A 144,179-nucleotide genomic window follows, 5' to 3' on the forward strand; every position below is an offset into this window, starting at 1 on the left:
CACTCTCCAGCACTCTCCCGCACTCTCCAGCTCACTCCATCATTCTCCAGCTCATTCGCGCACTCTCCAGCTCACTCCCGCACTCTCCAGCTAACTCCCTCATTCTCCAGCTCACTCCCACAAGCTCCAGCTCGCCGGCACACTCTCCAGCTCACTCCCACACTCCCCAGCTCACTCCCACGCTCTCCAGATCACTCCCACACTCTCCAGCTCACTCCCACACACTTCAGCTCACTTGTACACTCTCCAGCTCAATCCTGCACTCTCCACCTCACTCCCACACTCTCCAGTTCACTCCCACACTCTCCAACTCACTCCCACACTCTCCAGCTCACTCCTGCACTCTCCAGCTCGCTTGCACACTCTCCAGCTCACACCCGCACTCTCCAGCTCACTCCCGCACTCACCAGCTCACTCCCAAACTCTTCGGCTCACTCCCAAACTCTCCAGCTCTCTCCCACGTTCTACAGCTCACTCCCACACTCTCCATGTCACTCCCTCACTCGCCAGCTCACACCTGCACTCTCCAGCTCATTCCCACACTCTCCAGCTCCCTTGCACACTCCCCTGCTCACTCCCGCAATCTCCAACTCATTCCCACATTCTCCAGCTCACTCCCACACTGTTCAGTTCATTCCCACACTCTCCAGTTCACTCCCACACTCTTCAGATCACTCCCACAATCTCCTGCTAACTCCTACACTCCCGAGCTCACTCCCACACTCTTCAGCTCACTTGCACACTCTCCAGCTCGCTCCTGCACTCTCCACCTCACTCCCGCACTCTCCAGCTCAATCCCACAGTCTCCAGCTCAATTCCGCAGTCTCGACCTCACTCCCAACTCTCCAGCTCACTCCATCATTCTCCAGCTCACTCCAGCACTCTCCAGCCCAATCACTCATTCTCCAGCTCACTCCCACACTCTCCAGCTCACTCGCTCACTCTGTTGCTCACTCCCACACTATCCAGCTCACTCCCACACTCTCCAGCTCAATCCCACATTCTCCAGCTCACTCCCACAGTCTAATGCTCAGTCCCAAACTCTCCAGCTCCCTTGCACACTCTCCAGCTCACTCCCGCACTCTCAAGGTCACTCCCACACTCTCCAGCTCACTCCCACACTCTTCAGCTCACTCCCACAATCTCCAGCTCACTCCCAAACTCTTCAGCTAACTATCACACTCTCCAGCTCACTCCAACACTCTTCAGCTCACTTGAACACTCTCCAGCTCAATCCTGCACTCTCCACCTCACTTCCACACTCTCCAGCTCACTCGCACACTCTCCAACTCACTCACGCACTCTCCAGCCCTCTCCCGCACTCTCCAGCTCACTCCATCATTCTCCAGTTCACTCGTGCACTCTACAGCTCACTCCCGCACTCTCCAGCTAACCCCCTCACTCTTCAGCTCACTCCCACATGCTCCAGCTCGCCGGCATACTCTCCAGCTCACTCCCACACTCACCAGCTCACTCCTGCACTCACCAGCTCGCTTGCACACTCTCCAGCTCACAACCGCATTCTCCAGCTCACTCCCGCACTCCCCAGCTCACTCCCACACTCTTCAGCTGTCTCCCACAATCTCCAGCTCACTCCCGCACTCTCCAGCTCACTCCATCATTCTCCAGCTCACTCCCGCTCTCTTCAGCTCAATCACTCATTCTCCAGCTCACTCCCACACTCTCCAGCTCACTCGCTCACTCTCTAGCTCACTCCCACACTATGCAGCTCACTCCCACACTCTCCAGCTCATTCCCACACTCTCCAGCTCACTCCTAGACTCTCCAGCTCAGTCCCAAACTCTCCAGCTCCCTTGGACAATCTCCAGCTCACTCCCGCACTCTTCAGCTCACTCCCACAATCTCCAGCTCACTACCACACTCTTCAGCTCACTCCCACACTCTCCTGCTCACTCCCACACTCCCCAGCTCACTACCGCTCTCTCCAGCTCACTCCCACACTCTCCAGCTCACTCCCACACTCGCCAGCTCACTCCCGCAATCTCCAGCTCACTCACGCACTCTCCAGCTCACTTGCACACTCTCCAGCTCAATCCTGCACTCTCCACCTCACTCCCACACTCTCCAGCTCATTCCCACACTTTCCAGCTCACTCCCGCAATCTCCAGCTCACTCACGCACTCTCCAGCTCACTGCATCATTCTTCAGCTCACTCCCGCACTCTGCAGCTCACTCCCGCACTCTCCAGCTAACTCCCTTACTCTCCAGCTCACTCCCTCACTCTCCAGCTCGCGGGAACACTCTCCAGCTCACTCCCACACTCTCCAGCTCACTCCTGCACTCTCCAGCTCGCTTGCACACTCTCCAGCTCACACCCGCTCTCTCCAGCTCACTCCCGCACTCCCCAGCTCACTCCCACACTCTCCAGCTCAGTCCCACACTCTCCAGCTCACTCCCACACTCTCCAGTTCAATCCCACGCTCTCCAGCTCACTCCCACAATCTCCAGCTCACTCCCACACTCTTCAGCTCACTCCCACACTCTCCAGCTCACTACCACACTCCCCAGCACACTCCCGCACTCTGCAGCTCACTCCCACACTCTCCAGCTCACTCCCGCACTCTCCAGCTCACTCCCGCACTCTCCAGCTCACTCCATCATTCTCCAGCTCATTCCCGCAATCTCCAGTACAATCACTCATTCCCCAGCTCACTTCCACACTATCCAGCTCATTCCCACACTCTCCAGCTCAATCCCACACTCTCCAGCTCACTCCCACACTCTAATGCTCAGTCCCAAACTCTCCAGCTCCCTTGCACCCTCTCCAGCTCACTCCCGCACTCTTCAGCTCACTTGTACACTCTCCAGCTCAATCCTGCACTCTCCACCTCACTCCCACACTCTCCAGCTCACTCCCACACTCTTCAGCTCACTCCCAGAATCTCCAGCTCACTCCCACACTCTCCAGCTCACTCGCTCACTCTCTAGCTCACTCCCACACTATGCAGCTCACTCCCACACTCTCCAGCTCATTCCCACACTCTCCAGCTCACTCCTAGACTCTCCAGCTCAGTCCCAAACTCTCCAGCTCCCTTGGACAATCTCCAGCTCACTCCCGCACTCTTCAGCTCACTCCCACAATCTCCAGCTCACTCCCACACTCTTCAGCTCACTCCCACACTCTCCTGCTCACTCCCACACTCCCCAGCTCACTACCGCTCTCTCCAGCTCACTCCCACACTCTCCAGCTCACTCCCACACTCGCCAGCTCACTCCCGCAATCTCCAGCTCACTCACGCACTCTCCAGCTCACTTGCACACTCTCCAGCTCAATCCTGCACTCTCCACCTCACTCCCACACTCTCCAGCTCATTCCCACACTTTCCAGCTCACTCCCGCAATCTCCAGCTCACTCACGCACTCTCCAGCTCACTGCATCATTCTTCAGCTCACTCCCGCACTCTCCAGCTAACTCCCTTACTCTCCAGCTCACTCCCTCACTCTCCAGCTCGCGGGAACACTCTCCAGCTCACTCCCACACTCTCCAGCTCACTCCTGCACTCTCCAGCTCGCTTGCACACTCTCCAGCTCACACCCGCTCTCTCCAGCTCACTCCCGCACTCCCCAGCTCACTCCCACACTCTCCAGCTCAGTCCCACACTCTCCAGCTCACTCCCACACTCTCCAGTTCAATCCCACGCTCTCCAGCTCACTCCCACAATCTCCAGCTCACTCCCACACTCTTCAGCTCACTCCCACACTCTCCAGCTCACTACCACACTCCCCAGCACACTCCCGCACTCTGCAGCTCACTCCCACACTCTCCAGCTCACTCCCGCACTCTCCAGCTCACTCCCGCACTCTCCAGCTCACTCCATCAGTCTCCAGCTCATTCCCGCAATCTCCAGTACAATCACTCATTCCCCAGCTCACTTCCACACTATCCAGCTCATTCCCACACTCTCCAGCTCAATCCTACACTCTCCAGCTCACTCCCACACTCTAATGCTCAGTCCCAAACTCTCCAGCTCCCTTGAACACTCTCCAGCTCACTCCCGCACTCTTCAGCTCACTTGTACACTCTCCAGCTCAATCCTGCACTCTCCACCTCACTCCCACACTCTCCAGCTCACTCCCACACTCTTCAGCTCACTCCCAGAATCTCCAGCTCACTCCCACACTCTTCAGCTCACTCCCACACTCTCCAGCTCACTCCCACACTCCCCAGCTCGTAACCGCACACTCCAGCTCACTCCCACACTCTCCAGCTCACTCCCACACTCTCCAGCTCACTCCCGCAATCTCCAGCTCACTCACGCACTCTCCAGCTCACTTGCACACTCTCCAGCTCAATCCTGCACTCTCCACCTCACTCCCACACTCTCCAGCTCATTCCCACACTTTCCAGCTCACTCCCGCAATCTTCAGCTCACTCCCGCACTCTCCAGCTCAATCCCACAGTCTCCAGCTCAATTCCGCAGTCTCGACCTCACTCCCAACTCTCCAGCTCACTCCATCATTCTCCAGCTCACTCCAGCACTCTCCAGCCCAATCACTCATTCTCCAGCTCACTCCCACACTCTCCAGCTCACTCGCTCACTCTGTTGCTCACTCCCACACTATCCAGCTCACTCCCACACTCTCCAGCTCAATCCCACATTCTCCAGCTCACTCCCACAGTCTAATGCTCAGTCCCAAACTCTCCAGCTCCCTTGCACACTCTCCAGCTCACTCCCGCACTCTCAAGGTCACTCCCACACTCTCCAGCTCACTCCCACACTCTTCAGCTCACTCCCACAATCTCCAGCTCACTCCCAAACTCTTCAGCTAACTATCACACTCTCCAGCTCACTCCAACACTCTTCAGCTCACTTGAACACTCTCCAGCTCAATCCTGCACTCTCCACCTCACTTCCACACTCTCCAGCTCACTCGCACACTCTCCAACTCACTCACGCACTCTCCAGCCCTCTCCCGCACTCTCCAGCTCACTCCATCATTCTCCAGTTCACTCGTGCACTCTACAGCTCACTCCCGCACTCTCCAGCTAACCCCCTCACTCTTCAGCTCACTCCCACATGCTCCAGCTCGCCGGCATACTCTCCAGCTCACTCCCACACTCACCAGCTCACTCCTGCACTCACCAGCTCGCTTGCACACTCTCCAGCTCACAACCGCATTCTCCAGCTCACTCCCGCACTCCCCAGCTCACTCCCACACTCTTCAGCTGTCTCCCACAATCTCCAGCTCACTCCCGCACTCTCCAGCTCACTCCATCATTCTCCAGCTCACTCCCGCTCTCTTCAGCTCAATCACTCATTCTCCAGCTCACTCCCACACTCTCCAGCTCACTCGCTCACTCTCTAGCTCACTCCCACACTATGCAGCTCACTCCCACACTCTCCAGCTCATTCCCACACTCTCCAGCTCACTCCTAGACTCTCCAGCTCAGTCCCAAACTCTCCAGCTCCCTTGGACAATCTCCAGCTCACTCCCGCACTCTTCAGCTCACTCCCACAATCTCCAGCTCACTACCACACTCTTCAGCTCACTCCCACACTCTCCTGCTCACTCCCACACTCCCCAGCTCACTACCGCTCTCTCCAGCTCACTCCCACACTCTCCAGCTCACTCCCACACTCGCCAGCTCACTCCCGCAATCTCCAGCTCACTCACGCACTCTCCAGCTCACTTGCACACTCTCCAGCTCAATCCTGCACTCTCCACCTCACTCCCACACTCTCCAGCTCATTCCCACACTTTCCAGCTCACTCCCGCAATCTCCAGCTCACTCACGCACTCTCCAGCTCACTGCATCATTCTTCAGCTCACTCCCGCACTCTGCAGCTCACTCCCGCACTCTCCAGCTAACTCCCTTACTCTCCAGCTCACTCCCTCACTCTCCAGCTCGCGGGAACACTCTCCAGCTCACTCCCACACTCTCCAGCTCACTCCTGCACTCTCCAGCTCGCTTGCACACTCTCCAGCTCACACCCGCTCTCTCCAGCTCACTCCCGCACTCCCCAGCTCACTCCCACACTCTCCAGCTCAGTCCCACACTCTCCAGCTCACTCCCACACTCTCCAGTTCAATCCCACGCTCTCCAGCTCACTCCCACAATCTCCAGCTCACTCCCACACTCTTCAGCTCACTCCCACACTCTCCAGCTCACTACCACACTCCCCAGCACACTCCCGCACTCTGCAGCTCACTCCCACACTCTCCAGCTCACTCCCGCACTCTCCAGCTCACTCCCGCACTCTCCAGCTCACTCCATCATTCTCCAGCTCATTCCCGCAATCTCCAGTACAATCACTCATTCCCCAGCTCACTTCCACACTATCCAGCTCATTCCCACACTCTCCAGCTCAATCCCACACTCTCCAGCTCACTCCCACACTCTAATGCTCAGTCCCAAACTCTCCAGCTCCCTTGCACCCTCTCCAGCTCACTCCCGCACTCTTCAGCTCACTTGTACACTCTCCAGCTCAATCCTGCACTCTCCACCTCACTCCCACACTCTCCAGCTCACTCCCACACTCTTCAGCTCACTCCCAGAATCTCCAGCTCACTCCCACACTCTCCAGCTCACTCGCTCACTCTCTAGCTCACTCCCACACTATGCAGCTCACTCCCACACTCTCCAGCTCATTCCCACACTCTCCAGCTCACTCCTAGACTCTCCAGCTCAGTCCCAAACTCTCCAGCTCCCTTGGACAATCTCCAGCTCACTCCCGCACTCTTCAGCTCACTCCCACAATCTCCAGCTCACTCCCACACTCTTCAGCTCACTCCCACACTCTCCTGCTCACTCCCACACTCCCCAGCTCACTACCGCTCTCTCCAGCTCACTCCCACACTCTCCAGCTCACTCCCACACTCGCCAGCTCACTCCCGCAATCTCCAGCTCACTCACGCACTCTCCAGCTCACTTGCACACTCTCCAGCTCAATCCTGCACTCTCCACCTCACTCCCACACTCTCCAGCTCATTCCCACACTTTCCAGCTCACTCCCGCAATCTCCAGCTCACTCACGCACTCTCCAGCTCACTGCATCATTCTTCAGCTCACTCCCGCACTCTCCAGCTAACTCCCTTACTCTCCAGCTCACTCCCTCACTCTCCAGCTCGCGGGAACACTCTCCAGCTCACTCCCACACTCTCCAGCTCACTCCTGCACTCTCCAGCTCGCTTGCACACTCTCCAGCTCACACCCGCTCTCTCCAGCTCACTCCCGCACTCCCCAGCTCACTCCCACACTCTCCAGCTCAGTCCCACACTCTCCAGCTCACTCCCACACTCTCCAGTTCAATCCCACGCTCTCCAGCTCACTCCCACAATCTCCAGCTCACTCCCACACTCTTCAGCTCACTCCCACACTCTCCAGCTCACTACCACACTCCCCAGCACACTCCCGCACTCTGCAGCTCACTCCCACACTCTCCAGCTCACTCCCGCACTCTCCAGCTCACTCCCGCACTCTCCAGCTCACTCCATCATTCTCCAGCTCATTCCCGCAATCTCCAGTACAATCACTCATTCCCCAGCTCACTTCCACACTATCCAGCTCATTCCCACACTCTCCAGCTCAATCCTACACTCTCCAGCTCACTCCCACACTCTAATGCTCAGTCCCAAACTCTCCAGCTCCCTTGAACACTCTCCAGCTCACTCCCGCACTCTTCAGCTCACTTGTACACTCTCCAGCTCAATCCTGCACTCTCCACCTCACTCCCACACTCTCCAGCTCACTCCCACACTCTTCAGCTCACTCCCAGAATCTCCAGCTCACTCCCACACTCTTCAGCTCACTCCCACACTCTCCAGCTCACTCCCACACTCACCAGCTCGAAACCGCACACTCCAGCTCACTCCCACACTCTCCAGCTCACTCCCACACTCTCCAGCTCACTCCCGCAATCTCCAGCTCACTCACGCACTCTCCAGCTCACTTGCACACTCTCCAGCTCAATCCTGCACTCTCCACCTCACTCCCACACTCTCCAGCTCATTCCCACACTTTCCAGCTCACTCCCGCAATCTTCAGCTCACTCACGCACTCTCCAGCTCACTGCATCATTCTTCAGCTCACTCCCGCACTCTGCAGCTCACTCCCGCACTCTCCAGCTAACTCCCTTACTCTCCAGCTCACTCCCTCACTCTCCAGCTCGCGGGAACACTCTCCAGCTCACTCCCACACTCTCCAGCTCACTACTGCACTCTCCAGCTCGCTTGCACACTCTCCAGCTCACACCCGCACTCTCCAGCTCACTCCTGCACTCCCCAGCTCACTCCCACACTCTCCAGCTCAGTCCCACACTCTCCAGCTCACTCCCACACTCTCCAGTTCAATCCCACGCTCTCCAGCTCACTCCCACAATCTCCAGCTCACTCCCACACTCTTCAGCTCACTCCCACACTCTCCAGCTCACTACCACACTCCCCAGCACACTCCCGCACTCTGCAGCTCACTCCCACACTCTCCAGCTCACTCCCGCACTCTCCAGCTCACTCCCGCACTCTCCAGCTCACTCCATCATTCTCCAGCTCATTCCCGCAATCTCCAGTACAATCACTCATTCCCCAGCTCACTTCCACACTATCCAGCTCATTCCCACACTCTCCAGCTCAATCCCACACTCTCCAGCTCACTCCCACACTCTAATGCTCAGTCCCAAACTCTCCAGCTCCCTTGCACCCTCTCCAGCTCACTCCCGCACTCTTCAGCTCACTTGTACACTCTCCAGCTCAATCCTGCACTCTCCACCTCACTCCCACACTCTCCAGCTCACTCCCACACTCTTCAGCTCACTCCCAGAATCTCCAGCTCACTCCCACACTCTTCAGCTCACTCCCACACTCTCCAGCTCACTCCCACACTCCCCAGCTCATTACCGCACACTCCAGCTCACTCCCACACTCTCCAGCTCACTCCCACACTCTCCAGCTCACTCCCGCAATCTCCAGCTCACTCACGCACTCTCCAGCTCACTGCATCATTCTCCAGCTCACTCCCGCACTCTCCAGCTCACTCCCGCACTCTCCAGCTAACTCCCTTACTCTCCAGTTCACTCCCTCACTCTCCATCTCGCCGGAACACTCTCCAGCTCGCTCCCACACTCTCCAGCTCACTCCTGCACTCTCCAGGTCCCTTGCACACTCTCCAGCTCACACCCGCACTCTCCAGCTCACTCCCGCACTCTCCAACTCACTCCAACACTCTCCAAGTCACTCCCGCACTCTCCAGCTCACTCCATCATTCTCCAGCTCACGCCCGCACTCTCCAGCTCACTCCCGCACTCTTCAGCTAACTCCCTCATTCTCCAGCTCACTCCCACAAGCTCCAGCTCGCCGGCACACTCTCCAGCTCACGCGCACACTCTCCAGCTCACTCCTGCACTCACCAGCTCGCTTGCACACTCTCCAGCTCACAAACGCACTCTCCAGCTCACTCCCGCACACCCCAGCTCACTCCCACACTCTTCAGGTCACTCCCACACTCTCCAGGGCACTCCCGCACTCTCCAGCTCACTCCATCATTCTCCAGATCAGTTCCACAATCTCCAGCTCAATCACTCATTCTCCAGCTCACCCCCACACTCTCCAGCTCATTCGCTCACTCTCTAGCTCACTCCCTCACTATCCAGCTCTCTCCCACATTATCCAGCTCACTCCACACTCCAGCTCACTCCCACACTCTCCAGCTCATTCCCAAATTCTTCAGCTCCCTTGGACAATCTCCAGCTCACTCCCGCACTCTCCAGCTCACTCCCACAATCTCCAGCTCACTCCCACACTCTTCAGATCACTCCCACAATCTCCAGCTCACTCCCACACTCTTCAGCTCACACCCACACTCTCCAGCTCACTCCCACACTCCATAGCTCACTCCCGCACTCTCCAGCTCACTCCAACACTCTCCAGCTCACTCCCACACTCTTCAGCTCACTTGCACACTCTCCAGCTCAATCCTCCACTCTCCACCTCACTCCCACAAACTCCAGCTCAATCCCAACTCTCCAGCTCACTCCATCATTCTCCAGCTCACTCCAGCACTCTGCGGCCCAATCACTCATTCTGCAGCTCACTCCCTCACTCTCCCACTCACTCGCTCACTCTCTTACTCACTCCCACACTATCCAGCTCACTCCCACACTCTACAGCTCAATCCCACACTCTCCAGCTCACTCCCACAGTCTAATGCTCAGTCCCAAACTCTCCAGCTCCCTTGCAGACTCTCCAGCTCACTCCCGCACTCTCCAGGTCACTCCCACACTCTCCAGCTCACTCCCACACTCTTCAGCTCACTCCCACAATCTCCAGCTCACACCCAAACTCTTCAGCTAACTACCACACTCTCCAGCTCACTCCCACACTCCGCAGCTCACTCCCACACTCTCCAGCTCACTCCCGCACTCTCCAGCTCACTCCATCATTCTCCCGCTCACTCCAGCACTCTCCATCCCAATCGCTCAATCTCTAGCTCACTCCCACACTATCCAGCTCACTCCCACACTCTCCAGCTCAATCCCACACTCTCCAGCTCACTCCCTCAGTCTAATGCTCAGTCCAAACTCTCCAGCTCCCTTGCACACTCTCCAGCTCACAACCGCACTCTCCAGCTCACTCCCGCACTCCCCAGCTTACTCCCACACTCTTCAGCTCACTCCCACACTCTCCAGCTCACTCCCGCACTCTCCAGCTCACTCCATCTTTCTCCAGCTCACTCCCGCACTCTTCAGCTCAATCACTCATTCTCCAGCTCACTCCCACACTCTCCAGCTCACTCGCTCATTCTCTAGCTCACTCCCACACTATGCAGCTCACTCCCACACTCTCCAGCTCAATCCCACACTCTCCAGCCCACTCCGACACTCTCCAGCTCAGTCCCAAACTCTCCAGCTCCCTTGGACAATCTCCAGCTCACTCCCGCACTCTCCAGCTCACTCCCACACTCTCCAGCTCACTCCCACACTCTTCAGCTCATTACCACAATCTCCAGCTCACTCCCGCAATCTTGAGCTCATTCCCACACTATCCAGCTCACTCCCACACTCCCCAGCTCACTACCGCACTCTCCAGCTCACTACCACAATCTCCAGCTCACTCCCACACTCTCCAGCTCACTCCCGCAATCTCCAGCTCACTCACGCACTCTCCAGCTCACTTGCACACTCTCCAGCTCAATCCTGCACTCTGCACCTCACTCCTACACTCTCCAGCTCACTCCTGCACTCTCCGGCTCGCTTGCACACTCTCCAGCTCACACCCGCACTCTCCAGCTCACTCCCGCACTCCCCAGCTCACTCCCACACTCTCCAGCTCAGTCCCACACTCTCCAGCTCCCTTGCACACGCTCCAGCTCACTCCCACTCTCTCCAGCTCAATCCCACACTCTCCAGCTCACTCCCACACTCTCCAGCTCACTCCCACACTCTCCAGCTCACTCCCACGCTCTCCAGCTCACTCCCACAATCTCCAGCTCACTCCCACACTCGGCAGCTCACTCGCTCACTCTCTAGCTCACTCCCTCACTATCCAGCTCAATCCCACATTCTCCAGCTCACTCCCACACTCTCCAGCTCACTCCCAATCTCTCCAGCTCAGTCCCAAACTCTTCAGCTCCCTTGGACAATCTCCAGCTCACTCCAGCACTCTCCAGCTCACCCCCACAATCTCCAGCTCACTCCCACACTCTTCAGCTCACTCCGCCAATCTCCATCTCACTCCCACACTCTTCAGCTCACACCCACACTCTCCAGCTCACTCCCACACTCCATAGCTCACTCCCGCACTCTCCAGCTCACTCCCACACTCTCCAGCTCACTCCCACACTCTCCAGCTCACTTGCACACTCTCCAGCTCAATCCTCCACTCTCCACCTCACTCCCACAAACTCCAGCTCACTCCCAACTCTCCAGCTCACTCCATCATTCTCCAGCTCACTCCAGCACTCTCCAGCCCAATCACTCATTCTCCAGCTCACTCCCACACTCTCCAGCTCACTCGCTCACTCTCTTGCTCACTCCCACACTATCCAGCTCACTCCCACACTCTCCAGCCCTCTCCCACACTCTTCAGCTCACTCCCACAATCTCCAGCTCACTCCCACACTCTTCAGATCACTCCCACACTCTCCAGCTCACTCCCACAATCCCCAGCTAACTACCGCAATCTCCAGCTCACTCCCACACTCTCCAGCTCACTCCCACACTCTCCAGCTCACTCCCGCAATCTCCAGCTCACTCGCACTCTGCAGCTCACTTGCACACTCTCCAGCTCAATCCTGCACTCTCCACCTCACTCCCACAATCTCCAGCTCACTCCCACACTCTCCAGCTCACTCCCGCAATCTCCAGCTCACGCACGCACTCTCCAGCTCACTCTATCATTCTCCAGCTCACTCCAGCACTCTCCAGCTCACTCCCGCACTCTCCAGCTAACTCCCTTACTCTCTAGCTCACTCCCTCACTCTACAGCACGCTGGAACACTCTCCAGCTCACTCCCACACTCTCCAGCTCACTCCTGCATTCCACAGCTTGCTTGCACACTCTCCAGCTCACACCCGCACTCTGCAGCTCACTCCCGCACTCCCCATCACACTCCCACACTCTCCAGCTCCGTCCCACACTCTCCAGCTCCCTTGCACACTCTCCAGCTCACTCCCACGCTCTCCAGCTCACTCCCACACTCTCCAGCTCATTCTCACACTCTCCAGCTCATTGCCACACTCTCCAGTTCACTCCCGCACTCCTCAGCTCACTCCCAAACTCTCCAGGTCAGTCCCACACTCTCCAGCTCCCTTGCACACTCTCCAGCTCACTCCCACGCTCTCCAGCTCACCCCCACACTCTCCAGCTCACTCCCACACTCTCCAGCTCACTCCCACGCTCTCCAGCTCACTCCCACAATCTCCAGCTCACTCCCACACTCTTCAGCTCACTCCCACACTCTTCAGCTCACTACCACACTCCCCAGCACACACCCGCACTCTCCAGGTCACTCCCACACTCTCCAGCTCACTCCCGCACTCTCCAACTCACTCCCGCACTCTCCAGCTCACTCCATCATTCTCCAGCTCACTCCCGCACTCTCCAGCTCAATCACTCATTATCCAGCTCACTTCCACACTATCCAGCTCACTCCCACACTCTCCAGCTCAATCCCACACTCTCCAGCTCACTCCCACACTCTAATGCTCAGTCCCAAACTCTCCAGCTCCCTTGCACCCTCTCCAGCTCACTTCCGCACTCTCCAGCTCACTCCCACACTCTCCAGCTCACTCCCACACTCTTCAGCTCACTCCCAAAATCTCCAGCTCACTCCCAAATTCTTCAGCTCACTACAACACTCTCCCGCTCAATCCCACACTCCCCAGCTCATCCCACACTCTCCAGCTCACTCCCACACTCTTCAGCTCACTTGTACCCTCTCCAGCTCAAGGCTGCACTCTCCACCTCACTCCCACACTCTCCAGCTCACTCCAACACTCTCCAACTCACTCCCGCACTCTCCAGCTCACTCCCGCACTCTCCAGCTCACTCCATCATTCTCCAGCTCTTTCCCACATGCTCCAGCTCGCCGGCACACTCTCAAGCTCACTCGCACACTCTCCAGCTCACTCCCACACTCTAATGCTCAGTCCCAAACTCTCCAGCGCCCTTGCACCCTCTCCAGCTCACTCGCGCACTCTCCAGCTCACTCCCACACTCTCCAGCTCACTCCCACACTCTTCAGTTCACTCCCACACTCTTCAGCTCACTCCCACACTCTCCAGCTCACTACCACACTCCCCAGCACACTCCCGCACTCTGCAGCTCACTCCCACACTCTCCAGCTCACTCCCGCACTCTCCAGCTCACTCCCGCACTCTCCAGCTCACTCCATCATTCTCCAGCTCATTCCCGCAATCTCCAGTACAATCACTCATTCCCCAGCTCACTTCCACACTATCCAGCTCATTCCCACACTCTCCAGCTCAATCCCACACTCTCCAGCTCACTCCCACACTCTAATGCTCAGTCCCAAACTCTCCAGCTCCCTTGCACCCTCTCCAGCTCACTCCCGCACTCTTCAGCTCACTTGTACACTCTCCAGCTCAATCCTGCACTCTCCACCTCACTCCCACACTCTCCAGCTCACTCCCACACTCTTCAGCTCACTCCCAGAATCTCCAGCTCACTCCCACACTCTTCAGCTCACTCCCACACTCTCCAGCTCACTCCCACACTCACCAGCTCATTACCGCACACTCCAGCTCACTCCCACACTCTCCAGCTCACTCCCACACTCTCCAGCTCACTCCCGCAATCTCCAGCTCACTCACGCACTCTCCAGCTCACTGCATCATTCTCCAGCTCACTCCCGCACTCTCCAGCTCACTCCCGCACTCTCCAGCTAACTCCCTTACTCTCCAGTTCACTCCCTCACTCTCCATCTCGCCGGAACACTCTCCAGCTCGCTCCCACACTCTCCAGCTCACTCCTGCACTCTCCAGGTCCCTTGCACACTCTCCAGCTCACACCCGCACTCTCCAGCTCACTCCCGCATTCTCCAACTCACTCCAACACTCTCCAACTCACTCCCGCACTCTCCAGCTCACTCCCGCACTCTCCAGCTCACTCCATCATTCTCCAGCTCTTTCCCACATGCTCCAGCTCGCCGGCACACTCTCAAGCTCACTCGCACACTCTCCAGCTCACTCCCACACTCTAATGCTCAGTCCCAAACTCTCCAGCGCCCTTGCACCCTCTCCAGCTCACTCGCGCACTCTCCAGCTCACTCCCGCATTCTCCAACTCACTCCATCATTCTCCAGCTCACGCCCGCACTCTCCAGCTCACTCCCGCACTCTTCAGCTAACTCCCTCATTCTCCAGCTCACTCCCACAAGCTCCAGCTCGCCGGCACACTCTCCAGCTCACGCGCACACTCTCCAGCTCACTCCTGCACTCACCAGCTCGCTTGCACACTCTCCAGCTCACAAACGCACTCTCCAGCTCACTCCCGCACACCCCAGCTCACTCCCACACTCTTCAGGTCACTCCCACACTCTCCAGGGCACTCCCGCACTCTCCAGCTCACTCCATCATTCTCCAGATCAGTTCCACAATCTCCAGCTCAATCACTCATTCTCCAGCTCACCCCCACACTCTCCAGCTCATTCGCTCACTCTCTAGCTCACTCCCTCACTATCCAGCTCTCTCCCACATTATCCAGCTCACTCCCACACTCTCCAGCTCACTCCCACAGTCTCCAGCTCAGTCCCAAACTCTCCAGCTCCCTTGGACAATCTCCAGCTCACTCCCGCACTCTCCAGCTCACTCCCACAATCTCCAGCTCACTCCCACACTCTTCAGCTCACTCCCACAATCTCCAGCTCACTCCCACACTCTTCAGCTCACACCCACACTCTCCAGCTCACTCCCACACTCCATAGCTCACTCCCGCACTCTCCAGCTCACTCCAACACTCTCCAGCTCACTCCCACACTCTTCAGCTCACTTGCACACTCTCCAGATCAATCCTCCACTCTCCACCTCACTCCCACAAACTCCAGCTCAATCCCAACTCTCCAGCTCACTCCATCATTCTCCAGCTCACTCCAGCACTCTCCGGCCCAATCACTCATTCTGCAGCTCACTCCCACACTCTCCCACTCACTCGCTCTCTCTCTTACTCACTCCCACACTATCCAGCTCACTCCCACACTCTACAGCTCAATCCCACACTCTCCAGCTCACTCCCACAGTCTAATGCTCAGTCCCAAACTCTCCAGCTCCCTTGCAGACTCTCCAGCTCACTCCCGCACTCTCCAGGTCACTCCCACACTCTCCAGCTCACTCCCACACTCTTCAGCTCACTCCCACAATCTCCAGCTCACACCCAAACTCTTCAGCTAACTACCACACTCTCCAGCTCACTCCCACACTCCACAGCTCACTCCCACACTCTCCAGCTCACTCCCGCACTCTCCAGCTCACTTCATCATTCTCCCGCTCACTCCAGCACTCTCCATCCCAATCGCTCAATCTCTAGCTCACTCCCACACAATCCAGCTCACTCCCACACTCTCCAGCTCAATCCCACACTCTCCAGCTCACTCCCTCAGTCTAATGCTCAGTCCAAACTCTCCAGCTCCCTTGCACACTCTCCAGCTCACAACCGCACTCTCCAGCTCACTCCCGCACTCCCCAGCTTACTCCCACACTCTTCAGCTCACTCCCACACTCTCCAGCTCACTCCCGCACTCTCCAGCTCACTCCATCTTTCTCCAGCTCACTCCCGCACTCTTCAGCTCAATCACTCATTCTCCAGCTCACTCCCACACTCTCCAGCTCACTCGCTCATTCTCTAGCTCACTCCCACACTATGCAGCTCACTCCCACACTCTCCAGCTCAATCCCACACTCTCCAGCTCACTCCGACACTCTCCAGCTCAGTCCCAAACTCTCCAGCTCCCTTGGACAATCTCCAGCTCACTCCCGCACTCTCCAGCTCACTCCCACACTCTCCAGCTCACTCCCACACTCTTCAGCTCATTACCACAATCTCCAGCTCACTCCCGCAATCTTGAGCTCATTCCCACACTATCCAGCTCACTCCCACACTCCCCAGCTCACTACCGCACTCTCCAGCTCACTACCACACTCTCCAGCTCACTCCCACACTCTCCAGCTCACTCCCGCAATCTCCAGCTCACTCACGCACTCTCCAGCTCACTTGCACACTCTCCAGCTCAATCCTGCACTCTGCACCTCACTCCTACACTCTCCAGCTCACTCCTGCACTCTCCGGCTCGCTTGCACACTCTCCAGCTCACACCCGCACTCTCCAGCTCACTCCCGCACTCCCCAGCTCACTCCCACACTCTCCAGCTCAGTCCCACACTCTCCAGCTCCCTTGCACACGCTCCAGCTCACTCCCACTCTCTCCAGCTCAATCCCACACTCTCCAGCTCACTCCCACACTCTCCAGCTCACTCCCACACTCTCCAGCTCACTCCCACGCTCTCCAGCTCACTCCCACATTCTCCAGCTCACTCCCACACTCGGCAGCTCACTCGCTCACTCTCTAGCTCACTCCCTCACTATCCAGCTCAATCCCACATTCTCCAGCTCACTCCCACACTCTCCAGCTCACTCCCAATCTCTCCAGCTCAGTCCCAAACTCTTCAGCTCCCTTGGACAATCTCCAGCTCACTCCAGCACTCTCCAGCTCACCCCCACAATCTCCAGCTCACTCCCACACTCTTCAGCTCACTCCGCCAATCTCCATCTCACTCCCACACTCTTCAGCTCACACCCACACTCTCCAGCTCACTCCCACACTCCATAGCTCACTCCCGCACTCTCCAGCTCACTCCCACACTCTCCAGCTCACTCCCACACTCTCCAGCTCACTTGCACACTCTCCAGCTCAATCCTCCACTCTCCACCTCACTCCCACAAACTCCAGCTCACTCCCAACTCTCCAGCTCACTCCATCATTCTCCAGCTCACTCCAGCACTCTCCAGCCCAATCACTCATTCTCCAGCTCACTCCCACACTCTCCAGCTCACTCGCTCACTCTCTTGCTCACTCCCACACTATCCAGCTCACTCCCACACTCTCCAGCTCAATCCCACACTCTCCAGCTCACTCCCACAGTCTAATGCTGAGTCCCAAACTCTCCAGCTCCCTTGCACACTCTCCAGCTCCCTCCCGCACTCTCCAGGTCACTCCCACACTCTGCAGCTCACTCCCACACTCTTCAGCTCACTCCCACACTCCCCAGCTCACTCCCACACTCTCCAGATCACTCCCACACTCTCCAGCTCACTCCCACACTCTTCAGCTCACTTGTACACTCTCCAGCTCAATCCTGCACTCTCCACCTCACTCGCACACTCTCCAGCTCACTCCAACACTCTCCAAACCACTTCCGCACTCTCGAGCCCTCTCCCGCACTCTCCAGCTAACTCCCTCACTCTCCAGCTCACTCCCACATGCTCCAGCTCGCCGGCACACTCTCCAGCTCACTCCCACACTCACCAGCTCACTCCTGCACTCACCAGCTCGCTTGCACACTCTCCAGCCCACAACCGCACTCTCCAGCTCACTCCCGCACTCCCCAGCTCACTCCCACACTCTTCAGCTCACTCCCACATCTCCAGCTCACTCGCGCACTCTCCAGCTCAGTCCACCATTCTCCAGCTCACTCGCGCACTCTTCAGCTCAATCACTCATTCTCCACCTCACTCCCACACTCTCCAGCTCACTCGCTCACTCTCTAGCTCACTCCCACACTATCCAGCTCACTCCCACACTCTCCAGCTCAATCCCACACTCTCCAGCTCACTCCCACACTCTCCAGCCCTCTCCCACACTCTTCAGCTCACTCCCACAATCTCCAGCTCACTCCCACACTCTTCAGATCACTCCCACACTCTCCAGCTCACTCCCACAATCCCCAGCTAACTACCGCAATCTCCAGCTCACTCCCACACTCTCCAGCTCACTCCCACACTCTCCAGCTCACTCCCGCAATCTCCAGCTCACTCGCACTCTCCAGCTCACTTGCACACTCTCCAGCTCAATCCTGCACTCTCCACCTCACTCCCACACTCTCCAGCTCACTCCCACACTCTCCAGCCCACTCCCGCAATCTCCAGCTCACGCACGCACTCTCCAGCTCACTCTATCATTCTCCAGCTCACTCCAGCACTCTCCAGCTCACTCCCTCACTCTCCAGCTAACTCCCTTACTCTCTAGCTCACTCCCTCACTCTACAGCACGCTGGAACACTCTCCAGCTCACTCCCACACTCTCCAGCTCACTCCTGCACTCCACAGCTTGCTTGCACACTCTCCAGCTCACACCCGCACTCTCCAGCTCACTCCCGCACTCCCCATCACACTCCCACACTCTCCAGCTCAGTCCCACACTCTCCAGCTCCCTTGCACACTCTCCAGCTCACTCCCACGCTCTCCAGCTCACTCCCACACTCTCCAGCTCATTCTCACACTCTCCAGCTCATTGCCACACTCTCCAGTTCACTCCCGCACTCCTCAGCTCACTCCCAAACTCTCCAGGTCAGTCCCACACTCTCCAGCTCCCTTGCACACTCTCCAGCTCACTCCCACGCTCTCCAGCTCACCCCCACACTCTCCAGCTCACTCCCACACTCTCCAGCTCACTCCCACGCTCTCCAGCTCACTCCCACAATCTCCAGCTCACTCCCACACTCTTCAGCTCACTCCCACACTCTTCAGCTCACTACCACACTCCCCAGCACACACCCGCACTCTCCAGGTCACTCCCACACTCTCCAGCTCACTCCCGCACTCTCCAACTCACTCCCGCACTCTCCAGCTCACTCCATCATTCTCCAGCTCACTCCCGCACTCTCCAGCTCAATCACTCATTATCCAGCTCACTTCCACACTATCCAGCTCACTCCCACACTCTCCAGCTCAATCCCACACTCTCCAGCTCACTCCCACACTCTAATGCTCAGTCCCAAACTCTCCAGCTCCCTTGCACCCTCTCCAGCTCACTTCCGCACTCTCCAGCTCACTCCCACACTCTCCAGCTCACTCCCACACTCTTCAGCTCACTCCCAAAATCTCCAGCTCACTCCCAAATTCTTCAGCTCACTACCACACTCTCCCGCTCAATCCCGCACTCCCCAGCTCATCCCACACTCTCCAGCTCACTCCCACACTCTTCAGCTCACTTGTACCCTCTCCAGCTCAAGGCTGCACTCTCCACCTCACTCCCACACTCTCCAGCTCACTCCAACACTCTCCAACTCACTCCCGCACTCTCCAGCTCACTCCCGCACTCTCCAGCTCACTCCATCATTCTCCAGCTCTTTCCCACATGCTCCAGCTCGCCGGCACACTCTCAAGCTCACTCGCACACTCTCCAGCTCACTCCTGCACTCCCCAGCTCGCTTGCACACTCTCCAGCTCACAACCGCATTCTCCAGCTCACTCCCGCACTCTCCAGCTCACTCCCACTCTCTTCAGCTCACTCCCACTCTCTTCTGCTCACTCCAGCACTCTCCAGCTCACTCCATCATTCTCCAGCTCACTTCCGCACTCTCCAGCTCAATCACTCATTCTCCAGCTCACTCCCACACTCTCCAGCTCACTCGCTTACTCTCTAGCTCACTCCCTCACTATCCAGCTCACTCCCACATTCTCCAGCTCACTCCCACACTGTCCAGTTCACTCCCGCAATCTCCAGCTCACTCACGCACTCTTCAGCTCACTCCCACACTCTCCAGCTCACTCCCACACTCCCCAGCTCCCTACCGCACTCTCCAGCTCACTCCAACACTCTCCAGCTCACTCCCACACTCTCTTGCTCATTCCCGCAATCTCCAGCTCACTCACGCACTCTCCAGCTCACTTGCACACTCTCCAGCTCAATCCTGCACTCTCCACCTCACTCCCACACTCTCCAGCTCAATCCCACACTCTCCAGCTCACTCACGCAATCTCCAGCTCGCTCACGCACTCTCCAGCTCACTCCATCATTCTCCAGCTCACTCCCGCACTCTCCAGCTCACTCCAGCACTCTCCAGCTAACTCCCTTACTCTCCAGCTCACTCCCTCATTCTCCAGCTCGCCGGAACACTCTCCAGCTCACTCCCACACTCTCCAGCTCACTCCTGCACTCTCCAGCTCGCTTGCACACTCTCCAGCTCACACCCGCACTCTCCAGCTCACTCCCGCACTCCCCAGCTCACTCCCACACTCTCCAGCTCAGTCCCACACTCTCCAGCTCCCTTGCACACTCTCCAGCTCACTCCCACGCTCTCCAGCTCACTCCCACACTCTCCAGCTCACTCCCACACTCTCCAGCTCACTCCCACACTCTCCAGTTCACTCCCGCACTCCCCAAATCACTCCCACACTCTCCAGCTCAGTCCCACACTCTCCAGCTCCCTTGCACACTCTCCAGCTCACTCCCACGCTCCCCAGCTCCATCCCACACTCTCCAGCTCACCCCCACACTCTCCAGCTAACTCCCACGCCCTCCAGCTCACTCCCACAATCTCCAGCTCACTCCCACACTCTTCAGCTCACTCCCACACTCTCCAGCTCACTACCACACTCCCCAGCACACTCCCGCACTCTCCAGCTCACTCCCACACTCTCCAGCTCACTCCCGCACTCTCCAGCTCACTCCCGCACTCTCCAGCTCACTCCATCATTCTCCAGCTCACTCCCGCACTCTCCAGCTGAATCACTCATTCTCCAGCTCACTTCCACACTATCCAGCTCACTCCCACACTCTCCAGCTCAATCCCACACTCTCCAGCTCACTCCAACACTCTCCAACTCACTCCCGCACTCTCCAGCTCACTCCCGCACTCTCCAGCTCACTCCATCATTCTCCAGCTCATTCCCACATGCTCCAGCTCGCCGGCACACTCTCAAGCTCACTCGCACACTCTCCAGCTCACTCCTGCACTCCCCAGCTCGCTGGCACACTCTCCAGCTCACAACCGCACTCTCCAGCTCACTCCCGCACTCTCCAGCTCACTCCCACACTCTTCAGCTCACTCCCACTCTCTTCTGCTCACTCCAGCACTCTCCAGCTCACTCCATCATTCTCCAGCTCACTTCCGCACTCTCCAGCTCAATCACTCATTCTCCAGCTAACTCCCACACTCTCCAGCTCACTCGCTTACTCTCTAGCTCACTCCCTCACTATCCAGCACACTCCCACATTCTCCAGCTCACTCCCACACTCTCCAGTTCACTCCCGCAATCTCCAGCTCACTCACGCACTCTTCAGCTCACTCCCACACTCTCCAGCTCACTCCCACACTCCCCAGCTCACTACCGCAATCTCCAGCTCACTCCCACACTCTCCAGCTCATTCCCACACTCTCCTGCTCACTCCCGCAATCTCCAGCACACTCCCGCACTCTGCAGCTCACTTCCACACACTCCAGCTCACTCCCGAACTCTCCAGCTCACTCCCGCACTCTCCAGCTCACTCCATCATTATCCAGCTCGCTCCCGCACTCTCCAGCTCAATCACTCATTCTCCAGCTCACTTCCACACTATCCAGCTCACTCCCACACTCTAATGCTCAGTCCCAAACTCTCCAGCTCCCTTGCACCCTCTCCAGCTTACTCCCGCACTCTCCAGCTCACTCCCACAGTCTCCAGCTCACTCTCACACTCTTCAGCTCACTCCCACAATCTCCAGCTCACTCCCAAACTCTTCAGCTCACTACCACACTCTCCAGCTCACTCCCACACTCCCCAGCTCACTGCCACACTCTCCAGAGAACTCCCACAGTCTCCAGCTCACTCCCACACTCTTCAGCTCACTTGTACACTCTCCAGCTCAATCCTGCAATCTCCACCTCATCCCACACTCTCCAGCTCACTCCAGCACTCTCCAACTCACTCCCGCACTCTCCAGCTCACTCCCGCACTCTCCAGCTCACTCCATCATTCTCCAGCTCACGCCCGCAATCTCCAGCTCACTCCCGCACTCTCCAGCTAACTCCCTCAATCTCCAGCTCACTCCCACATGCTCCAGCTCGCCGGCACACTCACCAGCTCGCTTGCACACTCTCCAGCTCACAACCGCACTCTCCAGCTCACTCCCGCACTCCCCAGCTCACTCCCACACTCTTCAGCTCACTCCCACTCTCTCCAGCTCACTCCCGCACTCTCCAGCTCACTCCATCATTCTCCAGCTCACTTCCGCACTCTCCAGCTCAATCACTCATTCTCCAGCTCTCTCCCACACTCTCCAGCTCACTCACTCACTCTCTAGTTCACTCCCTCACTATCCAGCTCACTCCCACATTCTCCAGCTCACTCCCACACTCTCCAGCTCACTCCCACACTCTCCTGCTCAGTCCATCATTCTCCAGCTCACTCCCACACTCTCCAGCTCACTCCCACAATCTCCAGCTCAGTGCCAAACTCTTCAGCTCCCTTGGACAATCTCCAGCTAACCCCCGCACTCTCCAGCTCACTCCCACAATCTCCAGCCCACTCTCACACTCTTCAGCTCACTCCCACAATCTCCAGCTCACTCCCACACTCTTCAGCTCACACCCACACTCTCCAGCTCACTCCCACACTCCATAGCTCACTCCCGCACAGTCCAGCTCACTCCCACACTCTCCAGCTCACTTCCACACTCTTCAGCTCACTTGCACACTCTCCAGCTCAATCCTCCACTCTCCACCTCACTCCCACAAAACTCCAGCTCACTCCCAACTCTCCAGCTCACTCCATCATTCTCCAGCTCACTCCAGCACTCTCCAGCCCAATCACTCATTCTCCAGCTCACTCCCACACTCTCCAGCTCACTCGCTCACTCTCTAGCTCACTCCCACACTATCCAGCTCACTCCCACACTCTCCAGCTCAATCCCACACTCTCCAGCTCACTCCCACAGTCTAATGCTCAGTCCCAAACTCTCCAGCTCCCTTGCACACTCTCCAGCTCCCTCCCGCACTCTCCAGCTCACTCCCACACTCTCCAGCTCACTCCCACACTCTTCAGCTCACTCCCAAACTCTTCAGCTAACTACCACACTCTCCAGCTCACTCCTACACTCCCCAGCTCACTCCCACACTCTCCAGATCACTCCCACACTCTCCAGATCACTCCCACACTCTTCAGCTCACTTGTACACTCTCCAGCTCAATCCTGCACTCTCCACCTCACTCCCACACTCTCCAGCACACTCCCACAATCTCCAACTCACTCCCTCACTCTCCAGCCCACTCCCGCACTCTCCAGCTCACTCCATCATTCTCCAGCTCACTCGCGCACTCTCCAGCTCACTCCCGCACTCTCCAGCTAACTCCCTCACCCTCCAGCTCACTCCCACACTCACCAGCTCACTCCTGCACTCACCAGCTCGCTTGCACACTCTCCAGCTCACAACCGCACTCTAAAGCTCACTCCCGCACTCCCCAGCTCACTCCCACAAACTTCAGCTCACTCCCACACTCTCCAGCTCACTCCCACACTCTTCAGCTCAATCACTCATTCTCCAGCTCACTCCCACACTCGCCAGCTCACTCGCTCACTCTCTAGCTCACTCCCACACTATCCAGCTCACTCCCACACTCTCCAGCTCAATCCCACACTCTCCAGCTCACTCCCACACTCTCCAGCTCAGTCCCAAACTCTCCAGCTCCCTTGGACAATCTCCAGCTCACTCCCGCAATCTCCAGCTCACTCCCACACTCTCCAGCTCACTCCCACACTCTTCAGCTCACTCCCACAATCTCCAGCTCACTCCCACACTCATCAGCTCACTCCCACACTCTCCAGCTCTCTCCCACACTCTCCAGCTCACTCCCGCAATCTCCAGCTCACTCACGCACTCTCCAGCTCACTCCATCATTCTCCAGCTCACTCCCGCACTCTCCAGCTCACTCCCGCACTCTCCAGCTAACTCCCTTACTCTCCAGCTCACCCCCTCACTCTCCAGCTCCCCGGAACACTCTCCTGCTCGCTCCCACATCTCCAGCTCACTCCTGCACTCTCCAGCTCGCTTGCACACTCTCCAGCTCACACCCGCACTCTCCAGCTCACTCCCGCACTCCCCAGCTCACTCCCACACTCTTCAGCTCACTTGTACACTCTCCAGCTCAATCCTGCAATCTCCACCTCACTCCCACACTCTCCAGCTCACTCCCGCACTCTCCAGCTCACTCCCGCACTCTCCAGCTCACTCCATCATTCTCCAGCTCACTCCCGCACTCTCCAGCTGAATCACTCATTCTCCAGCTCACTTCCACACTATCCAGCTCACTCCCACACTCTCCAGCTCAATCCCACACTCTCCAGCTCACTCCAACACTCTCCAACTCACTCCCGCACTCTCCAGCTCACTCCCGCACTCTCCAGCTCACTCCATCATTCTCCAGCTCATTCCCACATGCTCCAGCTCGCCGGCACACTCTCAAGCTCACTCGCACACTCTCCAGCTCACTCCTGCACTCCCCAGCTCGCTGGCACACTCTCCAGCTCACAACCGCACTCTCCAGCTCACTCCCGCACTCTCCAGCTCACTCCCACACTCTTCAGCTCACTCCCACTCTCTTCTGCTCACTCCAGCACTCTCCAGCTCACTCCATCATTCTCCAGCTCACTTCCGCACTCTCCAGCTCAATCACTCATTCTCCAGCTAACTCCCACACTCTCCAGCTCACTCGCTTACTCTCTAGCTCACTCCCTCACTATCCAGCACACTCCCACATTCTCCAGCTCACTCCCACACTCTCCAGTTCACTCCCGCAATCTCCAGCTCACTCACGCACTCTTCAGCTCACTCCCACACTCTCCAGCTCACTCCCACACTCCCCAGCTCACTACCGCAATCTCCAGCTCACTCCCACACTCTCCAGCTCATTCCCACACTCTCCTGCTCACTCCCGCAATCTCCAGCACACTCCCGCACTCTGCAGCTCACTTCCACACACTCCAGCTCACTCCCGAACTCTCCAGCTCACTCCCGCACTCTCCAGCTCACTCCATCATTATCCAGCTCGCTCCCGCACTCTCCAGCTCAATCACTCATTCTCCAGCTCACTTCCACACTATCCAGCTCACTCCCACACTCTAATGCTCAGTCCCAAACTCTCCAGCTCCCTTGCACCCTCTCCAGCTTACTCCCGCACTCTCCAGCTCACTCCCACAGTCTCCAGCTCACTCTCACACTCTTCAGCTCACTCCCACAATCTCCAGCTCACTCCCAAACTCTTCAGCTCACTACCACACTCTCCAGCTCACTCCCACACTCCCCAGCTCACTGCCACACTCTCCAGAGAACTCCCACAGTCTCCAGCTCACTCCCACACTCTTCAGCTCACTTGTACACTCTCCAGCTCAATCCTGCAATCTCCACCTCATCCCACACTCTCCAGCTCACTCCAGCACTCTCCAACTCACTCCCGCACTCTCCAGCTCACTCCCGCACTCTCCAGCTCACTCCATCATTCTCCAGCTCACGCCCGCAATCTCCAGCTCACTCCCGCACTCTCCAGCTAACTCCCTCAATCTCCAGCTCACTCCCACATGCTCCAGCTCGCCGGCACACTCACCAGCTCGCTTGCACACTCTCCAGCTCACAACCGCACTCTCCAGCTCACTCCCGCACTCCCCAGCTCACTCCCACACTCTTCAGCTCACTCCCACTCTCTCCAGCTCACTCCCGCACTCTCCAGCTCACTCCATCATTCTCCAGCTCACTTCCGCACTCTCCAGCTCAATCACTCATTCTCCAGCTCTCTCCCACACTCTCCAGCTCACTCACTCACTCTCTAGTTCACTCCCTCACTATCCAGCTCACTCCCACATTCTCCAGCTCACTCCCACACTCTCCAGCTCACTCCCACACTCTCCTGCTCAGTCCATCATTCTCCAGCTCACTCCCACACTCTCCAGCTCACTCCCACAATCTCCAGCTCAGTGCCAAACTCTTCAGCTCCCTTGGACAATCTCCAGCTAACCCCCGCACTCTCCAGCTCACTCCCACAATCTCCAGCCCACTCTCACACTCTTCAGCTCACTCCCACAATCTCCAGCTCACTCCCACACTCTTCAGCTCACACCCACACTCTCCAGCTCACTCCCACACTCCATAGCTCACTCCCGCACAGTCCAGCTCACTCCCACACTCTCCAGCTCACTTCCACACTCTTCAGCTCACTTGCACACTCTCCAGCTCAATCCTCCACTCTCCACCTCACTCCCACAAAACTCCAGCTCACTCCCAACTCTCCAGCTCACTCCATCATTCTCCAGCTCACTCCAGCACTCTCCAGCCCAATCACTCATTCTCCAGCTCACTCCCACACTCTCCAGCTCACTCGCTCACTCTCTAGCTCACTCCCACACTATCCAGCTCACTCCCACACTCTCCAGCTCAATCCCACACTCTCCAGCTCACTCCCACAGTCTAATGCTCAGTCCCAAACTCTCCAGCTCCCTTGCACACTCTCCAGCTCCCTCCCGCACTCTCCAGCTCACTCCCACACTCTCCAGCTCACTCCCACACTCTTCAGCTCACTCCCAAACTCTTCAGCTAACTACCACACTCTCCAGCTCACTCCTACACTCCCCAGCTCACTCCCACACTCTCCAGATCACTCCCACACTCTCCAGATCACTCCCACACTCTTCAGCTCACTTGTACACTCTCCAGCTCAATCCTGCACTCTCCACCTCACTCCCACACTCTCCAGCACACTCCCACAATCTCCAACTCACTCCCTCACTCTCCAGCCCACTCCCGCACTCTCCAGCTCACTCCATCATTCTCCAGCTCACTCGCGCACTCTCCAGCTCACTCCCGCACTCTCCAGCTAACTCCCTCACTCTCCAGCTCACTCCCACACTCACCAGCTCACTCCTGCACTCACCAGCTCGCTTGCACACTCTCCAGCTCACAACCGCACTCTAAAGCTCACTCCCGCACTCCCCAGCTCACTCCCACAAACTTCAGCTCACTCCCACACTCTCCAGCTCACTCCCGCACTCTCCATCTCACTCCATCATTCTCCAGCTCACTCCCACACTCTTCAGCTCAATCACTCATTCTCCAGCTCACTCCCACACTCGCCAGCTCACTCGCTCACTCTCTAGCTCACTCCCACACTATCCAGCTCACTCCCACACTCTCCAGCTCAATCCCACACTCTCCAGCTCACTCCCACACTCTCCAGCTCAGTCCCAAACTCTCCAGCTCCCTTGGACAATCTCCAGCTCACTCCCGCAATCTCCAGCTCACTCCCACACTCTCCAGCTCACTCCCACACTCTTCAGCTCACTCCCACAATCTCCAGCTCACTCCCACACTCATCAGCTCACTCCCACACTCTCCAGCTCTCTCCCAGACTCTCCAGCTCACTCCCGCAATCTCCAGCTCACTCACGCACTCTCCAGCTCACTCCATCATTCTCCAGCTCACTCCCGCACTCTCCAGCTCACTCCCGCACTCTCCAGCTAACTCCCTTACTCTCCAGCTCACCCCCTCACTCTCCAGCTCCCCGGAACACTCTCCTGCTCGCTCCCACATCTCCAGCTCACTCCTGCACTCTCCAGCTCGCTTGCACACTCTCCAGCTCACACCCGCACTCTCCAGCTCACTCCCGCACTCCCCAGCTCACTCCCACACTCTTCAGCTCACTTGTACACTCTCCAGCTCAATCCTGCAATCTCCACCTCACTCCCACACTCTCCAGCTCCCTCCAACACTCTCCAACTCAATCCCGCACTCTCCAGCTCACTCCCGCACTCTCCAGCTCACTCCCGCACTCTCCAGCTAACTCCCTCAATCTCCAGCTCACTCCCACATGCTCCAGCTCGCCGGCACACACACCAGCTCGCTTGCACACTCTCCAGCTCACAACCGCACTCTCCAGCTCACTCCCGCACTCCCCAGCTCACTCCCACACTCTTCAGCTCACTCCCACTCTCTCCAGCTCACTCCCGCACTCTCCAGCTCAATCCATCATTCTCCAGCTCACTTCCGCACTCTCCAGCTCAATCACTCATTCTCCAGCTCTCTCCCACACTCTCCAGCTCACTCACTCACTCTCTAGTTCACTCCCTCACTATCCAGCTCAATCCCACATTCTCCAGCTCACTTCCACACGCTCCAGTTCACTCCCACACTCTCCAGCTCACTGCCAAACTCTTCAGCACCCTTGGACAATCTCCACCTAACCCCCGCACTCTCCAGCTCAATCCCACAATCTCCAGCTCACTCCCACACTCTTCAGCTCACTCCCACAATCTCCAGCGCACTCCCACACTCTTCAGCTCACACCCACACTCTCCAGCTCACTCCCACACTCCATAGCTCACTCCCACACTGTCCAGCTCACTCCCACACTCTCCAGCTCACTTCCACACTCTTCAGCTCACTTGCACACTCTCCAGCTCAATCCTCCACTCTCCACCTCACTCCCACAAACTCCAGCTCACTCCCAACTCTCCAGCTCTCTCCATCATTCTCCAGCTCACTCCAGCACTCTCCAGCCCAATCACTCATTCTCCAGCTCACTCCCACACTCTCCAGCTCACTCGCTCACTCTCTAGCTCACTCCCACACTATCCAGCTCACTCCCACACTCTCCAGCTCAATCCCACACTCTCCAGCTCACTCCCACACTCTCCAGCCCTCTCCCACACTCTTCAGCTCACTCCCACAATCTCCAGCTCACTCCCACACTCTTCAGATCACTCCCACACTCTCCAGCTCACTCCCACAATCCCCAGCTAACTACCGCAATCTCCAGCTCACTCCCACACTCTCCAGCTCACTCCCACACTCTCCAGCTCACTCCCGCAATCTCCAGCTCACTCGCACTCTCCAGCTCACTTGCACACTCTCCAGCTCAATCCTGCACTCTCCACCTCACTCCCACACTCTCCAGCTCACTCCCACACTCTCCAGCCCACTCCCGCAATCTCCAGCTCACGCACGCACTCTCCAGCTCACTCTATCATTCTCCAGCTCACTCCAGCACTCTCCAGCTCACTCCCGCACTCTCCAGCTAACTCCCTTACTCTCTAGCTCACTCCCTCACTCTACAGCACGCTGGAACACTCTCCAGCTCACTCCCACACTCTCCAGCTCACTCCTGCACTCCACAGCTTGCTTGCACACTCTCCAGCTCACACCCGCACTCTCCAGCTCACTCCCGCACTCCCCATCACACTCCCACACTCTCCAGCTCAGTCCCACACTCTCCAGCTCCCTTGCACACTCTCCAGCTCACTCCCACGCTCTCCAGCTCACTCCCACACTCTCCAGCTCATTCTCACACTCTCCAGCTCATTGCCACACTCTCCAGTTCACTCCCGCACTCCTCAGCTCACTCCCAAACTCTCCAGGTCAGTCCCACACTCTCCAGCTCCCTTGCACACTCTCCAGCTCACTCCCACGCTCTCCAGCTCACCCCCACACTCTCCAGCTCACTCCCACACTCTCCAGCTCACTCCCACGCTCTCCAGCTCACTCCCACAATCTCCAGCTCACTCCCACACTCTTCAGCTCACTCCCACACTCTTCAGCTCACTACCACACTCCCCAGCACACACCCGCACTCTCCAGGTCACTCCCACACTCTCCAGCTCACTCCCGCACTCTCCAACTCACTCCCGCACTCTCCAGCTCACTCCATCATTCTCCAGCTCACTCCCGCACTCTCCAGCTCAATCACTCATTATCCAGCTCACTTCCACACTATCCAGCTCACTCCCACACTCTCCAGCTCAATCCCACACTCTCCAGCTCACTCCCACACTCTAATGCTCAGTCCCAAACTCTCCAGCTCCCTTGCACCCTCTCCAGCTCACTTCCGCACTCTCCAGCTCACTCCCACACTCTCCAGCTCACTCCCACACTCTTCAGCTCACTCCCAAAATCTCCAGCTCACTCCCAAATTCTTCAGCTCACTACCACACTCTCCCGCTCAATCCCGCACTCCCCAGCTCATCCCACACTCTCCAGCTCACTCCCACACTCTTCAGCTCACTTGTACCCTCTCCAGCTCAAGGCTGCACTCTCCACCTCACTCCCACACTCTCCAGCTCACTCCAACACTCTCCAACTCACTCCCGCACTCTCCAGCTCACTCCCGCACTCTCCAGCTCACTCCATCATTCTCCAGCTCTTTCCCACATGCTCCAGCTCGCCGGCACACTCTCAAGCTCACTCGCACACTCTCCAGCTCACTCCTGCACTCCCCAGCTCGCTTGCACACTCTCCAGCTCACAACCGCATTCTCCAGCTCACTCCCGCACTCTCCAGCTCACTCCCACTCTCTTCAGCTCACTCCCACTCTCTTCTGCTCACTCCAGCACTCTCCAGCTCACTCCATCATTCTCCAGCTCACTTCCGCACTCTCCAGCTCAATCACTCATTCTCCAGCTCACTCCCACACTCTCCAGCTCACTCGCTTACTCTCTAGCTCACTCCCTCACTATCCAGCTCACTCCCACATTCTCCAGCTCACTCCCACACTGTCCAGTTCACTCCCGCAATCTCCAGCTCACTCACGCACTCTTCAGCTCACTCCCACACTCTCCAGCTCACTCCCACACTCCCCAGCTCCCTACCGCACTCTCCAGCTCACTCCAACACTCTCCAGCTCACTCCCACACTCTCTTGCTCATTCCCGCAATCTCCAGCTCACTCACGCACTCTCCAGCTCACTTGCACACTCTCCAGCTCAATCCTGCACTCTCCACCTCACTCCCACACTCTCCAGCTCAATCCCACACTCTCCAGCTCACTCACGCAATCTCCAGCTCGCTCACGCACTCTCCAGCTCACTCCATCATTCTCCAGCTCACTCCCGCACTCTCCAGCTCACTCCAGCACTCTCCAGCTAACTCCCTTACTCTCCAGCTCACTCCCTCATTCTCCAGCTCGCCGGAACACTCTCCAGCTCACTCCCACACTCTCCAGCTCACTCCTGCACTCTCCAGCTCGCTTGCACACTCTCCAGCTCACACCCGCACTCTCCAGCTCACTCCCGCACTCCCCAGCTCACTCCCACACTCTCCAGCTCAGTCCCACACTCTCCAGCTCCCTTGCACACTCTCCAGCTCACTCCCACGCTCTCCAGCTCACTCCCACACTCTCCAGCTCACTCCCACACTCTCCAGCTCACTCCCACACTCTCCAGTTCACTCCCGCACTCCCCAAATCACTCCCACACTCTCCAGCTCAGTCCCACACTCTCCAGCTCCCTTGCACACTCTCCAGCTCACTCCCACGCTCCCCAGCTCCATCCCACACTCTCCAGCTCACCCCCACACTCTCCAGCTAACTCCCACGCTCTCCAGCTCACTCCCACAATCTCCAGCTCACTCCCACACTCTTCAGCTCACTCCCACACTCTCCAGCTCACTACCACACTCCCCAGCACACTCCCGCACTCTCCAGCTCACTCCCACACTCTCCAGCTCACTCCCGCACTCTCCAGCTCACTCCCGCACTCTCCAGCTCACTCCATCATTCTCCAGCTCACTCCCGCACTCTCCAGCTGAATCACTCATTCTCCAGCTCACTTCCACACTATCCAGCTCACTCCCACACTCTCCAGCTCAATCCCACACTCTCCAGCTCACTCCAACACTCTCCAACTCACTCCCGCACTCTCCAGCTCACTCCCGCACTCTCCAGCTCACTCCATCATTCTCCAGCTCATTCCCACATGCTCCAGCTCGCCGGCACACTCTCAAGCTCACTCGCACACTCTCCAGCTCACTCCTGCACTCCCCAGCTCGCTGGCACACTCTCCAGCTCACAACCGCACTCTCCAGCTCACTCCCGCACTCTCCAGCTCACTCCCACACTCTTCAGCTCACTCCCACTCTCTTCTGCTCACTCCAGCACTCTCCAGCTCACTCCATCATTCTCCAGCTCACTTCCGCACTCTCCAGCTCAATCACTCATTCTCCAGCTAACTCCCACACTCTCCAGCTCACTCGCTTACTCTCTAGCTCACTCCCTCACTATCCAGCACACTCCCACATTCTCCAGCTCACTCCCACACTCTCCAGTTCACTCCCGCAATCTCCAGCTCACTCACGCACTCTTCAGCTCACTCCCACACTCTCCAGCTCACTCCCACACTCTCCAGCTCACTCCCACGCTCTCCAGCTCACTCCCACAATCTCCAGCTCACTCCCACACTCTTCAGCTCACTCCCACACTCTTCAGCTCACTACCACACTCCCCAGCACACACCCGCACTCTCCAGGTCACTCCCACACTCTCCAGCTCACTCCCGCACTCTCCAACTCACTCCCGCACTCTCCAGCTCACTCCATCATTCTCCAGCTCACTCCCGCACTCTCCAGCTCAATCACTCATTATCCAGCTCACTTCCACACTATCCAGCTCACTCCCACACTCTCCAGCTCAATCCCACACTCTCCAGCTCACTCCCACACTCTAATGCTCAGTCCCAAACTCTCCAGCTCCCTTGCACCCTCTCCAGCTCACTTCCGCACTCTCCAGCTCACTCCCACACTCTCCAGCTCACTCCCACACTCTCCAGCTCACTCCCACACTCTTCAGCTCACTCCCAAAATCTCCAGCTCACTCCCAAATTCTTCAGCTCACTACCACACTCTCCCGCTCAATCCCGCACTCCCCAGCTCATCCCACACTCTCCAGCTCACTCCCACACTCTTCAGCTCACTTGTACCCTCTCCAGCTCAAGGCTGCACTCTCCACCTCACTCCCACACTCTCCAGCTCACTCCAACACTCTCCAACTCACTCCCGCACTCTCCAGCTCACTCCCGCACTCTCCAGCTCACTCCATCATTCTCCAGCTCTTTCCCACATGCTCCAGCTCGCCGGCACACTCTCAAGCTCACTCGCACACTCTCCAGCTCACTCCTGCACTCCCCAGCTCGCTTGCACCCTCTCCAGCTCACTTCCGCACTCTCCAGCTCACTCCCACACTCTCCAGCTCACTCCCACACTCTTCAGCTCACTCCCAAAATCTCCAGCTCACTCCCAAATTCTTCAGCTCACTACCACACTCTCCCGCTCAATCCCGCACTCCCCAGCTCATCCCACACTCTCCAGCTCACTCCCACACTCTTCAGCTCACTTGTACCCTCTCCAGCTCAAGGCTGCACTCTCCACCTCACTCCCACACTCTCCAGCTCACTCCAACACTCTCCAACTCACTCCCGCACTCTCCAGCTCACTCCCGCACTCTCCAGCTCACTCCATCATTCTCCAGCTCTTTCCCACATGCTCCAGCTCGCCGGCACACTCTCAAGCTCACTCGCACACTCTCCAGCTCACTCCTGCACTCCCCAGCTCGCTTGCACACTCTCCAGCTCACAACCGCATTCTCCAGCTCACTCCCGCACTCTCCAGCTCACTCCCACTCTCTTCAGCTCACTCCCACTCTCTTCTGCTCACTCCAGCACTCTCCAGCTCACTCCATCATTCTCCAGCTCACTTCCGCACTCTCCAGCTCAATCACTCATTCTCCAGCTCACTCCCACACTCTCCAGCTCACTCGCTTACTCTCTAGCTCACTCCCTCACTATCCAGCTCACTCCCACATTCTCCAGCTCACTCCCACACTGTCCAGTTCACTCCCGCAATCTCCAGCTCACTCACGCACTCTTCAGCTCACTCCCACACTCTCCAGCTCACTCCCACACTCCCCAGCTCCCTACCGCACTCTCCAGCTCACTCCAACACTCTCCAGCTCACTCCCACACTCTCTTGCTCATTCCCGCAATCTCCAGCTCACTCACGCACTCTCCAGCTCACTTGCACACTCTCCAGCTCAATCCTGCACTCTCCACCTCACTCCCACACTCTCCAGCTCAATCCCACACTCTCCAGCTCACTCACGCAATCTCCAGCTCGCTCACGCACTCTCCAGCTCACTCCATCATTCTCCAGCTCACTCCCGCACTCTCCAGCTCACTCCAGCACTCTCCAGCTAACTCCCTTACTCTCCAGCTCACTCCCTCATTCTCCAGCTCGCCGGAACACTCTCCAGCTCACTCCCACACTCTCCAGCTCACTCCTGCACTCTCCAGCTCGCTTGCACACTCTCCAGCTCACACCCGCACTCTCCAGCTCACTCCCGCACTCCCCAGCTCACTCCCACACTCTCCAGCTCAGTCCCACACTCTCCAGCTCCCTTGCACACTCTCCAGCTCACTCCCACGCTCTCCAGCTCACTCCCACACTCTCCAGCTCACTCCCACACTCTCCAGCTCACTCCCACACTCTCCAGTTCACTCCCGCACTCCCCAAATCACTCCCACACTCTCCAGCTCAGTCCCACACTCTCCAGCTCCCTTGCACACTCTCCAGCTCACTCCCACGCTCCCCAGCTCCATCCCACACTCTCCAGCTCACCCCCACACTCTCCAGCTAACTCCCACGCTCTCCAGCTCACTCCCACAATCTCCAGCTCACTCCCACACTCTTCAGCTCACTCCCACACTCTCCAGCTCACTACCACACTCCCCAGCACACTCCCGCACTCTCCAGCTCACTCCCACACTCTCCAGCTCACTCCCGCACTCTCCAGCTCACTCCCGCACTCTCCAGCTCACTCCATCATTCTCCAGCTCACTCCCGCACTCTCCAGCTGAATCACTCATTCTCCAGCTCACTTCCACACTATCCAGCTCACTCCCACACTCTCCAGCTCAATCCCACACTCTCCAGCTCACTCCAACACTCTCCAACTCACTCCCGCACTCTCCAGCTCACTCCCGCACTCTCCAGCTCACTCCATCATTCTCCAGCTCATTCCCACATGCTCCAGCTCGCCGGCACACTCTCAAGCTCACTCGCACACTCTCCAGCTCACTCCTGCACTCCCCAGCTCGCTGGCACACTCTCCAGCTCACAACCGCACTCTCCAGCTCACTCCCGCACTCTCCAGCTCACTCCCACACTCTTCAGCTCACTCCCACTCTCTTCTGCTCACTCCAGCACTCTCCAGCTCACTCCATCATTCTCCAGCTCACTTCCGCACTCTCCAGCTCAATCACTCATTCTCCAGCTAACTCCCACACTCTCCAGCTCACTCGCTTACTCTCTAGCTCACTCCCTCACTATCCAGCACACTCCCACATTCTCCAGCTCACTCCCACACTCTCCAGTTCACTCCCGCAATCTCCAGCTCACTCACGCACTCTTCAGCTCACTCCCACACTCTCCAGCTCACTCCCACACTCCCCAGCTCACTACCGCAATCTCCAGCTCACTCCCACACTCTCCAGCTCATTCCCACACTCTCCTGCTCACTCCCGCAATCTCCAGCACACTCCCGCACTCTGCAGCTCACTTCCACACACTCCAGCTCACTCCCGAACTCTCCAGCTCACTCCCGCACTCTCCAGCTCACTCCATCATTATCCAGCTCGCTCCCGCACTCTCCAGCTCAATCACTCATTCTCCAGCTCACTTCCACACTATCCAGCTCACTCCCACACTCTAATGCTCAGTCCCAAACTCTCCAGCTCCCTTGCACCCTCTCCAGCTTACTCCCGCACTCTCCAGCTCACTCCCACAGTCTCCAGCTCACTCTCACACTCTTCAGCTCACTCCCACAATCTCCAGCTCACTCCCAAACTCTTCAGCTCACTACCACACTCTCCAGCTCACTCCCACACTCCCCAGCTCACTGCCACACTCTCCAGAGAACTCCCACAGTCTCCAGCTCACTCCCACACTCTTCAGCTCACTTGTACACTCTCCAGCTCAATCCTGCAATCTCCACCTCATCCCACACTCTCCAGCTCACTCCAGCACTCTCCAACTCACTCCCGCACTCTCCAGCTCACTCCCGCACTCTCCAGCTCACTCCATCATTCTCCAGCTCACGCCCGCAATCTCCAGCTCACTCCCGCACTCTCCAGCTAACTCCCTCAATCTCCAGCTCACTCCCACATGCTCCAGCTCGCCGGCACACTCACCAGCTCGCTTGCACACTCTCCAGCTCACAACCGCACTCTCCAGCTCACTCCCGCACTCCCCAGCTCACTCCCACACTCTTCAGCTCACTCCCACTCTCTCCAGCTCACTCCCGCACTCTCCAGCTCACTCCATCATTCTCCAGCTCACTTCCGCACTCTCCAGCTCAATCACTCATTCTCCAGCTCTCTCCCACACTCTCCAGCTCACTCACTCACTCTCTAGTTCACTCCCTCACTATCCAGCTCACTCCCACATTCTCCAGCTCACTCCCACACTCTCCAGCTCACTCCCACACTCTCCTGCTCAGTCCATCATTCTCCAGCTCACTCCCACACTCTCCAGCTCACTCCCACAATCTCCAGCTCAGTGCCAAACTCTTCAGCTCCCTTGGACAATCTCCAGCTAACCCCCGCACTCTCCAGCTCACTCCCACAATCTCCAGCCCACTCTCACACTCTTCAGCTCACTCCCACAATCTCCAGCTCACTCCCACACTCTTCAGCTCACACCCACACTCTCGAGCTCACTCCCACACTCCATAGCTCACTCCCGCACAGTCCAGCTCACTCCCACACTCTCCAGCTCACTTCCACACTCTTCAGCTCACTTGCACACTCTCCAGCTCAATCCTCCACTCTCCACCTCACTCCCACAAAACTCCAGCTCACTCCCAACTCTCCAGCTCACTCCATCATTCTCCAGCTCACTCCAGCACTCTCCAGCCCAATCACTCATTCTCCAGCTCACTCCCACACTCTCCAGCTCACTCGCTCACTCTCTAGCTCACTCCCACACTATCCAGCTCACTCCCACACTCTCCAGCTCAATCCCACACTCTCCAGCTCACTCCCACAGTCTAATGCTCAGTCCCAAACTCTCCAGCTCCCTTGCACACTCTCCAGCTCCCTCCCGCACTCTCCAGCTCACTCCCACACTCTCCAGCTCACTCCCACACTCTTCAGCTCACTCCCAAACTCTTCAGCTAACTACCACACTCTCCAGCTCACTCCTACACTCCCCAGCTCACTCCCACACTCTCCAGATCACTCCCACACTCTCCAGATCACTCCCACACTCTTCAGCTCACTTGTACACTCTCCAGCTCAATCCTGCACTCTCCACCTCACTCCCACACTCTCCAGCACACTCCCACAATCTCCAACTCACTCCCTCACTCTCCAGCCCACTCCCGCACTCTCCAGCTCACTCCATCATTCTCCAGCTCACTCGCGCACTCTCCAGCTCACTCCCGCACTCTCCAGCTAACTCCCTCACTCTCCAGCTCACTCCCACACTCACCAGCTCACTCCTGCACTCACCAGCTCGCTTGCACACTCTCCAGCTCACAACCGCACTCTAAAGCTCACTCCCGCACTCCCCAGCTCACTCCCACAAACTTCAGCTCACTCCCACACTCTCCAGCTCACTCCCGCACTCTCCATCTCACTCCATCATTCTCCAGCTCACTCCCACACTCTTCAGCTCAATCACTCATTCTCCAGCTCACTCCCACACTCGCCAGCTCACTCGCTCACTCTCTAGCTCACTCCCACACTATCCAGCTCACTCCCACACTCTCCAGCTCAATCCCACACTCTCCAGCTCACTCCCACACTCTCCAGCTCAGTCCCAAACTCTCCAGCTCCCTTGGACAATCTCCAGCTCACTCCCGCAATCTCCAGCTCACTCCCACACTCTCCAGCTCACTCCCACACTCTTCAGCTCACTCCCACAATCTCCAGCTCACTCCCACACTCATCAGCTCACTCCCACACTCTCCAGCTCTCTCCCAGACTCTCCAGCTCACTCCCGCAATCTCCAGCTCACTCACGCACTCTCCAGCTCACTCCATCATTCTCCAGCTCACTCCCGCACTCTCCAGCTCACTCCCGCACTCTCCAGCTAACTCCCTTACTCTCCAGCTCACCCCCTCACTCTCCAGCTCCCCGGAACACTCTCCTGCTCGCTCCCACATCTCCAGCTCACTCCTGCACTCTCCAGCTCGCTTGCACACTCTCCAGCTCACACCCGCACTCTCCAGCTCACTCCCGCACTCCCCAGCTCACTCCCACACTCTTCAGCTCACTTGTACACTCTCCAGCTCAATCCTGCAATCTCCACCTCACTCCCACACTCTCCAGCTCACTCCAACACTCTCCAACTCAATCCCGCACTCTCCAGCTCACTCCCGCACTCTCCAGCTCACTCCCGCACTCTCCAGCTAACTCCCTCAATCTCCAGCTCACTCCCACATGCTCCAGCTCGCCGGCACACACACCAGCTCGCTTGCACACTCTCCAGCTCACAACCGCACTCTCCAGCTCACTCCCGCACTCCCCAACTCACTCCCACACTCTTCAGCTCACTCCCACTCTCTCCAGCTCACTCCCGCACTCTCCAGCTCAATCCATCATTCTCCAGCTCACTTCCGCACTCTCCAGCTCAATCACTCATTCTCCAGCTCTCTCCCACACTCTCCAGCTCACTCACTCACTCTCTAGTTCACTCCCTCACTATCCAGCTCAATCCCACATTCTCCAGCTCACTTCCACACGCTCCAGTTCACTCCCACACTCTCCAGCTCACTGCCAAACTCTTCAGCACCCTTGGACAATCTCCACCTAACCCCCGCACTCTCCAGCTCAATCCCACAATCTCCAGCTCACTCCCACACTCTTCAGCTCACTCCCACAATCTCCAGCGCACTCCCACACTCTTCAGCTCACACCCACACTCTCCAGCTCACTCCCACACTCCATAGCTCTCTCCCACACTGTCCAGCTCACTCCCACACTCTCCAGCTCACTTCCACACTCTTCAGCTCACTTGCACACTCTCCAGCTCAATCCTCCACTCTCCACCTCACTCCCACAAACTCCAGCTCACTCCCAACTCTCCAGCTCTCTCCATCATTCTCCAGCTCACTCCAGCACTCTCCAGCCCAATCACTCATTCTCCAGCTCACTCCCACACTCTCCAGCTCACTCGCTCACTCTCTAGCTCACTCCCACACTATCCAGCTCACTCCCACACTCTCCAGCTCAATCCCACACTCTCCAGCTCACTCCCACAGTCTAATGCTCAGTCCCAAACTCTCCAGCTCCCTTGCACACTCTCCAGCTCCCTTCCGCACTCTCCAGCTCACTCCCACACTCTCCAGCTCACTCCCACACTCTTCAGCTAACTACCACACTCTCCAGCTCACTCCTACACTCCCCAGCTCACTCCCACACTCTCCAGATCACTCCCACACTCTCCAGCTCACTCCCACACTCTTCAGCTCACTTGTACACTCTCCAGCTCAATCCAGCACTCTCCACCTCACTCCCACACTCTCCAGCACACTCCCACAATCTCCAACTCACTCCCTCACTCTCCAGCCCTCTCCCGCACTCTCCAGCTCACTCCATCATTCTCCAGCTCACTCGCGCACTCTCCAGCTCACTCCCGCACTCTCCAGCTAACTCCCTCACTCTCCAGCTCACTCCCACACTCACCAGCTCACTCCTGCACTCACCAGCTCGCTTGCACACTCTCCAGCTCACAACCGCACTCTAAAGCTCACTCCCGCACTCCCCAGCTCACTCCCACACTCTTCAGCTCACTCCCACACTCCCCAGCTCACTCCCACACTCTCCAGATCACTCCCACACTCTCCAGCTCACTCCCACACTCTTCAGCTCACTTGTACACTCTCCAGCTCAATCCTGCAGTCTCCACCTCACTCGCACACTCTCCAGCTCACTCCAACACTCTCCAAACCACTCCCGCACTCTCGAGCCCTCTCCCGCACTCTCCAGCTAACTCCCTCACTCTCCAGCTCACTCCCACATGCTCCAGCTCGCCGGCACACTCTCCAGCTCACTCCCACACTCACCAGCTCACTCCTGCACTCACCAGCTCGCTTGCACACTCTCCAGCCCACAACCGCACTCTCCAGCTCACTCCCGCACTCCCCAGCTCACTCCCACACTCTTCAGCTCACTCCCACATCTCCAGCTCACTCGCGCACTCTCCAGCTCATCCACCATTCTCCAGCTCACTCGCGCACTCTTCAGCTCAATCACTCATTCTCCACCTCACTCCCACACTCTCCAGCTCACTCGCTCACTCTCTAGCTCACTCCCACACTATCCAGCTCACTCCCACACTCTCCAGCTCAATCCCACACTCTCCAGCTCACTCCCACACTCTCCAGCCCTCTCCCACACTCTTCAGCTCACTCCCACAATCTCCAGCTCACTCCCACACTCTTCAGATCACTCCCACACTCTCCAGCTCACTCCCACAATCCCCAGCTAACTACCACAATCTCCAGCTCACTCCCACACTCTCCAGCTCACTCCCACACTCTCCAGCTCACTCCCGCAATCTCCAGCTCACTCGCACTCTCCAGCTCACTTGCACACTCTCCAGCTCAATCCTGCACTCTCCACCTCACTCCCACACTCTCCAGCTCACTCCCACACTCTCCAGCCCACTCCCGCAATCTCCAGCTCACGCACGCACTCTCCAGCTCACTCTATCATTCTCCAGCTCACTCCAGCACTCTCCAGCTCACTCCCGCACTCTCCAGCTAACTCCCTTACTCTCTAGCTCACTCCCTCACTCTACAGCTCGCTGGAACACTCTCCAGCTCACTCCCACACTCTCCAGCTCACTCCTGCACTCCACAGCTTGCTTGCACACTCTCCAGCTCACACCCGCACTCTCCAGCTCACTCCCGCACTCCCCATCACACTCCCACACTCTCCAGCTCAGTCCCACACTCTCCAGCTCCCTTGCACACTCTCCAGCTCACTCCCACGCTCTCCAGCTCACTCCCACACTCTCCAGCTCATTCTCACACTCTCCAGCTCATTGCCACACTCTCCAGTTCACTCCCGCACTCCTCAGCTCACTCCCAAACTCTCCAGGTCAGTCCCACACTCTCCAGCTCCCTTGCACACTCTCCAGCTCACTCCCACGCTCTCCAGCTCACCCCCACACTCTCCAGCTCACTCCCACACTCTCCAGCTCACTCCCACGCTCTCCAGCTCACTCTCACAATCTCCAGCTCACTCCCACACTCTTCAGCTCACTCCCACACTCTTCAGCTCACTACCACACTCCCCAGCACACACCCGCACTCTCCAGGTCACTCCCACACTCTCCAGCTCACTCCCGCACTCTCCAACTCACTCCCGCACTCTCCAGCTCACTCCATCATTCTCCAGCTCACTCCCGCACTCTCCAGCTCAATCACTCATTATCCAGCTCACTTCCACACTATCCAGCTCACTCCCACACTCTCCAGCTCAATCCCACACTCTCCAGCTCACTCCCACACTCTAATGCTCAGTCCCAAACTCTCCAGCTCCCTTGCACCCTCTCCAGCTCACTTCCGCACTCTCCAGCTCACTCCCACACTCTCCAGCTCACTCCCACACTCTTCAGCTCACTCCCAAAATCTCCAGCTCACTCCCAAATTCTTCAGCTCACTACCACACTCTCCCGCTCAATCCCGCACTCCCCAGCTCATCCCACACTCTCCAGCTCACTCCCACACTCTTCAGCTCACTTGTACCCTCTCCAGCTCAAGGCTGCACTCTCCACCTCACTCCCACACTCTCCAGCTCACTCCAACACTCTCCAACTCACTCCCGCACTCTCCAGCTCACTCCCGCACTCTCCAGCTCACTCCATCATTCTCCAGCTCTTTCCCACATGCTCCAGCTCGCCGGCACACTCTCAAGCTCACTCGCACACTCTCCAGCTCACTCCTGCACTCCCCAGCTCGCTTGCACACTCTCCAGCTCACAACCGCATTCTCCAGCTCACTCCCGCACTCTCCAGCTCACTCCCACTCTCTTCAGCTCACTCCCACTCTCTTCTGCTCACTCCAGCACTCTCCAGCTCACTCCATCATTCTCCAGCTCACTTCCGCACTCTCCAGCTCAATCACTCATTCTCCAGCTCACTCCCACACTCTCCAGCTCACTCGCTTACTCTCTAGCTCACTCCCTCACTATCCAGCTCACTCCCACATTCTCCAGCTCACTCCCACACTGTCCAGTTCACTCCCGCAATCTCCAGCTCACTCACGCACTCTTCAGCTCACTCCCACACTCTCCAGCTCACTCCCACACTCCCCAGCTCCCTACCGCACTCTCCAGCTCACTCCAACACTCTCCAGCTCACTCCCACACTCTCCTGCTCACTCCCGCAATCTCCAGCTCACTCACGCACTCTCCAGCTCACTTGCACACTCTCCAGCTCAATCCTGCACTCTCCACCTCACTCCCACACTCTCCAGCTCAATCCCACACTCTCCAGCTCACTCACGCAATCTCCAGCTCGCTCACGCACTCTCCAGCTCACTCCATCATTCTCCAGCTCACTCCCGCACTCTCCAGCTCACTCCGGCACTCTCCAGCTAACTCCCTTACTCTCCAGCTCACTCCCTCATTCTCCAGCTCGCCGGAACACTCTCCAGCTCACTCCCACACTCTCCAGCTCACTCCTGCACTCTCCAGCTCGCTTGCACACTCTCCAGCTCACACCCGCACTCTCCAGCTCACTCCCGCACTCCCCAGCTCACTCCCACACTCTCCAGCTCAGTCCCACACTCTCCAGCTCCCTTGCACACTCTCCAGCTCACTCCCACGCTCTCCAGCTCACTCCCACACTCTCCAGCTCACTCCCACACTCTCCAGCTCACTCCCACACTCTCCAGTTCACTCCCGCACTCCCCAAATCACTCCCACACTCTCCAGCTCAGTCCCACACTCTCCAGCTCCCTTGCACACTCTCCAGCTCACTCCCACGCTCCCCAGCTCCATCCCACACTCTCCAGCTCACCCCCACACTCTCCAGCTAACTCCCACGCTCTCCAGCTCACTCCCACAATCTCCAGCTCACTCCCACACTCTTCAGCTCACTCCCACACTCTCCAGCTCACTACCACACTCCCCAGCACACTCCCGCACTCTCCAGCTCACTCCCACACTCTCCAGCTCACTCCCGCACTCTCCAGCTCACTCCCGCACTCTCCAGCTCACTCCATCATTCTCCAGCTCACTCCCGCACTCTCCAGCTGAATCACTCATTCTCCAGCTCACTTCCACACTATCCAGCTCACTCCCACACTCTCCAGCTCAATCCCACACTCTCCAGCTCACTCCAACACTCTCCAACTCACTCCCGCACTCTCCAGCTCACTCCCGCACTCTCCAGCTCACTCCATCATTCTCCAGCTCATTCCCACATGCTCCAGCTCGCCGGCACACTCTCAAGCTCACTCGCACACTCTCCAGCTCACTCCTGCACTCCCCAGCTCGCTGGCACACTCTCCAGCTCACAACCGCACTCTCCAGCTCACTCCCGCACTCTCCAGCTCACTCCCACACTCTTCAGCTCACTCCCACTCTCTTCTGCTCACTCCAGCACTCTCCAGCTCACTCCATCATTCTCCAGCTCACTTCCGCACTCTCCAGCTCAATCACTCATTCTCCAGCTAACTCCCACACTCTCCAGCTCACTCGCTTACTCTCTAGCTCACTCCCTCACTATCCAGCACACTCCCACATTCTCCAGCTCACTCCCACACTCTCCAGTTCACTCCCGCAATCTCCAGCTCACTCACGCACTCTTCAGCTCACTCCCACACTCTCCAGCTCACTCCCACACTCCCCAGCTCACTACCGCAATCTCCAGCTCACTCCCACACTCTCCAGCTCATTCCCACACTCTCCTGCTCACTCCCGCAATCTCCAGCACACTCCCGCACTCTGCAGCTCACTTCCACACACTCCAGCTCACTCCCGAACTCTCCAGCTCACTCCCGCACTCTCCAGCTCACTCCATCATTATCCAGCTCGCTCCCGCACTCTCCAGCTCAATCACTCATTCTCCAGCTCACTTCCACACTATCCAGCTCACTCCCACACTCTAATGCTCAGTCCCAAACTCTCCAGCTCCCTTGCACCCTCTCCAGCTTACTCCCGCACTCTCCAGCTCACTCCCACAGTCTCCAGCTCACTCTCACACTCTTCAGCTCACTCCCACAATCTCCAGCTCACTCCCAAACTCTTCAGCTCACTACCACACTCTCCAGCTCACTCCCACACTCCCCAGCTCACTGCCACACTCTCCAGAGAACTCCCACAGTCTCCAGCTCACTCCCACACTCTTCAGCTCACTTGTACACTCTCCAGCTCAATCCTGCAATCTCCACCTCATCCCACACTCTCCAGCTCACCCCAGCACTCTCCAACTCACTCCCGCACTCTCCAGCTCACTCCCGCACTCTCCAGCTCACTCCATCATTCTCCAGCTCACGCCCGCAATCTCCAGCTCACTCCCGCACTCTCCAGCTAACTCCCTCAATCTCCAGCTCACTCCCACATGCTCCAGCTCGCCGGCACACTCACCAGCTCGCTTGCACACTCTCCAGCTCACAACCGCACTCTCCAGCTCACTCCCGCACTCCCCAGCTCACTCCCACACTCTTCAGCTCACTCCCACTCTCTCCAGCTCACTCCCGCACTCTCCAGCTCACTCCATCATTCTCCAGCTCACTTCCGCACTCTCCAGCTCAATCACTCATTCTCCAGCTCTCTCCCACACTCTCCAGCTCACTCACTCACTCTCTAGTTCACTCCCTCACTATCCAGCTCACTCCCACATTCTCCAGCTCACTCCCACACTCTCCAGCTCACTCCCACACTCTCCTGCTCAGTCCATCATTCTCCAGCTCACTCCCACACTCTCCAGCTCACTCCCACAATCTCCAGCTCAGTGCCAAACTCTTCAGCTCCCTTGGACAATCTCCAGCTAACCCCCGCACTCTCCAGCTCACTCCCACAATCTCCAGCCCACTCTCACACTCTTCAGCTCACTCCCACAATCTCCAGCTCACTCCCACACTCTTCAGCTCACACCCACACTCTCCAGCTCACTCGCACACTCCATAGCTCACTCCCGCACAGTCCAGCTCACTCCCACACTCTTCAGCTCACTCCCACTCTCTTCTGCTCACTCCAGCACTCTCCAGCTCACTCCATCATTCTCCAGCTCACTTCCGCACTCTCCAGCTCAATCACTCATTCTCCAGCTAACTCCCACACTCTCCAGCTCACTCGCTTACTCTCTAGCTCACTCCCTCACTATCCAGCACACTCCCACATTCTCCAGCTCACTCCCACACTCTCCAGTTCACTCCCGCAATCTCCAGCTCACTCACGCACTCTTCAGCTCACTCCCACACTCTCCAGCTCATTCCCACACTCTCCTGCTCACTCCCGCAATCTCCAGCACACTCCCGCACTCTGCAGCTCACTTCCACACACTCCAGCTCACTCCCGAACTCTCCAGCTCACTCCCGCACTCTCCAGCTCACTCCATCATTATCCAGCTCGCTCCCGCACTCTCCAGCTCAATCACTCATTCTCCAGCTCACTTCCACACTATCCAGCTCACTCCCACACTCTAATGCTCAGTCCCAAACTCTCCAGCTCCCTTGCACCCTCTCCAGCTTACTCCCGCACTCTCCAGCTCACTCCCACAGTCTCCAGCTCACTCTCACACTCTTCAGCTCACTCCCACAATCTCCAGCTCACTCCCAAACTCTTCAGCTCACTACCACACTCTCCAGCTCACTCCCACACTCCCCAGCTCACTGCCACACTCTCCAGAGTACTCCCACAGTCTCCAGCTCACTCCCACACTCTTCAGCTCACTTGTACACTCTCCAGCTCAATCCTGCAATCTCCACCTCATCCCACACTCTCCAGCTCACCCCAGCACTCTCCAACACACTCCCGCACTCTCCAGCTCACTCCCGCACTCTCCAGCTCACTCCATCATTCTCCAGCTCACGCCCGCAATCTCCAGCTCACTCCCGCACTCTCCAGCTAACTCCCTCAATCTCCAGCTCACTCCCACATGCTCCAGCTCGCCGGCACACTCACCAGCTCGCTTGCACACTCTCCAGCTCACAACCGCACTCTCCAGCTCACTCCCGCACTCCCCAGCTCACTCCCACACTCTTCAGCTCACTCCCACTCTCTCCAGCTCACTCCCGCACTCTCCAGCTCACTCCATCATTCTCCAGCTCACTTCCGCACTCTCCAGCTCAATCACTCATTCTCCAGCTCTCTCCCACACTCTCCAGCTCACTCACTCACTCTCTAGTTCACTCCCTCACTATCCAGCTCACTCCCACATTCTCCAGCTCACTCCCACACTCTCCAGCTCACTCCCACACTCTCCTGCTCAGTCCATCATTCTCCAGCTCACTCCCACACTCTCCAGCTCACTCCCACAATCTCCAGCTCAGTGCCAAACTCTTCAGCTCCCTTGGACAATCTCCAGCTAACCCCCGCACTCTCCAGCTCACTCCCACAATCTCCAGCCCACTCTCACACTCTTCAGCTCACTCCCACAATCTCCAGCTCACTCCCACACTCTTCAGCTCACACCCACACTCTCCAGCTCACTCGCACACTCCATAGCTCACTCCCGCACAGTCCAGCTCACTCCCACACTCTCCAGCTCACTTCCACACTCTTCAGCTCACTTGCACACTCTCCAGCTCAATCCTCCACTCTCCACCTCACTCCCACAAAACTCCAGCTCACTCCCAACTCTCCAGCTCACTCCATCATTCTCCAGCTCACTCCAGCACTCTCCAGCCCAATCACTCATTCTCCAGCTCACTCCCACACTCTCCAGCTCACTCGCTCACTCTCTAGCTCACTCCCACACTATCCAGCTCACTCCCACACTCTCCAGCTCAATCCCACACTCTCCAGCTCACTCCCACAGTCTAATGCTCAGTCCCAAACTCTCCAGCTCCCTTGCACACTCTCCAGCTCCCTCCCGCACTCTCCAGCTCACTCCCACACTCTCCAGCTCACTCCCACACTCTTCAGCTCACTCCCAAACTCTTCAGCTAACTACCACACTCTCCAGCTCACTCCTACACTCCCCAGCTCACTCCCACACTCTCCAGATCACTCCCACACTCTCCAGATCACTCCCACACTCTTCAGCTCACTTGTACACTCTCCAGCTCAATCCTGCACTCTCCACCTCACTCCCACACTCTCCAGCACACTCCCACAATCTCCAACTCACTCCCTCACTCTCCAGCCCTCTCCCGCACTCTCCAGCTCACTCCATCATTCTCCAGCTCACTCGCGCACTCTCCAGCTCACTCCCGCACTCTCCAGCTAACTCCCTCACTCTCCAGCTCACTCCCACACTCACCAGCTCACTCCTGCACTCACCAGCTCGCTTGCACACTCTCCAGCTCACAACCGCACTCTAAAGCTCACTCCCGCACTCCCCAGCTCACTCCCACAAACTTCAGCTCACTCCCACACTCTCCAGCTCACTCCCGCACTCTCCATCTCACTCCATCATTCTCCAGCTCACTCCCACACTCTTCAGCTCAATCACTCATTCTCCAGCTCACTCCCACACTCGCCAGCTCACTCGCTCACTCTCTAGCTCACTCCCACACTATCCAGCTCACTCCCACACTCTCCAGCTCAATCCCACACTCTCCAGCTCACTCCCACACTCTCCAGCTCAGTCCCAAACTCTCCAGCTCCCTTGGACAATCTCCAGCTCACTCCCGCAATCTCCAGCTCACTCCCACACTCTCCAGCTCACTCCCACACTCTTCAGCTCACTCCCACAATCTCCAGCTCACTCCCACACTCATCAGCTCACTCCCACACTCTCCAGCTCTCTCCCAGACTCTCCAGCTCACTCCCGCAATCTCCAGCTCACTCACGCACTCTCCAGCTCACTCCATCATTCTCCAGCTCACTCCCGCACTCTCCAGCTCACTCCCGCACTCTCCAGCTAACTCCCTTACTCTCCAGCTCACCCCCTCACTCTCCAGCTCCCCGGAACACTCTCCTGCTCGCTCCCACATCTCCAGCTCACTCCTGCACTCTCCAGCTCGCTTGCACACTCTCCAGCTCACACCCGCACTCTCCAGCTCACTCCCGCACTCCCCAGCTCACTCCCACACTCTTCAGCTCACCTGTACACTCTCCAGCTCAATCCTGCAATCTCCACCTCACTCCCACACTCTCCAGCTCACTCCAACACTCTCCAACTCAATCCCGCACTCTCCAGCTCACTCCAGCACTCTCCAGCTCACTCCCGCACTCTCCAGCTAACTCCCTCAATCTCCAGCTCACTCCCACATGCTCCAGCTCGCCGGCACACACACCAGCTCGCTTGCACACTCTCCAGCTCACAACCGCACTCTCCAGCTCACTCCCGCACTCCCCAGCTCACTCCCACACTCTTCAGCTCACTCCCACTCTCTCCAGCTCACTCCCGCACTCTCCAGCTCAATCCATCATTCTCCAGCTCACTTCCGCACTCTCCAGCTCAATCACTCATTCTCCAGCTCTCTCCCACACTCTCCAGCTCACTCACTCACTCTCTAGTTCACTCCCTCACTATCCAGCTCAATCCCACATTCTCCAGCTCACTTCCACACGCTCCAGTTCACTCCCACACTCTCCAGCTCACTGCCAAACTCTTCAGCACCCTTGGACAATCTCCACCTAACCCCCGCACTCTCCAGCTCAATCCCACAATCTCCAGCTCACTCCCACACTTTTCAGCTCACTCCCACAATCTCCAGCGCACTCCCACACTCTTCAGCTCACACCCACACTCTCCAGCTCACTCCCACACTCCATAGCTCACTCCCACACTGTCCAGCTCACTCCCACACTCTCCAGCTCACTTCCACACTCTTCAGCTCACTTGCACACTCTCCAGCTCAATCCTCCACTCTCCACCTCACTCCCACAAACTCCAGCTCACTCCCAACTCTCCAGCTCTCTCCATCATTCTCCAGCTCACTCCAGCACTCTCCAGCCCAATCACTCATTCTCCAGCTCACTCCCACACTCTCCAGCTCACTCGCTCACTCTCTAGCTCACTCCCACACTATCCAGCTCACTCCCACACTCTCCAGCTCAATCCCACACTCTCCAGCTCACTCCCACAGTCTAATGCTCAGTCCCAAACTCTCCAGCTCCCTTGCACACTCTCCAGCTCCCTCCCGCACTCTCCAGCTCACTCCCACACTCTCCAGCTCACTCCCACACTCTTCAGCTAACTACCACACTCTCCAGCTCACTCCTACACTCCCCAGCTCACTCCCACACTCTCCAGATCACTCCCACACTCTCCAGCTCACTCCCACACTCTTCAGCTCACTTGTACACTCTCCAGCTCAATCCAGCACTCTCCACCTCACTCCCACACTCTCCAGCACACTCCCACAATCTCCAACTCACTCCCTCACTCTCCAGCCCTCTCCCGCACTCTCCAGCTCACTCCATCATTCTCCAGCTCACTCGCGCACTCTCCAGCTCACTCCCGCACTCTCCAGCTAACTCCCTCACTCTCCAGCTCACTCCCACACTCACCAGCTCACTCCTGCACTCACCAGCTCGCTTGCACACTCTCCAGCTCACAACCGCACTCTAAAGCTCACTCCCGCACTCCCCAGCTCACTCCCACAAACTTCAGCTCACTCCCACACTCTCCAGCTCACTCCAGCACTCTCCATCTCACTCCATCATTCTCCAGCTCACTCCCGCACTCTTCAGCTCAATCACTCATTCTCCAGCTCACTCCCACACTCGCCAGCTCACTCGCTCACTCTCCAGCTAACTCCCTCAATCTCCAGCTCACTCCCACATGCTCCAGCTCGCCGGCACACTCACCAGCTCGCTTGCACACTCTCCAGCTCACAACCGCACTCTCCAGCTCACTCCCGCACTCCCCAGCTCACTCCCACACTCTTCAGCTCACTCCCACTCTCTCCAGCTCACTCCCGCACTCTCCAGCTCAATCCATAATTTTCCAGCTCACTTCCGCAATCTCCAGCTCAATCACTCATTCTCCAGCTCTCTCCCACACTCTCCAGCTCACTCACTCACTCTCTAGTTCACTCCCTCACTATCCAGCTCACTCCCACATTCTCCAGCTCACTCCCACACTCTCCAGCTCACTCCCACACTCTCCAGCTCAGTGCCAAACTCTTCAGCTCCCTTGGACAATCTCCAGCTAACCCCCGCACTCTCCAGCTCACTCCCACAATCTCCAGCTCACTCCCACACTCTTCAGCTCACTCCCACAATCTCCAGCTCACTCCCACACTCTTCAGCTCACACCCACACCCTCCAGCTCACTCCCACACTCCATAGCTCACTCCCGCACAGTCCAGCTCACTCCCACACTCTCCAGCTCACTTCCACACTCTTCAGCTCACTTGCACACTCTCCAGCTCAATCCTCCACTCTCCACCTCACTCCCAAAACCTCCAGCTCACTCCCAACTCTCCAGCTCACTCCATCATTCTCCACTTCACTCCAGCACTCTCCAGCCCAATCACTCATTCTCCAGCTCACTCCCACACTCTCCAGCTCACTCGCTCACTCTCCAGCTCACTCCCACACTATCCAGCTAACTCCCACACTCTCCAGCTCACTCCCGCACTCTCCATCTCACTCCATCATTCTCCAGCTCACTCCCGCACTCTTCAGCTCAATCACTCATTCTCCAGCTCACTCCCACACTCGCCAGCTCACTCGCTCACTCTCTAGCTCACTGCCACACTATCCAGCTCACTCCCACACTCTCCAGCTCAATCCCACACTCTCCAGCTCACTCCCACACTCTCCAGCTCAGTCCCAAACTCTCCAGCTCCCTTGGACAATCTCCAGCTCACACCCGCAATCTCCAGCTCACTCCCACACTCTCCAGCTCACTCCCACACTTCTCAGCTAACTCCCACAATCTCCAGCTCACTCCCACACTCTTCAGCTCACTCCCACACTCTCCAGCTCACTCCCACACTCTCCAGCTCACTCCCGCAATCTCCAGCTCACTCACGCACTCTCCAGCTCACTTGCACACTCTCCTGCTCTATCCTGCACTCTCCTCCTCACTCCCACACTCACCAGCTCTCTCCCAGTCTCTCCAGCTCACTCCCGCAATCTCCAGCTCACTCACGCACTCTCCAGCTCACTCCATCATTCTCCAGCTCACTCCCGCACTCTCCAGCTCACTCCCGCACTCTCCAGCTAGCTCCCTTACTCTCCAGCTCACTCCCTCACTCTCCAGCTCCCCGGAACACTCTCCTGCTCGCTCCCACACTCTCCAGCTCACTCCTGCACTCTCCAGCTCGCTTGCACACTCTCCAGCTCACACCCGCACTCTCCAGCTCACTCGCGCACTCCCCAGCTCACTCCCACACTCGCCAGCTCAGTCCCACACTCTCCAGCTCCCTTGCACACTCTCCAGCTCACTCCCACGCTCTCCAGCTCACTCCCACACTCTCCAGCTCACTCCCACAGTCTCCAGCTCACTCCCACACTCTCCAGCTCACTCCCACACTCTCCTGCTCAGTCCATCATTCTCCAGCTCACTCCCACACTCTCCAGCTCACTCCCACAATCTCCAGCTCAGTGCCAAACTCTTCAGCTCCCTTGGACAATCTCCAGCTAACCCCCGCACTCTCCAGCTCACTCCCACAATCTCCAGCCCACTCTCACACTCTTCAGCTCACTCCCACAATCTCCAGCTCACTCCCACACTCTTCAGCTCACACCCACACTCTCCAGCTCACTCGCACACTCCATAGCTCACTCCCGCACAGTCCAGCTCACTCCCACACTCTCCAGCTCACTTCCACACTCTTCAGCTCACTTGCACACTCTCCAGCTCAATCCTCCACTCTCCACCTCACTCCCACAAAACTCCAGCTCACTCCCAACTCTCCAGCTCACTCCATCATTCTCCAGCTCACTCCAGCACTCTCCAGCCCAATCACTCATTCTCCAGCTCACTCCCACACTCTCCAGCTCACTCGCTCACTCTCTAGCTCACTCCCACACTATCCAGCTCACTCCCACACTCTCCAGCTCAATCCCACACTCTCCAGCTCACTCCCACAGTCTAATGCTCAGTCCCAAACTCTCCAGCTCCCTTGCACACTCTCCAGCTCCCTCCCGCACTCTCCAGCTCACTCCCACACTCTCCAGCTCACTCCCACACTCTTCAGCTCACTCCCAAACTCTTCAGCTAACTACCACACTCTCCAGCTCACTCCTACACTCCCCAGCTCACTCCCACACTCTCCAGATCACTCCCACACTCTCCAGATCACTCCCACACTCTTCAGCTCACTTGTACACTCTCCAGCTCAATCCTGCACTCTCCACCTCACTCCCACACTCTCCAGCACACTCCCACAATCTCCAACTCACTCCCTCACTCTCCAGCCCTCTCCCGCACTCTCCAGCTCACTCCATCATTCTCCAGCTCACTCGCGCACTCTCCAGCTCACTCCCGCACTCTCCAGCTAACTCCCTCACTCTCCAGCTCACTCCCACACTCACCAGCTCACTCCTGCACTCACCAGCTCGCTTGCACACTCTCCAGCTCACAACCGCACTCTAAAGCTCACTCCCGCACTCCCCAGCTCACTCCCACAAACTTCAGCTCACTCCCACACTCTCCAGCTCACTCCCGCACTCTCCATCTCACTCCATCATTCTCCAGCTCACTCCCACACTCTTCAGCTCAATCACTCATTCTCCAGCTCACTCCCACACTCGCCAGCTCACTCGCTCACTCTCTAGCTCACTCCCACACTATCCAGCTCACTCCCACACTCTCCAGCTCAATCCCACACTCTCCAGCTCACTCCCACACTCTCCAGCTCAGTCCCAAACTCTCCAGCTCCCTTGGACAATCTCCAGCTCACTCCCGCAATCTCCAGCTCACTCCCACACTCTCCAGCTCACTCCCACACTCTTCAGCTCACTCCCACAATCTCCAGCTCACTCCCACACTCATCAGCTCACTCCCACACTCTCCAGCTCTCTCCCAGACTCTCCAGCTCACTCCCGCAATCTCCAGCTCACTCACGCACTCTCCAGCTCACTCCATCATTCTCCAGCTCACTCCCGCACTCTCCAGCTCACTCCCGCACTCTCCAGCTAACTCCCTTACTCTCCAGCTCACCCCCTCACTCTCCAGCTCCCCGGAACACTCTCCTGCTCGCTCCCACATCTCCAGCTCACTCCTGCACTCTCCAGCTCGCTTGCACACTCTCCAGCTCACACCCGCACTCTCCAGCTCACTCCCGCACTCCCCAGCTCACTCCCACACTCTTCAGCTCACCTGTACACTCTCCAGCTCAATCCTGCAATCTCCACCTCACTCCCACACTCTCCAGCTCACTCCAACACTCTCCAACTCAATCCCGCACTCTCCAGCTCACTCCCGCACTCTCCAGCTCACTCCCGCACTCTCCAGCTAACTCCCTCAATCTCCAGCTCACTCCCACATGCTCCAGCTCGCCGGCACACACACCAGCTCGCTTGCACACTCTCCAGCTCACAACCGCACTCTCCAGCTCACTCCCGCACTCCCCAGCTCACTCCCACACTCTTCAGCTCACTCCCACTCTCTCCAGCTCACTCCCGCACTCTCCAGCTCAATCCATCATTCTCCAGCTCACTTCCGCACTCTCCAGCTCAATCACTCATTCTCCAGCTCTCTCCCACACTCTCCAGCTCACTCACTCACTCTCTAGTTCACTCCCTCACTATCCAGCTCAATCCCACATTCTCCAGCTCACTTCCACACGCTCCAGTTCACTCCCACACTCTCCAGCTCACTGCCAAACTCTTCAGCACCCTTGGACAATCTCCACCTAACCCCCGCACTCTCCAGCTCAATCCCACAATCTCCAGCTCACTCCCACACTTTTCAGCTCAATCCCACAATCTCCAGCGCACTCCCACACTCTTCAGCTCACACCCACACTCTCCAGCTCACTCCCACACTCCATAGCTCACTCCCACACTGTCCAGCTCACTCCCACACTCTCCAGCTCACTTCCACACTCTTCAGCTCACTTGCACACTCTCCAGCTCAATCCTCCACTCTCCACCTCACTCCCACAAACTCCAGCTCACTCCCAACTCTCCAGCTCTCTCCATCATTCTCCAGCTCACTCCAGCACTCTCCAGCCCAATCACTCATTCTCCAGCTCACTCCCACACTCTCCAGCTCACTCGCTCACTCTCTAGCTCACTCCCACACTATCCAGCTCACTCCCACACTCTCCAGCTCAATCCCACACTCTCCAGCTCACTCCCACAGTCTAATGCTCAGTCCCAAACTCTCCAGCTCACTTGCACACTCTCCAGCTCCCTCCCGCACTCTCCAGCTCACTCCCACACTCTCCAGCTCACTCCCACACTCTTCAGCTAACTACCACACTCTCCAGCTCACTCCTACACTCCCCAGCTCACTCCCACACTCTCCAGATCACTCCCACACTCTCCAGCTCACTCCCACACTCTTCAGCTCACTTGTACACTCTCCAGCTCAATCCAGCACTCTCCACCTCACTCCCACACTCTCCAGCACACTCCCACAATCTCCAACTCACTCCCTCACTCTCCAGCCCTCTCCCGCACTCTCCAGCTCACTCCATCATTCTCCAGCTCACTCGCGCACTCTCCAGCTCACTCCCGCACTCTCCAGCTAACTCCCTCACTCTCCAGCTCACTCCCACACTCACCAGCTCACTCCTGCACTCACCAGCTCGCTTGCACACTCTCCAGCTCACAACCGCACTCTAAAGCTCACTCCCGCACTCCCCAGCTCACTCCCACAAACTTCAGCTCACTCCCACACTCTCCAGCTCACTCCAGCACTCTCCATCTCACTCCATCATTCTCCAGCTCACTCCCGCACTCTTCAGCTCAATCACTCATTCTCCAGCTCACTCCCACACTCGCCAGCTCACTCGCTCACTCTCCAGCTAACTCCCTCAATCTCCAGCTCACTCCCACATGCTCCAGCTCGCCGGCACACTCACCAGCTCGCTTGCACACTCTCCAGCTCACAACCGCACTCTCCAGCTCACTCCCGCACTCCCCAGCTCACTCCCACACTCTTCAGCTCACTCCCACTCTCTCCAGCTCACTCCCGCACTCTCCAGCTCAATCCATAATTTTCCAGCTCACTTCCGCAATCTCCAGCTCAATCACTCATTCTCCAGCTCTCTCCCACACTCTCCAGCTCACTCACTCACTCTCTAGTTCACTCCCTCACTATCCAGCTCACTCCCACATTCTCCAGCTCACTCCCACACTCTCCAGCTCACTCCCACACTCTCCAGCTCAGTGCCAAACTCTTCAGCTCCCTTGGACAATCTCCAGCTAACCCCCGCACTCTCCAGCTCACTCCCACAATCTCCAGCTCACTCCCACACTCTTCAGCTCACTCCCACAATCTCCAGCTCACTCCCACACTCTTCAGCTCACACCCACACCCTCCAGCTCACTCCCACACTCCATAGCTCACTCCCGCACAGTCCAGCTCACTCCCACACTCTCCAGCTCACTTCCACACTCTTCAGCTCACTTGCACACTCTCCAGCTCAATCCTCCACTCTCCACCTCACTCCCAAAACCTCCAGCTCACTCCCAACTCTCCAGCTCACTCCATCATTCTCCACTTCACTCCAGCACTCTCCAGCCCAATCACTCATTCTCCAGCTCACTCCCACACTCTCCAGCTCACTCGCTCACTCTCCAGCTCACTCCCACACTATCCAGCTAACTCCCACACTCTCCAGCTCACTCCCGCACTCTCCATCTCACTCCATCATTCTCCAGCTCACTCCCGCACTCTTCAGCTCAATCACTCATTCTCCAGCTCACTCCCACACTCGCCAGCTCACTCGCTCACTCTCTAGCTCACTGCCACACTATCCAGCTCACTCCCACACTCTCCAGCTCAATCCCACACTCTCCAGCTCACTCCCACACTCTCCAGCTCAGTCCCAAACTCTCCAGCTCCCTTGGACAATCTCCAGCTCACACCCGCAATCTCCAGCTCACTCCCACACTCTCCAGCTCACTCCCACACTTCTCAGCTAACTCCCACAATCTCCAGCTCACTCCCACACTCTTCAGCTCACTCCCACACTCTCCAGCTCACTCCCACACTCTCCAGCTCACTCCCGCAATCTCCAGCTCACTCACGCACTCTCCAGCTCACTTGCACACTCTCCTGCTCTATCCTGCACTCTCCTCCTCACTCCCACACTCACCAGCTCTCTCCCAGTCTCTCCAGCTCACTCCCGCAATCTCCAGCTCACTCACGCACTCTCCAGCTCACTCCATCATTCTCCAGCTCACTCCCGCACTCTCCAGCTCACTCCCGCACTCTCCAGCTAGCTCCCTTACTCTCCAGCTCACTCCCTCACTCTCCAGCTCCCCGGAACACTCTCCTGCTCGCTCCCACACTCTCCAGCTCACTCCTGCACTCTCCAGCTCGCTTGCACACTCTCCAGCTCACACCCGCACTCTCCAGCTCACTCGCGCACTCCCCAGCTCACTCCCACACTCGCCAGCTCAGTCCCACACTCTCCAGCTCCCTTGCACACTCTCCAGCTCACTCCCACGCTCTCCAGCTCACTCCCACACTCTCCAGCTCACTCCCACAGTCTCCAGCTCACTGCCACACTCTCCAGTTCACTCCCGCACTCCCCAGCTCACTCCCACACTCTCCAGCTCAGTCCCACACTCTCCAGCTCCCTTGCACACTCTCCAGCAGACTCCCACGCTCTCCAGCTCACCCCCACGCTCTCCAGCTCAATCCCACAATCTCCAGCTCACTCCCACACTCTTCAGCTCACTCCCACATTCTCCAGCTCACTACCACACTCTCCAGCACACTCCCGCACTCTGCAGCTCACTCCCACACTCTCCAGCTCACTCGCACACTCTAATGCTCAGTCCCAAACTCTCCAGCTCCCTTGCACCCTCTCCAGCTCACTCCCACACTCTCCAGCTCCCTCCCGCACTCTCCAGCTCACTCCCACACTCTCCAGCTCACTCCCACACTCTTCAGCTCACTCCCACAATCTCCAGCTCACTCCCAAACTCTTCAGCTCACTACCACACTATCCAGCTCAATCCTGCAGTCTCCACCTCACTCCCACACTCTCCAGCTCACTCCAACACTCTCCAACTCTCTCCCGCAATCTCCAGCTCACTCCCGCACTCTCCAGCTCACTCCATCATTCTCCAGCTCAGGCCCGCCGTCTCCAGCTCACTCCCGCACTCTCCAGCTAACTCCCTCATTCTCCAGCTCACTCCCACATGCTCCAGCTTGCCGGCACACTCTCCAGCTCACTAAAACACTCTCCAGCTCACTCCTGCACTCACCATCTCGCTTGCACACTCTCCAGCTCACAACCGCACTCTCCAGCTCACTCCCGCACTCCCCAGCTCACTCCCACACTCTTCAGCTCATTCCCACTCTCTCCAGCTCACTCCAGCACTCTCCAGCTCACTCCATCATTCTCCAGCTCACTTCTGCACTCTCCACCTCAATCAATCATTCTCCAGCTCACTCCCACACTCTCCAGCTCACTCGCTCACTCTCTAGCCTACTCTCTCACTCTCCAGCTCACTCCCACATTCTCCAGCTCACTCTCAGACTCTCCAGCTCACTTGCACACTCTCCAGCTCAGTCCCAAACTCTTCAGCTCCCTGGGACAATCTCCAGCTCACTCCCGCAATCTCCAGCTCACTCACGCACTCTCCAGCTCACTCACGCACTCTCCAGCTCACTCCATCATTCTCCAGCTCACTCCCGCACTCTCCAGCTCACTCCCGCACTCTCCAGCTAACTCCCTTACTCTCCAGCTCACTCCCTCACTCTCCAGCTCCCATGAACACTCTCCTGCTCGCTCCCACATCTCCAGCTCACTCCTGCACTCTCCAGCTCGCTTGCACACTCTCCAGCTCACACCCGCACTCTCCAGCTCACTCCCGCACTCCCCAGCTCACTCCCACACTCTTCAGCTCACTTGTACACTCTCCAGCTCAGTCCTGCAATCTCCACCTCACTCCCACACTCTCCAGCTCACTCCAACACTCTCCAACTCACTCCCGCACTCTCCAGCTCACTCCCGCACTCTCCAGCTCACTCCCTCACTATCCAGCTCACTCCCACATTCTCCAGCTCACTCCCACACGCTCCAGTTCACTCCCACACTCTCCAGCTCACTGCCAAACTCTTCAGCTCCCTTGGACAATCTCCAGCTAACCTCCGCACTCTCCAGCTCAATCCCACAATCTCCAGCTCACTCCCACACTCTTCAGCTCACTCCCACAATCTCCAGCTCACTCCCACACTCTTCAGCTCACACCCACACTCTCCAGCTCACTCCCACACTCCATAGCTCACTCCCACACTGTCCAGCTCACTCCCACACTCTCCAGCTCACTTCCACACTCTTCAGCTCACTTGCACACTCTCCAGCTCAATCCTCCACTCTCCACCTCACTCCCACAAACTCCAGCTCACTCCCAACTCTCCAGCTCTCTCCATCATTCTCCAGCTCACTCCAGCACTCTCCAGCCCAATCACTCATTCTCCAGCTCACTCCCACACTCTCCAGCTCACTCGCTCACTCTCTAGCTCACTCCCACACCATCCAGCTCACTCCCACACTCTCCAGCTCAATCCCACACTCTCCAGCTCACTCCCACAGTCTAATGCTCAGTCCCAAACTCTCCAGCTCCCTTGCACACTCTCCAGCTCCCTCCCGCACTCTCCAGCTCACTCCCACACTCTCCAGCTCACTCCCACACTCTTCAGCTCACTCCCAAACTCTTCAGCTAACTACCACACTCTCCAGCTCACTCCTACACTCCCCAGCCCACTCCCACACTCTCCAGATCACTCCCACACTCTCCAGCTCACTCCCACACTCTTCAGCTCACTTGTACACTCTCCAGCTCAATCCTGCACTCTCCACCTCACTCCCACACTCTCCAGCACACTCCCACAATCTCCAACTCACTCCCTCACTCTCCAGCCCTCTCACTCACTCTCCAGCTCACTCCATCATTCTCCAGCTCACTCGCGCACTTTCCAGCTCACTCACGCACTCATCAGCTCACTCCATCATTCTCCAGCTCACTCCCGCACTCTCCAGCTCACTCCCGCACTCTCCAGCTAACTCCCTTACTCTCCAGCTCACTCCCTCACTCTCCAGCTCCCCGGAACACTCTCCTGCTCGCTCCCACATCTCCAGCTCACTCCTGCACTCTCCCGCTCGCTTGCACACTCTCCAGCTCACACCCGCACTCTCCAGCTCACTCCCGCACTCCCCAGCTCACTCCCACACTCTTCAGCTCACTTGTACACTCTCCAGCTCAATCCTGCAATCTCCACCTCACTCCCACACTCTCCAGCTCACTCCAACACTCTCCAACTCACTCCCGCACTCTCCAGCTCACTCCCACACTCTCCAGCTCACTCCCTCACTATCCAGCTCACTCCCACATTCTCCAGCTCACTCCCACACGCTCCAGTTCACTCCCACACTCTCCAGCTCACTGCCAAACTCTTCAGCTCCCTTGGACAATCTCCACCTAACCTCCGCACTCTCCAGCTCAATCCCACAATCTCCAGCTCACACCCACACTCTTCAGCTCACTCCCACAATCTCCAGCTCACTCCCACACTCTTCAGCTCACACCCACACTCTCCAGCTCACTCCCACACTCCATAGCTCACTCCCACACTGTCCAGCTCACTCCCACACTCTCCAGCTCACTTCCACACTCTTCAGCTCACTTGCACACTCTCCAGCTCAATCCTCCACTCTCCATCTCACTCCCACAAGCTCCAGCTCACTCCCAACTCTCCAGCTCTCTCCATCATTCTCCAGCTCACTCCAGCACTCTCCAGCCCAATCACTCATTCTCCAGCTCACTCCCACACTCTCCAGCTCACTCGCTCACTCTCTAGCTCACTCCCACACTATCCAGCTCACTCCCACACTCTCCAGCTCAATGCCACACTCTCCAGCTCACTCCCACAGTCTAATGCTCAGTCCCAAACTCTCCAGCTCCCTTGCACACTCTCCAGCTCCCTCCCGCACTCTCCAGCTCACTCCCACACTCTCCAGCTCACTCCCACACTCTTCAGCTCACTCCCAAACTCTTCAGCTAACTACCACACTCTCCAGCTCACTCCTACACTCCCCAGCTCACTCCCACACTCTCCAGATCACTCCCACACTCTCCAGCTCACTCCCACACTCTTCAGCTCACTTGTACACTCTCCAGCTCAATCCTGCACTCTCCACCTCACTCCCACACTCTCCAGCACACTCCCACAATCTCCAACTCAGTCCCTCACTCTCCAGCCCTCTCCCGCACTCTCCAGCTCACTCCATCATTCTCCAGCTCACTCGCGCACTCTCCAGCTCACTCCCGCACTCTCCAGCTAACTCCCTCACTCTCCAGCTCACTCCCACACTCACCAGCTCACTCCTGCACTCACCAGCTCGCTTGCACACTCTCCAGCTCACAACCGCACTCTAAAGCTCACTCCCGCACTCCCCAGCTCACTCCCACAAACTTCAGCTCACTCCCACACTCTCCAGCTCACTCCCGCACTCTCCATCTCACTCCATCATTCTCCAGCTCACTCCCGCACTCTTCAGCTCAATCACTCATTCTCCAGCTCACTCCCACACTCGCCAGCTCACTCGCTCACTCTCTAGCTCACTGCCACACTATCCAGCTCACTCCCACACTCTCCAGCTCAATCCCACACTCTCCAGCTCACTCCCACACTCTCCAGCTCAGTCCCAAACTCTCCAGCTCCCTTGGACAATCTCCAGCTCACACCCGCAATCTCCAGATCACTCCCACACTCTCCAGCTTACTCCCACACTTCTCAGCTAACTCCCACAATCTCCAGCTCACTCCCACACTCTTCAGCTCACTCCCACACTCTCCAGCTCACTCCCACACTCTCCAGCTCACTCCCGCAATCTCCAGCTCACTCACGCACTCTCCAACTCACTTGCACACTCTCCTGCTCTATCCTGCACTCTCCTCCTCACTCCCACACTCACCAGCTCTCTCCCAGTCTCTCCAGCTCACTCCCGCAATCTCCAGCTCACTCACGCACTCTCCAGCTCACTCCATCATTCTCCAGCTCACTCCCGCACTCTCCAGCTCACTCCCGCACTCTCCAGCTAGCTCCCTTACTCTCCAGCTCACTCCCTCACTCTCCAGCTCCCCGGAACACTCTCCTGCTCGCTCCCACACTCTCCAGCTCACTCCTGCACTCTCCAGCTCGCTTGCACACTCTCCAGCTCACACCCGCACTCTCCAGCTCACTCGCGCACTCCCCAGCTCACTCCCACACTCTCCAGCTCAGTCCCACACTCTCCAGCTCCCTTGCACACTCTCCAGCTCACCCCCACGCTCTCCAGCTCACTCCCACACTCTCCAGCTCACTCCCACGCTCTCCAGCTCAATCCCACAATCTCCAGCTCACTCCCACACTCTTCAGCTCACTCCCACATTCTCCAGCTCACTACCACACTCTCCAGCACACTCCCGCACTCTGCAGCTCACTCCCACGCTCTCCAGCTCACTCCGCTCTCTCCAGCTCACTCCCGCACTCTCCAGCTCACTCCATCATTCTCCAGCTCACTCCCGCCCTTTCCAGCTCAATCACTCATTCTCCAGCTCACTTCCACACTATCCAGCTCACTCCCACACTCTCCAGCTCAATCCCGCACTCTCCAGCTCACTCGCACACTCTAATGCTCAGTCCCAAACTCTCCAGCTCCCTTGCACCCTCTCCAGCTCACTCCCACACTCTCTAGCTCACTCCCACACTCTACAGCTCACTCCCACACTCTTCAGCTCACTCCCACAATCTCCAGCTCACTCCCAAACTCTTCAGCTCACTACCACACTATCCAGCTCACTCCCACACTCCCCACCTCACTCCCACACTCTCCAGATCACTCCCACACTCTGCAGCTCACTCCCACACTCTTCAGCTCACCTGTACACTCTCCAGCTCAATCCTGCAGTCTCCACCTCACTCCCACACTCTCCAGCTCACTCCAACACTCTCCAACTCTCTCCCGCAATCTCCAGCTCACTCCCGCACTCTCCAGCTCACTCCATCATTCTCCAGCTCAGGCCCGCCGTCTCCAGCTCACTCCCGCACTCTCCAGCTAACTCCCTCATTCTCCAGCTCACTCCCACATGCTCCAGCTCGCCGGCACACTCTCCAGCTCACTCGCACACTCTCCAGCTCACTCCTGCACTCACCATCTCGCTTGCACACTCTCCAGCTCACAACCGCACTCTCCAACTCACTCCCGCACTCCCCAATTCACTCCCACACTCTGCAGCTCATTCCCACACTCTCCAGCTCACTCCAGCACTCTCCAGCTCACTCCATCATTCTCCAGCTCACTTGTGCACTCTCCACCTCAATCACTCATTCTCCAGCTCACTCCCACACTCTCCAGCTCACTCGCTCACTCTCTAGCCTACTCTCTCACTCTCCAGCTCACTCCCACATTCTCCAGCTCACTCTCAGACTCTCCAGCTCACTTGCACACTCTCCAGCTCAGTCCCAAACTCTTCAGCTCCCTTGGACAATCTCCAGCTCACTCCCGCAATCTCCAGCTCACTCACGCACTCTCCAGCTCACTCACGCACTCTCCAGCTCACTCCATCATTCTCCAGCTCACTCCCGCACTCTCCATCTCACTCCCGCACTCTCCAGCTAACTCCCTTACTCTGCAGCTCACTCCCTCACTCTCCAGCTCCCCGGAACACTCTCCTGCTCGCTCCCACATCTCCAGCTCACTCCTGCACTCTCCAGCTCGCTTGCACACTCTCCAGCTCACACCCGCAATCTCCAGCTCACTCCCGCACTCCCCAGCTCACTCCCACACTCTTCAGCTCACTTGTACACTCTCCAGCTCAGTCCTGCAATCTCCACCTCACTCCCACACTCTCCAGCTCACTCCAACACTCTCCAACTCACACCCGCACTCTCCAGCTCACTCCCGCACTCTCCAGCTCACTCCCTCACTATCCAGCTCACTCCCACATTCTCCAGCTCACTCCCACACGCTCCATTTCACTCCCACACTCTCCAGCTCACTGCCAAACTCTTCAGCTCCCTTGGACAATCTCCAGCTAACCTCCGCACTCTCCAGCTCAATCCCACAATCTCCAGCTCACTCCCACACTCTTCAGCTCTCTCCCACAATCTCCAGCTCACTCCCACACTCTTCAGCTCACACCCACACTCTCCAGCTCACTCCCACACTCCATAGCTCACTCCCACACTGTCCAGCTCTCTCCCACACTCTCCAGCTCACTTCCACACTCTTCAGCTCACTTGCACACTCTCCAGCTCAATCCTCCACTCTCCACCTCACTCCCACAAACTCCAGCTCACTCCCAACTCTCCAGCTCTCTCCATCATTCTCCAGCTCACTCCAGCACTCTCCAGCCCAATCACTCATTCTCCAGCTCACTCCCACACTCTCCAGCTCACTCGCTCACTCTCTAGCTCACTCCCACACTATCCAGCTCACTCCCACACTCTCCAGCTCAATGCCACACTCTCCAGCTCACTCCCACAGTCTAATGCTCAGTCCCAAACTCTCCAGCTCCCTTGCACACTCTCCAGCTCCCTCCCGCACTCTCCAGCTCACTCCCACACTCTCCAGCTCACTCCCACACTCTTCAGCTCACTCCCAAACTCTTCAGCTAACTACCACACTCTCCAGCTCACTCCTACACTCCCCAGCCCACTCCCACACTCTCCAGATCACTCCCACACTCTCCAGCTCACTCCCACACTCTTCAGCACACTCCCACAATCTCCAACTCAGTCCCTCACTCTCCAGCCCTCTCCCGCACTCTCCAGCTCACTCCATCATTCTCCAGCTCACTCGCGCACTCTCCAGCTCACTCACGCACTCTCCAGCTCACTCCATCATTCTCCAGCTCACTCCCGCACTCTCCAGCTAACTCCCTTACTCTCCAGCTCACTCCCTCACTCTCCAGCTCCCCGGAACACTCTCCTGCTCGCTCCCACATCTCCAGTTCACTCCTGCACTCTCCTGCTCGCTTGCACACTCTCCAGCTCACACCCGCACTCTCCAGCTCACTCCCGCACTCCCCAGCTCACTCCCACACTCTTCAGCTCACTTGTACACTCTCCAGCTCAATCCTGCAATCTCCACCTCACTCCCACACTCTCCAGCTCACTCCAACACTCTCCAACTCACTCCCGCACTCTCCAGCTCACTCCCGCACTCTCCAGCTCACTCCCTCACTATCCAGCTCACTCCCACATTCTCCAGCTCAAAACCACACGCTCCAGTTCACTCCCACACTCTCCAGCTCACTGCCAAACTCTTCAGCTCCCTTGGACAATCTCCAGCTAACCTCCGCACTCTCCAGCTCAATCCCACAATCTCCAGCTCACTCCCACACTCTTCAGCTCACTCCCACAATCTCCAGCTCACTCCCACACTCTTCAGCTCACACCCACACTCTCCAGCTCACTCCCACACTCCATAGCTCACTCCCACACTGTCCAGCTCACTCCCACACTCTCCAGCTCACTTCCACACTCTTCAGCTCACTTGCACACTCTCCAGCTCAATCCTCCACTCTCCACCTCACTCCCACAAGCTCCAGCTCACTCCCAACTCTCCAGCTCTCTCCATCATTCTCCAGCTCACTCCAGCACTCTCCAGGCCAATCACTCATTCTCCAGCTCACTCCCACACTCTCCAGCTCACTCGCTCACTCTCTAGCTCACTCCCACACTATCCAGCTCACTCCCACACTCTCCAGCTCAATGCCACACTCTCCAGCTCACTCCCACAGTCTAATGCTCAGTCCCAAACTCTCCAGCTCCCTTGCACACTCTCCAGCTCCCTCCCGCACTCTCCAGCTCACTCCCACACTCTCCAGCTCACTCCCACACTCTTCAGCTCACTCCCAAACTCTTCAGCTAACTACCACACTCTCCAGCTCACTCCTACACTCCCCAGCTCACTCCCACACTCTCCAGATCACTCCCACACTCTCCAGCTCACCCCCACACTCTTCAGCCCACTTGTACACTCTCCAGCTCAATCCTGCACTCTCCACCTCACTCCCACACTCTCCAGCACACTCCCACAATCTCCAACTCAGTCCCTCACTCTCCAGCCCTCTCCCGCACTCTCCAGCTCACTCCATCATTCTCCAGCTCACTCGCGCACTCTCCAGCTCACTCCCGCACTCTCCAGCTAACTCCCTCACTCTCCAGCTCACTCCCACACTCACCAGCTCACTCCTGCACTCACCAGCTCGCTTGCACACTCTCCAGCTCACAACCGCACTCTAAAGCTCACTCCCGCACTCCCCAGCTCACTCCCACAAACTTCAGCTCACTCCCACACTCTCCAGCTCACTCCCGCACTCTCCATCTCACTCCATCATTCTCCAGCTCACTCCCGCACTCTTCAGCTCAATCACTCATTCTCCAGCTCACTCCCACACTCGCCAGCTCACTCGCTCACTCTCTAGCTCACTCCCACACTATCCAGCTCACTCCCACACTCTCCAGCTCAATCCCACACTCTCCAGCTCACTCCCACACTCTCCAGCTCAGTCCCAAACTCTCCAGCTCCCTTGGACAATCTCCAGCTCACACCCGCAATCTCCAGCTCACTCCACACTCTCCAGCTCACTCCCACACTTCTCAGCTCACTCCCACAATCTCCAGCTCACTCCCACACTCTTCAGCTCACTCCCACACTCTCCAGCTCACTCCCTCACTCTCCAGCTCCCCGGAACACTCTCCTGCTCACTCCCACACTCTCCAGCTCACTCCTGCACTCTCCAGCTCGCTTGCACACTCTCCAGCTCACACCCGCACTCTCCAGCTCACTCGCGCACTCCCCAGCTCACTCCCACACTCTCCAGCTCAGTCCCACACTCTCCAGCTCCCTTGCACACTCTCCAGCTCATTCCCACGCTCTCCAGCTCACTCCCACACTCTCCAGCTCACTCCCACAGTCTCCAGCTCACTGCCACACTCTCCAGTTCACTCCCGCACTCCCCAGCTCACTCTCCAGCTCAGTCCCACAGTCTCCAGCTCCCTTGCACACTCTCCAGCCGACTCCCACGCTCTCCAGCTCACCCCCACGCTCTCCAGCTCACTCCCACACTCTCCAGCTCACTCCCACGCTCTCCAGCTCAATCCCACAATCTCCAGCGCACTCCCACACTCTTCAGCTCACTCCCACATTCTCCAGCTCACTACCACACTCTCCAGCACACTCCCGCACTCTGCAGCTCACTCCCACACTCTCCAGCTCACTCCGCTCTCTCCAGCTCACTCCCGCACTCTCCAGCTCACTCCATCATTCTCCAGCTCACTCCCGCCCTCTCCAGCTCAATCACTCATTCTCCAGCTCACTTCCACACTATCCAGCTCACTCCCACACTCTCCAGCTCAATCCCGCACTCTCCAGCTCACTTGCACACTCTAATGCTCAGTCCCAAACTCTCCAGCTCCCTTGCACCCTCTCCAGCTCACTCCCACACTCTCCAGCTCACTCCCACACTCTACAGCTCACTCCCACGCTCTTCAGCTCACTCCCACAATCTCCAGCTCACTCCCAAACTCTTCAGCTCACTACCACACTATCCAGCTCACTCCCACACTCCCCACCTCACTCCCACACTCTCCAGATCACTCCCACACTCTCCAGCGCACTCCCACACTCTTCAGCTCACTTGTACACTCTCCAGCTCAATCCTGCAGTCTCCACCTCACTCCCACACTCTCCAGCTCACTCCAACACTCTCCAGCTCACTCCATCATTCTCCAGCTCAGGCCCGCCGTCTCCAGCTCACTCCCGCACTCTCCAGCTAACTCCCTCATTCTCCAGCTCACTCCCACATGCTCCAGCTCGCCGGCACACTCTCCAGCTCACTCGCACACTCTCCAGCTCACTCCTGCACTCACCATCTCGCTTGCACACTCTCCAGCTCACAACCGCACTCTCCAGCTCACTCCCGCACTCCCAGGCTCACTCCCACACTCTTCAGCTCACTCCCACTCTCTCCAGCTCACTCCAGCACTCTCCAGCTCACTCCATCATTCTCCAGCTCACTTCTGCACTCTCCAGCTCACTCGCTCACTCTCTAGCCCACTCCCTCACTCTCCAGCTCACTCCCACATTCTCCAGCTCACTCTCAGACTCTCCAGCTCACTCCCACATTCTCCAGCTCAGTCCCAAACTCTTCAGCTCCCTTGGACAATCTCCAGCTCACTCCCGCAATCTCCAGCTCACTCCCAGAATCTCCAGCTCACACCCACACTCTCCAGCTCACTCCCACAATCCATAGCTCACTCCCGCACTCTCCAGCTCACTCCCACACTCTCCAGCTCACTCCCACACTCTTCAGCTCACTTGCACACTCTCCAGCTCAATCTTCCAGTCTCCACCTCACTCCCACAAACTCCAGCTCACTCCCAACTCTCCAGCTCACTCCATCATTCTCCAGCTCACTCCAGCACTCTCCAGCCCAATCACTCATTCCCCAGCTCACTCCCATACTCTCCAGCTCACTCGCTCACTCTCTTGCTCACTCCCACACTATCCAGCTCACTCCCACAATCTCCAGCTCAATCCCACACTCTCCAGCTCACTCCCACAGTCTAATGCTCAGTCCCAAAGTCTCCAGCTCCCTTGCACACTCTCCAGCTCACTCCCGCACTCTCCAGGTCACTCCCACACTCTCCAGCTCACTCCCACACTCTTCAGCTCACTCCCACAATCTCCAGCTCACTCCCAAACTCTTCAGCTAACTAGCACACTCTCCAGCTCACTCCCACACTCCCCAGCTCACTCCCACACTCTCCAGATCACTCCCACACTCTCCAGCTCACTCCCACACTCTTCAACTCAGTTGTACACTCTCCAGCTCAATCCTGCACTCTCCACCTCACTCCCACACTCTCCAGCTCACTCCAACACTCTCCAACTCACTCCCGCACTCTCCAGCCCTCTCCCGCACTCTCCAGCTCACTCCATCATTCTCCAGCTCACTCACGCAATCTCCAGCTCACTCCCGCTCTCTCCAGCTCACTCCCACATGCTCCAGCTCGCCGGCACACTCTCCAGCTCACTCCCACACTCACCAGCTCACTCCTGCACTCATCAGCTCGCTTGCATACTCTCCAGCTCACAACCGCACTCTCCAGCTCACTCCCGCACTCCCCAGCTCACTGCCACACTCTTCAGCTCACTCCCACACTCTCCAGCTCACTCCCGCACTCTCCAGCTCACTCCATCATTCTCCAGCTCACCTCCGCACTCTCCAGCTCAATCACTCATTCTCCAGCTCACTCCCACACTCTCCAGCTCACTCCCTCACTCTCTAGCTCACTCGCTCACTATCCAGCTCACTCCCACATTCACCAGCTCACTCCCACACTCTCCAGCTCACTCCCACACTCTCCAGCTCACTCCTGCACTCATCAGCTCGCTTGCACACTCTCCAGCTCACAACCGCACTCTCCAGCTCACTCCCGCACTCCCCAGCTCACTGCCACACTCTTCAGCTCACTCCCACACTCTCCAGCTCACTCCCGCATTCTCCAGCTCACTCCATCATTCTCCAGCTCACTTCCGCACTCTCCAGCTCAATCACCCATTCTCCAGCTCACTCCCACACTCTCCAGCTCACTCCCTCACTCTCTAGCTCACTCGCTCACTATCCAGCTCACTCCCACATTCTCCAGCTCACTCCCACACTCTCCAGCTCACTCCCACACTCTCCAGCTCTGTCCCAAACTCTTCAGCTCCCTTGGACAATCTCCAGCTCACTCCCGCACTCTCCAGCTCACTCCCACAATCTCCAGCTCAGACCCACACTCTCCAGCTCACTCCCACAATCTCCAGCTCACTCCCACACTCTTCAGCTCACACCCACACTCTCCAGCTCACTCCCACGCTCCATAGCTCACTCCCTCACTCTCCAGCTCACTCCCACACTCTCCAGCTCACTCCCACACTCTTCAGCTCACTTGCACACTCTCCAGCTCAATCCTCCACTCTCCACCTCACTCCCACAAACTCCAGCTCACTCCCACACTCTCCAGCTCACTCCTGCACTCTCCAGCTCCCTCACGCACTCTGCAGCTCGCTCCATCATTCTCCAGCTCACTCCCGCACTCTCCAGCTCACTCCCGCACTCTCCAGCTAACTCCCTTACTCTCCAGCTCACTCCCACACTCTCCAGCTCGCTGGCACACTCTCCAGCTCACTCCCACACTCTCCAGCTCACTCCTGCACTCTCCAGCTCGCTTGCACACTCTCCAGCTCACCCCCACGCTCTCCAGCTCACTCCCACACTCTCCAGCTCACTCCCACGCTCTCCAGCTCAATCCCACAATCTCCAGCTCACTCCCACACTCTTCAGCTCACTCCCACATTCTCCAGCTCACTACCACACTCTCCAGCACACTCCCGCACTCTGCAGCTGACTCCCACGCTCTCCAGCTCACTCCGCTCTCTCCAGCTCACTCCCGCACTCTCCAGCTCACTCCATCATTCTCCAGCTCACTCCCGCCCTTTCCAGCTCAATCACTCATTCTCCAGCTCACTTCCACACTATCCAGCTCACTCCCACACTCTCCAGCTCAATCCCGCACTCTCCAGCTCACTCGCACACTCTAATGCTCAGTCCCAAACTCTCCAGCTCCCTTGCACCCTCTCCAGCTCACTCCCACACTCTCTAGCTCACTCCCACACTCTACAGCTCACTCCCACACTCTTCAGCTCACTCCCACAATCTCCAGCTCACTCCCAAACTCTTCAGCTCACTACCACACTATCCAGCTCACTCCCACACTCCCCACCTCACTCCCACACTCTCCAGATCACTCCCACACTCTGCAGCTCACTCCCACACTCTTCAGCTCACCTGTACACTCTCCAGCTCAATCCTGCAGTCTCCACCTCACTCCCACACTCTCCAGCTCACTCCAACACTCTCCAACTCTCTCCCGCAATCTCCAGCTCACTCCCGCACTCTCCAGCTCACTCCATCATTCTCCAGCTCAGGCCCGCCGTCTCCAGCTCACTCCCGCACTCTCCAGCTAACTCCCTCATTCTCCAGCTCACTCCCACATGCTCCAGCTCGCCGGCACACTCTCCAGCTCACTCGCACACTCTCCAGCTCACTCCTGCACTCACCATCTCGCTTGCACACTCTCCAGCTCACAACCGCACTCTCCAACTCACTCCCGCACTCCCCAATTCACTCCCACACTCTGCAGCTCATTCCCACACTCTCCAGCTCACTCCAGCACTCTCCAGCTCACTCCATCATTCTCCAGCTCACTTGTGCACTCTCCACCTCAATCACTCATTCTCCAGCTCACTCCCACACTCTCCAGCTCACTCGCTCACTCTCTAGCCTACTCTCTCACTCTCCAGCTCACTCCCACATTCTCCAGCTCACTCTCAGACTCTCCAGCTCACTTGCACACTCTCCAGCTCAGTCCCAAACTCTTCAGCTCCCTTGGACAATCTCCAGCTCACTCCCGCAATCTCCAGCTCACTCACGCACTCTCCAGCTCACTCACGCACTCTCCAGCTCACTCCATCATTCTCCAGCTCACTCCCGCACTCTCCATCTCACTCCCGCACTCTCCAGCTAACTCCCTTACTCTGCAGCTCACTCCCTCACTCTCCAGCTCCCCGGAACACTCTCCTGCTCGCTCCCACATCTCCAGCTCACTCCTGCACTCTCCAGCTCGCTTGCACACTCTCCAGCTCACACCCGCAATCTCCAGCTCACTCCCGCACTCCCCAGCTCACTCCCACACTCTTCAGCTCACTTGTACACTCTCCAGCTCAGTCCTGCAATCTCCACCTCACTCCCACACTCTCCAGCTCACTCCAACACTCTCCAACTCACACCCGCACTCTCCAGCTCACTCCCGCACTCTCCAGCTCACTCCCTCACTATCCAGCTCACTCCCACATTCTCCAGCTCACTCCCACACGCTCCATTTCACTCCCACACTCTCCAGCTCACTGCCAAACTCTTCAGCTCCCTTGGACAATCTCCAGCTAACCTCCGCACTCTCCAGCTCAATCCCACAATCTCCAGCTCACTCCCACACTCTTCAGCTCTCTCCCACAATCTCCAGCTCACTCCCACACTCTTCAGCTCACACCCACACTCTCCAGCTCACTCCCACACTCCATAGCTCACTCCCACACTGTCCAGCTCACTCCCACACTCTCCAGCTCACTTCCACACTCTTCAGCTCACTTGCACACTCTCCAGCTCAATCCTCCACTCTCCACCTCACTCCCACAAACTCCAGCTCACTCCCAACTCTCCAGCTCTCTCCATCATTCTCCAGCTCACTCCAGCACTCTCCAGCCCAATCACTCATTCTCCAGCTCACTCCCACACTCTCCAGCTCACTCGCTCACTCTCTAGCTCACTCCCACACTATCCAGCTCACTCCCACACTCTCCAGCTCAATGCCACACTCTCCAGCTCACTCCCACAGTCTAATGCTCAGTCCCAAACTCTCCAGCTCCCTTGCACACTCTCCAGCTCCCTCCCGCACTCTCCAGCTCACTCCCACACTCTCCAGCTCACTCCCACACTCTTCAGCTCACTCCCAAACTCTTCAGCTAACTACCACACTCTCCAGCTCACTCCTACACTCCCCAGCCCACTCCCACACTCTCCAGATCACTCCCACACTCTCCAGCTCACTCCCACACTCTTCAGCACACTCCCACAATCTCCAACTCAGTCCCTCACTCTCCAGCCCTCTCCCGCACTCTCCAGCTCACTCCATCATTCTCCAGCTCACTCGCGCACTCTCCAGCTCACTCACGCACTCTCCAGCTCACTCCATCATTCTCCAGCTCACTCCCGCACTCTCCAGCTAACTCCCTTACTCTCCAGCTCACTCCCTCACTCTCCAGCTCCCCGGAACACTCTCCTGCTCGCTCCCACATCTCCAGTTCACTCCTGCACTCTCCTGCTCGCTTGCACACTCTCCAGCTCACACCCGCACTCTCCAGCTCACTCCCGCACTCCCCAGCTCACTCCCACACTCTTCAGCTCACTTGTACACTCTCCAGCTCAATCCTGCAATCTCCACCTCACTCCCACACTCTCCAGCTCACTCCAACACTCTCCAACTCACTCCCGCACTCTCCAGCTCACTCCCGCACTCTCCAGCTCACTCCCTCACTATCCAGCTCACTCCCACATTCTCCAGCTCAAAACCACACGCTCCAGTTCACTCCCACACTCTCCAGCTCACTGCCAAACTCTTCAGCTCCCTTGGACAATCTCCAGCTAACCTCCGCACTCTCCAGCTCAATCCCACAATCTCCAGCTCACTCCCACACTCTTCAGCTCACTCCCACAATCTCCAGCTCACTCCCACACTCTTCAGCTCACACCCACACTCTCCAGCTCACTCCCACACTCCATAGCTCACTCCCACACTGTCCAGCTCACTCCCACACTCTCCAGCTCACTTCCACACTCTTCAGCTCACTTGCACACTCTCCAGCTCAATCCTCCACTCTCCACCTCACTCCCACAAGCTCCAGCTCACTCCCAACTCTCCAGCTCTCTCCATCATTCTCCAGCTCACTCCAGCACTCTCCAGGCCAATCACTCATTCTCCAGCTCACTCCCACACTCTCCAGCTCACTCGCTCACTCTCTAGCTCACTCCCACACTATCCAGCTCACTCCCACACTCTCCAGCTCAATGCCACACTCTCCAGCTCACTCCCACAGTCTAATGCTCAGTCCCAAACTCTCCAGCTCCCTTGCACACTCTCCAGCTCCCTCCCGCACTCTCCAGCTCACTCCCACACTCTCCAGCTCACTCCCACACTCTTCAGCTCACTCCCAAACTCTTCAGCTAACTACCACACTCTCCAGCTCACTCCTACACTCCCCAGCTCACTCCCACACTCTCCAGATCACTCCCACACTCTCCAGCTCACCCCCACACTCTTCAGCCCACTTGTACACTCTCCAGCTCAATCCTGCACTCTCCACCTCACTCCCACACTCTCCAGCACACTCCCACAATCTCCAACTCAGTCCCTCACTCTCCAGCCCTCTCCCGCACTCTCCAGCTCACTCCATCATTCTCCAGCTCACTCGCGCACTCTCCAGCTCACTCCCGCACTCTCCAGCTAACTCCCTCACTCTCCAGCTCACTCCCACACTCACCAGCTCACTCCTGCACTCACCAGCTCGCTTGCACACTCTCCAGCTCACAACCGCACTCTAAAGCTCACTCCCGCACTCCCCAGCTCACTCCCACAAACTTCAGCTCACTCCCACACTCTCCAGCTCACTCCCGCACTCTCCATCTCACTCCATCATTCTCCAGCTCACTCCCGCACTCTTCAGCTCAATCACTCATTCTCCAGCTCACTCCCACACTCGCCAGCTCACTCGCTCACTCTCTAGCTCACTCCCACACTATCCAGCTCACTCCCACACTCTCCAGCTCAATCCCACACTCTCCAGCTCACTCCCACACTCTCCAGCTCAGTCCCAAACTCTCCAGCTCCCTTGGACAATCTCCAGCTCACACCCGCAATCTCCAGCTCACTCCACACTCTCCAGCTCACTCCCACACTTCTCAGCTCACTCCCACAATCTCCAGCTCACTCCCACACTCTTCAGCTCACTCCCACACTCTCCAGCTCACTCCCTCACTCTCCAGCTCCCCGGAACACTCTCCTGCTCACTCCCACACTCTCCAGCTCACTCCTGCACTCTCCAGCTCGCTTGCACACTCTCCAGCTCACACCCGCACTCTCCAGCTCACTCGCGCACTCCCCAGCTCACTCCCACACTCTCCAGCTCAGTCCCACACTCTCCAGCTCCCTTGCACACTCTCCAGCTCATTCCCACGCTCTCCAGCTCACTCCCACACTCTCCAGCTCACTCCCACAGTCTCCAGCTCACTGCCACACTCTCCAGTTCACTCCCGCACTCCCCAGCTCACTCTCCAGCTCAGTCCCACAGTCTCCAGCTCCCTTGCACACTCTCCAGCCGACTCCCACGCTCTCCAGCTCACCCCCACGCTCTCCAGCTCACTCCCACACTCTCCAGCTCACTCCCACGCTCTCCAGCTCAATCCCACAATCTCCAGCGCACTCCCACACTCTTCAGCTCACTCCCACATTCTCCAGCTCACTACCACACTCTCCAGCACACTCCCGCACTCTGCAGCTCACTCCCACACTCTCCAGCTCACTCCGCTCTCTCCAGCTCACTCCCGCACTCTCCAGCTCACTCCATCATTCTCCAGCTCACTCCCGCCCTCTCCAGCTCAATCACTCATTCTCCAGCTCACTTCCACACTATCCAGCTCACTCCCACACTCTCCAGCTCAATCCCGCACTCTCCAGCTCACTTGCACACTCTAATGCTCAGTCCCAAACTCTCCAGCTCCCTTGCACCCTCTCCAGCTCACTCCCACACTCTCCAGCTCACTCCCACACTCTACAGCTCACTCCCACGCTCTTCAGCTCACTCCCACAATCTCCAGCTCACTCCCAAACTCTTCAGCTCACTACCACACTATCCAGCTCACTCCCACACTCCCCACCTCACTCCCACACTCTCCAGATCACTCCCACACTCTCCAGCGCACTCCCACACTCTTCAGCTCACTTGTACACTCTCCAGCTCAATCCTGCAGTCTCCACCTCACTCCCACACTCTCCAGCTCACTCCAACACTCTCCAGCTCACTCCATCATTCTCCAGCTCAGGCCCGCCGTCTCCAGCTCACTCCCGCACTCTCCAGCTAACTCCCTCATTCTCCAGCTCACTCCCACATGCTCCAGCTCGCCGGCACACTCTCCAGCTCACTCGCACACTCTCCAGCTCACTCCTGCACTCACCATCTCGCTTGCACACTCTCCAGCTCACAACCGCACTCTCCAGCTCACTCCCGCACTCCCAGGCTCACTCCCACACTCTTCAGCTCACTCCCACTCTCTCCAGCTCACTCCAGCACTCTCCAGCTCACTCCATCATTCTCCAGCTCACTTCTGCACTCTCCAGCTCACTCGCTCACTCTCTAGCCCACTCCCTCACTCTCCAGCTCACTCCCACATTCTCCAGCTCACTCTCAGACTCTCCAGCTCACTCCCACATTCTCCAGCTCAGTCCCAAACTCTTCAGCTCCCTTGGACAATCTCCAGCTCACTCCCGCAATCTCCAGCTCACTCCCAGAATCTCCAGCTCACACCCACACTCTCCAGCTCACTCCCACAATCCATAGCTCACTCCCGCACTCTCCAGCTCACTCCCACACTCTCCAGCTCACTCCCACACTCTTCAGCTCACTTGCACACTCTCCAGCTCAATCTTCCAGTCTCCACCTCACTCCCACAAACTCCAGCTCACTCCCAACTCTCCAGCTCACTCCATCATTCTCCAGCTCACTCCAGCACTCTCCAGCCCAATCACTCATTCCCCAGCTCACTCCCATACTCTCCAGCTCACTCGCTCACTCTCTTGCTCACTCCCACACTATCCAGCTCACTCCCACAATCTCCAGCTCAATCCCACACTCTCCAGCTCACTCCCACAGTCTAATGCTCAGTCCCAAAGTCTCCAGCTCCCTTGCACACTCTCCAGCTCACTCCCGCACTCTCCAGGTCACTCCCACACTCTCCAGCTCACTCCCACACTCTTCAGCTCACTCCCACAATCTCCAGCTCACTCCCAAACTCTTCAGCTAACTAGCACACTCTCCAGCTCACTCCCACACTCCCCAGCTCACTCCCACACTCTCCAGATCACTCCCACACTCTCCAGCTCACTCCCACACTCTTCAACTCAGTTGTACACTCTCCAGCTCAATCCTGCACTCTCCACCTCACTCCCACACTCTCCAGCTCACTCCAACACTCTCCAACTCACTCCCGCACTCTCCAGCCCTCTCCCGCACTCTCCAGCTCACTCCATCATTCTCCAGCTCACTCACGCAATCTCCAGCTCACTCCCGCTCTCTCCAGCTCACTCCCACATGCTCCAGCTCGCCGGCACACTCTCCAGCTCACTCCCACACTCACCAGCTCACTCCTGCACTCATCAGCTCGCTTGCATACTCTCCAGCTCACAACCGCACTCTCCAGCTCACTCCCGCACTCCCCAGCTCACTGCCACACTCTTCAGCTCACTCCCACACTCTCCAGCTCACTCCCGCACTCTCCAGCTCACTCCATCATTCTCCAGCTCACCTCCGCACTCTCCAGCTCAATCACTCATTCTCCAGCTCACTCCCACACTCTCCAGCTCACTCCCTCACTCTCTAGCTCACTCGCTCACTATCCAGCTCACTCCCACATTCACCAGCTCACTCCCACACTCTCCAGCTCACTCCCACACTCTCCAGCTCACTCCTGCACTCATCAGCTCGCTTGCACACTCTCCAGCTCACAACCGCACTCTCCAGCTCACTCCCGCACTCCCCAGCTCACTGCCACACTCTTCAGCTCACTCCCACACTCTCCAGCTCACTCCCGCATTCTCCAGCTCACTCCATCATTCTCCAGCTCACTTCCGCACTCTCCAGCTCAATCACCCATTCTCCAGCTCACTCCCACACTCTCCAGCTCACTCGCTCACTCTCTAGCTCACTCGCTCACTATCCAGCTCACTCCCACACTCTCCAGCTCACTCCCACACTCTCCAGCTCACTCCCACACTCTCCAGCTCATTCCCAAACTCTTCAGCTCCCTTGGACAATCTCCAGCTCACTCCCGCACTCTCCAGCTCACTCCCACAATCTCCAGCTCACTCCCACACTCTCCAGCTCACTCCCACAATCTCCAGCTCACTCCCACACTCTTCAGGTCACTCCCACACTCTCCAGCTCACTCCCAGACTCCATAGCACACTCCCGCGCTCTCCAGCTCACTCCCACACCCTCCAGCTCACCCCCACACTCTTCAGCTCACTCCCACACTCTCCAGCTCAATCCTGCACTCTCCACCTCACTCCCACAAACTCCAGCTCACTCCCACACTCTCCAGCTCACTCCTGCACTCTCCAGCTCCCTCACGCACTCTGCAGCTCGCTCCATCATTCTCCAGCTCACTCCCGCACTCTCCAGCTCACTCCCGCACTCTCCAGCTAACTCCCTTACTCTCCAGCTCACTCCCACACTCTCCAGCTCGCTGGCACACTCTCCAGCTCACTCCCACACTCTCCAGCTCACTCCTGCACTCTCCAGCTCGCTTGCACACTCTCCAGCTCACACCCGCACTCTCCAGCTCACTCCCGCACTCCCCAGCTGACTCGCACACTCTTCAGCTCACTCCCACACTCTCCAGCTCTCTCCCACGCTCTACAGCTCACTCCCACACCCTCCAGCGCCCTTGCGGTCTCTCCAGCTCACTCCCGCTCTCTCCAGCTCACTCCCACACCCTCCAGCTCACTCCCTCACTCAGCAGCTCACTCCCGCACTCTCCAGATCGCCGGAACACTCTCCAGCTCACTCCCGCACTCTCCAGCTAACTTGCACACTCTCCAGCTCATGCCCACACTCTCCAGCTCGCTGGCACACTCTCCAGCTCACTCCCAAACTCTCCAGCTCACTCCCACACTCTCCAGCTCACTTCCTCATTCTCCAGCTCGCTCCCGCACTCTCCAGCTCACTCCCACAATCTCCAACTCACTCCCACACTCTCCAGCTCCCTTCCACACTCTCCAGCTCACTCCCGCAATCTCCAGATCACTCCCGCACTCTCCAGCTCACACCCACACCCTTCAGCTGACTGCCACACTCTCCAGCTCACTCCCGCGCTCTCCAGCTCACTCCTGCACTCTCCAGCTCACTCCCACACTCTCCATCTCACTCCCACGCTCTCCAGCTCACTTCCGCACTCTGCAGCTCACTCCAACACTCTCCAGCTCACTCCCGCACTCTCCAGCTCACTCCCTCACTATCCAGCTCACTCCCACATTCTCCAGCTCACTCCCACACGCTCCAGTTCACTCCCACACTCTCCAGCTCACTGCCAAACTCTTCAGCTCCCTTGGACAATCTCCAGCTAACCTCCGCACTCTCCAGCTCAATCCCACAATCTCCAGCTCACTCCCACACTCTTCAGCTCACTCCCACAATCTCCAGCTCACTCCCACACTCTTCAGCTCACACCCACACTCTCCAGCTCACTCCCACACTCCATAGCTCACTCCCACACTGTCCAGCTCACTCCCACACTCTCCAGCTCACTTCCACACTCTTCAGCTCACTTGCACACTCTCCAGCTCAATCCTCCACTCTCCACCTCACTCCCACAAACTCCAGCTCACTCCCAACTCTCCAGCTCTCTCCATCATTCTCCAGCTCACTCCAGCACTCTCCAGCCCAATCACTCATTCTCCAGCTCACTCCCACACTCTCCAGCTCACCCGTTCACTCTCTAGCTCACTCCCACACTATCCAGCTCACTCCCACACTCTCCAGCTCAATGCCACACTCTCCAGCTCACTCCCACAGTCTAATGCTCAGTCCCAAACTCTCCAGCTCCCTTGCACACTCTCCAGCTCCCTCCCGCACTCTCCAGCTCACTCCCACACTCTCCAGCTCACTCCCACACTCTTCAGCTCACTCCCAAACTCTTCAGCTAACTACCACACTCTCCAGCTCACTCCTACACTCCCCAGCTCACTCCCACACTCTCCAGATCACTCCCACACTCTCCAGCTCACTCCCACACTCTTCAGCTCACTTGTACACTCTCCAGCTCAATCCTGCACTCTCCACCTCACTCCCACACTCTCCAGCACACTCCCACAATCTCCAACTCAGTCCCTCACTCTCCAGCCCTCTCCCGCACTCTCCAGCTCACTCCATCATTCTCCAGCTCACTCGCGCACTCTCCAGCTCACTCCCGCACTCTCCAGCTAACTCCCTCACTCTCCAGCTCACTCCCACACTCACCAGCTCACTCCTGCACTCACCAGCTCGCTTGCACACTCTCCAGCTCACAACCGCACTCTAAAGCTCACTCCCGCACTCCCCAGCTCACTCCCACAAACTTCAGCACACTCCCACACTCTCCAGCTCACTCCCGCACTCTCCATCTCACTCCATCATTCTCCAGCTCACTCCCGCACTCTTCAGCTCAATCACTCATTCTCCAGCTCACTCCCACACTCGCCAGCTCACTCGCTCACTCTCTAGCTCACTCCCACACTATCCAGCTCACTCCCACACTCTCCAGCTCAATCCCACACTCTCCAGCTCACTCCCACACTCTCCAGCTCACTCCCACACTTCTCAGCTCACTCCCACAATCTCCAGCTCACTCCCACACTCTTCAGCTCACTCCCACACTCTCCAGCTCACTCCCACACTCTCCAGCTCACTCCCGCAATCTCCAGCTCACTCACGCACTCTCCAGCTCACTTGCACACTCTCCTGCTCTATCCTGCACTCTCCTCCTCACTCCCACACTCACCAGCTCTCTCCCAGTCTCTCCAGCTCACTCCCGCAATCTCCAGCTCACTCACGCACTCTCCAGCTCACTCCGTCATTCTCCAGCTCACTCCCGCACTCTCCAGCTCACTCCCGCACTCTCCAGCTAGCTCCCTTACTCTCCAGCTCACTCCCTCACTCTCCAGCTCCCCGGAACACTCTCCTGCTCGCTCCCACACTCTCCAGCTCACTCCTGCACTCTCCAGCTCGCTTGCACACTCTCCAGCTCACACCCGCACTCTCCAGCTCACTCGCGCACTCCCCAGCTCACTCCCACACTCTCCAGCTCAGTCCCACACTCTCCAGCTCCCTTGCACACTCTCCAGCTCACTCCCACGCTCTCCAGCTCACTCCCACACTCTCCAGCTCACTCCCACAGTCTCCAGCTCACTGCCACACTCTCCAGTTCACTCCCGCACTCCCCAGCTCACTCCCACACTCTCCAGCTCAGTCCCACAGTCTCCAGCTCCCTTGCACACTCTCCAGCCGACTCCCACGCTCTCCAGCTCACCCCCACGCTCTCCAGCTCACTCCCACACTCTCCAGCTCACTCCCACGCTCTCCAGCTCAATCCCACAATCTCCAGCTCACTCCCACACTCTTCAGCTCACTCCCACATTCTCCAGCTCACTACCACACTCTCCAGCACACTCCCGCACTCTGCAGCTCACTCCCACACTCTCCAGCTCACTCCGCTCTCTCCAGCTCACTCCCGCACTCTCCAGCTCACTCCATCATTCTCCAGCTCACTCCCGCCCTTTCCAGCTCAATCACTCATTCTCCAGCTCACTTCCACACTATCCAGCTCACTCCCACACTCTCCAGCTCAATCCCGCACTCTCCAGCTCACTTGCACACTCTAATGCTCAGTCCCAAACTCTCCAGCTCCCTTGCACCCTCTCCAGCTCACTCCCACACTCTCCAGCTCACTCCCACACTCTACAGCTCACTCCCACACTCTTCAGCTCACTCCCACAATCTCCAGCTCACTCCCAAACTCTTCAGCTCACTACCACACTATCCAGCTCACTCCCACACTCCCCACCTCACTCCCACACTCTCCAGATCACTCCCACACTCTGCAGCTCACTCCCACACTCTTCAGCTCACTTGTACACTCTCCAGCTCACTCCCACACTCTCCAGCTCACTCCCACACTCTTCAGCTCACTCCCAAACTCTTCAGCTAACTACCACACTCTCCAGCTCACTCCTACACTCCCCAGCTCTCTCCATCATTCTCCAGCTCACTCCAGCACTCTCCAGCCCAATCACTCATTCTCCAGCTCACTCCCACACTCTCCAGCTCACTCGCTCACTCTCTAGCTCACTCCCACACTATCCAGCTCACTCCCACACTCTCCAGCTCAATGCCACACTCTCCAGCTCACTCCCACAGTCTAATGCTCAGTCCCAAACTCTCCAGCTCCCTTGCACACTCTCCAGCTCCCTCCCGCACTCTCCAGCTCACTCCCACACTCTCCAGCTCACTCCCACACTCTTCAGCTCACTCCCAAACTCTTCAGCTAACTACCACACTCTCCAGCTCACTCCTACACTCCCCAGCTCACTCCCACACTCTCCAGATCACTCCCACACTCTCCAGCTCACTCCCACACTCTTCAGCTCACTTGTACACTCTCCAGCTCAATCCTGCACTCTCCACCTCACTCCCACACTCTCCAGCACACTCCCACAATCTCCAACTCAGTCCCTCACTCTCCAGCCCTCTCCCGCACTCTCCAGCTCACTCCATCATTCTCCAGCTCACTCGCGCACTCTCCAGCTCACTCCCGCACTCTCCAGCTAACTCCCTCACTCTCCATCTCACTCCCACACTCACCAGCTCACTCCTGCACTCACCAGCTCGCTTGCACACTCTCCAGCTCACAACCGCACTCTAAAGCTCACTCCCGCACTCCCCAGCTCACTCCCACAAACTTCAGCTCACTCCCACACTCTCCAGCTCACTCCCGCACTCTCCATCTCACTCCATCATTCTCCAGCTCACTCCCGCACTCTTCAGCTCAATCACTCATTCTCCAGCTCACTCCCACACTCGCCAGCTCACTCGCTCACTCTCTAGCTCACTCCCACACTATCCAGCTCACTCCCACACTCTCCAGCTCAATCCCACACTCTCCAGCTCACTCCCACACTCTCCAGCTCAGTCCCAAACTCTCCAGCTCCCTTGGACAATCTCCAGCTCACACCCGCAATCTCCAGCTCACTCCCACACTCTCCAGCTCACTCCCACACTCTCCAGCTCACTCCCACACTCCATAGCTCACTCCAACACTGTCCAGCTCACTCCCACACTCTCCAGCTCACTTCCACACTCTTCAGCTCACTTGCACACTCTCCAGCTCAATCCTCCACTCTCCACCTCACTCCCACAAACTCCAGCTCACTCCCAACTCTCCAGCTCTCTCCATCATTCTCCAGCTCACTCCAGCACTCTCCAGCCCAATCACTCATTCTCCAGCTCACTCCCACACTCTCCAGCTCACCCGCTCACTCTCTAGCTCACTCCCACACTATCCAGCTCACTCCCACACTCTCCAGCTCAATGCCACACTCTCCAGCTCACTCCCACAGTCTAATGCTCAGTCCCAAACTCTCCAGCTCCCTTGCACACTCTCCAGCTCCCTCCCGCACTCTCCAGCTCACTCCCACACTCTCCAGCTCACTCCCACACTCTTCAGCTCACTCCCAAACTCTTCAGCTAACTACCACACTCTCCAGCTCACTCCTACACTCCCCAGCTCACTCCCACACTCTCCAGATCACTCCCACACTCTCCAGCTCACTCCCACACTCTTCAGCTCACTTGTACACTCTCCAGCTCAATCCTGCACTCTCCACCTCACTCCCACACTCTCCAGCACACTCCCACAATCTCCAACTCAGTCCCTCACTCTCCAGCCCTCTCCCGCACTCTCCAGCTCACTCCATCATTCTCCAGCTCACTCGCGCACTCTCCAGCTCACTCCCACACTCTCCAGCTAACTCCCTCACTCTCCAGCTCACTCCCACACTCACCAGCTCACTCCTGCACTCACCAGCTCGCTTGCACACTCTCCAGCTCACAACCGCACTCTAAAGCTCACTCCCGCACTCCCCAGCTCACTCCCACAAACTTCAGCACACTCCCACACTCTCCAGCTCACTCCCGCACTCTCCATCTCACTCCATCATTCTCCAGCTCACTCCCGCACTCTTCAGCTCAATCACTCATTCTCCAGCTCACTCCCACACTCGCCAGCTCACTCGCTCACTCTCTAGCTCACTCCCACACTATCCAGCTCACTCCCACACTCTCCAGCTCAATCCCACACTCTCCAGCTCACTCCCACACTCTCCAGCTCACTCCCACACTTCTCAGCTCACTCCCACAATCTCCAGCTCACTCCCACACTCTTCAGCTCACTCCCACACTCTCCAGCTCACTCCCACACTCTCCAGCTCACTCCCGCAATCTCCAGCTCACTCACGCACTCTCCAGCTCACTTGCACACTCTCCTGCTCTATCCTGCACTCTCCTCCTCACTCCCACACTCACCAGCTCTCTCCCAGTCTCTCCAGCTCACTCCCGCAATCTCCAGCTCACTCACGCACTCTCCAGCTCACTCCGTCATTCTCCAGCTCACTCCCGCACTCTCCAGCTCACTCCCGCACTCTCCAGCTAGCTCCCTTACTCTCCAGCTCACTCCCTCACTCTCCAGCTCCCCGGAACACTCTCCTGCTCGCTCCCACACTCTCCAGCTCACTCCTGCACTCTCCAGCTCGCTTGCACACTCTCCAGCTCACACCCGCACTCTCCAGCTCACTCGCGCACTCCCCAGCTCACTCCCACACTCTCCAGCTCAGTCCCACACTCTCCAGCTCCCTTGCACACTCTCCAGCTCACTCCCACGCGCTCCAGCTCACTCCCACACTCTCCAGCTCACTCCCACAGTCTCCAGCTCACTGCCACACTCTCCAGTTCACTCCCGCACTCCCCAGCTCACTCCCACACTCTCCAGCTCAGTCCCACAGTCTCCAGCTCCCTTGCACACTCTCCAGCCGACTCCCACGCTCTCCAGCTCACCCCCACGCTCTCCAGCTCACTCCCACACTCTCCAGCTCACTCCCACGCTCTCCAGCTCAATCCCACAATCTCCAGCTCACTCCCACACTCTTCAGCTCACTCCCACATTCTCCAGCTCACTACCACACTCTCCAGCACACTCCCGCACTCTGCAGCTCACTCCCACACTCTCCAGCTCACTCCGCTCTCTCCAGCTCACTCCCGCACTCTCCAGCTCACTCCATCATTCTCCAGCTCACTCCCGCCCTTTCCAGCTCAATCACTCATTCTCCAGCTCACTTCCACACTATCCAGCTCACTCCCACACTCTCCAGCTCAATCCCGCACTCTCCAGCTCACTTGCACACTCTAATGCTCAGTCCCAAACTCTCCAGCTCCCTTGCACCCTCTCCAGCTCACTCCCACACTCTCCAGCTCACTCCCACACTCTACAGCTCACTCCCACACTCTTCAGCTCACTCCCACAATCTCCAGCTCACTCCCAAGCTCTTCAGCTCACTACCACACTATCCAGCTCACTCCCACACTCCCCACCTCACTCCCACACTCTCCAGATCACTCCCACACTCTGCAGCTCACTCCCACACTCTTCAGCTCACTTGTACACTCTCCAGCTCACTCCCACACTCTCCAGCTCACTCCCACACTCTTCAGCTCACTCCCAAACTCTTCAGCTAACTACCACACTCTCCAGCTCACTCCTACACTCCCCAGCTCTCTCCATCATTCTCCAGCTCACTCCAGCACTCTCCAGCCCAATCACTCATTCTCCAGCTCACTCCCACACTCTCCAGCTCACTCGCTCACTCTCTAGCTCACTCCCACACTATCCAGCTCACTCCCACACTCTCCAGCTCAATGCCACACTCTCCAGCTCACTCCCACAGTCTAATGCTCAGTCCCAAACTCTCCAGCTCCCTTGCACACTCTCCAGCTCCCTCCCGCACTCTCCAGCTCACTCCCACACTCTCCAGCTCACTCCCACACTCTTCAGCTCACTCCCAAACTCTTCAGCTAACTACCACACTCTCCAGCTCACTCCTACACTCCCCAGCTCACTCCCACACTCTCCAGATCACTCCCACACTCTCCAGCTCACTCCCACACTCTTCAGCTCACTTGTACACTCTCCAGCTCAATCCTGCACTCTCCACCTCACTCCCACACTCTCCAGCACACTCCCACAATCTCCAACTCAGTCCCTCACTCTCCAGCCCTCTCCCGCACTCTCCAGCTCACTCCATCATTCTCCAGCTCACTCGCGCACTCTCCAGCTCACTCCCGCACTCTCCAGCTAACTCCCTCACTCTCCAGCTCACTCCCACACTCACCAGCTCACTCCTGCACTCACCAGCTCGCTTGCACACTCTCCAGCTCACAACCGCACTCTAAAGCTCACTCCCGCACTCCCCAGCTCACTCCCACAAACTTCAGCTCACTCCCACACTCTCCAGCTCACTCCCGCACTCTCCATCTCACTCCATCATTCTCCAGCTCACTCCCGCACTCTTCAGCTCAATCACTCATTCTCCAGCTCACTCCCACACTCGCCAGCTCACTCGCTCACTCTCTAGCTCACTCCCACACTATCCAGCTCACTCCCACACTCTCCAGCTCAATCCCACACTCTCCAGCTCACTCCCACACTCTCCAGCTCAGTCCCAAACTCTCCAGCTCCCTTGGACAATCTCCAGCTCACACCCGCAATCTCCAGCTCACTCCCACACTCTCCAGCTCACTCCCACACTTCTCAGCTCACTCCCACAATCTCCAGCTCACTCCCACACTCTTCAGCTCACTCCCACACTCTCCAGCTCACTCCCACACTCTCCAGCTCACTCCCGCAATCTCCAGCTCACTCACGCACTCTCCAGCTCACTTGCACACTCTCCTGCTCTATCCTGCACTCTCCTCCTCACTCCCACACTCACCAGCTCTCTCCCAGTCTCTCCAGCTCACTCCCGCAATCTCCAGCTCACTCACGCACTCTCCAGCTCACTCCGTCATTCTCCAGCTCACTCCCGCACTCTCCAGCTCACTCCCGCACTCTCCAGCTAGCTCCCTTACTCTCCAGCTCACTCCCTCACTCTCCAGCTCCCCGGAACACTCTCCTGCTCGCTCCCACACTCTCCAGCTCACTCCTGCACTCTCCAGCTCACTTGCACACTCTCCAGCTCACACCCGCACTCTCCAGCTCACTCGCGCCCTCCCCAGCTCACTCCCACACTCTCCAGCTCAGTCCCACACTCTCCAGCTCCCTTGCACACTCTCCAGCTCACTCCCGCGCTCTCCAGCTCATTCCCACATTCTCCAGCTCACACCCGCACTCTCCAGCTCACTCCCGAACTCTTCAGCTCACTTGCACACTCTCCAGCTCACTCCAGCACTCTCCAGCTCACTCCCACACTTAGCAGCTCACGCCCGCACTCTCCAGCTCACTCTCACACTCTCCAGCTCAGTCCAGCACTCTCCAGCTCACTTCCAGATTCTCCAGTTCACTCCCTCATTCTCCAGCTCACTCCCACACCCTCCAGCTCACTCCCTCACTATCCAGCTCAATCCCACACTCTCCAGCTCACCCCCACAGTCTAATGCTCAGTCCCAAACTCTCCAGCTCCCTTGCACCCTCTCCAGCTCACTCCCGCATTCTCCAGCTCACTCCCACACCCTACAGCTCACTCCCACACTCGCCAGCTCACTCGCTCACTCTCTAGCTCACTCCCACACTATCCAGCTCACTCCCACACTCTCCAGCTCAATCCCACACTCTCCAGCTCACTCCCACACTCTCCAGCTCACTCCCACACTCTCCAGCTCACTCCCGCAATCTCCAGCTCACTCACGCACTCTCCAGCTCACTTGCACACTCTCCTGCTCTATCCTGCACTCTCCTCCTCACTCCCACACTCACCAGCTCTCTCCCAGTCTCTCCAGCTCACTCCCGCAATCTCCAGCTCACTCACGCACTCTCCAGCTCACTCCGTCATTCTCCAGCTCACTCCCGCACTCTCCAGCTCACTCCCGCACTCTCCAGCTAGCTCCCTTACTCTCCAGCTCACTCCCTCACTCTCCAGCTCCCCGGAACACTCTCCTGCTCGCTCCCACACTCTCCAGCTCACTCCTGCACTCTCCAGCTCGCTTGCACACTCTCCAGCTCACTCCCTCACTCTCCAGCTCACTCGCGCACTCCCCAGCTCACTCCCACACTCTCCAGCTCAGTCCCACACTCTCCAGCTCCCTTGCACACTCTCCAGCTCACTCCCACGCTCTCCAGCTCACTCCCACACTCTCCAGCTCACTCCCACAGTCTCCAGCTCACTGCCACACTCTCCAGTTCACTCCCGCACTCCCCAGCTCACTCCCACACTCTCCAGCTCAGTCCCACAGTCTCCAGCTCCCTTGCACACTCTCCAGCCGACTCCCACGCTCTCCAGCTCACCCCCACGCTCTCCAGCTCACTCCCACACTCTCCAGCTCACTCCCACGCTCTCCAGCTCAATCCCACAATCTCCAGCTCACTCCCACACTCTTCAGCTCACTCCCACATTCTCCAGCTCACTACCACACTCTCCAGCACACTCCCGCACTCTGCAGCTCACTCCCACACTCTCCAGCTCACTCCGCTCTCTCCAGCTCACTCCCGCACTCTCCAGCTCACTCCATCATTCTCCAGCTCACTCCCGCCCTTTCCAGCTCAATCACTCATTCTCCAGCTCACTTCCACACTATCCAGCTCACTCCCACACTCTCCAGCTCAATCCCGCACTCTCCAGCTCACTTGCACACTCTAATGCTCAGTCCCAAACTCTCCAGCTCCCTTGCACCCTCTCCAGCTCACTCCCACACTCTCCAGCTCACTCCCACACTCTACAGCTCACTCCCACACTCTTCAGCTCACTCCCACAATCTCCAGCTCACTCCCAAGCTCTTCAGCTCACTACCACACTATCCAGCTCACTCCCACACTCCCCACCTCACTCCCACACTCTCCAGATCACTCCCACACTCTGCAGCTCACTCCCACACTCTTCAGCTCACTTGTACACTCTCCAGCTCACTCCCACACTCTCCAGCTCACTCCCACACTCTTCAGCTCACTCCCAAACTCTTCAGCTAACTACCACACTCTCCAGCTCACTCCTACACTCCCCAGCTCTCTCCATCATTCTCCAGCTCACTCCAGCACTCTCCAGCCCAATCACTCATTCTCCAGCTCACTCCCACACTCTCCAGCTCACTCGCTCACTCTCTAGCTCACTCCCACACTATCCAGCTCACTCCCACACTCTCCAGCTCAATGCCACACTCTCCAGCTCACTCCCACAGTCTAATGCTCAGTCCCAAACTCTCCAGCTCCCTTGCACACTCTCCAGCTCCCTCCCGCACTCTCCAGCTCACTCCCACACTCTCCAGCTCACTCCCACACTCTTCAGCTCACTCCCAAACTCTTCAGCTAACTACCACACTCTCCAGCTCACTCCTACACTCCCCAGCTCACTCCCACACTCTCCAGATCACTCCCACACTCTCCAGCTCACTCCCACACTCTTCAGCTCACTTGTACACTCTCCAGCTCAATCCTGCACTCTCCACCTCACTCCCACACTCTCCAGCACACTCCCACAATCTCCAACTCAGTCCCTCACTCTCCAGCCCTCTCCCGCACTCTCCAGCTCACTCCATCATTCTCCAGCTCACTCGCGCACTCTCCAGCTCACTCCCGCACTCTCCAGCTAACTCCCTCACTCTCCAGCTCACTCCCACACTCACCAGCTCACTCCTGCACTCACCAGCTCGCTTGCACACTCTCCAGCTCACAACCGCACTCTAAAGCTCACTCCCGCACTCCCCAGCTCACTCCCACAAACTTCAGCTCACTCCCACACTCTCCAGCTCACTCCCGCACTCTCCATCTCACTCCATCATTCTCCAGCTCACTCCCGCACTCTTCAGCTCAATCACTCATTCTCCAGCTCACTCCCACACTCGCCAGCTCACTCGCTCACTCTCTAGCTCACTCCCACACTATCCAGCTCACTCCCACACTCTCCAGCTCAATCCCACACTCTCCAGCTCACTCCCACACTCTCCAGCTCAGTCCCAAACTCTCCAGCTCCCTTGGACAATCTCCAGCTCACACCCGCAATCTCCAGCTCACTCCCACACTCTCCAGCTCACTCCCACACTTCTCAGCTCACTCCCACAATCTCCAGCTCACTCCCACACTCTTCAGCTCACTCCCACACTCTCCAGCTCACTCCCACACTCTCCAGCTCACTCCCGCAATCTCCAGCTCACTCACGCACTCTCCAGCTCACTTGCACACTCTCCTGCTCTATCCTGCACTCTCCTCCTCACTCCCACACTCACCAGCTCTCTCCCAGTCTCTCCAGCTCACTCCCGCAATCTCCAGCTCACTCACGCACTCTCCAGCTCACTCCGTCATTCTCCAGCTCACTCCCGCACTCTCCAGCTCACTCCCGCACTCTCCAGCTAGCTCCCTTACTCTCCAGCTCACTCCCTCACTCTCCAGCTCCCCGGAACACTCTCCTGCTCGCTCCCACACTCTCCAGCTCACTCCTGCACTCTCCAGCTCGCTTGCACACTCTCCAGCTCACACCCGCACTCTCCAGCTCACTCGCGCCCTCCCCAGCTCACTCCCACACTCTCCAGCTCAGTCCCACACTCTCCAGCTCCCTTGCACACTCTCCAGCTCACTCCCGCGCTCTCCAGCTCATTCCCACATTCTCCAGCTCACACCCGCACTCTCCAGCTCACTCCCGAACTCTTCAGCTCACTTGCACACTCTCCAGCTCACTCCAGCACTCTCCAGCTCACTCCCACACTTAGCAGCTCACGCCCGCACTCTCCAGCTCACTCTCACACTCTCCAGCTCAGTCCAGCACTCTCCAGCTCACTCCCAGATTCTCCAGTTCACTCCCTCATTCTCCAGCTCACTCCCACACCCTCCAGCTCACTCCCTCACTATCCAGCTCAATCCCACACTCTCCAGCTCACTCCCACTCTCTCTAGCTCACTCCCACACTCTTCAGCTCACTCCCACACCCTCCAGCTCACACCCACACTCTCCAGCTCACTCAAGCTCTCTCCAGCTCGTTGGCACACTATCCAGCTCACTCCCACACTCTCCAGCACACTCCCAAACTCTTCAGCTCACTTGCACAATCTAAGGCTCACTCCAGCAATCTCCAGCTGACTCCCACTCTTACCAGCTCACGCCCGCACTCTCCAGCTCACTCCCACACTACCCAGCTCACTCCCACACTCTCCAGCTCACTCCTACACTCTCCAGCTCACACCCGCACTCTCCAGCTCACTCCCACAATCTCCAGCTCACTCCCACACTCTCCAGCTCACTCCCACACTCTCCATCTCGCACCCACACTCTCCAGCTCACTCCCACACTCTCCAGCTCGCCGGCACACTCTCCAGCTCACTCCCGCACTCTCCAGCTCTCTCCCACACTCTCAAGCTCACACCCGCACTCTCCAGTTCACTCCCACACTCTCCAGCTCACGCCCACACTCTCCAGCTCACTCCCACACTCTACAGCTCACTAGCACACTCTCCAGCTCACTCCTACACTCTCCAACTCACTCCCACACACTCCTGCTCACGCCCACACTCTCCAGCTCACACCTGCACTCTCCAGCTCACTGGCACACTCTCCAGCTCACTCCCGCACACTCCAGCTCACTCCCTCATTCTCCAGCTCATTCCCGCACTCTCCTGCTCACTTCTGCACTCCCCAGATCACTCCTGCACTCTCCACCCCCCCCGCACTCTCCAGCTCACTCCCGCACTCTCCAGCTCACTCCCGCACTCTCCAGCTCATTCCCGCACTCTCCTGCTCACTTCTGCACTCCCCAGATCACTCCTGCACTCTCCACCCCCCCCGCACTCTCCAGCTCACTCCCGCACTCTCCAGCGCCCTTGCGCACTCTCCAGCTCACTCTCGCACTCTCCAGCTCACTCCCACACCCTCCAGCTCAATCTCTCCCTATGCAGCTCACTCCCACACTCTCCAGCTCACTCCCACACTCTCCAGCTCACTCCCACACTCTTCAGCTCACTTGTACACTCTCCAGCTCAATCCTGCACTCTCCACCTCACTCCCACACTCTCCAGCACACTCCCACAATCTCCAACTCAGTCCCTCACTCTCCAGCCCTCTCCCGCACTCTCCAGCTCACTCCATCATTCTCCAGCTCACTCGCGCACTCTCCAGCTCACTCCCGCACTCTCCAGCTAACTCCCTCACTCTCCAGCTCACTCCCACACTCACCAGCTCACTCCTGCACTCACCAGCTCGCTTGCACACTCTCCAGCTCACAACCGCACTCTAAAGCTCACTCCCGCACTCCCCAGCTCACTCCCACAAACTTCAGCACACTCCCACACTCTCCAGCTCACTCCCGCACTCTCCATCTCACTCCATCATTCTCCAGCTCACTCCCGCACTCTTCAGCTCAATCACTCATTCTCCAGCTCACTCCCACACTCGCCAGCTCACTCGCTCACTCTCTAGCTCACTCCCACACTATCCAGCTCACTCCCACACTCTCCAGCTAAATCCCACACTCTCCAGCTCACTCCCACACTCTCCAGCTCACTCCCACACTTCTCAGCTCACTCCCACAATCTCCAGCTCACTCCCACACTCTTCAGCTCACTCCCACACTCTCCAGCTCACTCCCACACTCTCCAGCTCACTCCCGCAATCTCCAGCTCACTCACGCACTCTCCAGCTCACTTGCACACTCTCCTGCTCTATCCTGCACTCTCCTCCTCACTCCCACACTCACCAGCTCTCTCCCAGTCTCTCCAGCTCACTCCCGCAATCTCCAGCTCACTCACGCACTCTCCAGCTCACTCCGTCATTCTCCAGCTCACTCCCGCACTCTCCAGCTCACTCCCGCACTCTCCAGCTAGCTCCCTTACTCTCCAGCTCACTCCCTCACTCTCCAGCTCCCCGGAACACTCTCCTGCTCGCTCCCACACTCTCCAGCTCACTCCCACACTCTCCAGCTCACTCCCGCACTCTCCAGCTAACTCCCTCACTCTCCAGCTCACTCCCACACTCACCAGCTCACTCCTGCACTCACCAGCTCGCTTGCACACTCTCCAGCTCACAACCGCACTCTAAAGCTCACTCCCGCACTCCCCAGCTCACTCCCACAAACTTCAGCACACTCCCACACTCTCCAGCTCACTCCCGCACTCTCCATCTCACTCCATCATTCTCCAGCTCACTCCCGCACTCTTCAGCTCAATCACTCATTCTCCAGCTCACTCCCACACTCGCCAGCTCACTCGCTCACTCTCTAGCTCACTCCCACACTATCCAGCTCACTCCCACACTCTCCAGCTCAATCCCACACTCTCCAGCTCACTCCCACACTCTCCAGCTCACTCCCACACTTCTCAGCTCACTCCCACAATCTCCAGCTCACTCCCACACTCTTCAGCTCACTCCCACACTCTCCAGCTCACTCCCACACTCTCCAGCTCACTCCCGCAATCTCCAGCTCACTCACGCACTCTCCAGCTCACTTGCACACTCTCCTGCTCTATCCTGCACTCTCCTCCTCACTCCCACACTCACCAGCTCTCTCCCAGTCTCTCCAGCTCACTACCGCAATCTCCAGCTCACTCACGCACTCTCCAGCTCACTCCGTCATTCTCCAGCTCACTCCCGCACTCTCCAGCTCACTCCCGCACTCTCCAGCTGGCTCCCTTACTCTCCAGCTCACTCCCTCACTCTCCAGCTCCCCGGAACACTCTCCTGCTCGCTCCCACACTCTCCAGCTCACTCCTGCACTCTCCAGCTCGCTTGCACACTCTCCAGCTCACACCCGCACTCTCCAGCTCCCTTGCACACTCTCCAGCTCACTCCCACGCTCTCCAGCTAACTCCCACACTCTCCAGCTCACTCCGACAGTCTCCAGCTCACTGCCACACTCTCCAGTTCTCTCCCGCACTCCCCAGCTCACTCCCACACTCTCCAGCTCAGTCCCACAGTCTCCAGCTCCCTTGCACACTCTCCAGCCGACTCCCACGCTCTCCAGCTCACCCCCACGCTCTCCAGCTCACTCCCACACTCTCCAGCTCACTCCCACGCTCTCCAGCTCAATCCCACAATCTCCAGCTCACTCCCACACTCTTCAGCTCACTCCCACATTCTCCAGCTCACTACCACACTCTCCAGCACACTCCCGCACTCTGCAGCTCACTCCCACACTCTCCAGCTCACTCCGCTCTCTCCAGCTCACTCCCGCACTCTCCAGCTCACTCCATCATTCTCCAGCTCACTCCCGCCCTTTCCAGCTCAATCACTCATTCTCCAGCTCACTTCCACACTATCCAGCTCACTCCCACACTCTCCAGCTCAATCCCGCACTCTCCAGCTCACTTGCACACTCTAATGCTCAGTCCCAAACTCTCTAGCTCCCTTGCACCCTCTCCAGCTCACTCCCACACTCTCCAGCTCACTCCCACACTCTACAGCTCACTCCCACACTCTTCAGCTCACTCCCACAATCTCCAGCTCACTCCCAAACTCTTCAGCTCACTACCACACTATCCAGCTCACTCCCACACTCCCCACCTCACTCCCACACTCTCCAGATCACTCCCACACTCTGCAGCTCACTCCCACACTCTTCAGCTCACTTGTACACTCTCCAGCTCACTCCCACACGCTCCAGCTCACTCCCACACTCTTCAGCTCACTCCCAAACTCTTCAGCTAACTACCACACTCTCCAGCTCACTCCTACACTCCCCAGCTCTCTCCATCATTCTCCAGCTCACTCCAGCACTCTCCAGCCCAATCACTCATTCTCCAGCTCACTCCCACACTCTCCAGCTCACTCGCTCACTCTCTAGCTCACTCCCACACTATCCAGCTCACTCCCACACTCTCCAGCTCAATGCCACACTCTCCAGCTCACTCCCACAGTCTAATGCTCAGTCCCAAACTCTCCAGCTCCCTTGCACACTCTCCAGCTCCCTCCCGCACTCTCCAGCTCACTCCCACACTCTCCAGCTCACTCCCACACTCTTCAGCTCACTCCCAAACTCTTCAGCTAACTACCACACTCTCCAGCTCCCTCCTACACTCCCCAGCTCACTCCCACACTCTCCAGATCACTCCCACACTCTCCAGCTCACTCCCACACTCTTCAGCTCACTTGTACACTCTCCAGCTCAATCCTGCACTCTCCACCTCACTCCCACACTCTCCAGCACACTCCCACAATCTCCAACTCAGTCCCTCACTCTCCAGCCCTCTCCCGCACTCTCCAGCTCACTCCATCATTCTCCAGCTCACTCGCGCACTCTCCAGCTCACTCCCGCACTCTCCAGCTAACTCCCTCACTCTCCAGCTCACTCCCACACTCACCAGCTCACTCCTGCACTCACCAGCTCGCTTGCACACTCTCCAGCTCACAACCGCACTCTAAAGCTCACTCCCGCACTCCCCAGCTCACTCCCACAAACTTCAGCTCACTCCCACACTCTCCAGCTCACTCCCGCACTCTCCATCTCACTCCATCATTCTCCAGCTCACTCCCGCACTCTTCAGCTCAATCACTCATTCTCCAGCTCACTCCCACACTATCCAGCTCACTCCCACACTCTCCAGCTCAATCCCACACTCTCCAGCTCACTCCCACACTCTCCAGCTCAGTCCCAAACTCTCCAGCTCCCTTGGACAATCTCCAGCTCACACCCGCAATCTCCAGCTCACTCCCACACTCTCCAGCTCACTCCCACACTTCTCAGCTCACTCCCACAATCTCCAGCTCACTCCCACACTCTTCAGCTCACTCCCACACTCTCCAGCTCACTCCCACACTCTCCAGCTCACTCCCGCAATCTCCAGCTCACTCACGCACTCTCCAGCTCACTTGCACACTCTCCTGCTCTATCCTGCACTCTCCTCCTCACTCCCACACTCACCAGCTCTCTCCCAGTCTCTCCAGCTTACTCCCGCACTCTCCAGCTCACTCCCGCACTCTCCAGCTAGCTCCCTTACTCTCCAGCTCACTCCCTCACTCTCCAGCTCCCCGGAACACTCTCCTGCTCGCTCCCACACTCTCCAGCTCACTCCTGCACTCTCCAGCTCGCTTGCACACTCTCCAGCTCACACCCGCACTCTCCAGCTCACTCGCGCACTCCCCAGCTCACTCCCACACTCTCCAGCTCAGTCCCACACTCTCCAGCTCCCTTGCACACTCTCCAGCTCACTCCCACGCGCTCCAGCTCACTCCCACACTCTCCAGCTCACTCCCACAGTCTCCAGCTCACTGCCACACTCTCCAGTTCACTCCCGCACTCCCCAGCTCACTCCCACACTCTCCAGCTCAGTCCCACAGTCTCCAGCTCCCTTGCACACTCTCCAGCCGACTCCCACGCTCTCCAGCTCACCCCCACGCTCTCCAGCTCACTCCCACACTCTCCAGCTCACTCCCACGCTCTCCAGCTCAATCCCACAATCTCCAGCTCACTCCCACACTCTCCAGCTCACTCCGCTCTCTCCAGCTCACTCCCGCACTCTCCAGCTCACTCCATCATTCTCCAGCTCACTCCCGCCCTTTCCAGCTCAATCACTCATTCTCCAGCTCACTTCCACACTATCCAGCTCACTCCCACACTCTCCAGCTCAATCCCGCACTCTCCAGCTCACTTGCACACTCTAATGCTCAGTCCCAAACTCTCCAGCTCCCTTGCACCCTCTCCAGCTCACTCCCACACTCTCCAGCTCACTCCCACACTCTACAGCTCACTCCCACACTCTTCAGCTCACTCCCACAATCTCCAGCTCACTCCCAAACTCTTCAGCTCACTACCACACTATCCAGCTCACTCCCACACTCCCCACCTCACTCCCACACTCTCCAGATCACTCCCACACTCTGCAGCTCACTCCCACACTCTTCAGCTCACTTGTACACTCTCCAGCTCACTCCCACACTCTCCAGCTCACTCCCACACTCTTCAGCTCACTCCCAAACTCTTCAGCTAACTACCACACTCTCCAGCTCACTCCTACACTCCCCAGCTCTCTCCATCATTCTCCAGCTCACTCCAGCACTCTCCAGCCCAATCACTCATTCTCCAGCTCACTCCCACACTCTCCAGCTCACTCGCGCACTCTCTAGCTCACTCCCACACTATCCAGCTCACTCCCACACTCTCCAGCTCAATGCCACACTCTCCAGCTCACTCCCACAGTCTAATGCTCAGTCCCAAACTCTCCAGCTCCCTTGCACACTCTCCAGCTCCCTCCCGCACTCTCCAGCTCACTCCCACACTCTCCAGCTCACTCCCACACTCTTCAGCTCACTCCCAAACTCTTCAGCTAACTACCACACTCTCCAGCTCACTCCTACACTCCCCAGCTCACTCCCACACTCTCCAGATCACTCCCACACTCTCCAGCTCACTCCCACACTCTTCAGCTCACTTGTACACTCTCCAGCTCAATCCTGCACTCTCCACCTCACTCCCACACTCTCCAGCACACTCCCACAATCTCCAACTCAGTCCCTCACTCTCCAGCCCTCTCCCGCACTCTCCAGCTCACTCCATCATTCTCCAGCTCACTCGCGCACTCTCCAGCTCACTCCCGCACTCTCCAGCTAACTCCCTCACTCTCCAGCTCACTCCCACACTCACCAGCTCACTCCTGCACTCACCAGCTCGCTTGCACACTCTCCAGCTCACAACCGCACTCTAAAGCTCACTCCCGCACTCCCCAGCTCACTCCCACAAACTTCAGCTCACTCCCACACTCTCCAGCTCACTCCCGCACTCTCCATCTCACTCCATCATTCTCCAGCTCACTCCCGCACTCTTCAGCTCAATCACTCATTCTCCAGCTCACTCCCACACTCGCCAGCTCACTCGCTCACTCTCTAGCTCACTCCCACACTATCCAGCTCACTCCCACACTCTCCAGCTCAATCCCACACTCTCCAGCTCACTCCCACACTCTCCAGCTCAGTCCCAAACTCTCCAGCTCCCTTGGACAATCTCCAGCTCACACCCGCAATCTCCAGCTCACTCCCACACTCTCCAGCTCACTCCCACACTTCTCAGCTCACTCCCACAATCTCCAGCTCACTCCCACACTCTTCAGCTCACTCCCACACTCTCCAGCTCACTCCCACACTCTCCAGCTCACTCCCGCAATCTCCAGCTCACTCACGCACTCTCCAGCTCACTTGCACACTCTCCTGCTCTATCCTGCACTCTCCTCCTCACTCCCACACTCACCAGCTCTCTCCCAGTCTCTCCAGCTCACTCCCGCAATCTCCAGCTCACTCACGCACTCTCCAGCTCACTCCGTCATTCTCCAGCTCACTCCCGCACTCTCCAGCTCACTCCCGCACTCTCCAGCTAGCTCCCTTACTCTCCAGCTCACTCCCTCACTCTCCAGCTCCCCGGAACACTCTCCTGCTCGCTCCCACACTCTCCAGCTCACTCCTGCACTCTCCAGCTCGCTTGCACACTCTCCAGCTCACACCCGCACTCTCCAGCTCACTCGCGCACTCCCCAGCTCACTCCCACACTCTCCAGCTCAGTCCCACACTCTCCAGCTCCCTTGCACACTCTCCAGCTCACTCCCACGCGCTCCAGCTCACTCCCACACTCTCCAGCTCACTCCCACAGTCTCCAGCTCACTGCCACACTCTCCAGTTCACTCCCGCACTCCCCAGCTCACTCCCACACTCTCCAGCTCAGTCCCACAGTCTCCAGCTCCCTTGCACACTCTCCAGCCGACTCCCACGCTCTCCAGCTCACCCCCACGCTCTCCAGCTCACTCCCACACTCTCCAGCTCACTCCCACGCTCTCCAGCTCAATCCCACAATCTCCAGCTCACTCCCACACTCTTCAGCTCACTCCCACATTCTCCAGCTCACTACCACACTCTCCAGCACACTCCCGCACTCTGCAGCTCACTCCCACACTCTCCAGCTCACTCCGCTCTCTCCAGCTCACTCCCGCACTCTCCAGCTCACTCCATCATTCTCCAGCTCACTCCCGCCCTTTCCAGCTCAATCATTCATTCTCCAGCTCACTTCCACACTATCCAGCTCACTCCCACACTCTCCAGCTCAATCCCGCACTCTCCAGCTCACTTGCACACTCTAATGCTCAGTCCCAAACTCTCCAGCTCCCTTGCACCCTCTCCAGCTCACTCCCACACTCTCCAGCTCACTCCCACACTCTACAGCTCACTCCCACACTCTTCAGCTCACTCCCAAACTCTTCAGCTCACTACCACACTATCCAGCTCACTCCCACACTCCCCACCTCACTCCCACACTCTCCAGATCACTCCCACACTCTCCAGCTCACTCCCACACTCTTCAGCTCACTTGTACACTCTCCAGCTCAATCCTGCAGTCTCCACCTCACTCCCACACTCTCCAGCTCACTCCAACACTCTCCAGCTCACTCCATCATTCTCCAGCTCAGTCCCGCCGTCTCCAGCTCACTCCCGCACTCTCCAGCTAACTCCCTCATTCTCCAGCTCACTCCCTATTGCTCCAGCTCGCCGGCACACTCTCCAGCTCACTCGCACACTCTCCAGCTCACTCCTGCACTCACCATCTCGCTTGCACATTCTCCAGCTCACAACCGCACTCTCCAGCTCACTCCCGCACTCCCCAGCTCACTCCCACACTCTTCAGCTCACTCCCACTCTCTCCAGCTCACTCCAGCACTCTCCAGCTCACTCCATCATTCTCCAGCTCACTTCTGCACTCTCCACCTCAATCACTCATTCTCCAGCTCACTCCCACACTCTCCAGCTCACTCGCTCACTCTCTAGCCCACTCCCTCACTCTCCAGCTCACTCCCACATTCTCCAGCTCACTCTCAGACTCTCCAGCTCACTCCCACACTCTCCAGCTCAGTCCCAAACTCTTCAGCACCCTTGGACAATCTCCAGCTCACTCCCGCAATCTCCAGCTCACTCCCAGAATCTCCAGCTCACTCCCACACTCTTCAGCTCACTCCCACACTCTCCAGCTCACTCCCACACTCTTCAGCTCACACCCACACTCTCCAGCTCACTCCCACAATCCATAGCTCACTCCCGCACTCTCCAGCTCACTCCCACACTCTCCAGCTCACTCCCACACTCTTCAGCTCACTTGCACACTCTCCAGCTCAATCATCCAGTCTCCACCTCACTCCCACAAACTCCAGCTCACTCCGAACTCTCCAGCTCACTCCATCATTCTCCAGCTCACTCCAGCACTCTCCAGCCCAATCACTCATTCCCCAGCTCACTCCCATACTCTCCAGCTCACTCGCTCACTCTCTTGCTCACTCCCACACTATCCAGCTCACTCCCACAATCTCCAGCTCACTCCCACAATCTCCAGCTCACTCCCACAGTCTAATGCTCAGTCCCAAAGTCTCCAGCTCCCTTGCACACTCTCCAGCTCACTCCCGCACTCTCCAGGTCACTCCCACACTCTCCAGCTCACTCCCACACTCTTCAGCTCACTCCCACAATCTCCAGCTCACTCCCAAACCATTCAGCTAACTAGCACACTCTCCAGCTCACTCCCACACTCCCCAGCTCACTCCCACACTCTCCAGATCACTCCCACACTCTCCAGCTCACTCCCACACTCTTCAACTCAGTTGTACACTCTCCAGCTCAATCCTGCACTCTCCACCTCACTCCCACACTCTCCAGCTCACTCCAACACTCTCCAACTCACTCCCGCACTCTCCAGCCCTCTCCCGCACTCTCCAGCTCACTCCATCATTCTCCAGCTCACTCACGCAATCTCCAGCTCACTCCCGCTCTCTCCAGCTCACTCCATCATTCTCCAGCTCACTCCCGCCCTTTCCAGCTCAATCATTCATTCTCCAGCTCACTTCCACACTATCCAGCTCACTCCCACACTCTCCAGCTCAATCCCGCACTCTCCAGCTCACTTGCACACTCTAATGCTCAGTCCCAAACTCTCCAGCTCCCTTGCACCCTCTCCAGCTCACTCCCACACTCTCCAGCTCACTCCCACACTCTACAGCTCACTCCCACACTCTTCAGCTCACTCCCACAATCTCCAGCTCACTCCCAAACTCTTCAGCTCACTACCACACTATCCAGCTCACTCCCACACTCCCCACCTCACTCCCACACTCTCCAGATCACTCCCACACTCTGCAGCTCACTCCCACACTCTTCAGCTCACTTGTACACTCTCCAGCTCACTCCCACACTCTCCAGCTCACTCCCACACTCTTCAGCTCACTCCCAAACTGTTCAGCTAACTACCACACTCTCCAGCTCACTCCTAAACTCCCCAGCTCTCTCCATCATTCTCCAGCTCACTCCAGCACTCTCCAGCCCAATCACTCATTCTCCAGCTCACTCCCACACTCTCCAGCTCACTCGCTCACTCTCTAGCTCACTCCCACACTATCCAGCTCACTCCCACACTCTCCAGCTCAATGCCACACTCTCCAGCTCACTCCCACAGTCTAATGCTCAGTCCCAAACTCTCCAGCTCCCTTGCACACTCTCCAGCTCCCTCCCGCACTCTCCAGCTCACTCCCACACTCTCCAGCTCACTCCCACACTCTTCAGCTCACTCCCAAACTCTTCAGCTAACTACCACACTCTCCAGCTCACTCCTACACTCCCCAGCTCACTCCCACACTCTCCAGATCACTCCCACACTCTCCAGCTCACTCCCACACTCTTCAGCTCACTTGTACACTCTCCAGCTCAATCCTGCACTCTCCACCTCACTCCCACACTCTCCAGCACACTCCCACAATCTCCAACTCAGTCCCTCACTCTCCAGCCCTCTCCCGCACTCTCCAGCTCACTCCATCATTCTCCAGCTCACTCGCGCACTCTCCAGCTCACTCCCGCACTCTCCAGCTAACTCCCTCACTCTCCAGCTCACTCCCACACTCACCAGCTCACTCCTGCACTCACCAGCTCGCTTGCACACTCTCCAGCTCACAACCGCACTCTAAAGCTCACTCCCGCACTCCCCAGCTCACTCCCACAAACTTCAGCTCACTCCCACACTCTCCAGCTCACTCCCGCACTCTCCATCTCACTCCATCATTCTCCAGCTCACTCCCGCACTCTTCAGCTCAATCACTCATTCTCCAGCTCACTCCCACACTCGCCAGCTCACTCGCTCACTCTCTAGCTCACTCCCACACTATCCAGCTCACTCCCACACTCTCCAGCTCAATCCCACACTCTCCAGCTCACTCCCACACTCTCCAGCTCAGTCCCAAACTCTCCAGCTCCCTTGGACAATCTCCAGCTCACACCCGCAATCTCCAGCTCACTCCCACACTCTCCAGCTCACTCCCACACTTCTCAGCTCACTCCCACAATCTCCAGCTCACTCCCACACTCTTCAGCTCACTCCCACACTCTCCAGCTCACTCCCACACTCTCCAGCTCACTCCCGCAATCTCCAGCTCACTCACGCACTCTCCAGCTCACTTGCACACTCTCCTGCTCTATCCTGCACTCTCCTCCTCACTCCCACACTCACCAGCTCTCTCCCAGTCTCTCCAGCTCACTCCCGCAATCTCCAGCTCACTCACGCACTGTCCAGCTCACTCCGTCATTCTCCAGCTCACTCCCGCACTCTCCAGCTCACTCCCGACTCTCCAGCTAGCTCCCTTACTCTCCAGCTCACTCCCTCACTCTCCAGCTCCCCGGAACACTCTCCTGCTCGCTCCCACACTCTCCAGCTCACTCCTGCACTCTCCAGCTCGCTTGCACACTCTCCAGCTCACACCCGCACTCTCCAGCTCACTCGCGCACTCCCCAGCTCACTCCCACACTCTCCAGCTCAGTCCCACACTCTCCAGCTCCCTTGCACACTCTCCAGCTCACTCCCACGCTCTCCAGCTCACTCCCACACTCTCCAGCTCACTCCCACAGTCTCCAGCTCACTGCCACACTCTCCAGTTCACTCCCGCACTCCCCAGCTCACTCCCACACTCTCCAGCTCAGTCCCACAGTCTCCAGCTCCCTTGCACACTCTCCAGCCGACTCCCACGCTCTCCAGCTCACCCCCACGCTCTCCAGCTCACTCCCACACTCTCCAGCTCACTCCCACGCTCTCCAGCTCAATCCCACAATCTCCAGCTCACTCCCACACTCTTCAGCTCACTCCCACATTCTCCAGCTCACTACCACACTCTCCAGCACACTCCCGCACTCTGCAGCTCACTCCCACACTCTCCAGCTCACTCCGCTCTCTCCAGCTCACTCCCGCACTCTCCAGCTCACTCCATCATTCTCCAGCTCACTCCCGCCCTTTCCAGCTCAATCATTCATTCTCCAGCTCACTTCCACACTATCAAGCTCACTCCCACAATCTCCAGCTCACTCACGCACTCTCCAGCTCACTTGCACACTCTCCTGCTCTATCCTGCACTCTCCTCCTCACTCCCACACTCACCAGCTCTCTCCCAGTCTCTCCAGCTCACTCCCGCAATCTCCAGCTCACTCACGCACTCTCCAGCTCACTCCGTCATTCTCCAGCTCACTCCCGCACTCTCCAGCTCACTCCCGCACTCTCCAGCTAGCTCCCTTACTCTCCAGCTCACTCCCTCACTCTCCAGCTCCCCGGAACACTCTCCTGCTCGCTCCCACACTCTCCAGCTCACTCCTGCACTCTCCAGCTCGCTTGCACACTCTCCAGCTCACACCCGCACTCTCCAGCTCACTCGCGCACTCCCCAGCTCACTCCCACACTCTCCAGCTCAGTCCCACACTCTCCAGCTCCCTTGCACACTCTCCAGCTCACTCCCACGCGCTCCAGCTCACTCCCACACTCTCCAGCTCACTCCCACAGTCTCCAGCTCACTGCCACACTCTCCAGTTCACTCCCGCACTCCCCAGCTCACTCCCACACTCTCCAGCTCAGTCCCACAGTCTCCAGCTCCCTTGCACACTCTCCAGCCGACTCCCACGCTCTCCAGCTCACCCCCACGCTCTCCAGCTCACTCCCACACTCTCCAGCTCACTCCCACGCTCTCCAGCTCAATCCCACAATCTCCAGCTCACTCCCACACTCTTCAGCTCACTCCCACATTCTCCAGCTCACTACCACACTCTCCAGCACACTCCCGCACTCTGCAGCTCACTCCCACACTCTCCAGCTCACTCCGCTCTCTCCAGCTCACTCCCGCACTCTCCAGCTCACTCCATCATTCTCCAGCTCACTCCCGCCCTTTCCAGCTCAATCATTCATTCTCCAGCTCACTTCCACACTATCCAGCTCACTCCCACACTCTCCAGCTCAATCCCGCACTCTCCAGCTCACTTGCACACTCTAATGCTCAGTCCCAAACTCTCCAGCTCCCTTGCACCCTCTCCAGCTCACTCCCACACTCTCCAGCTCACTCCCACACTCTACAGCTCACTCCCACACTCTTCAGCTCACTCCCAAACTCTTCAGCTCACTACCACACTATCCAGCTCACTCCCACACTCCCCACCTCACTCCCACACTCTCCAGATCACTCCCACACTCTCCAGCTCACTCCCACACTCTTCAGCTCACTTGTACACTCTCCAGCTCAATCCTGCAGTCTCCACCTCACTCCCACACTCTCCAGCTCACTCCAACACTCTCCAGCTCACTCCATCATTCTCCAGCTCAGGCCCGCCGTCTCCAGCTCACTCCCGCACTCTCCAGCTAACTCCCTCATTCTCCAGCTCACTCCCTATTGCTCCAGCTCGCCGGCACACTCTCCAGCTCACTCGCACACTCTCCAGCTCACTCCTGCACTCACCATCTCGCTTGCACATTCTCCAGCTCACAACCGCACTCTCCAGCTCACTCCCGCACTCCCCAGCTCACTCCCACACTCTTCAGCTCACTCCCACTCTCTCCAGCTCACTCCAGCACTCTCCAGCTCACTCCATCATTCTCCAGCTCACTTCTGCACTCTCCACCTCAATCACTCATTCTCCAGCTCACTCCCACACTCTCCAGCTCACTCGCTCACTCTCTAGCCCACTCCCTCACTCTCCAGCTCACTCCCACATTCTCCAGCTCACTCTCAGACTCTCCAGCTCACTCCCACACTCTCCAGCTCAGTCCCAAACTCTTCAGCACCCTTGGACAATCTCCAGCTCACTCCCGCAATCTCCAGCTCACTCCCAGAATCTCCAGCTCACTCCCACACTCTTCAGCTCACTCCCACACTCTCCAGCTCACTCCCACACTCTTCAGCTCACACCCACACTCTCCAGCTCACTCCCACAATCCATAGCTCACTCCCGCACTCTCCAGCTCACTCCCACACTCTCCAGCTCACTCCCACACTCTTCAGCTCACTTGCACACTCTCCAGCTCAATCATCCAGTCTCCACCTCACTCCCACAAACTCCAGCTCACTCCGAACTCTCCAGCTCACTCCATCATTCTCCAGCTCACTCCAGCACTCTCCAGCCCAATCACTCATTCCCCAGCTCACTCCCATACTCTCCAGCTCACTCGCTCACTCTCTTGCTCACTCCCACACTATCCAGCTCACTCCCACAATCTCCAGCTCACTCCCACAATCTCCAGCTCACTCCCACAGTCTAATGCTCAGTCCCAAAGTCTCCAGCTCCCTTGCACACTCTCCAGCTCACTCCCGCACTCTCCAGGTCACTCCCACACTCTCCAGCTCACTCCCACACTCTTCAGCTCACTCCCACAATCTCCAGCTCACTCCCAAACCATTCAGCTAACTAGCACACTCTCCAGCTCACTCCCACACTCCCCAGCTCACTCCCACACTCTCCAGATCACTCCCACACTCTCCAGCTCACTCCCACACTCTTCAACTCAGTTGTACACTCTCCAGCTCAATCCTGCACTCTCCACCTCACTCCCACACTCTCCAGCTCACTCCAACACTCTCCAACTCACTCCCGCACTCTCCAGCCCTCTCCCGCACTCTCCAGCTCACTCCATCATTCTCCAGCTCACTCACGCAATCTCCAGCTCACTCCCGCTCTCTCCAGCTCACTCCATCATTCTCCAGCTCACTCCCGCCCTTTCCAGCTCAATCATTCATTCTCCAGCTCACTTCCACACTATCCAGCTCACTCCCACACTCTCCAGCTCAATCCCGCACTCTCCAGCTCACTTGCACACTCTAATGCTCAGTCCCAAACTCTCCAGCTCCCTTGCACCCTCTCCAGCTCACTCCCACACTCTCCAGCTCACTCCCACACTCTACAGCTCACTCCCACACTCTTCAGCTCACTCCCACAATCTCCAGCTCACTCCCAAACTCTTCAGCTCACTACCACACTATCCAGCTCACTCCCACACTCCCCACCTCACTCCCACACTCTCCAGATCACTCCCACACTCTGCAGCTCACTCCCACACTCTTCAGCTCACTTGTACACTCTCCAGCTCACTCCCACACTCTCCAGCTCACTCCCACACTCTTCAGCTCACTCCCAAACTGTTCAGCTAACTACCACACTCTCCAGCTCACTCCTAAACTCCCCAGCTCTCTCCATCATTCTCCAGCTCACTCCAGCACTCTCCAGCCCAATCACTCATTCTCCAGCTCACTCCCACACTCTCCAGCTCACTCGCTCACTCTCTAGCTCACTCCCACACTATCCAGCTCACTCCCACACTCTCCAGCTCAATGCCACACTCTCCAGCTCACTCCCACAGTCTAATGCTCAGTCCCAAACTCTCCAGCTCCCTTGCACACTCTCCAGCTCCCTCCCGCACTCTCCAGCTCACTCCCACACTCTCCAGCTCACTCCCACACTCTTCAGCTCACTCCCAAACTCTTCAGCTAACTACCACACTCTCCAGCTCACTCCTACACTCCCCAGCTCACTCCCACACTCTCCAGATCACTCCCACACTCTCCAGCTCACTCCCACACTCTTCAGCTCACTTGTACACTCTCCAGCTCAATCCTGCACTCTCCACCTCACTCCCACACTCTCCAGCACACTCCCACAATCTCCAACTCAGTCCCTCACTCTCCAGCCCTCTCCCGCACTCTCCAGCTCACTCCATCATTCTCCAGCTCACTCGCGCACTCTCCAGCTCACTCCCGCACTCTCCAGCTAACTCCCTCACTCTCCAGCTCACTCCCACACTCACCAGCTCACTCCTGCACTCACCAGCTCGCTTGCACACTCTCCAGCTCACAACCGCACTCTAAAGCTCACTCCCGCACTCCCCAGCTCACTCCCACAAACTTCAGCTCACTCCCACACTCTCCAGCTCACTCCCGCACTCTCCATCTCACTCCATCATTCTCCAGCTCACTCCCGCACTCTTCAGCTCAATCACTCATTCTCCAGCTCACTCCCACACTCGCCAGCTCACTCGCTCACTCTCTAGCTCACTCCCACACTATCCAGCTCACTCCCACACTCTCCAGCTCAATCCCACACTCTCCAGCTCACTCCCACACTCTCCAGCTCAGTCCCAAACTCTCCAGCTCCCTTGGACAATCTCCAGCTCACACCCGCAATCTCCAGCTCACTCCCACACTCTCCAGCTCACTCCCACACTTCTCAGCTCACTCCCACAATCTCCAGCTCACTCCCACACTCTTCAGCTCACTCCCACACTCTCCAGCTCACTCCCACACTCTCCAGCTCACTCCCGCAATCTCCAGCTCACTCACGCACTCTCCAGCTCACTTGCACACTCTCCTGCTCTATCCTGCACTCTCCTCCTCACTCCCACACTCACCAGCTCTCTCCCAGTCTCTCCAGCTCACTCCCGCAATCTCCAGCTCACTCACGCACTCTCCAGCTCACTCCGTCATTCTCCAGCTCACTCCCGCACTCTCCAGCTCACTCCCGCACTCTCCAGCTAGCTCCCTTACTCTCCAGCTCACTCCCTCACTCTCCAGCTCCCCGGAACACTCTCCTGCTCGCTCCCACACTCTCCAGCTCACTCCTGCACTCTCCAGCTCGCTTGCACACTCTCCAGCTCACACCCGCACTCTCCAGCTCACTCGCGCACTCCCCAGCTCACTCCCACACTCTCCAGCTCAGTCCCACACTCTCCAGCTCCCTTGCACACTCTCCAGCTCACTCCCACGCTCTCCAGCTCACTCCCACACTCTCCAGCTCACTCCCACAGTCTCCAGCTCACTGCCACACTCTCCAGTTCACTCCCGCACTCCCCAGCTCACTCCCACACTCTCCAGCTCAGTCCCACAGTCTCCAGCTCCCTTGCACACTCTCCAGCCGACTCCCACGCTCTCCAGCTCACCCCCACGCTCTCCAGCTCACTCCCACACTCTCCAGCTCACTCCCACGCTCTCCAGCTCAATCCCACAATCTCCAGCTCACTCCCACACTCTTCAGCTCACTCCCACATTCTCCAGCTCACTACCACACTCTCCAGCACACTCCCGCACTCTGCAGCTCACTCCCACACTCTCCAGCTCACTCCGCTCTCTCCAGCTCACTCCCGCACTCTCCAGCTCACTCCATCATTCTCCAGCTCACTCCCGCCCTTTCCAGCTCAATCATTCATTCTCCAGCTCACTTCCACACTATCAAGCTCACTCCCACACTCTCCAGCTCAATCCCACACTCTCCAGCTCACTCCCACACTCTAATGCTCAGTCCCAAACTCTCCAGCTCCCTTGCACCCTCTCCAGCTCACTCCCACACTCTCCAGCTCACTCCCACACTCTACAGCTCACTCCCACACTCTTCAGCTCACTCCCAAACTCTTCAGCTCACTACCACACTATCCAGCTCACTCCCACACTCCCCACCTCACTCCCACACTCTCCAGATCACTCCCACACTCTCCAGCTCACTCCCACACTCTTCAGCTCACTTGTACACTCTCCAGCTCAATCCTGCAGTCTCCACCTCACTCCCACACTCTCCAGCTCACTCCAACACTCTCCAGCTCACTCCATCATTCTCCAGCTCAGGCCCGCCGTCTCCAGCTCACTCCCGCACTCTCCAGCTAACTCCCTCATTCTCCAGCTCACTCCCACATGCTCCAGCTCGCCGGCACACTCTCCAGCTCACTCGCACACTCTCCAGCTCACTCCTGCACTCACCATCTCGCTTGCACACTCTCCAGCTCACAACCGCACTCTCCAGCTCACTCCCGCACTCCCCAGCTCACTCCCACACTCTTCAGCTCACTCCCACTCTCTCCAGCTCACTCCAGCACTCTCCAGCTCACTCCATCATTCTCCAGCTCACTTCTGCACTCTCCACCTCAATCACTCATTCTCCAGCTCACTCCCACACTCTCCAGCTCACTCGCTCACTCTCTAGCCCACTCCCTCACTCTCCAGCTCACTCCCACATTCTCCAGCTCACTCTCAGACTCTCCAGCTCACTCCCACACTCTCCAGCTCAGTCCCAAACTCTTCAGCTCCCTTGGACAATCTCCAGCTCACTCCCGCAATCTCCAGCTCACTCCCAGAATCTCCAGCTCACTCCCACACTCTTCAGCTCACTCCCACACTCTCCAGCTCACTCCCACACTCTTCAGCTCACACCCACACTCTCCAGCTCACTCCCACAATCCATAGCTCACTCCCGCACTCTCCAGCTCACTCCCACACTCTCCAGCTCACTCCCACACTCTTCAGCTCACTTGCACACTCTCCAGCTCAATCATCCAGTCTCCACCTCACTCCCACAAACTCCAGCTCACTCCCAACTCTCCAGCTCACTCCATCATTCTCCAGCTCACTCCAGCACTCTCCAGCCCAATCACTCATTCCCCAGCTCACTCCCATACTCTCCAGCTCACTCGCTCACTCTCTTGCTCACTCCCACACTATCCAGCTCACTCCCACAATCTCCAGCTCAATCCCACACTCTCCAGCTCACTCCCACAGTCTAATGCTCAGTCCCAAAGTCTCCAGCTCCCTTGCACACTCTCCAGCTCACTCCCGCACTCTCCAGGTCACTCCCACACTCTCCAGCTCACTCCCACACTCTTCAGCTCACTCCCACAATCTCCAGCTCACTCCCAAACCATTCAGCTAACTAGCACACTCTCCAGCTCACTCCCACACTCCCCAGCTCACTCCCACACTCTCCAGATCACTCCCACACTCTCCAGCTCACTCCCACACTCTTCAACTCAGTTGTACACTCTCCAGCTCAATCCTGCACTCTCCACCTCACTCCCACACTCTCCAGCTCACTCCAACACTCTCCAACTCACTCCCGCACTCTCCAGCCCTCTCCCGCACTCTCCAGCTCACTCCATCATTCTCCAGCTCACTCACGCAATCTCCAGCTCACTCCCGCTCTCTCCAGCTCACTCCCACATGCTCCAGCTCGCCGGCACACTCTCCAGCTCACTCCCACACTCACCAGCTCACTCCTGCACTCATCAGCTCGCTTGCACACTCTCCAGCTCACAACCGCACTCTCCAGCTCACTCCCGCACTCCCCAGCTCACTGCCACACTCTTCAGCTCACTCCCACACTCTCCAGCTCACTCCCGCACTCTCCAGCTCACTCCATCATTCTCCAGCTCACTTCCGCACTCTCCAGCTCAATCACCCATTCTCCAGCTCACTCCCACACTCTCCAGCTCACTCCCTCACTCTCTAGCTCACTCGCTCACTATCCAGCTCACTCCCACATTCTCCAGCTCACTCCCACACTCTCCAGCTCACTCCCACACTCTCCAGCTCACTCCTGCACTCATCAGCTCGCTTGCACACTCTCCAGCTCACAACCGCACTCTCCAGCTCACTCCCGCACTCCCCAGCTCACTGCCACACTCTTCAGCTCACTCCCACACTCTCCAGCTCACTCCCGCACTCTCCAGCTCACTCCATCATTCTCCAGCTCACTTCCGCACTCTCCAGCTCAATCACCCATTCTCCAGCTCACTCCCACACTCTCCACATCACTCCCTCACTCTCTAGCTCACTCGCTCACTATCCAGCTCACTCCCACATTCTCCAGCTCACTCCCACACTCTCCAGCTCACTCCCACACTCTCCAGCTCTGTCCCAAACTCTTCAGCTGCCTTGGACAATCTCCAGCTCACTCCCGCACTCTCCAGCTCACTCCCACAATCTCCAGCTCAGACCCACACTCTTCAGCTCACTCCCACAATCTCCAGCTCACTCCCACACTCTTCAGCTCACACCCACAATCTCCAGCTCACTCCCACACTCCATAGCTCACTCCCTCACTCTCCAGCTCACTCCCACACTCTCCAGCTCACTCCCACACTCTTCAGCTCACTTGCACACTCTCCAGCTCAATCCTCCACTCTCCACCTCACTCCCACAAACTCCAGCTCGCTCCATCATTCTCCAGCTCACTCCCGCACTCTCCAGCTCACTCCCGCACTCTCCAGCTAACTCCCTTACTCTCCAGCTCACTCCCACACTCTCCAGCTCGCTGGCACACTCTCCAGCTCACTCCCACACTCTCCAGCTCACTCCTGCACTCTCCAGCTCGCTTGCACACTCTCCAGCTCACACCCGCACTCTCCAGCTCACTCCCGCACTCCCCAGCTGACTCGCACACTCTTCAGCTCACTCCCACACTCTCCAGCTCTCCCCCACGCTCTACAGCTCACTCCCACACCCTCCAGCGCCCTTGCGGTCTCTCCAGCTCACTCCCGCTCTCTCCAGCTCACTCCCACACCCTCCAGCTCACTCCCACACTCAGCAGCTCACTCCCGCACTCTCCAGATCGCCGGAACACTCTCCAGCTCTCTCCCGCACTCTCCAGCTAACTTGCACACTCTCCAGCTCATGCCCACACTCTCCAGCTCGCTGGCACACTCTCCAGCTCAGTCCCGCACTCTCCAGCTCACTCCCAAACTCTCCAGCTCACTCCCACACTCTCCAGCTCACTTCCTCATTCTCCAGCTCGCTCCCGCACTCTCCAGCTCACTCCCACAATCTCCAACTCACTCCCACACTCTCCAGCTCCCTTCCACACTCTCCAGCTCACTCCCGCAATCTCCAGATCACTCCCGCACTCTCCAGCTCACACCCACACCCTTCAGCTGACTGCCACACTCTCCAGCTCACTCCCGCGCTCTCCAGCTCACTCCTGCACTCTCCAGCTCACTCCCACACTCTCCATCTCACTCCCACGCTCTCCAGCTCACTTCCGCACTCTGCAGCTCACTCCAACACTCTCCAGCTCACTCTCGCACTCTCGAGCTCACTCCCTACTCTCCAGCTCACTCCATCATTCTCCAGCTCACTCCTGCACTCTCCAGCTCACTCCCGCACTGTTCAACTAACTCCCTCACTCTCCAGCTCCCTCCCGCAATCTCCAGCTCGCTTGCACAATCACCAGCTCACTCCCACACTCTCCAGGTCACACCCGCATTGTCCAGCTCACTTGCACACAGTCCAGCTCACACCCGCACTCAAAAGCTCACTCCCACACTCTCCAGCTCACTCCCACACTCTACAGCTCACTCCCACACTCTCCAGCTCACTCCCTCACTCTCTAGCTCACTCCCTCACTATCCAGCTCACTCCCACACTCTCCAGCTCACTCCCACACTCTCCAGCTCACTCCCACACTCTCCAGCTCACTCCTGCACTCATCAGCTCGCTTGCACACTCTCCAGCTCACAACCGCACTCTCCAGCTCACTCCCGCACTCCCCAGCTCACTGCCACACTCTTCAGCTCACTCCCACACTCTCCAGCTCACTCCCGCACTCTCCAGCTCACTCCATCATTCTCCAGCTCACTTCCGCACTCTCCAGCTCAATCACCCATTCTCCAGCTCACTCCCACACTCTCCAGCTCACTCCCTCACTCTCTAGCTCACTCGCTCACTATCCAGCTCACTCCCACATTCTCCAGCTCACTCCCACACTCTCCAGCTCACTCCCACACTCTCCAGCTCTGTCCCAAACTCTTCAGCTCCCTTGGACAATCTCCAGCTCACTCCCGCACTCTCCAGCTCACTCCCACAATCTCCAGCTCAGACCCACACTCTTCAGCTCACTCCCACAATCTCCAGCTCACTCCCACACTCTTCAGCTCACACCCACAATCTCCAGCTCACTCCCACACTCCATAGCTCACTCCCTCACTCTCCAGCTCACACCCACACTCTCCAGCTCACTCCCACACTCTTCAGCTCACTTGCACACTCTCCAGCTCAATCCTCCACTCTCCACCTCACTCCCACAAACTCCAGCTCACTCCCACACTCTCCAGCTCACTCCTGCACTCTCCAGCTCCCTCACGCACTCTGCAGCTCGCTCCATCATTCTGCAGCTCACTCCCGCATTCTGCAGCTCACTCCCGCACTCTCCAGCTAACTCCCGCACTCTCCAGCTCACTCCCACACTCTCCAGCTCGCTGGCACACTCTCCAGCTCACTCCCACACTCTCCAGCTCACTCCTGCACTCTCCAGCTCGCTTGCACACTCTCCAGCTCACACCCGCACTCTCCAGCTCACTCCCGCACTCCCCAGCTGACTCGCACACTCTTCAGCTCACTCCCACACTCTCCAGCTCTCTCCCACGCTCTACAGCTCACTCCCACACCCTCCAGCGCCCTTGCGGTCTCTCCAGCTCACTCCCGCTCTCTCCAGCTCACTCCCACACCCTCCAGCTCACTCCCACACTCAGCAGCTCACTCCCGCACTCTCCAGATCGCCGGAACACTCTCCAGCTCTCTCCCGCACTCTCCAGCTAACTTGCACACTCTCCAGCTCATGCCCACACTCTCCAGCTCGCTGGCACACTCTCCAGCTCAGTCCCGCACTCTCCAGCTCACTCCCAAACTCTCCAGCTCACTCCCACACTCTCCAGCTCACTTCCTCATTCTCCAGCTCGCTCCCGCACTCTCCAGCTCACTCCCACAATCTCCAACTCACTCCCACACTCTCCAGCTCCCTTCCACACTCTCCAGCTCACTCCCGCAATCTCCAGATCACTCCCGCACTCTCCAGCTCACACCCACACCCTTCAGCTGACTGCCACACTCTCCAGCTCACTCCCGCGCTCTCCAGCTCACTCCTGCACTCTCCAGCTCACTCCCACACTCTCCATCTCACTCCCACGCTCTCCAGCTCACTTCCGCACTCTGCAGCTCACTCCAACACTCTCCAGCTCACTCTCGCACTCTCGAGCTCACTCCCTACTCTCCAGCTCACTCCATCATTCTCCAGCTCACTCCTGCACTCTCCAGCTCACTCCCGCACTGTTCAACTAACTCCCTCACTCTCCAGCTCCCTCCCGCAATCTCCAGCTCGCTTGCACAATCACCAGCTCACTCCCACACTCTCCAGGTCACACCCGCATTGTCCAGCTCACTTGCACACAGTCCAGCTCACACCCGCACTCAAAAGCTCACTCCCACACTCTCCAGCTCACTCCCACACTCTTCAGCTCACTCCCACACTCTCCAGCTCGCCCCAACACTCTACAGCTCAATCCCACACTCTTCAGCTCACTCCCGCAGTCTCCAGCTCGCTCCCGCACTCTTCAGCTCACTCCTGCAATCTCCAGCTCAATCCCACACTCTCCAGCTCACTCACCCACTCTCCCGCTCACTCCCGCACTCTCCAGCTCACTCCCTCATTCTCCAGGTCACTCCCACACTCTCCAGCTCACTCCCGCACTCTCCAGCTCACTCCCGCACTCTCCAGCTCACTCCCGCACTCTCCAGCTAACTCCCTCACTCTCCAGCTCACTCCCGCAATCTCCAGCTCGCTTGCACAATCACCAGCTCACTCCCACATTCTTCAGGTCACACCCGCATTCTCCAGCTCACTTGCACACTCTTCAGCTCACAAACGCACTCAAAAGCTCACTCCCACACTCTCCAGATCACTCCCACACTCTTCAGCTCACTCCCACACTCTCCAGCTCGCTCCAACACTCTCCAGCTCACTCCCACACTCTCCAGCTCACTCCCGTACTCTTCAACTCACTCCCGCAGTCTCCAGCTCGCTCCCGCACTCTTCAGCTCACTCCTGCAATATTCAGCTCAATCCCACACTCTCCAGCTCACTCCCCCATGCTCCAGCTCACTCCCGCACTCTCCATCTCACTCCCTCATTCTCCAGGTCACTCCCACACTCTCCAGCTCACTCCCGCACTCTCCAGCTCACTCCCGCACTCTCCAGCTCACTCCCGCACTCTGCAGCTCACTCCCAAACTCTCCAGCTCACTCCCACACTCTCCAGCGCCCTTGCGCACTCCCCAGCTCACTCTTGCACTCTCCAGCTCAATCCCACACCCTCCAGCTCACTCCCACAGTGTTCAGCTCACTCCCTCACTCTCCAGCTCACTCCCGCACTCTCCAGATCGCCGGAACAATCTCCAGCTCAGTCCTGCTCTCTCCAGCTCTCTTGCACACTCTCCAGCTCACTCGCACACTCTCCAGCTCACACCCGCACTCTCCAGCTCGCTGACACACTCTCCAGCTCAGTCCCGCACTCTCCAGCTCACTCCAACATTCTCCAGCTCACTCCGTCATTCTCCAGCTCACTCCCACACCCTCCAGCTCACCCCCTCACTATCCAGCTCACTCCCACACTCTCCAGCTCACTCCCACTCTCTCCAGCTCACTCCCACACTCTTCAGCTCACTCCAACACTCTCCTGATCACTCCCACACTCTCCAGCCCACACCCGCACTCTCCAGCTCGTTGGCACACTCTCCAGCTCACTCCCAAACTCTCCTGCTCACTCCCACACTCTCCAGCTCACTCCCACACTCTCCAGCTCACTCCCGCACTCTCCAGCTCACTTCCACACTCTCCAACTCACTCCCACACTCTCCAGCTCCCTTGCACACTCTCCAGCTCACTCCCGCTCTCTCCAGCTCACTCCCGCGCTCTCCAGCTCATTCCCACATTCTCCAGCTCACACCCGCACTCTCCAGCTCACTCCCGAACTCTTCAGCTCACTTGCACACTCTCCAGCTCACTCCAGCACTCTCCAGCTCACTCCCACACTTAGCAGCTCACGCCCGCACTCTCCAGCTCACTCTCACACTCTCCAGCTCAGTCCAGCACTCTCCAGCTCACTCCCAGATTCTCCAGTTCACTCCCTCATTCTCCAGCTCACTCCCACACCCTCCAGCTCACTCCCACTCTCTCTAGCTCACTCCCACACTCTTCAGCTCACTCCCACACCCTCCAGCTCACACCCACACTCTCCAGCTCACTCAAGCACTCTCCAGCTCGTTGGCACACTATCCAGCTCACTCCCACACTCTCCAGCACACTCCCAAACTCTTCAGCTCACTTGCACAATCTAAGGCTCACTCCAGCAATCTCCAGCTGACTCCCACTCTTACCAGCTCACGCCCGCACTCTCCAGCTCACTCCCACACTACCCAGCTCACTCCCACACTCTCCAGCTCACTCCTACACTCTCCAGCTCACACCCGCACTCTCCAGCTCACTCCCACAATCTCCAGCTCACTCCCACACTCTCCAGCTCACTCCCACACTCTCCATCTCGCACCCACACTCTCAAGCTCACACCCGCACTCTCCAGTTCACTCCCACACTCTCCAGCTCACGCCCACACTCTCCAGCTCACTCCCACACTCTCCAGCTCACTACCACACTCTCCAGCTCACTCCTACACTCTCCAACTCACTCCCACACACTCCTGCTCACGCCCACACTCTCCAGCTCACACCTGCACTCTCCAGCTCACTCCCACACTCTCCAGCTCACTCCCGCACTCTCCAGCTCACTCCCTCATTCTCCAGCTCATTCCCGCACTCTCCTGCTCACTTCTGCACTCCCCAGATCACTCCTGCACTCTCCACCCCCCCCGCACTCTCCAGCTCACTCCCGCACTCTCCAGCTCACTCCCGCACTCTCCAGCTCATTCCCGCACTCTCCTGCTCACTTCTGCACTCCCCAGATCACTCCTGCACTCTCCACCCCCCCCGCACTCTCCAGCTCACTCCCGCACTCTCCAGCGCCCTTGCGCACTCTCCAGCTCACTCTCGCACTCTCCAGCTCACTCCCACACCCTCCAGCTCAATCTCTCCCTATCCAGCTCACTCCCACACTCTCCAGCTCACTCCCACTCTCTCCAGCTCACTCCCACACTCTCCAGCTCAGTCCCAAACTCTTCAGCACCCTTGGACAATCTCCAGCTCACTCCCGCAATCTCCAGCTCACTCCCAGAATCTCCAGCTCACTCCCACACTCTTCAGCTCACTCCCACACTCTCCAGCTCACTCCCACACTCTTCAGCTCACACCCACACTCTCCAGCTCACTCCCACAATCCATAGCTCACTCCCGCACTCTCCAGCTCACTCCCACACTCTCCAGCTCACTCCCACACTCTTCAGCTCACTTGCACACTCTCCAGCTCAATCATCCAGTCTCCACCTCACTCCCACAAACTCCAGCTCACTCCGAACTCTCCAGCTCACTCCATCATTCTCCAGCTCACTCCAGCACTCTCCAGCCCAATCACTCATTCCCCAGCTCACTCCCATACTCTCCAGCTCACTCGCTCACTCTCTTGCTCACTCCCACACTATCCAGCTCACTCCCACAATCTCCAGCTCACTCCCACACTCTCCAGCTCACTCCCACAGTCTAATGCTCAGTCCCAAAGTCTCCAGCTCCCTCGCACACTCTCCAGCTCACTCCCGCACTCTCCAGGTCACTCCCACACTCTCCAGCTCACTCCCACACTCTTCAGCTCACTCCCACAATCTCCAGCTCACTCCCAAACCATTCAGCTAACTAGCACACTCTCCAGCTCACTCCCACACTCCCCAGCTCACTCCCACACTCTCCAGATCACTCCCACACTCTCCAGCTCACTCCCACACTCTTCAACTCAGTTGTACACTCTCCAGCTCAATCCTGCACTCTCCACCTCACTCCCACACTCTCCAGCTCACTCCAACACTCTCCAACTCACTCCCGCACTCTCCAGCCCTCTCCCGCACTCTCCAGCTCACTCCATCATTCTCCAGCTCACTCACGCAATCTCCAGCTCACTCCCGCTCTCTCCAGCTCACTCCATCATTCTCCAGCTCACTCCCGCCCTTTCCAGCTCAATCATTCATTCTCCAGCTCACTTCCACACTATCCAGCTCACTCCCACACTCTCCAGCTCAATCCCGCACTCTCCAGCTCACTTGCACACTCTAATGCTCAGTCCCAAACTCTCCAGCTCCCTTGCACCCTCTCCAGCTCACTCCCACACTCTCCAGCTCACTCCCACACTCTACAGCTCACTCCCACACTCTTCAGCTCACTCCCACAATCTCCAGCTCACTCCCAAACTCTTCAGCTCACTACCACACTATCCAGCTCACTCCCACACTCCCCACCTCACTCCCACACTCTCCAGATCACTCCCACACTCTGCAGCTCACTCCCACACTCTTCAGCTCACTTGTACACTCTCCAGCTCACTCCCACACTCTCCAGCTCACTCCCACACTCTTCAGCTCACTCCCAAACTGTTCAGCTAACTACCACACTCTCCAGCTCACTCCTACACTCCCCAGCTCTCTCCATCATTCTCCAGCTCACTCCAGCACTCTCCAGCCCAATCACTCATTCTCCAGCTCACTCCCACACTCTCCAGCTCACTCGCTCACTCTCTAGCTCACTCCCACACTATCCAGCTCACTCCCACACTCTCCAGCTCAATGCCACACTCTCCAGCTCACTCCCACAGTCTAATGCTCAGTCCCAAACTCTCCAGCTCCCTTGCACACTCTCCAGCTCCCTCCCGCACTCTCCAGCTCACTCCCACACTCTCCAGCTCACTCCCACACTCTTCAGCTCACTCCCAAACTCTTCAGCTAACTACCACACTCTCCAGCTCACTCCTACACTCCCCAGCTCACTCCCACACTCTCCAGATCACTCCCACACTCTCCAGCTCACTCCCACACTCTTCAGCTCACTTGTACACTCTCCAGCTCAATCCTGCACTCTCCACCTCACTCCCACACTCTCCAGCACACTCCCACAATCTCCAACTCAGTCCCTCACTCTCCAGCCCTCTCCCGCACTCTCCAGCTCACTCCATCATTCTCCAGCTCACTCGCGCACTCTCCAGCTCACTCCCGCACTCTCCAGCTAACTCCCTCACTCTCCAGCTCACTCCCACACTCACCAGCTCACTCCTGCACTCACCAGCTCGCTTGCACACTCTCCAGCTCACAACCGCACTCTAAAGCTCACTCCCGCACTCCCCAGCTCACTCCCACAAACTTCAGCTCACTCCCACACTCTCCAGCTCACTCCCGCACTCTCCATCTCACTCCATCATTCTCCAGCTCACTCCCGCACTCTTCAGCTCAATCACTCATTCTCCAGCTCACTCCCACACTCGCCAGCTCACTCGCTCACTCTCTAGCTCACTCCCACACTATCCAGCTCACTCCCACACTCTCCAGCTCAATCCCACACTCTCCAGCTCACTCCCACACTCTCCAGCTCAGTCCCAAACTCTCCAGCTCCCTTGGACAATCTCCAGCTCACACCCGCAATCTCCAGCTCACTCCCACACTCTCCAGCTCACTCCCACACTTCTCAGCTCACTCCCACAATCTCCAGCTCACTCCCACACTCTTCAGCTCACTCCCACACTCTCCAGCTCACTCCCACACTCTCCAGCTCACTCCCGCAATCTCCAGCTCACTCACGCACTCTCCAGCTCACTTGCACACTCTCCTGCTCTATCCTGCACTCTCCTCCTCACTCCCACACTCACCAGCTCTCTCCCAGTCTCTCCAGCTCACTCCCGCAATCTCCAGCTCACTCACGCACTCTCCAGCTCACTCCGTCATTCTCCAGCTCACTCCCGCACTCTCCAGCTCACTCCCGCACTCTCCACCTAGCTCCCTTACTCTCCAGCTCACTCCCTCACTCTCCAGCTCCCCGGAACACTCTCCTGCTCGCTCCCACACTCTCCAGCTCACTCCTGCACTCTCCAGCTCGCTTGCACACTCTCCAGCTCACACCCGCACTCTCCAGCTCACTCGCGCACTCCCCAGCTCACTCCCACACTCTCCAGCTCAGTCCCACACTCTCCAGCTCCCTTGCACACTCTCCAGCTCACTCCCACGCTCTCCAGCTCACTCCCACACTCTCCAGCTCACTCCCACAGTCTCCAGCTCACTGCCACACTCTCCAGTTCACTCCCGCACTCCCCAGCTCACTCCCACACTCTCCAGCTCAGTCCCACAGTCTCCAGCTCCCTTGCACACTCTCCAGCCGACTCCCACGCTCTCCAGCTCACCCCCACGCTCTCCAGCTCACTCCCACACTCTCCAGCTCACTCCCACGCTCTCCAGCTCAATCCCACAATCTCCAGCTCACTCCCACACTCTTCAGCTCACTCCCACATTCTCCAGCTCACTACCACACTCTCCAGCACACTCCCGCACTCTGCAGCTCACTCCCACACTCTCCAGCTCACTCCGCTCTCTCCAGCTCACTCCCGCACTCTCCAGCTCACTCCATCATTCTCCAGCTCACTCCCGCCCTTTCCAGCTCAATCATTCATTCTCCAGCTCACTTCCACACTATCAAGCTCACTCCCACACTCTCCAGCTCAATCCCACACTCTCCAGCTCACTCCCACACTCTAATGCTCAGTCCCAAACTCTCCAGCTCCCTTGCACCCTCTCCAGCTCACTCCCACACTCTCCAGCTCACTCCCACACTCTACAGCTCACTCCCACACTCTTCAGCTCACTCCCAAACTCTTCAGCTCACTACCACACTATCCAGCTCACTCCCACACTCCCCACCTCACTCCCACACTCTCCAGATCACTCCCACACTCTCCAGCTCACTCCCACACTCTTCAGCTCACTTGTACACTCTCCAGCTCAATCCTGCAGTCTCCACCTCACTCCCACACTCTCCAGCTCACTCCAACACTCTCCAGCTCACTCCATCATTCTCCAGCTCAGGCCCGCCGTCTCCAGCTCACTCCCGCACTCTCCAGCTAACTCCCTCATTCTCCAGCTCACTCCCACATGCTCCAGCTCGCCGGCACACTCTCCAGCTCACTCGCACACTCTCCAGCTCACTCCTGCACTCACCATCTCGCTTGCACACTCTCCAGCTCACAACCGCACTCTCCAGCTCACTCCCGCACTCCCCAGCTCACTCCCACACTCTTCAGCTCACTCCCACTCTCTCCAGCTCACTCCAGCACTCTCCAGCTCACTCCATCATTCTCCAGCTCACTTCTGCACTCTCCACCTCAATCACTCATTCTCCAGCTCACTCCCACACTCTCCAGCTCACTCGCTCACTCTCTAGCCCACTCCCTCACTCTCCAGCTCACTCCCACATTCTCCAGCTCACTCTCAGACTCTCCAGCTCACTCCCACACTCTCCAGCTCAGTCCCAAACTCTTCAGCTCCCTTGGACAATCTCCAGCTCACTCCCGCAATCTCCAGCTCACTCCCAGAATCTCCAGCTCACTCCCACACTCTTCAGCTCACTCCCACACTCTCCAGCTCACTCCCACACTCTTCAGCTCACAGCCACACTCTCCAGCTCACTCCCACAATCCATAGCTCACTCCCGCACTCTCCAGCTCACTCCCACACTCTCCAGCTCACTCCCACACTCTTCAGCTCACTTGCACACTCTCCAGCTCAATCATCCAGTCTCCACCTCACTCCCACAAACTCCAGCTCACTCCCAACTCTCCAGCTCACTCCATCATTCTCCAGCTCACTCCAGCACTCTCCAGCCCAATCACTCATTCCCCAGCTCACTCCCATACTCTCCAGCTCACTCGCTCACTCTCTTGCTCACTCCCACACTATCCAGCTCACTCCCACAATCTCCAGCTCACTCCCACACTCTCCAGCTCACTCCCACAGTCTAATGCTCAGTCCCAAAGTCTCCAGCTCCCTTGCACACTCTCCAGCTCACTCCCGCACTCTCCAGGTCACTCCCACACTCTCCAGCTCACTCCCACACTCTTCAGCTCACTCCCACAATCTCCAGCTCACTCCCAAACCATTCAGCTAACTAGCACACTCTCCAGCTCACTCCCACACTCCCCAGCTCACTCCCACACTCTCCAGATCACTCCCACACTCTCCAGCTCACTCCCACACTCTTCAACTCAGTTGTACACTCTCCAGCTCAATCCTGCACTCTCCACCTCACTCCCACACTCTCCAGCTCACTCCAACACTCTCCAACTCACTCCCGCACTCTCCAGCCCTCTCCCGCACTCTCCAGCTCACTCCATCATTCTCCAGCTCACTCACGCAATCTCCAGCTCACTCCCGCTCTCTCCAGCTCACTCCCACATGCTCCAGCTCGCCGGCACACTCTCCAGCTCACTCCCACACTCACCAGCTCACTCCTGCACTCATCAGCTCGCTTGCACACTCTCCAGCTCACAACCGCACTCTCCAGCTCACTCCCGCACTCCCCAGCTCACTGCCACACTCTTCAGCTCACTCCCACACTCTCCAGCTCACTCCCGCACTCTCCAGCTCACTCCATCATTCTCCAGCTCACTTCCGCACTCTCCAGCTCAATCACCCATTCTCCAGCTCACTCCCACACTCTCCAGCTCACTCCCTCACTCTCTAGCTCACTCGCTCACTATCCAGCTCACTCCCACATTCTCCAGCTCACTCCCACACTCTCCAGCTCACTCCCACACTCTCCAGCTCACTCCTGCACTCATCAGCTCGCTTGCACACTCTCCAGCTCACAACCGCACTCTCCAGCTCACTCCCGCACTCCCCAGCTCACTGCCACACTCTTCAGCTCACTCCCACACTCTCCAGCTCACTCCCGCACTCTCCAGCTCACTCCATCATTCTCCAGCTCACTTCCGCACTCTCCAGCTCAATCACCCATTCTCCAGCTCACTCCCACACTCTCCAGCTCACTCCCTCACTCTCTAGCTCACTCGCTCACTATCCAGCTCACTCCCACATTCTCCAGCTCACTCCCACACTCTCCAGCTCACTCCCACACTCTCCAGCTCTGTCCCAAACTCTTCAGCTGCCTTGGACAATCTCCAGCTCACTCCCGCACTCTCCAGCTCACTCCCACAATCTCCAGCTCAGACCCACACTCTTCAGCTCACTCCCACAATCTCCAGCTCACTCCCACACTCTTCAGCTCACACCCACAATCTCCAGCTCACTCCCACACTCTCCAGTTCATTCCCTCACTCTCCAGCTCACTCCCACACTCTCCAGCTCACTCCCACACTCTTCAGCTCACTTGCACACTCTCCAGCTCAATCCTCCACTCTCCACCTCACTCCCACAAACTCCAGCTCGCTCCATCATTCTCCAGCTCACTCCCGCACTCTCCAGCTCACTCCCGCACTCTCCAGCTAACTCCCTTACTCTCCAGCTCACTCCCACACTCTCCAGCTCGCTGGCACACTCTCCAGCTCACTCCCACACTCTCCAGCTCACTCCTGCACTCTCCAGCTCGCTTGCACACTCTCCAGCTCACACCCGCACTCTCCAGCTCACTCCCGCACTCCCCAGCTGACTCGCACACTCTTCAGCTCACTCCCACACTCTCCAGCTCTCCCCCACGCTCTACAGCTCACTCCCACACCCTCCAGCGCCCTTGCGGTCTCTCCAGCTCACTCCCGCTCTCTCCAGCTCACTCCCACACCCTCCAGCTCACTCCCACACTCAGCAGCTCACTCCCGCACTCTCCAGATCGCCGGAACACTCTCCAGCTCTCTCCCGCACTCTCCAGCTAACTTGCACACTCTCCAGCTCATGCCCACACTCTCCAGCTCGCTGGCACACTCTCCAGCTCAGTCCCGCACTCTCCAGCTCACTCCCAAACTCTCCAGCTCACTCCCACACTCTCCAGCTCACTTCCTCATTCTCCAGCTCGCTCCCGCACTCTCCAGCTCACTCCCACAATCTCCAACTCACTCCCACACTCTCCAGCTCCCTTCCACACTCTCCAGCTCACTCCCGCAATCTCCAGATCACTCCCGCACTCTCCAGCTCACACCCACACCCTTCAGCTGACTGCCACACTCTCCAGCTCACTCCCGCGCTCTCCAGCTCACTCCTGCACTCTCCAGCTCACTCCCACACTCTCCATCTCACTCCCACGCTCTCCAGCTCACTTCCGCACTCTGCAGCTCACTCCAACACTCTCCAGCTCACTCTCGCACTCTCGAGCTCACTCCCTACTCTCCAGCTCACTCCATCATTCTCCAGCTCACTCCTGCACTCTCCAGCTCACTCCCGCACTGTTCAACTAACTCCCTCACTCTCCAGCTCCCTCCCGCAATCTCCAGCTCGCTTGCACAATCACCAGCTCACTCCCACACTCTCCAGGTCACACCCGCATTGTCCAGCTCACTTGCACACAGTCCAGCTCACACCCGCACTCAAAAGCTCACTCCCACACTCTCCAGCTCACTCCCACACTCTTCAGCTCACTCCCACACTCTCCAGCTCACTCCCTCACTCTCTAGCTCACTCGCTCACTATCCAGCTCACTCCCACATTCTCCAGCTCACTCCCACACTCTCCAGCTCACTCCCACACTCTCCAGCTCACTCCTGCACTCATCAGCTCGCTTGCACACTCTCCAGCTCACAACCGCACTCTCCAGCTCACTCCCGCACTCCCCAGCTCACTGCCACACTCTTCAGCTCACTCCCACACTCTCCAGCTCACTCCCGCACTCTCCAGCTCACTCCATCATTCTCCAGCTCACTTCCGCACTCTCCAGCTCAATCACACATTCTCCAGCTCACTCCCACACTCTCCAGCTCACTCCCTCACTCTCTAGCTCACTCGCTCACTATCCAGCTCACTCCCACATTCTCCAGCTCACTCCCACACTCTCCAGCTCACTCCCACACTCTCCAGCTCTGTCCCAAACTCTTCAGCTCCCTTGGACAATCTCCAGCTCACTCCCGCACTCTCCAGCTCACTCCCACAATCTCCAGCTCAGACCCACACCCTTCAGCTCACTCCCACAATCTCCAGCTCACTCCCACACTCTTCAGCTCACACCCACAATCTCCAGCTCACTCCCACACTCCATAGCTCACTCCCTCACTCTCCAGCTCACACCCACACTCTCCAGCTCACTCCCACACTCTTCAGCTCACTTGCACACTCTCCAGCTCAATCCTCCACTCTCCACCTCACTCCCACAAACTCCAGCTCACTCCCACACTCTCCAGCTCACTCCTGCACTCTCCAGCTCCCTCACGCACTCTGCAGCTCGCTCCATCATTCTGCAGCTCACTCCCGCACTCTCCAGCTCACTCCCGCACTCTCCAGCTAACTCCCTTACTCTCCAGCTCACTCCCACACTCTCCAGCTCGCTGGCACACTCTCCAGCTCACTCCCACACTCTCCAGCTCACTCCTGCACTCTCCAGCTCGCTTGCACACTCTCCAGCTCACACCCGCACTCTCCAGCTCACTCCCGCACTCCCCAGCTGACTCGCACACTCTTCAGCTCACTCCCACACTCTCCAGCTCTCTCCCACGCTCTACAGCTCACTCCCACACCCTCCAGCGCCCTTGCGGTCTCTCCAGCTCACTCCCTCACTCTCCAGCTCACTCCCACACCCTCCAGCTCACTCCCACACTCAGCAGCTCACTCCCGCACTCTCCAGATCGCCGGAACACTCTCCAGCTCTCTCCCGCACTCTCCAGCTAACTTGCACACTCTCCAGCTCATGCCCACACTCTCCAGCTCGCTGGCACACTCTCCAGCTCAGTCCCGCACTCTCCAGCTCACTCCCAAACTCTCCAGCTCACTCCCACACTCTCCAGCTCACTTCCTCATTCTCCAGCTCGCTCCCGCACTCTCCAGCTCACTCCCACAATCTCCAACTCACTCCCACACTCTCCAGCTCCCTTCCACACTCTCCAGCTCACTCCCGCAATCTCCAGATCACTCCCGCACTCTCCAGCTCACACCCACACCCTTCAGCTGACTGCCACACTCTCCAGCTCACTCCCGCGCTCTCCAGCTCACTCCTGCACTCTCCAGCTCACTCCCACACTCTCCATCTCACTCCCACGCTCTCCAGCTCACTTCCGCACTCTGCAGCTCACTCCAACACTCTCCAGCTCACTCTCGCACTCTCGAGCTCACTCCCTACTCTCCAGCTCACTCCATCATTCTCCAGCTCACTCCTGCACTCTCCAGCTCACTCCCGCACTGTTCAACTAACTCCCTCACTCTCCAGCTCCCTCCCGCAATCTCCAGCTCGCTTGCACAATCACCAGCTCACTCCCACACTCTCCAGGTCACACCCGCATTGTCCAGCTCACTTGCACACAGTCCAGCTCACACCCGCACTCAAAAGCTCACTCCCACACTCTCCAGCTCACTCCCACACTCTTCAGCTCACTCCCACACTCTCCAGCTCGCCCCAACACTCTACAGCTCAATCCCACACTCTTCAGCTCACTCCCGCAGTCTCCAGCTCGCTCCCGCACTCTTCAGCTCACTCCTGCAATCTCCAGCTCAATCCCACACTCTCCAGCTCACTCACCCACTCTCCCGCTCACTCCCGCACTCTCCAGCTCACTCCCTCATTCTCCAGGTCACTCCCACACTCTCCAGCTCACTCCCGCACTCTCCAGCTCACTCCCGCACTCTCCAGCTCACTCCCGCACTCTCCAGCTAACTCCCTCACTCTCCAGCTCACTCCCGCAATCTCCAGCTCGCTTGCACAATCACCAGCTCACTCCCACATTCTTCAGGTCACACCCGCATTCTCCAGCTCACTTGCACACTCTTCAGCTCACAAACGCACTCAAAAGCTCACTCCCACACTCTCCAGATCACTCCCACACTCTTCAGCTCACTCCCACACTCTCCAGCTCGCTCCAACACTCTCCAGCTCACTCCCACACTCTCCAGCTCACTCCCGTACTCTTCAACTCACTCCCGCAGTCTCCAGCTCGCTCCCGCACTCTTCAGCTCACTCCTGCAATATTCAGCTCAATCCCACACTCTCCAGCTCACTCCCCCATGCTCCAGCTCACTCCCGCACTCTCCATCTCACTCCCTCATTCTCCAGGTCACTCCCACACTCTCCAGCTCACTCCCGCACTCTCCAGCTCACTCCCGCACTCTCCAGCTCACTCCCGCACTCTGCAGCTCACTCCCAAACTCTCCAGCTCACTCCCACACTCTCCAGCGCCCTTGCGCACTCCCCAGCTCACTCTTGCACTCTCCAGCTCAATCCCACACCCTCCAGCTCACTCCCACAGTGTTCAGCTCACTCCCTCACTCTCCAGCTCACTCCCGCACTCTCCAGATCGCCGGAACAATCTCCAGCTCAGTCCTGCTCTCTCCAGCTCTCTTGCACACTCTCCAGCTCACTCGCACACTCTCCAGCTCACACCCGCACTCTCCAGCTCGCTGACACACTCTCCAGCTCAGTCCCGCACTCTCCAGCTCACTCCAACATTCTCCAGCTCACTCCGTCATTCTCCAGCTCACTCCCACACCCTCCAGCTCACCCCCTCACTATCCAGCTCACTCCCACACTCTCCAGCTCACTCCCACTCTCTCCAGCTCACTCCCACACTCTTCAGCTCACTCCAACACTCTCCTGATCACTCCCACACTCTCCAGCCCACACCCGCACTCTCCAGCTCGTTGGCACACTCTCCAGCTCACTCCCAAACTCTCCTGCTCACTCCCACACTCTCCAGCTCACTCCCACACTCTCCAGCTCACTCCCGCACTCTCCAGCTCACTTCCACACTCTCCAACTCACTCCCACACTCTCCAGCTCCCTTGCACACTCTCCAGCTCACTCCCGCTCTCTCCAGCTCACTCCCGCGCTCTCCAGCTCATTCCCACATTCTCCAGCTCACACCCGCACTCTCCAGCTCACTCCCGAACTCTTCAGCTCACTTGCACACTCTCCAGCTCACTCCAGCACTCTCCAGCTCACTCCCACACTTAGCAGCTCACGCCCGCACTCTCCAGCTCACTCTCACACTCTCCAGCTCAGTCCAGCACTCTCCAGCTCACTCCCAGATTCTCCAGTTCACTCCCTCATTCTCCAGCTCACTCCCACACCCTCCAGCTCACTCCCACTCTCTCTAGCTCACTCCCACACTCTTCAGCTCACTCCCACACCCTCCAGCTCACACCCACACTCTCCAGCTCACTCAAGCACTCTCCAGCTCGTTGGCACACTATCCAGCTCACTCCCACACTCTCCAGCACACTCCCAAACTCTTCAGCTCACTTGCACAATCTAAGGCTCACTCCAGCAATCTCCAGCTGACTCCCACTCTTACCAGCTCACGCCCACACTCTCCAGCTCACTCCCACACTACCCAGCTCACTCCCACACTCTCCAGCTCACTCCTACACTCTCCAGCTCACACCCGCACTCTCCAGCTCACTCCCACAATCTCCAGCTCACTCCCACACTCTCCAGCTCACTCCCACACTCTCCATCTCGCACCCACACTCTCAAGCTCACACCCGCACTCTCCAGTTCACTCCCACACTCTCCAGCTCACGCCCACACTCTCCAGCTCACTCCCACACTCTACAGCTCACTAGCACACTCTCCAGCTCACTCCTACACTCTCCAACTCACTCCCACACACTCCTGCTCACGCCCACACTCTCCAGCTCACACCTGCACTCTCCAGCTCACTGGCACACTCTCCAGCTCACTCCCGCACACTCCAGCTCACTCCCTCATTCTCCAGCTCATTCCCGCACTCTCCTGCTCACTTCTGCACTCCCCAGATCACTCCTGCACTCTCCACCCCCCCCCGCACTCTCCAGCTCACTCCCGCACTCTCCAGCTCACTCCCGCACTCTCCAGCTCATTCCCGCACTCTCCTGCTCACTTCTGCACTCCCCAGATCACTCCTGCACTCTCCACCCCCCCCGCACTCTCCAGCTCACTCCCGCACTCTCCAGCGCCCTTGCGCACTCTCCAGCTCACTCTCGCACTCTCCAGCTCACTCCCACACCCTCCAGCTCAATCTCTCCCTATCCAGCTCACTCCCACACTCTCCAGCTCACTCCCACTCTCTCCAGCTCACTCCCACACTCTTCAGCTCACTCCAACACTCTCCTGATCACTCCCACACACTCCAGCTCACACCCGCACTCTCCAGCTCGTTGGCACACTCTCCAGCTCACTCCCAAACTCTCCAGATCACTCCCACACTCTCCAGCTCACTCCCACACTCTCCAGCTCGCTGGCATACTCTCCAGCTCACTCCCACACTCTCCAGCTCACTCCCACACTCTTCAGCTCACTCCCACTCTCTCCAGCTCGCTCCAACACTCTACAGCTCAATCCCACACTCTTCAGCTCACTCCCGCAGTCTCCAGCTTGCTCCCGCACTCTTCAGCTCACTCCTGCAATCTCCAGCTCAATCCCACACTCTCCAGCTCACTCACCCACTCTCCCGCTCACTCCCGCACTCTCCAGCTCACTCCCTCATTCTCCAGTTCACTCCCACGCTCTCCAGCTCACTCCCGCACTCTCCAGCTCATTCCCGCACTCTCCAGGTCACTCCCGCACTCTCCAGCGAACTCCCTCACTCTCCAGCTCACTCCCGCAATCTCCAGCTCGCTTGCACAATCACCAGCTCACTCCCACATTCTTCAGGTCACACCCACATTCTCCAGCTCACTTGCACACTCTTCAGCTCACACCCGCAGTCAAAAGCTCACTCCCACACTCTCCACATCACTCCCACACTCTTCAGCTCACTCCCACACTCTCCAGCTCGCTCCAACACTCTCCAGCTCACTCCCACACTCTCCAGCTCACTCCCGTACTCTTCAGCTCACTCCCGCAGTCTCCAGCTCGCTCCCGCACTCTTCAGCTCACTCCTGCAATATTCAGCTCAATCCCACACTCTCCAGCTCACTCCCCCACGCTCCAGCTCACTCCCGCAATCTCCATCTCACTCCCTCATTCTCCAGGTCACTCCCACACTCTCCAGCTCACTCCCGCACTCTCCAGCTCACTCCCGCACTCTCCAGCTCACTCCCGCACTCTCCAGCTCACTCCCAAACTCTCCAGCTCACTCCCACACTCTCCAGCGCCCTTGCGCACTCCCCAGCTCACTCTTGCACTCTCCAGCTCAATCCCACACCCTCCAGCTCACTCCCACAGTGTTCAGCTCACTCCCTCACTCTCCAGCTCACTCCTGCAATCTCCAGATCGCCGGAACAATCTCCAGCTCAGTCCCGCTCTCTCCAGCTCACTTGCACACTCTCCAGCTCACTCCCACACTCTCCAGCCCACACCCGCACTCTCCAGCTCGTTGGCACACTCTCCAGCTCACTCCCAAACTCTCCAGCTCACTCCCACACTCTCCAGCTCACTCCCACACTCTCCAGCTCACTCCCGCACTCTCCAGCTCACTTCCACACTCTCCAGCTCATTCCCACACTCTCCAGCTCCCTTGCACACTCTCCAGCTCACTCCCGCTCTCTCCAGCTCACTCCCGCGCTCTCCAGCTCATTCCCACACTCTCCAGCTCACACCCGCACTCTCCAGCTCACTCCCGAACTCTTCAGCTCACTTGCACACTCTCCAGCTCACTCCAGCACTCTCCAGCTCACTCCCACACTTACCAGCCCACGCCCGCACTCTCCAGCTCACTCTCACACTCTCCAGCTCAGTCCCGCACTCTCCAGCTCACTCCCAGATTCTCCAGTTCACTCCCTCATTCACCAGCTCACTCCACACCCTCCAGCTCACTCCCTCACTATCCAGCTCAATCCCACACTCTCCAGCTCACTCCCACTCTCTCTAGCTCACTCCCACACTCTTCAGCTCACTCCCACACTCACCAGCTCACACCCACACTCTCCAGCTCACTCAAGCACTCTCCAGCTCGTTGGCACACTATCCAGCTCACTCCCACACTCTCCAGCTCACTCCCAAACTCTTCAGCTCACTTGCACAATCTAAGGCTCACTCCAGCACTCTCCAGCTGACTCCCACTCTTACCAGCTCACGCCCGCACTCTCCAGCTCATTCCCACACTCCCCAGCTCACTCCCACACTCTCCAGCTCACTCCCACACTCTCCAGCTCACACCCGCACTCTCCAGCTCACTCCCACACTCTCCAGCTCACTCCCACACTCTCCAGCTCACTCCCACTCTCTCCAGCTCACTCCCACACTCTCCATCTCGCACCCACACTCTCCAGCTCACTCCCACACTCTCCAGCTCGCTGGCACACTCTCCAGCTCACTCCCACACTCTCCAGCTCTCTCCCACACTCTCAAGCTCACACCCGCACTCTCCAGTTCACTCCCACACTCTCCAGCTCACGCCCACACTCTCCAGCTCACTCCCACACTCTACAGCTCACTAGCACACTCTCCAGCTCACTCCTACACTCTCCAACTCACTCCCACACACTCCTGCTCAAGCCCACACTCTCCAGCTCACACCTGCTCTCTCCAGCTCACTAGCACACTCTCCAGCTCACTCCCGCACACTCCAGCTCAATCCTACACTCTCCAGCTCACTGCCGAAATCACCAACTCACTCCCGCACTCTCCAGCTCACTCCCTCATTCTCCAGCTCATTCCCGCACTCTCCTGCTCACTTCTGCTCTCCCCAGATCACTCCTGCACTCTCCACCCCCCCCGCACTCTCCAGCTCACTCCCGCACTCTTCAGCTCACTCCCGCACTCTCCAGCTCACTCCCGCACTCTCCATCTCACTCCCAAACTCTCCAGCTCACTCCCACGCTCTCCAGCGCCCTTGCACACTCTCCAGCTCACTCTGGCACTCTCCAGCTCACTCCCACACCCTCCAGCTCAATCTCTCCCTATCCAGCTCACTCCCACACTCTCCAGCTCACTCCCACTCTCTCCAGCTCACTCCCACACTCTTCAGCTCACTCCAACACTCTCCTGATCACTCCAACACTCTCCAGCTCACACCCGCACTCTCCAGCTCGTTGGCACACTCTCCAGCTCACTCCCAAACTCTCCAGCTCACTCCCACACTCTCCAGCTCACTCCCACACTCTCCAGCTCGCTGGCACACTCTCCAGCTCACTCCCACACTCTCCAGCTCTCTCCCACACTCTCAAGCTCACACCCGCACTCTCCAGTTCACTCCCACACTCTCCAGCTCACGCCCACACTCTCCAGCTCACTCCCACACTCTACAGCTCACTAGCACACTCTCCAGCTCACTCCTACACTCTCCAGCTCACTCCCACACACTCCTGCTCACGCCCACACTCTCCAGCTCACACCTGCACTCTCCAGCCCACTGGCACACTCTCCAGCTCACTCCCGCACACTCCAGCTCAATCCTACACTCTCCAGCTCACTCCCGCAATCTCCAACTCACTCCCGCACTCTCCAGCTCACTCCCTCATTCTCCAGCTCATTCCCGCACTCTCCTGCTCACTTCTGCACTCCCCAGATCACTCCTGCAAGCTCCAGCTCACCCCCGCACTCTCCAGCTCACTCCCGCACTCTCCAGCTCGCACCCACACTCTTCAGCTCACTCCCACAATCTCCAGCTCACTCCCACACTCTTCAGCTCACTCCCACACTCTCCAGCTCACTACCACACTCCCCAGCACACTCCCGCACTCTCCAGCTCACTCCCACACTCTTCAGCTCATTGTACACTCTCCAGCTCAATCCTGCACTCTCCACCTCACTCCCACACTCTCCAGCTCGCTCCCACACTCTCCAGCTGAATCCCACAATCTCCAGCTCACTCCCGCACTCTCCAGCTCACTCCATCATTCTGTAGCTCACTCCAGCACTCTCCAGCCCAATCACCCATTCTCCAGCTCACTCCCACACTCTCCAGAACACTCGCTCACTCTCTAGCTCGCTCCGACACTATCAAGCTCACTCCCACACTCTCCAGCTCAATCCCACACTCTCCAGCTCACTCCCACAGTCTAATGCTCAGTCCCAAACTCTCCAGCTCCCTTGCACACTCTCCAGCTCACTCCCACACTCTCCAGCTCACTCCCACACTCTTCATCTCACTCCCACAATTTCCAGCTCACTCCCAAACTCATCAGCTCACTACCACACTCTCCAGCTCACTCCAACTCTCCCCAGCCCACTCCCACACTCTCCAGATCCCTCCCACACTCTCCAGCTCACTCCCACACTCTTCAGCTCACCTGTACACTCTCCAGCTCAATCCTGCACTCTCCACCTCACTCCCACACTCTCCAGCTCACTCCCACACTCTCCAACTCACGCCCGCACTCTCCAGCCCTCTCCCGCACTCTCCAGCTCACTCCATCATTCTCCAGCTCACTTGCGCACTCTCCAGCTCACTCCTGCACTCTCCAGCTCACTCCCACATGCTCCAGCTCGCCGGCACACTCTCCAGCTCACTCCCACACTCACCATCTCACTCCTGCACTCACCAGCTCGCTTGAACACTCTCCAGCTCACAACCGCACTCTCCAGCTCACTCCCTCCCTATCCAGCTTACTCCTACACTCTCCAGCTCACTCCCACTCTCTCCAGCTCACACCCGCACTCTCCAGCTCGTTGGCACACTCTCCAGCTCACTCCCAAACTCTTCAGCTCACATGCACAATCTAAGGCTCACTCCAGCACTCTCCAGCTCACTCCCACTCTTACCAGCTCACGCCCGCACTCTCCAGCTCACGCCCACACTCTCCAGCTCACTCCTATACTCCCCAGCTCACACACGCACTCTCCAGCTCACTCCCACTCTCTCCAGCTCACTCCCACACTCTCCAGCTCACTCCCACACTCTCCAGCTAACTCTTACACTCTCCAGATCACTCCCACACTCTCCAGCTCACTCCCACACTCTCCAGATCACTCCCACACTCTTCATCTCACACCCGCACTCTCTAGCGCACGCCCACACTCTCCATCTCGCAACCACACTCTCCAGCTCACTCCCACACTCTCCAGCTCGCTGGCACACTCTCCAGCTCTCTCCTACAATCTCCAGCTCACTCCCACACACTCCTGCTCACGCCCACACTCTCCAGCTCACACCTGCACTCTACAGCTCACTGGCACACTCTCCAGCTCACTCCCGCACACTCCAGCTCAAACCTACACTCTCCAGCTCACTCCTGCAATCTCCAACTCACTCCCGCACTCTCCAGCTCACTCCCTCATTCTCCAGCTCATTCCCGCACTCTCCTGCTCACTTCTGCACTCCCCAGATCACTCCTGCAATCTCCAGCTCACCCCCGCACTCTCCAGCTCACTCCCGCACTCTCCAGCTCGCACCCACACTCTTCAGCTCACTCCCACAATCTCCAGCTCATTCCCACACTCTTCAGCTCACTCCCACACTCTCCAGCTCGCTACCACACTCCCCAGCACACTCCCGCACTCTCCAGCTCACTCCCACACTCTTCAGCTCATTGTACACTCTCCAGCTCAATCCTGCACTCTCCACCTCACTCCCACACTCTTCAGCTCTCTCCCACACTCTCCAGCTGAATCCCACAATCTCCAGCTCACTCCCGCTCTCTCCAGCTCACTCCATCATTCTGTAGCTCACTCCAGCACTCTCCAGCCCAATCACTCATTCTCCAGCTCACTCCCACACTCTCCAGAACACTCGCTCACAATCTAGCTCGCTCCGACACTATCAAGCTCACTCCCACACTCTCCAGCTCAATCCCACACTCTCCAGCTCACTCCCACAGTCTAATGCTCAGTCCCAAACTCTCCAGCTCCCTTGCACTCTCTCCAGCTCACTCCCACACTCTCCAGCTCACTCCCACACTCTTCATCTCACTCCCACAATTTCCAGCTCACTCCCAAACTCTTCAGCTCACTACCACACTCTCCAGCTCACTCCAACTCTCCCCAGCTCACTCCCACACTCTCCAGATCCCTCCCACACTCTCCAGCTCACTCCCACACTCTTCAGCTCCCTTGTACACTCTCCAGCTCAATCCTGCACTCTCCACCTCACTCCCCCACTCTCCAGCTCAATCCCACACTCTCCAACTCACGCCCGCACTCTCCAGCCCTCTCCCGCACTCTCCAGCTCACTCCATCATTCTCCAGCTCACTCGCGCACTCTCCAGCTCACTCCCGCACTCTCCAGCTCACTCCCACATGCTCCAGCTCGCCGGCACACTCTCCAGCTCACTCCAACACTCACCAGCTCACTCCTGCACTCACCAGCTCGCTTGCACACTCTCCAGCTCACAACCGCACTCTCCAGCTCACTCCCACACTATCCAGCTCACTCCCACACTCTCCAGCTCACTCCCACTCTCTCCAGCTCACTCCCACACTCTTCAGCTCACTCCAACACTCTCCTGATCACTCCCACACTCTCCAGCTCACTCCCACACCCTCCAGCTCGTTGGCACACTCTCCAGCTCACTCCCAAACTCTCCAGCTCAGACCCACACTCTCCAGCTCACTCCCAAACTCTTCAGCTCACTTGCACAATCTAAAGCTCACTCCAGCACTCTCCAGCTCACTCCCACACTTACCAGCTCACTCCCGCACTCTCCAGCTCACTCCCACACTCTCCAGCTCACTCCCATACTCCCCAGCTCACTCCCACACTCTCCAGCTCACTCCCACACTCACCAGCTCACTCCTGCACTCACCAGCTCGCTTGCACACTCTCCAGCTCACAACCGCACTCTCCAGCTCACTCCCTCCCTATCCACTCACTCCCACACTCTCCAGCTCACTCCCAGTCTCTCCAGCTCACTCCCACACTCTTCAGCTCACTCCAACACTCTCCTGATCACTCCCACATTCTCCAGCTCACACCCGCACTCTCCAGCTCGTTGGCACACTCTCCAGCTCACTCCCAAACTCTTCAGCTCACATGCACAATCTGAGGCTCACTCCAGCACTCTCCAGCTAACTCCCACTCTTACCAACTCACGCCCGCACTCTCCAGCTCACTCCCACACTCTCCAGCTCACTCCCATACTCCCCAGCTCACTCCCACACTCTCCAGCTCACTCCCACACTCTCCAGCTCACACCCGCACTCTCCAGCTCACTCCCACACTCTCCAGCTCACACCCGCACTCTCCAGCTCACTCCCACTCTCCCCGGCTCACTCCCAGACACTCCAGCTCACTCCCACACTCTCCAGCTCACTCCCACACTCTCCAGCTCACTCCTACACTCTCCAGATCACTCCCACACTCTCCAGCTCACTCCTACACTCTCCAGATCACTCCCACACTCTCTGGCTCACTCCTTCATTCTCCAGATCACTCCCACACTCTTCATCTCACACCCGCACTCTCTAGCGCACGCCCACACTCTCCAGCTCGCTGGCACACTCTCCAGCTCTCTCCCACACTCTCCAGCTCTCTTCCCACACTCTCAAGCTCACACCCGCACTCTCTAGTTCACTCCCACACTCTCCAGCTCACGCCCACACACTCCAGCTCACTCCCACACTCTACAGCTCACTAGCACAGTCTCCAGCTCACTCCTACACTCTCCAGCTCACTCCCACACACTCCTGCTCACGCCCACACTCTCCAGCTCACACCTGCACTCTACAGCTCACTGGCACACTCTCCAGCTCACTCCCGCACACTCCAGCTCAATCCTACACTCTCCAGCTCACTCCCGCAATCTCCAACTCACTCCCGCACTCTCCAGCTCACTCCCTCATTCTCCAGCTCATTCCCGCACTCTCCTGCTCACTTCTGCACTCCCCAGATCACTCCTGCAATCTCCAGCTCACCCCCGCACTCTCCAGCTCACTCCCGCACTCTCCAGCTCGCAGCCCACACTCTTCAGCTCACTCCCACAATCTCCAGCTCACTCCCACACTCTTCAGCTCACTCCCAAACTCTCCAGCTCACTACCACACTCCCCAGCACACTCCCGCACTCTCCAGCTCACTCCCACACTCTTCAGCTCATTGTACACTCTCCAGCTCAATCCTGCACTCTCCACCTCACTCCCACACTCTCCAGCTCTCTCCCACACTCTCCAGCTGAATCCCACAATCTCCAGCTCACTCCCGCTCTCTCCAGCTCACTCCATCATTCTCTAGCTCACTCCAGCACTCTCCAGCCCAATCACTCATTCTCCAGCTCACTCCCACACTCTCCAGCACACTCGCTCACTCTCTAGCTCGCTCCGACACTATCAAGCTCACTCCCACACTCTCCAGCTCAATCCCACACTCTCCAGCTCAATCCCACAGTCTAATGCTCAGTCCCAAACTCTCAAGCTCCCTTGCACACTCTCCAGCTCACTCCCACACTCTCCAGCTCACTCCCACACTCTTCATCTCACTCCCACAATTTCCAGCTCACTCCCAAACTCTTCAGCTCACTACCACACTCTCCAGCTCACTCCAACTCTCCCCAGCTCACTCCCACACTCTCCAGATCCCTCCCGCACTCTCCAGCTCACTCCCACACTCTTCAGCTCACTTGTACACTCTCCAGCTCACTCCCACACTCTCCAACTCACGCCCGCACTCTCCAGCCCACTCCCGCACTCTCCAGCTCACTCCATCATTCTCCAGCTCACTCGCGCACTCTCCAGCTCACTCCCACACCCTCCAGCTCACTCCCACACTGTTCAGCTCACTCCCTCACTCTCCAGCTCACTCCCGCACTCGCCAGATCGCCGGAACACTCTCCAGCTCACTCCCGCTCTCTCCAGCTCACTTGCACACTCTCCAGCTCACTCGCACACTCTTCAGCTCACACCCGCACTCTCCAGCTCGCTGACACACTCTCCAGCTCACTCCAACATTCTCCAGCTCACTCCCTCATTCTCCTGCTCAGTCCCACACCCTCCAGCACAATCTCTCCCTATCCAGCTCACTCCCACACTCTCCAGCTCACTCCCACACTCTTCAGCTCACTCCAACACTCTCCTGATCACTCCCACACTCTCCAGCTCACTCCCACACTCTCCAGTTCGCTGGCACACTCTCCTGCTCACTCCCACACTCTCGAGCTCTCTCCCACACTCTCAAGCTCACACCCGCACTCTCCAGTTCACTCCCACACTCTCCAGCTCACGCCCACACTCTCCAGCTCACTCCCACACTCTACAGCTCACTAGCACACTCTCCAGCTCACTCTCGCACTCTCCAGCTCACTCCCACACCCTCCAGCTCACTCCCACACTGTTCAGCTCACTCCCTCACTCTCCAGCTCACTCCCGCACTCGCCAGATCGCCGGAACACTCTCCAGCCCACTCCCGCTCTCTCCAGCTCACTTGCACACTCTCCAGCTCACCCGCACACTCTCCAGCTCACACCCGCACTCTCCAGCTCGCTGACACACTCTCCAGCTCACTCCAACATTCTCCAGCTCACTCCCTCATTCTCCTGCTCAGTCCCACACACTCCAGCACAATCTCTCCCTATCCAGCTCACTCCCACACTCTCCAGCTCACTCCCACACTCTTCAGCTCACTCCAACACTCTCCTGATCACTCCCACACTCTCCAGCTCACTCCCACACTCTCCAGTTCGCTGGCACACTCTCCTGCTCACTCCCACACTCTCGAGCTCTCTCCCACACTCTCAAGCTCACACCCGCACTCTCCAGTTCACTCCCACACTCTCCAGCTCACGCCCACACTCTCCAGCTCACTCCCACACTCTACAGCTCACTAGCACACTCTCCAGCTCACTCTCGCACTCTCCAGCTCACTCCCACACCCTCCAGCTCACTCCCACACTGTTCAGCTCACTCCCTCACTCTCCAGCTCACTCCCGCACTCGCCAGATCGCCGGAACACTCTCCAGCTCACTCCCGCTCTCTCCAGCTCACTTGCACACTCTCCAGCTCACCCGCACACTCTCCAGCTCACACCCGCACTCTCCAGCTCGCTGACACACTCTCCAGCTCACTCCAACATTCTCCAGCTCACTCCCTCATTCTCCTGCTCAGTCCCACACCCTCCAGCTCAATCTCTCCCTATCCAGCTCACTCCCACACTCTCCAGCTCACTCCCACACTCTTCAGCTCACTCCAACACTCTCCTGATCACTCCCACACTCTCCAGCTCACTCCCACACTCTCCAGCTCGCTGGCACACTCTCCTGCTCACTACCACACTCTCGAGCTCTCTCCCACACTCTCAAGCTCACACCCTCACTCTCCAGTTCACTCCCACACTCTCCAGCTCACGCCCACACTCTCCAGCTCACTCCCACACTCTCCTGATCACTCCCACACTCTCCAGCTCACACCCGCACTCTCCAGCTCGTTGGCACACTCTCCAGCTCACTCCCAAACTCTTCAGCTCACATGCACAATCTAAGGCTCACTCCAGCACTCTCCAGCTCACTCCCACTCTTACCAGCTCACGCCCGCACTCTCCAGCTCACTCCCACACTCTCCAGCTCACTCCCACACACTCCAGCTCAATCCCACACTCTCCAGCTCACTCCTACACTCTCCAGATCACTCCCAAACTCTCCAGCTCACTCCCTCAATCTCCAGATCACTCCCACACTCTTCATCTCACACCCGCACTCTCTAGCGCACGCCCACACTCTCCATCTCGCAACCACACTCTCCAGCTCACTCCCACACTCTCCAGCTCGCTGGCACACTCTCCAGCTCTCTCCTACACTCTCCAGCTCACTCCCACACACTCCTGCTCACGCCCACACTCTCCAGCTCACTCCTGCAATCTCCAACTCACTCCCGCACTCCCCAGCTCACTCCCTCATTCTCCAGCTCATTCCCGCACTATCCTGCTCACTTCTGCACTCCCCAGATCACTCCTGCAATCTCCAGCTCACCCCCGCACTCTCCAGCTCACTCCCGCACTCTCCAGCTCGCACCCACACTCTTCAGCTCACTCCCACAATCTCCAGCTCACTCCCACACTCTTCAGCTCACTCCCAAACTCTCCAGCTCACTACCACACTCCCCAGCACACTCCCGCACTCTCCAGCTCACTCCCACACTCTTCAGCTCATTGTACACTCTCCAGCTCAATCCTGCACTCTCCACCTCACTCCCACACTCTCCAGCTCTCTCCCACACTCTCCAGCTCAATCCCACAATCTCCAGCTCACTCCCGCTCTCTCCAGCTCACTCCATCATTCTCTAGCTCACTCCAGCACTCTCCAGCCCAATCACTCATTCTCCAGCTCACTCCCACACTCTCCAGCACACTCGCTCACTCTCTAGCTCGCTCCGACACTATCAAGCTCACTCCCACACTCTCCAGCTCAATCCCACACTCTCCAGCTCAATCCCACAGTCTAATGCTCAGTCCCAAACTCTCCAGCTCCCTTGCACACTCTCCAGCTCACTCCCACACTCTCCAGCTCACTCCCACACTCTTCATCTCACTCCCACAATTTCCAGCTCAGTCCCAAACTCTTCAGCTCACTACCACACTCTCCAGCTCACTCCAACTCTCCCCAGCTCACTCCCACACTCTCCAGATCCCTCCCGCACTCTCCAGCTCACTCCCACACTCTTCAGCTCACTTGTACACTCTCCAGCTCAATCCTGCACTCTCCACCTCACTCCCACACTCTCCAGCTCACTCCCACACTCTCCAACACACGCCCGCACTCTCCAGACCTCTCCCGCACTCTCCAGCTCACTCCATCTTTCTCCAGCTCACTCGCGCACTCTCCAGCTCACTCCCGCACTCTCCAGCTCACTCCCACATGCTCCAGCTCGCCGGCACACTCTCCAGCTCACTCCCACACTCACCAGCTCACTCCTGCACTCACCAGCTCGCTTGCACACTCTCCAGCTCACAACCGCACTCTCCAGCTCACTCCCTCCCTATCCACTCACTCCCACACACTCCAGCTCACTCCCACTCTCTCCAGCTCACTCCCACACTCTTCAGCTCACTCCAACACTCTCCTGATCACTCCCACACTCTCCAGCTCACACCCGCACTCTCCAGCTCGTTGGCACACTCTCCAGCTCACTCCCAAACTCTTCAGCTCACATGCACAATCTGAGGCTCACTCCAGCACTCTCCAGCTCACTCCCACTCTTACCAACTCACGCCCGCACTCTCCAGCTCACTCCCACACTCTCCAGCTCACTCCCATACTCCCCAGCTCACTCCCACACTCTCCAGCTCACTCCCACACTCTCCAGCTCACACCCGCACTCTCCAGCTCACTCCCACACTCTCCAGCTCACACCCGCACTCTCCAGCTCACTCCCACTCTCCCCTGCTCACTCCCAGACACTCCAGCTCACTCCCACACTCTCCAGCTCACTCCTACACTCTCCAGATCACTCCCACACTCTCCGGCTCACTCCCTCATTCTCCAGATCACTCCCACACTCTTCATCTCACACCCGCACTCTCTAGCGCACGCCCACGCTCTCCAGCTCGCTGGCACACTCTCCAGCTCTCTCCGACACTCTCCAGCTCTCTTCCCACACTCTCAAGCTCACACCCGCACTCTCTAGCTCACTCCCACACTCTCCAGCTCACGCCCACACTCTCCAGCTCACTCCCACACTCTACAGCTCACTAGCACAGTCTCCAGCTCACTCCTACACTCTCCAGCTCACTCCCACACACTCCTGCTCACGCCCACACTCTCCAGCTCACACCTGCACTCTACAGCTCACTGGCACACTCTCCAGCTCACTCCCGCACACTCCAGCTCAATCCTACACTCTCCAGCTCACTCCCGCAATCTCCAACTCACTCCCGCACTCTCCAGCTCACTCCCTCATTCTCCAGCTCATTCCCGCACTCTCCTGCTCACTTCTGCACTCCCCAGATCACTCCTGCAATCTCCAGCTCACCCCCGCACTCTCCAGCTCACTCCCGCACTCTCCAGCTCGCACCCACACTCTTCAGCTCACTCCCACAATCTCCAGCTCACTCCCACACTCTTCAGCTCACTCCCAAACTCTCCAGCTCACTACCACACTCCCCAGCACACTCCCGCACTCTCCAGCTCACTCCCACACTCTTCAGCTCATTGTACACTCTCCAGCTCAATCCTGCACTCTCCACCTCACTCCCACACTCTCCAGCTCTCTCCCACACTCTCCAGCTGAATCCCACAATCTCCAGCTCACTCCCGCTCTCTCCAGCCTCCATCATTCTCTAGCTCACTCCAGCACTCTCCAGCCCAATCACTCATTCTCCAGCTCACTCCCACACTCTCCAGCACACTCGCTCACTCTCTAGCTCGCTCCGACACTATCAAGCTCACTCCCACACTCTCCAGCTCAATCCCACACTCTCCAGCTCAATCCCACAGTCTAATGCTCAGTCCCAAACTCTCCAGCTCCCTTGCACACTCTCCAGCTCACTCCCACACTCTCCAGCTCACTCCCACACTCTTCATCTCACTCCCACAATTTCCAGCTCACTCCCAAACTCTTCAGCTCACTACCACACTCTCCAGCTCACTCCAACTCTCCCCAGCTCACTCCCACACTCTCCAGATCCCTCCCGCAATCTCCAGCTCACTCCCACACTCTGCAGCTCACTTGTACACTCTCCAGCTCAATCCTGCACTCTCCACCTCACTCCCACACTCTCCAGCTCACTCCCACACTCTCCAACTCACGCCCGCACTCTCCAGCCCTCTCCCGCACTCTCCAGCTCACTCCATCATTCTCCAGCTCACTCGCGCACTCTCCAGCTCACTCCCGCACTCTACAGCTCACTCCCACATGCTCCAGCTCGCCGGCACACTCTCCAGCTCACTCCCACACTCACCAGCTCACTCCTGCACTCACCAGCTCGCTTGCACACTCTCCAGCTCACAACCGCACTCTCCAGCTCACTCCCTCCCTATCCACTCACTCCCACACTCTCCAGCTCACTCCCACTCTCTCCAGCTCACTCCCACACTCTTCAGCTCACTCCAACACTCTCCTGATCACTCCCACACTCTCCAGCTCACACCCACACTCTCCAGCTCACAACCGCACTCTCCAGCTCACTCCCTCCCTATCCAGCTTACTCCTACACTCTCCAGCTCACTCCCACTCTCTCCAGCTCACACCCGCACTCTCCAGCTCGTTGGCACACTCTCCAGCTCACTCCCAAACTCTTCAGCTCACATGCACAATCTAAGGCTCACTCCAGCACTCTCCAGCTCACTCCCACTCTTACCAGCTCACGCCCGCACTCTCCAGCTCACGCCCACACTCTCCAGCTCACTCCTATACTCCCCAGCTCACACACGCACTCTCCAGCTCACTCCCACTCTCTCCAGCTCACTCCCACACACTCCAGCTCACTCCCACACTCTCCAGCTCACTCCTACTCTCTCCAGATCACTCCCACACTCTCCAGCTCACTCCCTCATTCTCCAGATCACTCCCACACTCTTCATCTCACACCCGCACTCTCTAGCGCACGCCCACACTCTCCATCTCGCAACCACACTCTCCAGCTCACTCCCACACTCTCCAGCTCGCTGGCACACTCTCCAGCTCTCTCCTACAATCTCCAGCTCACTCCCACACACTCCTGCTCACGCCCACACTCTCCAGCTCACACCTGCACTCTACAGCTCACTGGCACACTCTCCAGCTCACTCCCGCACACTCCAGCTCAAACCTACACTCTCCAGCTCACTCCTGCAATCTCCAACTCACTCCCGCACTCTCCAGCTCACTCCCTCATTCTCCAGCTCATTCCCGCACTCTCCTGCTCACTTCTGCACTCCCCAGATCACTCCTGCAATCTCCAGCTCACCCCCGCACTCTCCAGCTCACTCCCGCACTCTCCAGCTCGCACCCACACTCTTCAGCTCACTCCCACAATCTCCAGCTCATTCCCACACTCTTCAGCTCACTCCCACACTCTCCAGCTCGCTACCACACTCCCCAGCACACTCCCGCACTCTCCAGCTCACTCCCACACTCTTCAGCTCATTGTACACTCTCCAGCTCAATCCTGCACTCTCCACCTCACTCCCACACTCTTCAGCTCTCTCCCACACTCTCCAGCTGAATCCCACAATCTCCAGCTCACTCCCGCTCTCTCCAGCTCACTCCATCATTCTGTAGCTCACTCCAGCACTCTCCAGCCCAATCACTCATTCTCCAGCTCACTCCCACACTCTCCAGAACACTCGCTCACAATCTAGCTCGCTCCGACACTATCAAGCTCACTCCCACACTCTCCAGCTCAATCCCACACTCTCCAGCTCACTCCCACAGTCTAATGCTCAGTCCCAAACTCTCCAGCTCCCTTGCACTCTCTCCAGCTCACTCCCACACTCTCCAGCTCACCTCCCACACTCTTCATCTCACTCCCACAATTTCCAGCTCACTCCCAAACTCTTCAGCTCACTACCACACTCTCCAGCTCACTCCAACTCTCCCCAGCTCACTCCCACACTCTCCAGATCCCTCCCACACTCTCCAGCTCACTCCCACACTCTTCAGCTCCCTTGTACACTCTCCAGCTCAATCCTGCACTCTCCACCTCACTCCCCCACTCTCCAGCTCAATCCCACACTCTCCAACTCACGCCCGCACTCTCCAGCCCTCTCCCGCACTCTCCAGCTCACTCCATCATTCTCCAGCTCACTCGCGCACTCTCCAGCTCACTCCCACACTCTTCATCTCACTCCCACAATTTCCAGCTCACTCCCAAACTCTTCAGCTCACTACCACACTCTCCAGCTCACTCCAACTCTCCCCAGCTCACTCCCACACTCTCCAGATCCCTCCCGCAATCTCCAGCTCACTCCCACACTCTGCAGCTCACTTGTACACTCTCCAGCTCAATCCTGCACTCTCCACCTCACTCCCACACTCTCCAGCTCACTCCCACACTCTCCAACTCACGCCCGCACTCTCCAGCCCTCTCCCGCACTCTCCAGCTCACTCCATCATTCTCCAGCTCACTCGCGCACTCTCCAGCTCACTCCCGCACTCTACAGCTCACTCCCACATGCTCCAGCTCGCCGGCACACTCTCCAGCTCACTCCCACACTCACCAGCTCACTCCTGCACTCACCAGCTCGCTTGCACACTCTCCAGCTCACAACCGCACTCTCCAGCTCACTCCCTCCCTATCCACTCACTCCCACACTCTCCAGCTCACTCCCACTCTCTCCAGCTCACTCCCACACTCTTCAGCTCACTCCAACACTCTCCTGATCACTCCCACACTCTCCAGCTCACACCCACACTCTCCAGCTCACAACCGCACT

The sequence above is a fragment of the Carcharodon carcharias genome, assembly GCF_017639515.1.
Source record: "Carcharodon carcharias isolate sCarCar2 chromosome 36 unlocalized genomic scaffold, sCarCar2.pri SUPER_36_unloc_6, whole genome shotgun sequence".
Taxonomy (NCBI): domain Eukaryota; kingdom Metazoa; phylum Chordata; class Chondrichthyes; order Lamniformes; family Lamnidae; genus Carcharodon; species Carcharodon carcharias.